At 46.1% G+C, this 144,179-nt stretch overlaps 1 protein-coding gene across 1 annotated transcript; it reads right to left on the minus strand.

The window, feature by feature from the left end:
- Positions 1-38,798: 38,798 nt before the first annotated feature.
- Positions 38,799-109,967, minus strand: ARMC5 (armadillo repeat containing 5). Its single transcript, XM_069651592.1, has 7 exons — positions 109,665-109,967; positions 109,508-109,538; positions 102,445-102,552; positions 101,196-102,006; positions 55,401-56,386; positions 54,414-54,546; positions 38,799-40,577 (listed from the first exon to the last, which is right to left on the minus strand). The coding sequence occupies exons 1-7, from the start codon at positions 109,926-109,928 to the stop codon at positions 39,737-39,739; spliced, it is 3,174 nt and encodes a 1,057-aa protein (XP_069507693.1). The 5' UTR covers positions 109,929-109,967; the 3' UTR covers positions 38,799-39,736.
- Between the last annotated feature and the right edge of the window lie 34,212 nt (positions 109,968-144,179).

Genomic DNA, 144,179 nt, shown 5'->3' on the forward strand with positions numbered 1-144,179 from the left:
TTGTATAGTGCGTGGGCGCACCGGATATGGGTGCAGCTGGTGAGGTTGATGCATGATAGCTGCTTCTTAGCGGTAGGTGTGGTGCTGAGGAAATCAGTTGGATGTGTTCAGTCTGGAGAGTGGACACCCAGACTGAGTTCTAGCTGCGTTAGGCCTGAGGAGATGCCTAAGCTAGCGGTATGTGCTCAGCTAGCTGTGTTTTTATTAGGATGATGGGTTTGTGGGGTCATGTTAGTATGAGAACAGATATACTGAATGTGCCATAGTACAGCTGTGTTCTAGTTGAATGATGGTGTATAGGCGAGGGTAAGCGTAGTAGTGTGATATGGTGGTTATCAGTAAAGTGCCTGCGACGAAGCACGAGAGCAGGACAGGGGATAGGGTAAACATGTCATACAGATAACATGGAGCTACAGGTACATAGCATAAACATAGCATAAATATGAGATACAAAATGAGAGAGAAAAAAAGTAGGAGGGCACTTTGCCATCCCCCTCCATGCGCTGCACCTCCGCTTGGCATCACTTGGCTCCGGCTTCTCTCTGCTGTGCACGGACCCAGCTCACGGTGCAGCTCTCCTGGTCACCAGCTGTGCACCACTTTTTCTGGGGGGTCTCATGGGCGCTGCGTTCAGCTCCTTTCTCTCCCTCATTGCTTCTGCGTCATCTTAGATTGAGGAACGTGAGGTAGCCGCTCTGTTCCGTTCTGCATATCTCGTCCCATAATCAGTTTCCATGCTCCGCTTTGTAATCATGTGAACCTGAGATGTGTGTGCGCGCACACGCACACACGCGCGCGCGCACACACACACACACACACACACACACACACACACACACAGTCTAATCTGACGCTCATATATTCATCAGGAAAAGGCGGGCACGTCCACGAAAGCCGACCTACGCCATTGGCTGCAGGCCACAGCCCCCTGCTTGTCCATGTATATGAGCAAAAGCGTTCTCGAACAACAGTTTTAAATGCATGGGGTTTAAAGCCAATCGTAGGCCACTACAAATGTGGTAACTGCTCAGTTTGCTCTTTGACAAAAACTATGAAGAGAATAGATTGGTATGGCCTTGAACGGGAATATAAAGAACTAACCAATTACAAAACTACCTGGGCAGGGTATGGCATCAAACGCCCCTGCAATTTGTTATACATCGGCACGACAAAAAAGGGAAGCCCGCCCAAGGATCTGTGAACACAGATAGTCTCTGAAAAAACCTTTGGTTGACCACTTACAGGATAAAAAAATACAAGTACAACAAATGAATTTATTTCATTATTCAGACGCTACCACCCTTGTCAAGAGGAGGTTAATGACTGAGATGTATGCCTAAAAAAGTTTGAATACTGCTGGATCCAGCGCCTTCATACAGTGGTAAAAGGCCTGAATACGTGCATAGAATGTATTCATCCAACAATAAACCTGTGTCCACCTAGATATGCATCATGATGCATTGAAATGTTCAAGCATATTGCCACGTACAGGTATGCAGTCAAATGCGTGGGAGCATGCTGGTGATGTTTAGGCCTTATAACTAACATGGATGCTTTAGCCTTCCTGCCGCAGTGTTTGGCTTAGAATATAAAGCAGGACATGAGATAGTAAAGTGCAAAACACGCAATTTTGGATGGATGTGTTACAAACAAGCTCATAATGAGATATGAAACATTCTGAGATGTTGATTTAGTGGAACTGGAGTTCCCCACTTCAATAGAATGCTTTTTTTTGCACAATTGCCAGTATGCAACAACCATACACCCTATATCACACAGTTTATGGTCATAATACCGAATTGAAAAATCTCGAAAAAATAAATCTCGAAACAAAAAGGCCGAAAAAAAAAGGTCAATTTTTTTTTTATGACGTTTTTTATTCGAAATGGGGGGGGGTTTCCCCCCCCCAACCCCGCTTTTTTTTTGTTTTTTTTTAACCATTTTTTTTAATCCCGGACCCCAAAATAAATATATAATAAAAAAAAAATTAGACTTTTTTTTTTTCAGGCTTTTTTTTTTTCGACCTTGTTATTCGAGATTTTGACTGACCACCATATCACACATATGAAAACATTGTGATAAGGATGCAAAGTTGCCATTTTGGAAAAGTGTATTTGTTTAACCCAAAAGTATGTTAACATGCCTATTGAACACATTCATTAATACTTCACATGAATTACTTACTCACACAAACCACTTATTGCAGTTATCATGGACAGAGATTGCCAAAAAGAAAATCATCAGGCATCGAAAGACCAAATTAAACTGAAAGGTCAGTATCTATTTTCTAATAGCACTAATTAATAATACGATAAATGAATGTGCTAATACACTGAATGAATGTCATCACTATAGGTCCCACCTAGTGAAGTTAGTTTGAAACCACATTGGGAGGAGATCTACGCAATTGTAAAGAAATATCTGCCACAAGGAATAACTTATTTCCCCAAGCGTCTGAATAAGAATCAGGTCAGTAGTCCCCTATAACTAAACTGATCACTAAACAGCTTACACGCATTTAAAAAAAAAAAAGAGTCCTCGTTTATACCCGTTTCATGTTTGATTTTATTTCAGAGTGAAGATATAACGAAAGATTTAGATGAGTATCGCGATTAAGTTAGTGTATGTCCTGGTTAAGGGCCAGTAGAACATTTATAAAGATGATCGCCGGGATGCTTGAATCCTCATAAAAGGGCCGAAACACCTTGTGTCGACAGAATGCCTCAGGTGAAAAAATATGTGTGAATAAAACTAAGCAGAAAGTATAACCAACTGACTTTAGCTGCTGGACAATGCTCTGTACACAATAAAACACAGCAAAAACAAAATGATTTCATCCAGATATATGTTTGAATATGACTGCAGTAGCATATTTGGAAAACAATGTAAGTGGTTGTGCTTGCATACTGTTAAGATGGATTTCTGAACTCGGACCTGGTGGGCAGAGGTTCATAAGGCCAGACTAGTTTCTTGGAACAGGGTGCCCTTCTGGACAAGCCAGACCAATCAAGGTAGCATTGGCGGTGGTCATGACTAGGTCTCAGGAGGGGCGAGGGTGATCGAAGATCCACAATGCTATAGCGAATTGTGTTCTCTGACCTAGGCCTCTGCTGTGTGCCCAATGCTACAATAGCGATTTTTTTGCTCTCTGACCTAGACTTTGCTCTTGTGTGCCCAATGCTTCCATAGCAAATTGTGTTCTCCCATCTAGGTAGTTGCTCGTGTGACCACCATAGCGGCAGTATCACCGCTTAGCCTCCTGCATTATTGCAATCAACTGCCTCTTGCCACTGCCAGTCACTTTATGCCCCTCTGACAGAGTCCACCGCTAGCCATTGCAGGCCTATAAAATTGCCTAATGCCATTGACAGCTATTGCAAGCATGCCCATTTGAAATTACTAATCACTAGACTTGTGCGCCCGTAGGAACATACTCATTACCAAATGCTAAGCTGCCCTTATAACTGAGCACACCTGGCACTAGCCCATGCCCCTGGCCTAACCTGAGCTCAACAACTTGCTCTCCACTACTACGATGTGCCCCAATAAGACCCAAATAGCATCCCTACTCTGCCTCACCATATTCAACACTGCTATTATTATGTCCTCCCATAAATACGCACCATGCCTTACTACCGACAGAAATAGACTTCGAGATAGACTACACCACCTCTATGAGCCTATATATCACAGCAACAAGGCCTTTGACCACCAATATAAACTGACCTCACGGTACACCAATCCACATCCTAACCCAACTATACCTTGCAACAACACCACTCAACCTAAACATATTCCAATAAAAATCCAAAACTCACCTACAGTAACCATTCTACATAGTGCCTTGATCAATGCTAGGTCCTTAGTGGCCCATGCCACCGAAATAGCAGACACTCTTATCCAATAACCTTGACCTCCTGGCAGTCACTGAACCATGGTTACACAAAGCTGCAGGCCCTACACTCTCCCTAGTGTAGGGGAGGAGTGGTCCAAAGGACCCCCCCTTGCCTACATCTCCACCCCAGGTGAGGGTCATGGCTCATCGGGCGGTCCCTCCTTACCACCAGGGCCCAGGTGGTGGATGGCTCGCCTGCTGAAGACATTGCCCACACGTATTGAATTTAGCTAGGCCTCAGAAACCATTTTGTCTAATAAAGATGGTGTGAGCTTAGCGCACTGTAGCGCGGCCCCCACCCTCGGAGAAGTTCCAGTTATCCCTGTTGCCGCAGCACCCCGGCAGATCCGCTGTGAGCCCGTTCCCACGAACAAGACGGACATGAGCTAGCATAAGATACTAACATTGTAACATTTCACCTTCCGCAGTGTATCATCGCTCCCAGCATGACCCGGCCAGCAGGCTTGGGCGATGAAAAGAACGGTAAAATGGTCATCAGATGGCAGAAAGTCCCCACATATTAATGCCAAGACCACTTGCAAAGTGTGCATTTCTCCACAAAATCCCTTCGATTACAAAAACCTGTAAAATGTATAACCATGATAGAAAGCATGCTTCCATGATATTAGCAATGACGAGCCCACACCACTGCAGTTGGGTACTAACAATGAAGGAGCGTTCCAGGGGTCTATTTGTTATATGTATCACTGGGAAACTTACACTCCATGGTTCTGCGCCATAACCGAACTAATGCTGCTAGAGTACACGAGAAGACGAATGTAACCATACAGAGGGCTCATGTGAAGGATGCGCGAGAATGCACTTGTCATGCGTGTATGTCTAAGCCCCTTATGTGCCACCACCGTCACATACAGTGGCGGGTCATTTTCTATGTACTCCACCAACCACACTACTACCTCACTTACTGCAAATGTATATGCATATAGCTAAATACTGTAGTTGTTAAAACATAGTGTAGGAATAAGGTGCTCAGACTGGATATAATCGAGACACATCCAGCAAAGTTGAAATGTATGTTTTCAAGTGATTCAAACAAATATTATAAAGTGTTCAAATGATTGTGATGTTTTCACCTCTAAAAGCCGGCAACACACGAGGAAGATACCTTTGTGAATATGTGCAAGGCCATTCCCCCTCCCACCCTGCGAAGACTGCCAAACATGAGAGCAGAGGCCCGCGCCGCGCTGCTCCACCTCCCCCAACCAGACTGGAGCCGCTTCAAAGATTTGGAGCCCCCTCTACAGCACCCAAGGCCACGGCCCGCCACCTGTATTATTTACAGCACAGCAGTAAACCTCTGCCTGAACACACACTTTCAAAGGCGCCCCCTCGTAAACCCCACAACCCACCGGATCATCCTAGACTTATGGCCCCGTGCAATCAGGACACCCAATACTGTGGCAACACACAGCGGCACATTCATAACAACATCTAACAAGAACAGGAAGGCATGTACCGCCCGTCCCATGCCCTGAAGCTTAGCCCCTCAACCTATGGCACCGGTCAACAGGACACTGGTAACCATGCCCTGACAAATGACCATCAGACCCCTCACAAGGTGCATTCCTCCTGTGTTGCATTAACCTGTAGAATAACCTATTGAAAGATTTACTAAAGAAGATAATATTGCAATGACTGAATGACTGCGGTGTGCATGGCATAGGGCAAACAAGTCAGGAAAAGACATTCATCTCTGACACTGGCCACAATGGCACAACAACACCGCCCGGATGAACTCAGCTGACCTGCCAGGCCCAGCCCAACCCACGAGGCTGACCAGTGACGTCCTCCAGCCAAGGCCAACCACATCGCAGCAGCACCTATAGCTAGTCATCGCCACCCAATCCCATCGAACTTGTGCCCCCTATAGTATGTAGGTTCTTATGACGTTTTTTGTAAATATATACGCCTGTCTTTGCTATTGTCAGACAGAGCGCTCTCGGAATTTGCAGAGTTCTTTGCATGCCCTATTCTGATTGATAAACTCCCATTTAAACTCACCCGCACTCTGTCTTGGCTTTATTCCCGACTTGGGAGAGTCCTTCATTGTCTCTCATTGCGGGGAGGATCGTGCTGGCTGGGGACGCTTGCCTTCACTAGCTATCCCTGAAAATTACCAATTAATTAGAATGGACAGACCTGACAGCAAAGGAGGGGGTTTAGCTATCATAGCCAAAACAGATCTCGCTATCAGACTACAAACTTCATCCCCCCACTCAAATCATGCGAACTCCTCATAACCAAACTGCCCATCTCCAACTGCCACACATTAGCGATCTACCTAATATACAGGCCACCTGGCCCCAGTGGGACCTTCGAAGAGGATCTCTCCAGTCTCCTAGCCAATAACACCAAAGACTCCTCACAAATCCTATTACTAGGCAACCTAGGATTTAACGACCCAGATGACAAACCAGCCCAATCAATAGCCACTATGTTAGTGTCATGATGCCCGCTCCCGGGGAGCCGGTTCAAGCCCTGCGTCCCCGAAAGCGGACATCCAGTCCCCAGGGAAGGACCCAGCAACCCCATATAGGGGCCCTTTGGACAGTGTCCTGGCGCCTATGGCGCCAGGCTCATAAAAGACATCAGTCCTGGCACCATAGGCGCCAGGCTCATTATGGAAGTGCTTGGGTGCACTTACCTGATGCAGACCATGCTGCAGGATCCCGGCCTCCTTGAGGCCTGAAAGGAACTACTTTACCTGTGGGACTAATTTACCATCCGGGCGTGGTCAGGGAAGGATACATACCTGATTGGAGGAAGGATACATACCTGGAACTTCTTCCAAGGCTATTTAAACCCCACCCGAACAGCCACACGTGCTTCGCGTTGTTCTGCATCTAGCAGCTGGACGCTCACCGTGTCTGCTCCTGCATCCTGACTTCTGCCACGCCTGCCAGCATCCTGGATCACCCGCAAAGGAAGAGAAGAAGAGAACAGAAGAAGGAAAAGTCCTTACCTGCTAAATCCGCATCCCGGAAACATCTCGCCGACAATCCTGAAAAGGAAGACTTTTATTTAAAAGCTCATCGCGTCGATCGCTGCAGCGCCGCATTTCAGTCACCTTTACAGGGCGCCTCCATGTTCAGCAGCGATCATCCGGATTCGCAGTCTCGCCCCAGCGCCTAGGGAGAAAAAGACCAAAACAAAAGGTGAGAGAGAGAAGGGAATAAGGAAAGCTAATCTCCATGTTAAGACTTACCTGTTGATTCATTCCCCTCTTCATTTCGGGTCCGCGCCGCATCCTGGCATTTCCGGACCCCGGCCCCTAAGGGGAAAAAGAGACATCAGCGTTAATGAGCGAATGAAAAGACATTACCAAAAAACGCTCATTAAAGACTTACCTGATTTCTACAAGGATTTCACCTCTCATCTCGGGTCGGTGCCTGTTCCCCGGCATTCCGTACCCTGGCCCCTATGGGGAAAAAGACACTCGCATTAGTACATTAATGCATGGACACAAGGGGAACCTCTTATCAAAAAACTTACCTGGAAGCCAAGCAAGTTTGGTTCTCACCAATCCGAAAATCCAGTGAAGTAACTGGATACCAACGCGTCCCTGCATCAGAAGCAGGATGGAGAACTCGTCCTTCCAGACCCTAAGGTGAGACGCTACGAGGAATCACAGAAGGGTTTCGAGGAGGGCGAGAGGGGAAAGTGGGAGGCTGATTGCATTACCCCGTAGATAGTTAATCCCCTATTTTCGCCTACAGAAGGATACTTCTGCGAGCCAGACAAGCCAGATTTGGGGGCCCGGTCCAGTCCGTCTTCCGAACCCTGCGCATCACCTTAGAAGAGGTCACAGCAGCACGAACCAGGCCAGCGCCTCCGTGGGAGTCAGGTGAGCGTTACAGAACACGAAGCCTTCCTACAAATTCCCACCCAGGCACTATGGAAAGTTCTGAGACTGATCAGTTGGCCCAATTACTGGGGGAATTACGGGCCGAAGTACATGCCGCTCGTCAAGAGACTAATGCCCTCAGGAGGGAATTAATAATATCAAAGGAAAGAACTGATGACCTAGCCAGACAGCTTTTGCAAGGTCAAGCTGGGCAAACTCCTCTACCCGGTTCCGGAGGGAACCCCGCTCCTGTGGTTTCCAGTAACCCTGTGCAGATTAATCTACCTGGAAACATGCCGCTGGCCCCACCCGAACGCTTTGCTGGGGACCCCAAACGATTCGCCGTATTCATGAATCAGTGTCGTTTGCACTTCCTATGCAGACCTGGGGCCTTCCCTAATGATCAGACCAAGGTAGCCTTTGTATTGTCATATCTCAGCGGCTGCGCTGCCGATTGGTCAGTTTCACTGGTTACTCAAGATGACCCGATTCTCAGTGATTTTCAAAGGTTTCAAGCAAGCATGGAAAGGTTATTTGCTCGACACTCTCAGGGGCAGGCTCTGGATGACAGGGCAATCAGGACCTCCTATCCTATATTGCAACCTTTAATAGACTAATTGTGGAAACGGGATGGCCAGAGGAGAGTCACGTTGTTTTATCGAGGCCTACGCGGAGAACTTAAAGATGTCTTTGCCCAAGTTGTAAATCCGCCCCAAGAATGCACAGAGTATATAGACTTAGTGGTCCAATTGGATCACAGACTTCAAAACAGAAAAGCAGATCGGTCCAGGTTTGAGACCCGGGTGTTGGTCAAGACCCATGCTAATCCCAAGGGAGTTGATGTCTCTGAGCCTATGCAAATTGGAGGTGTTAAAGGACCCTTAACTCAAAAGGAACGTGAAAGGAGGCAGCAGTTAAAATTATGTCTTTATTGTGGGAATTCTGGACACTTTCTACGAGATTGCCCGGCAAAACCGCCCCGAAAGGCGGTAGGAGCCGCTGATAAAAACCATGAAGACTCTGTTTCGGGAAACGACTCCGCCCGACAAGTGTAGGGGTCCACTTGCCGAGCTTGAAAACTAACTCTCAGACCTCGCATTTCATTGTGCCAATGGTTCTCGTAGATCCAGAACAGCCTAAGAGGTTGCATGCAATAAAGGCATACATCGATAGTGGGACTATTGGAAACTATGTGGATCGTGAATTGGTCTCTAGGATTAACCTCCCTCTCCGTCCTAAAACCAGCAAAGATGTCATCACCACAGTCGATGGAACTGAAATTGCCTCTGGACCGGTAACACATTCCACTACTGAGGTGACTCTTATTGGTCCCGACGGCCATCGGGAAGGTGTTGTGTTTGATGTAATCAAGGCTCCACAGTTTCAGGTTATTCTTGGAATCCCTTGGTTAGAGACACATAATCCTCGAATTGATTGGCGAGCTAAGAGAATAACCTTCCCAGATTGTACACAAATCTGCTACCCAGAAAACTTGAAGATTAATCTAGCATCTGTAACCTCTGCCTCCATGCAACTACCTCCGGAATACCAAGACTTTTAGGACGTCTTCCAAAAGGAACAGGCCAACACGTTACCTCCTCACAGATCGTACGATTGCCAAATCGATCTGGTGCCCGGTGCACAACCCCCTTGTAGCAGGATTTATGCCCTTACCGAACCTGAGAATCTGCATTTGAGACAATATTTGGATCAATACCTAGCTAATGGTTTTATTCACCCGTCAAAGTCCCCGGCATCCTCGGCTTTGTTCTTTGTGCCCAAAAAAGAAGGCGACCTTAGAACTTGTATCGATTACCGCGCATTGAACCAGATAACGGTTAAAAACTGTTATCCTCTGCCTCTGATCCCTGAACTCCTTGACCAGGTGAAGGACGCTTGCATATACACCAAGTTAGATCTCCGGGGGGCTTATCATCTGGTACGAGTAAAAGAAGGCGACGAATGGAAAACTGCCTTCCGTACTAAATACGGATTATTCGAGTACCAGGTGATGCCTTTCGGATTGTGTAACGCGCCGGCTGCCTTCCAATACTTCATGAATGATGTCCTTCGGGAACTCATCGATGTTTGTGTTGTCGTATATATCAATGACATTCTGGTGTACTCCTCTTCGGAATCTGATCACAGAAAACACGTCAGGGCAGTACTTGAAAAACTGCTCCAACACAAACTATTTGCTAAATTGGAGAAATGTGTTTTCCATACCACAGAAGTCGAGTTTCTAGGTTTCATCCTGACACCCAAAGGAGTCCGAATGGACTCAAGAAAAGTGGATGCCATCCTCAAATGTCCATCACCTAGCTCTGTAAAAGGGGTTCAAAGCATGCTCGGCTTTGCCAATTTCTATTGCAGGTTTATACCGGAATTTTCACGCGTGGTACAACCCATTACTGCGCTCTTGAGGAAAAATAACATTTTGAATGGTCTGAAGAAGCCGAGCAGGCCTTTCAGGATTTAAAAGCTAAGTTTACCTCCGCACCTATATTGAAACACCCGCGTCCAGATCTCCCTTAAGTCGTTGAGACCGACGCATCCAGCCTAGCCATGGGAGCTGTCCTGTCCCAAAGAGATCCCGAAACCAACCAACTGCATCCCGTAGCATTTTGGTCCAGAAAATCCTCGGCACCCGAGGTTAATTATGCAATCACGGACAAAGAACTGTTAGCCATTAAGTCCGCTTTTAAAGCCTGGCGGCATTATCTGCTTGGCGCTCGACATACCATCACAGTGATCACTGATCACCGGAATTTACAGTATTTGAAAACCGCCAAGGCTCAGTCATCACGGCAGCTCCGATGGGCTTTGTTTTTCGCTGAATTTCATTTTGTGATTACCTATCGACCTGGCTGCAAGAATGGCAAAGCAGACGCCTTATCCCAAATTGGAATGGGAGAATCTGATACAAACTCAGAACCAGTACCAATAATTCCCGAACAGAGGATTCTAGGCATGACTCTGTTACAGACGCTTGAAGACATTCAAGCCAGAGTGAAACAACTCCTGGACCCTACAACCTGACAGGATTGGATACAAAAGGGATCAGACTTTACCATAGATAATGGTTTACCTTATTTCCAAGGACGCTTATTCCTGCCACATAAGGAATTACACAAACTAGTTATTTCCGGTTATCATGATGCATTAATAGAGGGACACCCCAGTATTGCCAAGACAGAGGAAAAGGTGAAACGACAATTTTGGTGGCCCTCTTGGCGAAAATATGTTAAATCTTTTGTGATGTCCTGTGGTGTTTGCGCCCAAAATAAAAGTCAAAAGAAAAGACCAGCCGGTCTCCTTCAACCTCTAGACATACCGCCAGCACCCAGGCACACCCTATCAATGGATTTTATTACGGACCTGCCTCCTTGTTCGGGATACAATACTATTCTGGTAATCGTGGATTTGTTTTCCAAAATGGCCCACTTTATTCCTTTGAAAGGTTTACCTTCAGCTTCTGTCCTAGCCAAAGAATTCCTCGAAAATATTGTTCGGCTACATCGATTCCCATCTATACTAATCTCTGACCGGGGAAGCCAATTCATTTCCCACTTCTGGCGCAAATGTTGTCAAATGGCGCAGATCGACGTAAGATTATCGACCAGTCACCACCCTCAGACCGATGGTCAGACCGAGAGGACAAATCAGACCCTTGAGCAATACTTACGGTGTATGTTACAGCAATCTGAAAGCAACTGGAAAGACATTCTTTGTATAGCCGAATACGCATATAATAATTCGGCACACTCTGGAACTGGCCACAGTCCTTTTTATACTTTGTTTGGGCATCACCCTCGAACCTTAAACCTTGACTCACCTCAGAACCTCGGAATGCCTGCAGTAGAACATCTGCATTCTACAATTACCCAAGCCTTCAAAGAGGCAACTACGCATTTACAACAAGCCAAGAGAAAATACAAGGAGAATGCTGATCTACATCGGAGTGAAGCACCTCCGTATCAGATTGGGGATCAAGTGTGACATTTACCACTCAAAGGGCCTCGAACTTTTAACCCAAAATATCTGGGACCTTATTCTATTACGGCAATAATTAACCCAGTGGCTGTTAAACTTGATTTACCAGCTAGTATGCGAATTCACCCTGTTTTTCATGTGTCACTTCTGAAACCAGTGGTACCCGGAACCCGACTACTCAAACCTTCAGAACCTATTCTAATAGATGGGGAGCCCAAATTTCGAAGTGAAGAACATTTTAGACTCAAAAATGTTTAGGTCAAAACTGTTCTACCTAATTGATTGGAAGGGGTACGGACCTCAGGAGAGGTCATGGGAACCCAGCGACCATGTGCATGCACCTCGATTAGTCAGGAAATTCCACCGACTCTTCCCAGACAAACCAAAACCCCCGGAGGCAACAACCTTGGGAAGGGCCTTCGGGGGGGGGGGGGGTTGCTTTCATGATGCCCACTCCCGGGGAGCCGGTTCAAGCCCTGCGTCCCCGAAAGCGGACATCCAGTCCCCAGGGAAGGACCCAGCAACCCCATATAGGGGCCCTTTGGACAGTGTCCTGGGGCCTATGGCGCCAGGCTCATTATGGAAGTGCTTGGGTGCACTTACCTGATGCTGATGCAGACCATGCTGCAGGATCCCGGCCTCCTTGAGGCCTGAAAGGAACTACTTTACCTTTGGGACTAATTTACCATCCGGACATGGTCGGGGAAGGATACATACCTGGAACTTCTTCCAAGGCTATTTAAACCCCACCCGAACAGCCACACGTGCTTCGCGTTGTTCTGCATCTAGCAGCTGGACGCTCACCTGTCTGCTCCTGCATCCTGACTTCTGCCACGCCTGCCAGCATCCTGGATCACCTGCAAAGGAAGAGAAGAAGAGAACAGAAGAAGGAAAAGTCCTTACCTGCTAAATCCGCATCCCGGAAACATCTCGCCGACAATCCTGAAAAGGAAGACTTATTTAAAAGCTCATCGCGTCGATCGCTGCAGCGCCGCATTCCACTCACCTTTACAGGGCGCCTCCATGTTCAGCAGCGATCATCCGGATTCGCAGTCTCGCCCCAGCGCCTAGGGAGAAAAAGACCAGAACAAAAAGGTGAGAGAGAGAAGGGAATAAGGAAAGCTAAATCTCCATGTTAAGACTTACCTGTTGATTCATTCCCTCTTCAATTCGGGTCCGCGCCACATCCTGGCATTTCCGGACCCCGGCCCCTAAGGGGAAAAAGAGACATCAGCGTTAATGAGCGAATGAAAAGACATTACCAAAAAACGCTCATTAAAGACTTACCTGATTTCTACAAGGATTTCACCTCTCATCTCGGGTCGGTGCCTGTTCCCCGGCATTCCGTACCCCGGCCCCTATGGGGGAAAAAGACACTAGCATTAGTACATTAATGCATGGACACAAGGGGAACCTCTTATCAAAAAACTTACCTAGAAGCCAAGCAAGTTTGGTTCTCACCAATCCGAAAATCCAGTGAAGTAACTGGATACCAACGCGCCCCTGCATCAGAAGCAGGATGGAGAGCTCGTCCTTCCAGACCCTAAGGTGAGACGCTACGAGGAATCACAGAAGGGTTTCGAGGAGGGTGAGAGGGGAAAGTGGGAGGCTGATTGCATTACCCCGCAGACAGTTAATCCCCTATTTTCGCTTACAGAAGGTACTTCTGCGAGCCAGACAAGCCAGATTTGGGGGCCCGGTCCAGTCCGTCTTCCGAACCCTGCGCATCACCTTAGAAGAAGAGGTCACAGCAGCGCGAGTCAGGTGAGCGTTACAGTTAGCTGAACATGGGCTAAACCAAAGAGTTCTCACCCCAACCCACAACAAAGGAAGAACCCTGGATTGGGTTGCCACCCTAAATTGTGATACCACTATCTCCAAAATCTCTCCTCACCACTGGTCTGACCACTACCTCATCGACTTTACATTAACGCTTAATAAACAAACTACCAAAAAGAAAATCATGGCACCCTCCCTACCCACTAGAGCCAAAATATAAAACTCCAGACAATCTCCTGCCATTGCTATTACCCACTATAAATGCTCTTCAAAACAACCAGCACCCTGAGCTCCTGGTAGAAAGCTACAATAATGCTATGAAAATAGAGCTAGACACCATTGCTCCACTAAAACTTTAAAAAAGTAAACAACAAGCTCACCTAAATGCTTGGTTTACCCCACTCCTAAAAGATCTAAGAATACAAAAAAAGGAAACTAGAGTCTATATGGCACCATACCCCATATGAAGAAGATAAACTAAAACTTACACTTTTCACCAATAAATACAAAAAAAAGAAATCCTACGCACAAAAGAAATCTCTTTAATGAAAGAATCTGCAACACAACCGCCAACACTAGAGAATTATTTACCATCCTAAGAGAGCTAGAATCCACCACCCGACAACATTGCCAAAGACAAACAGTGGTGCACCAGCATCCAAAATGCACTAGCAAATAAAATTAAAAACACTCCAAACTAAAATTGCTACAAAAAAAGACTCCTCAACTCCCACTGAAACATCTCCCATCACCATCCCCATGACTACCAACTCACCCCACCTCGACCCTTTCAAATGTAAAAAAATATCCATCTAAGAAACCGAAAAAATGATTGCATCCCTCAAACCCTCCAATTGTAAGGGTGACAGTTGCCCAGCCCAGTTAATTAAGGATGCCGCAAGAGACTTAGCCCCATTCATAACTAAACTGATCAATGCCTCCTTCTCCTCTAACACCATCTCAAGTAACCTAAAAGAGTCCTGGGTCATACCCCTCCTCAAAAAGCAAACTCTAGATCCCGCGTGTCCCACCAACTATAGACCCATCACCACTGTACCATTTCTCCTCTGACAGAGTAACATACCTACAAATCCAACACCACCTTGACACTAACCAACTCTTAGGTACCCGCCAATCAGGATTCAGACCACAGAACGGCACAGAAATAGCCTTAATTGATCTTAAAGCACAGATCGACGAACTCCATGACAAGGGAAAAACCGCCATGCTACTCCTCCTTGACCTGTCGGAGGCCTTTGATCTGGTGGATCACGCAGTCTTGTGCAAACACTTAGCATCGGCTACCCACTTCTCAAATAAGGCCATAGCCTGGATCCAATCATTTTTGGACAGCCGCACAATGAGTCTTCTCTACATTGGCATCAGCGGACCCCATCAAAATAACTTGCGGTGTACCCCAAGGCTCCTGCGTCTCGCCAACCCTATACAATATCTTTACCAAGCCCCTATTTCGACAAATTGGACAGACTGGGTGTCACCTACACCAACTACGCAGACAACACGCAGATCCTCATTCCCCTTTCGGGCAATTTCGATACAGATACGGCCCTGGTAAACAAAATATATCTCATCATTCAGGCATGGATGGCCACACATGGATTATGCCTGAATGATAAAACTGAAATCCTATTCCTCGAATCCACTGCCAACTTAAAAAATCTCAGCCCCAACTACTCGGCCTTTAACATTGATGGCAATATAATTACAGTCTCCAAAAAAGTTAAAACACTAGGTTTTCACCTCGATTCAGCGCCAACACTAAAAAAACAAGTTAACTCCCTTGCATCTTCTAGAGCCTACACGTGCAAGCCTATTAGGGCAAGCAGTGCTTTCCTCACCCAAGCCAGCTGTATCATCATTGCCACTGCCCTAATACTCTCCAAACTGGACTATTGTAATGCTCTGTATTTGGGTGCTAACAAATACATCATTGACAAAATTCAAATATTGCAAAATAACTCCCTTAGAACTGCCCTCAACTTACCCTCTAAAGAACACATTTCCAATACCAGAAGAAAGTACAAATGGCTCAAAATGTACGACAGAATCTCACTTAAGACAGCATCACTCACCTTGAAATGTCTTAATAATGCAGCCCCCCCCCCTACCTGGCAGCAAGAATTGTGAGAAAAACCTCAACTCGCCCCACCGGAACCGTCAACTCCTACTGCCTTCAGATGCCCAAATTTAGACAAAAACAAAAAAACAGGCGGCACCAGCTTCCCAGTTAAGGCAGCTCAATATTGGAACGCTCTCCCACTCGACATCAGGACAGACCAGTCATACTATAGTTTAAGACGGAATATTTGCGCATGTCTACACTCCAATGACCCCCAAGATTAACCACGCACAAATCCATCGTTATTAACCCGACTGTACATATGTATATTCTTAACTGATTCATTGTGTGATGTAATATATATGTTTCTACTATGCCTGTAACTAAGCTTTTAAGAAATCTTGTTTTCCTTTGCTCTGTAGCTGTTACCCTTGGGTTTGGCGCACCATACAAAATCAATAAACAAACAATGAGCACACACAGCAAACAACACCACACATTACTCTGTCAGGTGTATGTGTCAAAAATACACACATTTATGATGAAACCACAGTAATTATTAACAATTCTAATAATTAAATACTAGGGACCATTTATACAGTAACTATTATCCTAAAGCAATATTAAGCTAGTATAGATCCGCAACTGTACCAGAAGAGGATCAGACAGTGCAAATATACTTTAGGCAATTCTTCAGCAACCCAAACCCTAACTAATAGGCAGTCCAATCCCTACAAAGTGTGGAGCCTTGTGCTCAAAAGTACATTTAGCGCAGCAGCGCTCGATCGTGCGCTAAAGTACAAAACGGGTATCTTCAAGGGGCTGTAGTGGCTCAGGAAGGTGGGTGAGGTCATGAAGAATAAGGTTCCGCTATTCAAGGAGGGTCTCCACAAGAGGGCAGAGCGATTTCCAGGAATCGGATGGTAGCACAGGCTACCCTAACAAAGGTGAGTGGTCCTTGGGGGACACTTGTGTGTAAATGTTTATGGATGCGCCACGGGCCACCGGTAAGTTTTGCAAGTACTCACCGACCCTCGACATAGTCCGGACCAAACTTCACCAGTCAAGTCCAGTTTGCTCACAGGTTCGAGTCCAGCAGTTGCGTGTCTCTCCAGCTTTCAGGGGCTGCGTTCCGGCACCACAGTCCATGGCGGAACAGTGGCCTTTTCTCTGCTTCTGGGAAAGAGATCGGGGCAGTTCCACTGCAAGTCGCCTTAGGGCACTCTGTATAGATTATCCAGCAGTACTTGAAGAAGGTTGTAGGACATCTAAAGGGACAGTTGCAAAAACAGCGCTTGTCCCACTTAAATATCCAAACAATAGTGTTGTGTGAACGGGCACACAGAGCTGCATTTTGCTCCTTTACAAACTGCTTCTGATGGTGCATTACCAAAAAACACAAGTGCTGCTCCTGTACTACGTGTAGAATTAGATTTTTTGGGCGAATGGAAGGGATTTGCCAATGTTGAACATTGTTGTATGCATCAGATGATCAGTTTGTCAATTGTAGCTTTCGTGATTGGATCCCCCTCTTTGTTGCCATTGAGACAAATAACTGGTCTGTTTTTCTGAATACCTTTGTCTTATTAAGGTTGTACCAGCCCTTTGTAAATCAATTGTATTAAGTGCACTTTCCCACTGTTCTGTGGGTTTTTGAAAAAGAGCCGGCTGTTCCAGGAAACTGATCGACTTGGAATTTAGGTGAAAATCTAGGATGCATCCTTAAACTCAACGCTGTTTTTGTATATGGATACAGAGGGCGCTGGCACAGCTAATGCCCGTAATTCACTCACCCTTCTGATGGAAGTGACGGCAAGAAGGAAACGTCTTTTAAAGACGCTTTATGCATAGGTTCAAAATGTGAGCCCCTACATTTATTTTTAACACAATGTTTAGATCCCAAGTGGCTGTTCTACTGGTGGGTACATACGTTTAACCCCTTTCCATTCATGTCTTGATAGCTGGAACACTCAACCAAGAAAGCTTATGTTGAGTTGTGCATGCAGAGAATGCTGCTAAATGTGCCATAAGTGAATTATATACTAAGCCGAAGTCTAGAAGATGTGTTAGTGGTTAGTCGCTGAGCAGTCAATTGGGCCGTTACCCTTTGTACACCAGATGACAAAACCTTTCCATTTATTGAAATAGCAATTTCTGCTGCTGCGTTTTCATACTTCCCTTAGCGTTTTCATACTTCCCTTAGAATTTCCATACATCATGTTGGTAAAAATAAATGACCACTCTAGAACTTTGGGAGCCATGCTAAGTTGGTTGACTGAGGCGTTGGATGCATTATCTGCTGATTCTGTTGGTTTATAGTGAGTATTTCGAATGGCTTATTTCCGAATGCCATTATGTCGAATTAATTTTGCCGAAACTCCCGTTTTTTTAACCCTTTTTTTTTTAACTGACAAAATCCAAAAAAAAAACAAAAAAAACAAAAAACAAAATCGGCAAAATGTTTGAGATAATGGTCTTTTAGTTTTCGAAAATATGACTGGATACCGATTCTGTTGTGCTAACAGATCGTCTGAGATTGGTAGTTTCAGTGGTGCCTCGAACATCATGTTAAGTAGTTGCGAGTATCATGGCCGCATTGCCAACATTGTTGCAAGGAGTAGCATCAACACTTCTTGCTGGTGAAATGGAGTACTACTTTGTGTAGTAAGGGGGTATATGCAAATATCCCTGGTCTCACCCATTGTGAATTGCTTAGAGACCGGTTGTGGGTACCTGGATGCATAGCTTGGGCATTTTGCATTATTTTGCTGCTGTATAAAATGTAAGAATGCTTCTGACCATATAGTAAACAAACATAAAATCGGGTTCGAGTGTGCGGTCCTTTACTAATTTGCGTTCATGCACTAATAATCTGTTTAGGCTGTCTAAAAGAGTTGTGCTGCCCTGGAACATACAGCGCCAGAATATGTATGTCTTTTGAGGCAACGTTGCCAAATTCGAGCCAGCTGGGACAACTACATGGAATCTGTTTGGTCTTGCTTCTCGATATAAAACATGGCTGTTGTGTTCTAATACAGAACACACCTATCGGTCTTTACTGAAACATGCACAATGCCATTTTGACTGCCAGCATTTCTTGCATGTTTATGGGTTTGACATGTTGTGCTGACCACCTTTCCTGTGTGGTGTGATGAATCCTGCAGTCATCAATAAACCCCAGCCTAAAGTCTCCTCCCATGCTGCCAGGGCAGGGCAGTCGCTACCTGATCCTAACCCTGGGGTGGTATCATGAGGTAGGATCACACAGGAGATGGATGTCAAGGGGAAGTGGTGACTCGTTGGGCAAGACATGGTATTTATCCTCTTCTGAGGAGGAGATTCCCCTAATGTCTAAATATCTAATGGCATGCTATCATTGTACGGTTCCCTCTCCCAGTATTACCCAGAGTACTAAACATGAAAACCTTGTTAAGAAGCATAAAAATGGTACACTAGTGCATCAGGAAGTGAATATTGCAACTTATAGATATTATGATTCAGCTTTATATCAAGGTCCTAAACCCCAAGGAGAAACACCAACTCCTTTAAAAATCTTCCCCAAGTCTGAACACTCTGTTACCCAATCAGATTGGGTTAACTAATAAACAAAGAAGAAAATTATGGACTTCAAGTCCCATAATGCTCATGGCACCGAGAAAAGGAAGAGGGGCTTAGAGTCCATGAAGTGTTATGATCGGTCTAGTTGTTTAATTGAGAAGCATCTGAGTGTGATCTTTAAAACCTTAAAGCACTTTCCAGTGCGAGAGCAGCAGCAGGGAGAAGCTGAAATAGATGCTGGCGTTGTGGCAGCAGCAAGACGCCATTTAGGTGATGTGGAAGAGTTCAGGCCGTGGGAAGCAGCGCTGAAGCAAGCCACGCCATGTGGGAAAGAAGTCCCGACACACCACGAAAGGCTCCGGCATTGAATTTGCACCAGATAGTGTGTAGAACTGTTAATGCTCAATTGAAGGTCTGTGTGCATGACGGCAGACCAACAGGAGCTGTCAAAAGCAGAAGAGACCCCAACCCGTGCCGCAACACCAGCGAGTCAGGAGACATCAATGCATACTGGTGAAATGGCCTGAAGCAGGTCAACCCGGGGCGCTCCGAAGGAGACTGTTAAGTGAGAATAAGTATTTTGAATACCGAACCATTGAATTAAGGCGAACTGGGCACAACTCTCCTATTGAGGGATACCAAATAGGGGGACATTGTAACACGCATTGCCAAAGCCAAAGTAGACTGATCTACAGACAAATTGGGCACACCTCTCCAAATCAGGGATACAATTAGATTATTGTAACTTCCATTTTCAAGTCAGCAGAAGAGTGATAGATGCAAAGTGAGTACAACTGTCCCAGAAAGAGATGTCAAGTAAGAGACCATTTTAACTAGCATTGCCAGCAGCCAAGAGGTTGCACAGCCAGAGAACAAAGGCTGCAAGAGCAATCCCCTCCTTTTATAAAGAGCCCAAGGAGGAAGAAAAATATAATAATAACCTCAAGCCAAAAGACAAGCAAGAGAACCTTCTTCCTTTTGTGGAATACTAATTTGGGAAGAAGTGTAACACTTTCTGATAAGCATCAAGAGAAGCAGTTGTTGGTTCAAATCGCCTCATTTATGGCTCTAGGGTGGAGGGACAAGCATCATCACAGAGCACAAATTGTAGGATTTTTAGTTGGCAGATGTGTAAACCAGGCAAGGGATCAATTGCTGTTAGTACTGGCAAGCGAGTAAACCAGGAAGAAGCCGATTTAAAGTACTGTGGTAAAAGGTTGTGGTGAAGCGTCTACTCCATCACCTTGTCTTGATAAACTGGTTGCATTTCAGAAAGCAATTGCTGAACCATCCTGTTTCTTTTGAAGAAGTATGATGTACTAACAAGTACTTGGCCTTTTGAGACAATAATACTTGCATTTGGATTTGCAAATTTATGTTTGGAGAATACTTTTGTTTTTCCAAGCAGGACATTGTAGAAACTTAGCAATTGCCTTAATTTGTGAACAAGCCTGCGGAAGAGAGATAATCACTTTGCCAAGTAAAAGGCTACTGGATGAAAAACACTTTGTATGCTACATTAAATCTAACTTTGTTATTGCACACAACTTTCTTGAAACTGAACTTAGTTTCAAATATTCCTGAATTGATCCAGGGTAATGGAATCAGACGCTGGTCACAAGGATTACTGGTCACAACTTTGTGTTTGAATTGTTATGTTATTTTGTGGGACTTCAGACAGCCAAACAAACCTTGTATTATAGTGTGGGGGTCAGATACATTTTGGACACTTGGTCATTTTTTATTTTTTTTAGCCTTAGTTTGTTAGGCAGGGACATCCTTGTTAGGTTAGGGAAAGATTAGCGTTTGCCTAACCCCTTTTTATTTAATAAAAAAAGGTAATTTGTGAGAAAACTATACGTGTGTGTCCATTTCTGACCCATCACAGCAGTGTGGTGTAGACAATGCAACCTCCCATGTGGTCGGTGACCTGCATTGACGGATAAACAAAAGATTTTCCTTTGTCCACCATTTGATGGCCGATTCTAGATTATGCAATACTACAATTGGATTGCCTCAACAGCCTGTTGCTAGAGACCAGTGGTATGTTAACCACCTTTGTAAGGGCCACATTTTGAGTCTTGCATGTGGGAGCATGTAGCTGCACAATACCCTCGAGTCCCTACTGACTTATCTGGCAATCAGCTGTGTAACCTGGAATTTGTGCCAGTAGAGCTTCTACACCTTCAAGGAACAGGTAAGTCCATCTGCGTTTAGAATTAATCCCAGGAAGTGTTTGCTTTGACTTGGAAAGATGCTCAATTTCTTTTAGTTTATTGAAAACCTCCATTCATGTAGGAGATTCACGGTCTCTTGTGTGTTTGACACTTTTGCGCTCTTCCCAGTTATTAGCCAGTCATCGAGATAAGGATAAACTAGGATTCCCCTGTGCTGTATGTGGACCGCCACGACAGAGCACCTTGGTGAATACACAGTGTACCTATGCAATTCCAAAAAAAGTGTGTGTGTGTGTGTGTGTGTGTGTGTGTGAACTCCTTATCCCACTTCTCATGTAACATTTTGTTATTCTAACGAACTTCAATGGAGAGCGGCAGTGGGTACTTTTTGCTACCTTTTGTGCAGGGTACTAGCTGACTGATTTCTCAGCTGCAGTACAGCACCCATGGTGACAATTTTTCCAAAATGGCCCCAGTCTCCCTTTTTCGCCATTTCTTGCGCGTTAGTTCCTCCTGGGCTTTTACTCTGTTGTTTAAACTAGGTTGGAGTAATTTGTGTGTTTTGTCTTTGGCAGGCTCCAGTGTGTCTGGAAAGGCATGAAGTGAGTGAGAAGCCCGAAACTTACTGACATGCCTGGCCAAACCAGTTCCAACTGGGCGGGTGGCTGTCCTAGAGGACGACCCCTCCGCCCCTGTGCGATTGACAGTGATAGAGCTGTGAATGTTATGTGGTTATGTTACTTTGCATTTATATAGCACCTTATGTATCATTGGTATGATCTCAAAGCGCTGGTAGGTTGAACGCCCTCGGGAACCGTAGTTCAAGTTAGTTGAGAGAGAGAAGAGAGAGAAGGTGCGTGGGTGCACCGGATGTGTGCAGCTGGTGTGGCACTTGTATGATAGCTGCTTCTTAGCGCTAGGTGAGGTGGTTGGGAGGTCAGGAATATGTGTTCATTCTGGGGGGTTGACACCCAGAATGATTTCTGGCTGCGTTAGGCCCGAGGAGACACTTTGGCTAGCGGTGTGTGCTCAGCTAGCTGTGCTTAATTAGGCTGTTGAGGAGGAGTAAGAGGCGGGTGTTAGTATGAGAACATCTATACCGAATGCGTCATAGTATCGCTGTGTTCTAGTTGAGCGGTGGTGTATAGGAGAGAGTGGGCATGGTATTGTGATATGGTGGTTTTCAGTAAGGCTGTTCCATCCACTCCATCTGTCCTGTCCTTTCCATCCGTTCATCCACTCCATCCACCCGATACATCGGCTCCATCTGTTCCATCCGCTCTTTTCATTCTATCTGCTCTATTCATTCCATGTGCTCTATCCATTCCATCCACTCCATCTGTTTTATCCACTTCACCTGAACCATCTACTCCAACTACATCTGTTCCATCTACTCCATTCCGCTCCGTTCCATCTGCTATAGCCGTTCCATCCATTGCAACTTTTCGTTCAACTCCATCTGTTCCATCCACTCCACCCGTTTCATCTTCTCCATCAGATCGATCAACTCCATCTGTACTGTCCATTCCATCCACTTCATCCGCTCCATCCACTCCGTCTGTTCCATCCACTCCGTCCGTTCCTCGGTTGCACCTACTGCATAGGATTCATCCGTTTCATCCACTGCACCCGTTTCACCCATTGTATCCATTTCATTCGTTTGATCCATTTAATTCCTTTCATCCACGTCATTCGTTCTGTTCAGTTTATCCGTTTTAATTTACACTGGCAGTTTTAATTTTTCTCAATCGGGTCTCGATGCTGGATTGTTATTATTGATTCAGCAATCTTGGGTTACTGTTTATTATCGATGTTTATACGGTTTGTGTTTAAAAGTTGATTTTTAGGGGAAGAGCCACGTTTTCAGTAGCTTGCGGAAAGATATGAGGTCTTCGGTGAGTCGGATGTGGGATGGAAGTTGAGTTCCGCAAAGTGTGGGCCAAAGCTGAGAAAGAGGATCCACCTAATCTAACTAAGTTGGTTTTTGGCATCACTAGGAGGTGGGCAGAGCTTGATCTTAGAGTGCATGGTGGATGGTAGGGTCTTAGTTTGTCCTGAAGATATTGAGGTCCGGTTTTGTGCATTGCTCGGTGCGAGATGCATAAGGTTTTGAGGGTCACCCTTTGTCCAACCGGGAGCCAGTGCAGTTTTGAGAGTTGGGGAGGTGTGATCTCTTGGGCCAAGTGCTAGTACCAGTTTGGCCGTGGCATTTTGTGCTCTTTGTAGTTGTCAGGTGGTACGCATGGACTCTGAGGTAGAGGGAGTCAGCATAGTCCAGTCTTGACATTACAATTGATTGGACCGTGGTGAGTCTGTTGGGAAAGGAGAGGTACGGAAAAATGTGCTTAAGAATTTTGAGGTGGTAGTGGCAGGATTTAGAAACATTGCTGACTTGGTGCGATAGGGTTAGGTCTGAGTTGAGAGTGCATCCAAGGTTTTTTTACTGAAGTTGAGGTTGTCAGGGGAATCATGGATGATGGCCAGGGTAGAGGGTAATGAAGACGATCAGTGTTGCCACACACCATGATTTCATTTTTGGTGGGGTTTAAAAGGAGGTGGTTTGTAGTCATCCAGTGATCAATGTCAAGTAGGCAGGCAGCAAGGTCGGCCTGGCAGTTGGGCTTTGAGTTAAGGAGTTTTAGGATTAGTTGGGCGTCGTCAGTGTAGTTGTAGCACAGGATATTGTGCGAGCGGAGTATTCGTGGGAGGGTGGACATGTAGAGGTTGAACAGGCACGTTCCTTGTGGAACTCCGGTATTGACTGGTCGGGCGGCGGAGACAAAGGAGGAGAGGGGGGTTATTTGTTTCCTATTGTTAAGGAAGGATGCTAGCCACTTGAGAGCATTTCCACGGATTCCTAGGGAGTGGAGGCGGTTGAGGAGGATAGAGTGGTTGATTGTGTCAAAGGCGGCGGATAGGTCAAGAAGGATTAGTGCAGCGCATCCCCCAGAGTCTGCTGTGTTTTTAAGGTCATCCCAAATTGAGGTCAGGGTGGTTTCGGTTCCGTGTCGGGGTCTGAAACCTGACTGAGCGGGGTCTAGGAGATTGTTGGCTTCGACAAAAGGCGTTTGGTTGGGAGTACGCGGTTCAATCAATGAATTTAGCAAGGAACCTGGTGTTTGAGATGGGGTGGTAGTTTTTGGGGTAGAGAAGGTCGAGGCCCGTGTTTTTTTTTTTTTTTTTGGAGGGGTTTGACATGAGCAGTTTTGAACGCTTCAGGGAAAATTCCTGAGGAGAGGGACTCGTTTATGATGGTTCTCGCGTATTCTCCTGCACAGGTAGATGCAAATATTTCTTTGAGGGTTGAGGCTGGGCAGGGGACTAGCGGGGAGCCGGATGGTTTCCGGGCGGAGAGAAGTTTGGTAAATTGGTCAGTTGATATTGGTGTGAATGAGTCGAAAGTCGGGTGGATTGTAGTTTCAGGCAGAGGATTGGCGGGTGGGATGGGTGGAATGTGCAGTGGGTGCAGGAGGGCTAGTTTGTTGATTAGGGAGTTTGTCCTTTCGAGAGCAGTGGTGTAGAAGTGGAGAGAGGGTGAGTCACAGAGGGATTTAGAAGGGGTTGATTGGGTGGTGGTACATGATTGAATTCAGAGATGATTTTAAGGAGTTCTTTGCTGGGTTTTTCCACTGTTGAGGATTCGAGAGTTGTAATGTGCTTTTTTTGCTTTCTGGATTTTGGCTTTGTAGTGGCGATGGTGCCGGGCTAAGGTGGATCTGCTTAGGGTGGTTTTATCTTTCCGCCATTTGCGTTCGAGGGATTTGTATAGTTGTTTTGCAGTCTTCAGTTCAGGTGTAAACCATCTTGGAAAAGGGCCATGGCGAGTGGATGACTGGCAGGTGAGCGGGATTAATGAGGTATTGAGCCATGTGTCAAAGGCATCGGGGGTTAAGGGTACATTGCGTGTGGAGGTGGCGGGGGAAGACCGCGCGTGGGCAAGGTCGGGAAGGATTTTTAGTTTCTTCCAGCATGTGTGTAGATTTGGAGGTTCTGGTATGTGGAGGGGGGGGGGGGGCGGGGCGGGTGAGCGAATGCTGAAAGGGACAATGAAATGGTCGGACCAGATGATAGGGGGGGGGGTTTAGAAGTATCTAGTTGTGGAAGGTGAAGATGGCATCAAGGGTGTGTCCTTTGCAGTGAGTTGGCCCGTTTATGTGGGTACCGAGGTTAATCGCGTCTATGCAGTCGACCTGCGAATGGGTCATAGGGTTGGTTGGGATGTCAAACCAGATTGGAACTCACTCCCCACCCTCCTTAGAGCTGAATCATCCATCCACGCCTTCCGCAAAAACCCCAAGACCACTCTCTTGAGCCAACACCGCTAGCACCCCACCTCTTCCTAAATGTATATTGTAATATATACATAATGTAACCTATGTACATAGATATTGCACATGGCAAATGTACAAATATGTTTTTACAAATTTGCTCACGCTTTGTAACAAATGTCACATGTTAACATTTTTGCAACTAAGTCTGCAACAAGTGCCACAATGCCTTTGGGCTGCTGCGCGCTATACAAATATGAATAAAATAAATAGATATTGAAATCTCTGAGTAGTGTGAGGGTGGGACGATTTAATTGGATGGTGGCTATCGAATCACAGAGGTTGCTTGAGAATTGTCTGTCGTAGCCAGGAGGTCATAGATGATTAGGAAGCTGTGGGAGAATGTTGGGGGGAAGGATAGTTTGACGAGAAGCGATTCGCAGGAAGGGATGGTTGGCTGTTTGTTGGAGATTGAGGCATAGAAGTGTGACATGAAGGCGATTGCTGCTACTCCTCCTCTGGAGGGTCGGTTAAGTGGGATGAGGGAGTATTCTGGGGGGAAAGCTTCATTGGCGATAGGGGCTAAGTCGTCGGAGAACCAGGTTTCTGTGATAAAGACTAGGTCTGGTTTGTCTGAGGTGAGGAGGTCAAGATGCTGTGTCCATTTCTTGCTACAGATCAGGCATTGTAAAGGATGCATCTTATTTCGGTACAGGAGGAAGATGTGGCAGTTGCAGAGGTGGAGGTTGGGAGAGGTGGGTGGAGGGGGGTGAGGGTAGGGGGTGGAAAGTGGGGGGATGGTCGATGGGAAGAGTAGGCGGGCGGTCAAGGTGGTGGCTGTGGGCGGGGGAGGGTTGGACACGTGTGTGAGGTTGGTTGGATTTGGGTCCAGGGATTCAAAGGTGGGGTGTAGGGAGTTAGGAGTTCTAGTTGTGTTTGGTTAGAAGTCAAGGGAGAGGGGTTTAAGGCAGGGTGAGGAGGGGGGGGGGGGTAATGGTGATCGAGAATGGGAGATTGAGGTGGTGGGTCGAGACAGGAGTGGCAAGGAGCAATGAGAGATTGAGGGAGACCAGGTAAGTTTTCTTTTCAGGGTTTTTGTTGCAGTTGGAGTGTGAGAGAGGGTGGGAGGTCGGAGGGTGAAAGGGATGCGGCTAATCATACTCTTAGCTATACCACAGGGTGAGGTTATTCACACCCTCTAAGTGCAACAGTACTGCAGGGCGAGGTTATTCACAGTTTACACAGTTATGCTATTGGCCACACTTTCTACATTCGGCTAAACCACAGTTATGCTGTTGGGCACACTTTCTATATTCAACTAAACCACAGTTATGCTATTGGGCACATTTTCTATATTCCACTAAACCAGTTATGCTATTGGGCAACTTTCTATATTCAACTAAAGCACAGTTATGCTATTGGGCACACTTTCTATATTCAACTAAACCACAACTATGCCATTGGGCACACTTTCTGTATTGAACTACACTACAGTTATGCTATTGGGCACACTTACTATATTCAACTAAACCAGAGTTATGCTATTGGGGACACTTTCTATATGCAACTAAACCACGCTGACCAGGAGGAGGGTGCGGGGAGGGAGAAAGCAGAACACAGAAGGGTCACAAGGCACAGCACAACAATCACCGCAATATGGGAGATGAAAAGTGGATGCATACGAGTAGCGCTGGCCGCTAGGTTCAGCTGCAGGGGATGTGGGAGCACATGCCGGGGATCAACCAATCACAGAGGGGTAGGCGGGCTGGGAGGGAGAAGGGGAGAGCAGGAAGGGGACGCTCCACAACCCAGGGGCACACAGGGTTTTTTTTTTTTGGTTTTTTTTAAACGCAAAAAATGGGCAGCTAGGGGGTCACAGCGGATGGCTTCACTCACCTTCTCCTTCGATGGCAAATGGGACATTGCCTGAAAAGGCAAGGCTTTTGGGAATACAGGCAGTATCGACTACTGGAACATCATATCCGAAGATGACGAGGAGACACGCTAGCAGCACCTTGCAGGACAGAAGCGCTGGCGAAGCCTTGCAGCTGTGCTGACCCCATTTTCGTTTCAACAGGGAAGATCCATGCAGGACGACTTCCTACCTTGGGCTGATGGGACCAACAAGCCTTGAGACCTGCTTCATTTTGGCTCATCCCCCAACTTACTGCGACTTTCCTAGGCTGCAGGATCCCAATGCCCGGGGACCCCTGACCATTAGAGTGCATAGTCTTCCCCAGATCGAATCCAGCCAGGACCAGGGATTATTCATCCAGAGTCCCTTCACCAGTTCAGGACCAAGGACACTCCAACCGAGCTATTTGTTTCTCTTTGGCACTGAGAAAGACACCAAAACCACAATGAGCCACTGAAGCGTGTGGAATCCATTGCTGCAGAGTCCTTCTTCAGAGTAATGGTGCAGAAGCCCGCCAGACGTCCTCCCTTTCGACCAAGGACCAGGAACAAGGGTCTGCATCATTGCATCAGGAAGGCATCCAGCTGGAACATCTTCAATTCTAAGGTACTATGGGGTTTGGGGTAGAACTAACCTTTGCCATTTGTAGTGCTCCCTAGCTTGGGAAGTACTATTTTAACCCCTTTGGAGTTGACCTTAACTCAAGGAACTCCTGAATGTTCGGTAACATTTTTTTTAAGAAAAGCTGCACCAGAACTGGAACTGTCCCATCGACCGGCTAGAATGGTTTCCTAAAAGCTCCTCTTCTGAACGCTATTGGCTTTGGCAGTGCTTGTTGACACTATTATTGCTGGGATAAACGGCTACCTAGATCCCTCTGGGAGAAATTACTATTAAACCAGTTGAAAGTGTTTTCTACTTTAACTATTTTCCTATCGTCATCCCAATTGTGTAATGGTGAACCAAAATAAGTGCTAATACTGACCTTGATTGAGGTCACTCCGTGTTCTGGAGCATGTTTAGCATAGAAAGACATCCCTTGCCTGCATTATTGGTTCTTGTTTGAATTAATTCTATCTTTCATTGAATGTTACTATTATTTGCTGTTTGTTTTAAAGAATGCTTAATTTACCTCCTGTATATAAATACATAGTTTAATATAACAATAAGTGTTTACTTGGTGCCTTGTGTTTACTGATTTCATTGTGCTACTCTACAGCTCCCATCCCCCATCCTAAGATAAGCGTGATTGCTCAATCACCATCAACTTGTGTAGTACAGGCCTATATTACAAGTTGGGTGCGCCCAATACCAAGAGGTAAGTCTTGTGAAGTCCCACACCAGTTGGACATTACAAAATGTTACCCAACAGGTAGCACTTTGAACTTGAAATACCTGTGATATATCTTGAAACATACACACTTTCAATGGCATGGCAACAAAGTATGCATCATTCATATCAAACCTCACCAGGTCATTTTTAAGTAAGTGGGGGGGTTACTTCTTGTAGTATGGTCATCCTGAACTTTTAGACTTGACATACTGGTTTACTGGTCTTTTCATAATTTATTTTTTCTGAACTAGAAAGTACAGACAATAAATGTCCCCGTTTAGCTGGAGTTGAGCCACTTCCGCCGGCTCCTTTCATTAACATGTGCATTCTTCTTCCTGTAGTAGTTGCTCTGCAGTGTGTTCTCTCTCTCGGCAGATGCTCACACAGCATTTGTAGGAACTCGAGGCAATATCGGTTTGCGATTGTGCAACATCTACTGTCTGATGTTATACCCACATGTGTGGGTGTATAATGTTAAGCTCCCCCCCTACCGATGATGGTAGGGAATCATTACGGGAAAGTCATTTTATTGTGGCATTGGCTACTTCTCTCAGCGTTGATGTTAGGGAGAATTTTCATTTTAGTGAATTCCTCCCACCTTAGAGACCCCCATTTTTTTTGCTGGACTTGGACTTTTTCAGTTTAACCCTAGAGTGAGTAAAACCTTTTTCTCAGTCCCTCATGGTTTTTGCTCGATTTGGATTTTGTGTTTTCACTGTTTCTGGAGTCTGACAAACTCCATAGGCATCTACTTTTTGTATGGTGGCACACAGCACCTTCAGTGCAGTGTCACAGAGAAATCCTGTAAGATTCCTCATAAGGTGCAAATACCTTTTCGGGTGTGAACTACAGTTACCAAGAACAGTAAAGTGAAATTGATTTACTTACCCTTTCTCTTTGTAGGTCCAGCACACACCATGTGGAGTGCTGGGGTGTTACCTAGTAGCCCCTTATTCTACATTCTCATGTAACATTATTATGTTACCCTCACTACTTTAAATGGCTGGTGGCAGTGGTTTAATTGTTCCTACCATTGTGCTTTTCTACCGCAGGCTGAACCCTCAGCTACAGCACCCATGGGTCAAAATGGCCCCAAACTTCTTTTTGTCGCCATTTTCTGTTTGTGAGGTTTTTCTTGGGAGACAGATTTGAGCCCTTTGTATTGCCTTTGGCAGGCTTCAGCCCTGAAGCCTGCCTCTGGCTCAAGTGTCTGGAAGGACAGGATGTGAGGGAGGGTCCTGAAACTCCCCCGACCTTTGTCTCTAGTAGTGCCTGAATGCAACTAGTCCTGATTGGCTGGGTAGCTGGCTGATGGTCTGTCCATTCAGGACAGCCACCCTGCTGCGTGAATGACAGCCTAGGCTGTGCATGAATAGAAGAAACCTGCTTAAAAGGCGAGGGTTGTGGGGCTACAGGCAGAGTCGACCACTGGGAGAAACACCAGACGAAGAAACTGAAGAAAGCTTGCTGCATAGTTCTGGACCTTTGAATTGGCCGGTGAAGCCCTGCTGCTGTGGTGAACTTGTTCACCTCGACAGAAAAGCTCTGGACGGCACAACTTTTCCCCTTGGGTTAGTGGGACCAACTAACCTCGAGACGAACTCCACTGAACCACCACCACCCCCGGTGTCCATAGGAGTGCAATGTCCATCGCGGAACAAATCCAGCTAAAAGCTCCAGGAGACTCTCGTACCATCCCGAAGCAGGACCTCCAGATCCAGAGTCCCCTCACCAGAGTACAGGACCGAGTGGTGCCGGTTGCCAAGCGCTGGAACCGCAAAGTGCTGCTGAACCAAAAAGAGGACATGGTGGTCAACGACCGCCCAAGTACTGCCGCAGGAGCCCGCCAGACGGCCTCCCACTTGTCCCCACGACTGAGTCACAGGAACATGGGTCTGCACCGCTGTAGCAAGACAGAATCCAGCTGGACCACTCTTCTTCAAACCAGAATTAATGTTTAGGCTTGGGGTACTTACCTTATTGCCTGGTAGCCATGCTCTTCTCCGTTGGGAATTGCAATGGCTTACCTTTTTACAGTTGATTCCAACTCCTCTTCTCAGCTTGTGACCCTACAAGTGATTTTTCTACAAACTCTCTAACTTTGTGCAAGACTTTGATTTAAGAAGTGCCTCAGATCCGTAGACTGTGTTCCAATTGACTTTGGTTGTCCTGGGTCCCTGAAGACTCTTCTGGTCCATTGGCGATACCATTTGTCCCTCATAGGCGGTAACTTGTTGTAGACTGTTACTGCTGGGAAAGGCTCATCTAGATTTCATTGCAAGATATACTGAGAAACTGTCTAACCTTGTTCCTTCCCTAACCGTTCCTTTCTGCAACCTCAGACTCTGCAAAGTATAACCAGTGTATATAAATGCCATTACTGTCATTGTGATCGAAGTCACCCCACGGTGTAGGAATTGTGTAAGAAGCATATCCAAAGATTATCCACCAACTTGTTTGGATTCTAAAAAGGAATTTTAAAGTAGATTTACATTGTTACATGAATTGCCTTTTTAAAGAATGCTTATTTAAAAATTGATGTTCATTAAAGAAATAACCATTTAGAACTGAACCCTTGAGTGGGTTACTTAGCTACTTGCATTTACGGATTTCATTTGTACAGCTCAGCTTACCCCTGGCTGCTCAGTCACACTGCCAACTTGTGTAGTACATACTGATACCAAAACGTGGGTTACTTAATACCAAGCATATAAGTGTTGTGTAGTCTCACACAGTGTGAATGCATCAATTCTCACCTAACAGTGGACCTCTGCCTTATTATTATTTATTATGCGCAACCATATTGGTGCCTGGAGGCATATGGGCGCAGATAGTTAGGACAAGCTTATCCGAGCAAACACATAAGTAATACCCGATTATCTCAAAAGAGGAGTCTTGTTTATTTTTAAATTCTTTTGTTGTACCACAGTTTTATACTGGGTGGCAGAGCGTTCCATGTAATCTGAGCACTTGACCAGAACGTGCCCTTTCTCACAGGTTCTAAGGAGGTTTTAGGTACCTGAAGGTTCCCATCTCCATTTGAGCGAAGTAAAGGTTTCACTTGTTTGGTTTTTAACCTATTAATTATGTAGGGATGCGCATCACCAGATAAAACTTTAAACGTGATGGTTAGAAGTCTAAACTTCACCCTTTGTTCAATGGGTAGCCAATGCATCTTCCTTCTTACCCCAGAAACAGTGGAATTTTCGTGCATTCATTGTGGCCAAGAGGTTGATTCTCCGTGGGTGGAAAGGGTGGGAATCTCCTTCCTATGGGGAGTGGATCCAGGAAATGCAATGCCTGTCACGGACGGAGAAATTGATTTACAGATTGAAATGTAAAATGTCGACATATGAGAAGATATGGAACGTGTTTAATGACTTCTTTTAAGTTGGTTTTTTGTTTTTCTCCTTGTTTGTAACTCGGTTTCTGTAATATTGTTGTTGCTGATATGTTGTATATATTATAAATAAATAATATATATAAAAAAAAAGAAACATGGTCATATTTCCTTAAACCCATGAGAGCTCTTATTGAGCTATTCTGAACTACTGGGGTTTATTCAGTTCAGCTTTATTTATACCAATAAGCAAAGAGCCACGATATTCGAGTTTTGAGGATACAATGGCTCTAGCAATGGTTTTGAATCCTGCTTGTGATAAGAATGGTCTTTTGTGCCAGAAGGCGAACACAGTACGCGGACGAGGACACTGGGTTATTTACATGGGCTGACATGCTTAATGATTGATCAAAGATAACTCGGAGAATTTTTGTTTCCCTTAACTTGAATCATGTGGTTATCAATACAGAAAGTTTGATAATCTAAGGTCAGCTTATTAAGCCTTTGATTAGAGCTGATCAACATCAACTCTGTTTTCCCTGGGTTCAGGGCCATGCCGTTAGCATCCATCCATTTACAGATAAAATAGTATATTTCCACTATGGTCGTGGCATCCTGATCATAGTTACCCGACAGGGTAATAAGGCACTGTGAATCATCAGCGTAATTAGAAAAGCATATATTCTTATATTCCAAATCATCAAAAAAAAAAGGAACGGTAAATAGGTGAAATAGAATCGGTGATAGTGCTGCCCCTTGAGGAATTCAATAGTTCATAGATATTGGGTCTGCCTGTGCTTGATTGCTGCAAACCCAGATCGTTCTCAAACCTAGGAAAGACAGCATCCATTTCCTGGCATTGGCACTAAAATTGTCTCTTTCCTCTAGTCTTTCCAAGAGGAGTTGATGGTCCACCAAACCGAATGCTGCCAGGGGTCCAAGGACACCAGAAGCATTGTGGAACCTTCATTAATTTTTGTCATCATATTGGATTTAAGTTCCAAGAGGGCTGACTGTGCTGTAACATGGGCGAAACCCCGAGTGTCCATTATTAAGAATGGAGTGTTCATTAGTGAACACTGCCTATTGATCATAGGACACTATCCTTGATTTTTAGGATAAATGGAGAGTTGGTAATGGGCCGATCATTCTTTGCCTCTCCCGGATCTAGGTTGGCTTTTCTTAAGAGGAGTGATCCATGATCCTTTGAGCCTGTTGGGAACTACTCACTCTCTAAATGAGGAGTTTATGATTTTCGTAAGGGAGCCAATGAGTAGCTCAGAGCACGCTTTATAGGATACGGTTGGGAATTGGTCTCCCTTACACGATGATGGCTTCAGTTTAGCAAGCACGATCCTGAGATCATCCTCCGATATATTCTTGAAATTAAATGTCAGTATGATTTGCGTTTTGTTAGTAGTTTGAACCCCTTCTATGACATTTGCAGTATCTGTTATTTTTTCAATTCCCTCTTATTTTGGTGGTCTTCATAGCATGTTGGATTGATGCACACCAGGCCTGATCTTTGTCCAATTTTTCTTGGTATGTGGACTCTGGTTTTTCCAATTCTCTTAGAATCATGAACATTTCTTTTGTGTCATATTGGGCCTCGAGAATTCAAGCCTCATAGGATGACCTTTTTGCATTGATGACCTCTCTTAAAATAGGAGCAGCAGCTGCATATGCAATTTTGTCCTCCTCTGATTTGGTAGGTTTCCATTTATAGAATGTTTTTCTTTTTACGATTGTCAGTTTAAGGTTTTCCGTAAACCATGTGTTCTTTATATGGTTGGACACCTTACATCTTTTCAAGGGTGTTAGTGCCTCCATGGCACCAACTAATGTGTCTAGTAGGTGGTCAGTCAGTTCTTCTACTCCCATGGTAGGAGAGGCCTCTTCTTGGATTGCGGGAGTTATCCACTCCCTCATGGCCTCTTGCATCACCCTCTTCATGTTTCTGGAGGGGATCCAGTTATAAGTAGCGGGGTCTAACTTAGTTTGGGTTGGCCGGTCCACGTCAACTCAATAAATGAGTGATTGGACCAAAGACACTCTGATAACTGAGAAGACCCAATCTAATGTGTTACCTTTGACATGCGTAGGAGCATGCATATGGTGTGAAAAACCAAGATTCTTTGTAAATCTGACAAGTTCACTACCTGTTTTGTCTTTCGAGTCATCCTTCCGAAGATTTAAATCTCCCAATATAATCCATTTGCCATGCGTATTTACCTGTGCCAGAATCAAACTATTAAGATGTACTAAAAAGTCTGGCATAGTATCTGGGGGTCGATAGAACAGCAAGATGTTGAGTGTAGTGTTAGAATCAGTTCTAAATTTGATACACGCAGTGTCCCATCCCTCAATACTCTTCTAACAAGCTCTTGTATATAAAAGGCCACACCGCCCCCACTCTTATGAACCCCATTGGCGCAAAGAGCAGTATAGCCTGTAGGTGTGTGGCTAAATGTTGCGAGCCTTATCCAGAGGACCATACGCCAGTATGTGGCATGTACATGGATAGAGTTGTTAAGATGAGAATTGTGGACGGAAAAATCCAAGGTTTGTTGATAAAGTCGGCTTGAACATTTTGAGATCTTCTATGGTCATGTCTAGCAGGGTGGCCTGCGTTTCTGGCCTGAAACCAGAGCCTTGTAACCATACATGCCTCACAATGCCTTCGGTTATCAGTCTGGTTGCTGTATCAGCTGCCTATATCCCTAGATCCCTGGATTACTACATTACCAGCACAGCGACCCCAGGTGAGAAGCAGGGCTCCTCTGGCCCACTCTTGCCAACTTGTGGCCATGGTCATGCCCCTTGTGGCCCTAGACCCCCCCCCCTTGTGTTCCTCGTCCCTGTGCTCCCCGGCTTCCCTCTTGCCCTCTCTCCGCCCACCTCCCAGACCTGTGATTGGCTGAATGTCTGGTCTTAACTGAAACAACCAAGGCAGCCCTCTGCCTGGCATTCCTGCGGCTAAGGGCCCCAAGGAAAAGGGCGGCTCCTGCACTGGCGGCTCCAGGATGTGTCTGCCGGTGTCCGCAAAGGAAGCCAACAGAGACCAACAAAACTATAAGTGTGACATGGGTGGGGTGTAGAGCCATTACTCTACTCCAGAAAGCCCTCGCCACTCTACCTTACCTTCCATAATGTAGACTGCCATAGACTTACACCATGCATACTTGGAGAGTTTTGTGACCACCAATCCAAATCCACTCTTGGGTGAACTGTAAATGTTGCATTCCATTACATACAAACATACTAGCTACACCTATAGAGAATGATCAAGATAAGCCTGCATCACTTTTAGACAGGTGTAACAATGTTAGTATATGCCAAACTTAGATGTCATCCTTAACTTTAGCCCTCATCGCATCTAGATAGAATATGAATGTTAGCATGTGCCACAGAGATATCATCCTAACTTTAGCTTCCATCACATCTAGATAGAAATGTGAATGCTAGCATGTGCCACACTTGGATGGAATAGTAAATGATAGCGGGCATCACACCTTGACAAAATTGCAAGGACAGCAATGCCAACTAACCAGTGAACTAACAACTTCAACACCTCTCAAACTCTAACCAAACACAACCACAAGCCTAAATACAGCAATCCGCACAAACTTCACTACATTGAAACAAAACAAACCACACATAGATTTGCACAACGCACACGACGACGACGACTGACCGTAAAACACCCCAAGCCCAGCCAACCGACCCACCGGGCTGAGGCTGCCAACAGCACAACACTGCTCTCTTGCACTTTTCAAGCTTATTCCCACTAACTAACCCCCCTTCCTCCTTTTTTCAGAGCCGCCAGAGCGTCTGCGGACCACTCCGGTGGTGACAGTGCACGGTACAAACATTAACATTGGCAGATTTATTATTTCTACAATGGCTGCCCATAAGGGTTCTGCTACTTTTAAGACGTTGTCCAATTTGGTCCTTTTGTGCCATATTGCATCTACCCTTTAGCGCAGTGGCATTAGCAATCTGTAGGTTGAAGGTGGACACACTCCTCCCAAATTCTTGTTTTGCTTTCCTCGCCTGGGGGATATTCCTGGGTAGACAAAGGTGTACAACCCATTGTGCAGTTGTATTAACCACTAATGAATCGTGGGTTAAGTGTAATGTCACTGGGGGTAGGTTTGTATTGGTTTCCACACCGGGGTTGATGGCTTTAGTGAGTGCTGAATTAACTAGAGCAGATGTACTTCTCGTTAACTGCAGTATATATTGAGTTTGTTTTTTCTCTTGAAGAATGTCCTCTATAAAAAAAATAAAAATAGGATGTCTTCTTCCATTTCCCTAGCCTCAATGTCAAATTTAGCTGCCCCCAGTCATTATATAAAGATGTTCAATTGGTGATTACATTATAGACTGGGGAAGGTAGACAGTCTGCTGGATTAATGTCTTGATCCTCATCGAGACCTACCTCCTCAAAGTAACGGACCTGGCATACCAATTGCTCCCCACGTTGAGCTGCGTTTCTTTTTAAAGGGTGGGAAGTCCATGAAGAATGACGCTTTAGTGTTTTGGAACCTTTCTTTAGTCCAACTATCTGTAGAGGAGGATATGCCTGCCCTCTTGCTGCTTCTTTGAAATCGCACAGGTTAATAAACCCCTTTTTCTGCACAAAATCTATCTTCTTTCTCTGTTTGGGAAGAGCGATGTTGGTGTTGTTTTTCGGAGGTCAATTTACTAAAGGCTGACATTTTCTACCTACACTAACACTGTACAAAGTTTCCTGATTCAGACTGGACACAACCCCAGTCAGTTCTTTGTTTCCACAGCAAGTGAGGCAAATGTGGTTTGGAATGGAGGTCGTCCAGGTTTGTTTTCGAGGGAGTCTATGCTCAACTTGGGACACACCTTATCTTATGTTTTCTGTAAGAATGTTCAGCCTTTACGTCACCAAGTGTGGTCTCCACAGCGAGACTCCCAACATCCGCCCTACATAGGTTGAGTCAGGCTAAAAGGAAACGGCTGTTCCCTCGGCAGAAGGCTCTTCAGTTCGCTCTTTAAACCAACAAGATATTGCAGCCTTGAAATTAACACAGTGGTAGCGCTTGACTCACCCTTTGTTTTTGTGACCGCTTTGCAAATGCAGCCCAGCGCTTCGTTCTGCGTTTTAGGCCCGACAGGTTCCACACTTTTCCTCCTTATGGACTCACCAGCGGCAATTGTTGCACACCTTCTGCATGCCAACCCAGGGAAATTTAGAAATGCAGGAGGGGCCAAATTTAAATTGAGCAGTCTCTATTGGACCCAAAGATAAACATGGAGGTTAAAATGTTGAAAAAACAGAACTGGAGTCATTCTTTTCGGCCTAGTGTGGGAGGTTATTAGACCCCCCACTGCCCCTAATGTAGGACCTTCGGCAGGGAAACTAAGTTGCTGAAAAGTCATTGTCCGGTTGCGCTTCCGATTTCAAAAGTGAGAATGTGGACGTCAAAGCGATTTGGCTTTGAGATAATCCGTGAAGCAGAACGCTCTGTGTCGAGTGAAACTAGTTTGTTATACGCTGCGTGTTGTGACCAACCTGATGGCAGAACGAAAAGCAATGCGAGCATGTTGATGAGTGAAGGAACATGGGTAACCCCCATGTAGGCTATGGATATTACAAGAACGCCTTCGACAATGCCAATTCGAAAACAAAACACAATGCTCTGCACTAACCACTGGATATCGGCATTTGCATAGCATGTGAATCTAAGCAAATTCCTATGCCAGATATCTAAACAAAAAATAAAAATCACTGCAATTTCATTTTCAATATCAATTAATGTTAATAGTGAGATATAAAATACAGCCAGCCAGCCACACACCCACACACCCACACACACACACACACCCCCCCCCAATAAACCACTCAGTTTAACAGAAAAGTAATGTGCAAAACCCAACTCTACTTTGCAAGATAATGTGACCAGATGAGCAGTAGGGCATCCCATCTAGAATAAGGGCCCTTGGTTGATATTCAGTACAGCCTGTTACATAAAATTGGTTCAAGACTGCCGTCTTGCACTTTTAATTTCATTACTTTGCACAGCAGAGTTAGGTTCCGCACATTACTTTTCTGTTGTCAGAGTGGTTTATTTGGCGTTCGTGATGGTGCTTGTTTACATCTCACCATTATCATTGATATTGAAATGGTTATTAAATATTGAAAATTAAATTAAGAGATTTCTTCTCCATACAGTTTTTATTTACATGCTTTTGTCACTAGTTTTGGTGGGGCATGAATTCCCATGCCATAAGTTTACTTGGTCGACGACCTCAGGTTTTTGTTATAGAGAGCATGTGAATCCAAGCACATTCACAAGCCTGAGAAATATAGAGATAGAGTCTCAGTCTCTCTCGTAAAAAGCATGAGCATGCCCTGCTTGGAGAACAAACCAAAGCACGCTGCAGCCTTGGGGTTTCAGACCGACTTAAGGAGTGCCTCAGATGACCTCGGGCAAGATACTTAGACAGAATAGGTTTTTCACATGCGTTTCAACTGACCCCTTTCTCTCCCCTCCTCCCTGCCCCTTCTCCCCCCCACCTCACCGCCGCTGCTGAAAGAATCTCCAAATAAAATACACAGTTTCAGGTGGACAAGTCTTTATCACGATTCATCATCAAGCTCTCATAACCTAAACATTGGAATTTTAACACAAACTAGCCAGAAGGGAACGTAATGCTCATATTTACAACAAACTAATGGGAGGGTGAGGGGGTAATGCCACATGCACCAACAGTAGCCTTGCACATAGCACTGCAATTGGGAGGATGCAGCAAAATGACCTTCCGCACCAAGACTCAAGTCCCATGAAACTCTCCCACCTAGAGTTCCTGCTACGCAGCCACCTACAGTTAAATCTCAATTTTCACAGAAAATTTAATTTATATGTTAACATTATCACATATTACTTTGGGGTGGACAAAAGTCACCCCAAACACATTCTTACCCCCATAAGTACCTTATGAACCTGGGAGTATGACAATTATGATTAGAACTAAAAGTGCAAATCGTATACTTTGACATTAATCCACTCGCATGTCTGTAACACTCACATACCCGCGTTATCAGGCTACCACACCACAAGCTCTTTTGCCCATGCCCACTATTAACCAACAAAACTTGATACCAAACAAAACTGGTAAAAGAAAACACACCCACTGCTTTTGGACTTTGCACAAGTCCTGCAAATGTCTTTGATGAAGATTCAACGGAAGGGGGGGTGGGGGGGTGGGGGGGAGTCCTTCGCTTAGACTGAAGTATCAAAAACCAGAGCATTTCACACATCTGGCTTACAGCCTGCTGTGAATGGGTGGGTAGGATGTAGAATGTGATGGGAGATGATGCATGGATGGCAGCAGCAACTCCTAGCCCATTCATGGCTCAGCTGCAGCAGCCCACGCTGCTCCCTTGGCTTAGTAGCCACCTTTTTTAATCCAAGCCTTCACCTCGAGGCTCGTTATGGTATATTTAAAGGTCTCATCTTTGAAGGTTTTAGTAAAGTTCACCTTTTCACTTTCCATTCATAAAACTCCCAACACTACTGAATGTAGCCCTTCTACCAAAGCTCTCTGGTCTGTGACAGTCAGCACCAGTCGGGAGAGGCAGCGGCCCCGTGCAAGTGGCTGGTGACTGCTGTGGAGTAGGAAGCGGAGGCAGCGCTGCTGCAAACTTCTGTTCTGATAAAGCTCACAGAAGCAGTACACAGATGGTAGGATCCTAAGCTGCAGCAGTTCGCATACAAAGTCCTCAAGGAGTGACTGCAGCCCTGGTAGCAGGTATTGACTAGCAGCAGAGAGGGCATGGCCCAGTACAGAGCTCTCAAAGCCCTGGTCAGGCATGGCCTCTCGCACCCCCTCCAGGACAAGGCAGGGTTCTCCCTCATGACAACCATGGAGAAAGTGCATCAGAATGTTAAAGACAGCCAAGGATATTCCATGGATGGGGACAACGTCTTGGCGAGATTCCAGGTACTCCCCTCCCAGCATTGCCTGAAAGAAATCCGAGCTGGAAAGCAGCTGCTGACGCACAGCCCCTACCATCCCCCCACAGTCTAGACGGAAGTGCAGGTCTGTCTGTCCGGTTGCCATCAGACGCTGATATGGACAGGTAGTGGCCAAGGTAGACTCCGTGTTGGGCTCATCCAGACGTGCTCGTTTTACCAATGGCCTAGACAACGGTAGAATGTGAGGGGTCTTCCTACCCTCCTGTAGCTCAGAATCAGGTGAAAATACCGTAGCAAGGGTGACAAGAGCGTCAGCAGCAGTGAAGACAAAAAGTGGATCGAAGCTTGTCAATAGCTTGTCTAGAATTAATGCAAGACCTCCAGCCTCCACAAGCAGCTTTCGCATCAGAGCCTCCTTCCTAAAAAAATAATAAAAGGCGTGGAAAACATATTACAACAGGGAATCATAAGATCAAGCACAGGACATATCCCCCCCCCAACATAGTTCAGAATGTATTCTGTAAAGCAATGCAACCACCCAGACGCAGAACAAACAGTAAAGGTTACTAAACAGATATTATTGATGGCATAGCCAGATGTGACTCGTCGGTTCAGAAATGAACCAGGTTTTGCCCTTGCTGCTGGAGGAGGCATTCACTGCTGGTTTTCCCCTTCAACTTCTTTCGCTCTACCCACCTGATAGATTGCTATCAAAAGACACATGTAGGGAAGGTGAGTAGTCCTATAAAGGAGAAAATAATATCAGCTGTGCCCAGTTCTCCCCCTCCCCGCTCCCCCCAGTATAGTAAATCGTGCACCTTAGCAAGGCTGCCTTTCTTCAGAGAGTTCAGATAGTATAGCAGCAGTGGAGGAACTATTCAATTTTGCATGCAAAAAACAGTAACACTATTTGAAAGTTTAGGCGTGTGCCTTTTTTAAATCAGGGCAAATTCAAATAACTATACACACACATTCAATCAAATAGTAAATATACACATTTACAGAAAATAAAAAAGTTAAATAATGACAGACATTAAGGAGGGGTGTTGGTTGGGGTAGGTAGGAGTACAGAAACACAAGGAAAGTTATGTTCAAACATCAGTAAATGTTGGTTCTGTGAGAAAAAATATAATAAAGGAATTGACGACCATGCAGGATTGGGGAGTGCAGAACCTGAAAGAAGGTGGTGGTGGGAGTTTATCCTTGAAAGCAGAAACACCCTAGATTGACAAACTGTAGGATACACTGCAACAAGCAAAAGAGGTCTTGGGTCCACTTGAGGAAAAAGGCAACCAAAAAGCCTCAGTGGACATAGAGACCTTTCTGGATGCAAATAGAATTGCTGGGTCCTCCCGACAAGCAGGGTGTAAAGGGAACCCTTTTTTAAAGAGAGATTTGGGAAAAGGGGAGGGAGGAAAATACGCTGAATCTTTAATTTCAGAAAAATATTGAGAAGAAAAGAATAGTGAGTTCAAACAGCATGTGTGTACTAAAGAGAAAAAAGTGTGCCAGTGTAGAGAGGGACCAAGGCCAATTGTTCTCATCACTGAAATCACAATCAAAGGCAGTCTTCCATTTTAACATGCCACTGCAGTGGGAGTGCAGGGATGTGGAAAAAGAAGGAAAAAAAACAGTAAGAATATAGACATTCAATCGTACGAGCTAAATAGTTTCACAAACATCTGGGTAACCAAAGTAACACATGGGGCAAGGAGTAGAGAGGATATATACACAATAAATAAATATAGTGCAAGGTACGAGAACAAGCTAACCAGAGAAAGGTGCTAATATGTTGGGTAAATACATTAAAGTCAGCTCGTTTAGATTTAGTACTCACAAAATATCTGGCATTCAAACATCCAGTGTCCAAAAATCTCGGCAGGCGGGTGGGCCAACATCAAGGTGAATAAAGTATCCTGGTCGATGCAGGTTTTGCATCTGTTGGGAAAATTATCCTGTTTTGGAGAAAGGATCTTCTGAGGAAGTGAGATTTTACGGAGTGTTGAATCGGAGGTAGTTTGCCCACAGCCTCAGTGCTTCAAGGTGATCATTACAGTTTGATGACATTGAATGCAAAGGGCTCATGCAAAGGGCTCTACTTCTCTCAGTTTTAGGTGGTACGAGAAGGTTCCGGATTCCACTGGGGTCATCAGGTTTAAAGTAGGAAGAGATGCCACAAGGCTCTCTTGTGGAGAGGCCACAATGGGTCAAACAAAACATTGCATCGAATATAGTATTTAATGGGCAGCCAATGCAGGACTTTTGACAGACTTGCAAGTCTTAAAACCCAGAATCAGCCTTGTAGTTTGGTTTTGCACTAGATTATGCCGATGTGCTTAGGACCTACACAGATACCATTGCCAATAGTCAAATCATAAGGTTCTGGCTAAATGTGCAAGAGTCCAATTTATCTGAGCATATGTATTTGTAATTTTAGTGGTATAGGACAGATTCAAACTTGATGCCTAGATTTTTGACTGTCACGCTTAAAAGGAAGAGAGGGATAAAAGTAGTTTGGACATTAGAACTTGAGTAGACACATTTCAGTCAGGAGAAACTGAAGAATAAGGCAACATCCACTCCTTCAATGATGAAATTATCGAGATTTTGAGTTTCTAGAGTTTGCCAGATTTAATGTTATTCACCGGCTGCTTAGAGCTAAAACAATGCAGAGAAATTGCACAACTGGGAGGCACATTTAAAAAAATAATAATAATTGTTGGCAAATAGCAACAAGGAACAGTATGAGTTAGATCTGCACACTCCCAGCCTCACCAAGGTAGTGTGTTGCTCACGGAGGAAGGGCGTCAGCCAGCATGAGGTGGAATCTAAAAGAATGCGGACCACTGTAACATAGGCCAAATACAAAAATTGGTGCCTCGTGAAATCCAATAAAGGCAATATCCTATTTAATTATTCAAAAGGGACTAGAAGAAATGGGCATGATCTGGACAAGCAATTGCATAAATTAGATTGCTTTATCCACATATTGTTTACAAAATAAAAACAGACTGCAGAGATTTGAGGAAGAGATCGTAGCTAGAGCCTTCAAGGTTTCATCTTTCAAATAGAAGGGCTCTTGCCATACTCCTGAAAGGCCTGAAGCCCAATTGGATGTCAAAAAGGTTGTGGGCTACATGGTCGTCCACCAGTTCTTGCGTTATGGTCAAGTACTCTTTCCGACAACCTGTAAACTATGATGCAGGCGAATTCATTATTCTTGATACCACAGTCCTTCCAAGGACCACTCCTCTCCATTGTTTGTTCCAAACAATACCATAGTGGGTGGGTGGCAGGCCAGGAAGTTAAGTTTATAGTGTGGAATTATCTGTGAATCAAGACTATGAAATGCCTCGAAGATCAATTTGAAATAAAGTAAGGGATCGGCGCATTTTCTGGCGACTGATCTAGCATGAAACATGCCCATTAAGATGGAGCCTGTTCATTTACACTCTATGGGTGGGCAGGACACATTGTTAGTAGAAACCAGGTTTCTGATGTCTTGCTGATTATGCGAAATGGGATTAGTGTCCTTCTCATAAAAGTCTGCCATGGGGTGGCAAGGAGGACTTTGTTTCCCAACCTTGGCCTTCGTGGGACTTCATCCTCTGCTTGACTTGATAAGATGAATTCTAGATGGCAGCTGAGAGCTACAGCTACTCACCACAAAATGCTCTAGTAAAGAGCTCCAAACATGCTTTGGAGGTCTGGCAAGATACCCGAGTAGATAGGAAACTATAGTGAATTTGGGTTGAAGACAGGCATCACTCGGGCGCTGGTTCATTCAAGTAATGACTCTTTGTACGATTGCCCAGTTCTTTGTAAAATCTTTATAAAATCTGTATACAGTCTTGTCGCTTTATATTTGTTGGATTTATTAATACACTCAGCCGACACGTGTTTCGACCCAACATGGGTCTTTTTCAAGGCTATGGTGACAGAACATGGTGTGATGCATATGCAGTTTAGGAAACGAAGTACCAGAGTGGAGGTGACCAGTGCAGCGTTTTGAACAGAAGCCAGCTGGAACAGACCCAAGGGGTACTTACCTTTTGTTGTGTAGCCTTGCTAGCTCTCCGTTGAGACTTGTCTTGGTTGCTCTTGCAGAGTTACTTGCAGCTTTGCTCCTCACAAGCCTCCCAGCTTGTGGCCCAACCGTGATTTCATTTTCTACAATGACTTCCAAAACATAGTGCAAGACTTTTTACTTACCTTCAAGAAGTGCTTCAGCTCCCCTAGACTTTGCTCAATTGACATTGGCTGTCCTGGCTCCTGGAAAGACTAACGTCTGACTTTGTGTTTTAACTATCCCTCAATTCCATAACTTGTGTAGCTTGGAAACAGTTTTACTTTGATTTGGGGGGGGTCGGAGTGGTGGGGTGGGGGATGTTAAAAAGTACATACATGCTTAAGAATGACAATGCATTACTTACCGTAAAAGCATTTCTGATGGTTGTATCCGCTTAGATTCACATGCTGTGCATAGTCCAACATCCAGTGGTCACTGCAGAGTATTGCATTTTGTTTTCGTAGTCGAAAAGGGGACATCGACAAGGCGCGTCTGTAACACTATCGCTATAGTGACGTGCATTGTACCCACAATCCCTCACACGTCGAGGTCCCTCGGTTTGTATTTTTTCTGCCCTGAGGGAGCCTATTAGACGTGAGCGAGTACAGAAAAGAGATAAAGGATGTCTATGTTCCTTCCATCCGAGCGGGGAGGAAGGGTGGGCATATATGAATCTAAGCAGATACAACCATCAGAAATGCTTTTACGGTAAGTAACGCATTGTCTTCTGATGTTTGTTAATCTGCTTAGAATCACATGCGGTGCATAGACTAGCAAGTAGTACCCGGAGTTGGAGGTGGGTTGTGAGAAGGAACAGTAGAAAAAAAAAAAGAGGTCTTAATACTGCTTGTCCCACCTCAGATCTAGAGTGGGCATCTAGACAGTGTTTTGTAAAGGTGTGTACAGAACTCCAGGTTGCCGCTTTGCAAATGGACTCAAGAGGGACATTTGCAATGAATGCTATGGTAGCCCCAGTGCCACAAGTAGAATGTGCCATCGGCTTGAAGGGTAGTTCTCTCTTAGCAAGAGAGAAACAGAGTGATGCATTGGAAAATCCATCTAGATATAGTGGATTTTGAAAGTGCATCTCCTTCTCTCCCTGATGCCACTGAGACAAAGAACTGATTAGTCTTTCTCAGAGGTCTAGTTCTTTCCATATAAAACATGACGGCTCTGCGCACATCTAGTGTATGCAGGCTCCTTTCTCCTAAATTTGAAGGGTTTTGAAAGAATGTTGGTAGTTCTGACTGGTTGACATGGAATTTTGAATACATTTTGGTGCAAACCTAGGATGTGTGTAGAACCACCTTATCTTTGTGAACTGTTACAAAGGGGTCTAGTATAGAGCGCGCTTGTAGTTCACTCACTCTCCTAATGGATGTGATAGCTATTAAGAAAGCAGTCTTAAGAGTGAGGTCCTTAAGGGATGCCTTGTGCATGGGTTCAAAGGGTGAGCCCATAAGCCTGGTAAGTACCACGTTTATGTCCCATCCGGGAGCTGGGTTGGCTATAGGAGGGTGTATCCTTTTTACTCCCTCCATGAAGGCTTTAATAACTGGGACTTTCCACCATGACACTGGAGTTGAGAAGTGGCGTATGCGGAAAGTGCAGCTAGATTAACTTTAATAGAATTAAAGACCAATCCTGAGTCTAATAAGTGAGTCAGGTAAAGAACAATATGTGTGGGAGAGCAGTCAACTGGGTTGATGCTCTTATTTCTACACCAGATGACGAATCTCTTCCATTTGCTAGAATAGCAGTAACGAGTGTTAGGTTTTCTAGCCTCCCTAAGAATGTCCATGCATCTTTGAGGGAGCTGTAAGTGTCCAAATTCTATGACCTCAGGAACCAGGCTGCTAAGTTCATGGTCTGTGGGCATGGGTGTATCGTCTTGCCCCTGTCCGGTGACAGCATGTTGTACGGGCAGGGTAGTTTCACCGGTGGAGACATCTCCATCAGGTGAGCGAACCATGGCTGTCGGGCCCACATAGGTGCCACTAGTATCATGGTGACTGGTTCCTGGTGCATCTTGTGCACTATTTTGTTGAGAAGGGGAGTTGGGGGAAAGGCGTAAACAAATTTCCCTGACCATGTTATCCAGAGACCGTTCCCCTTGGATCGGTTCTGGGGGTACCTGGAGGCGTAATCTTGGCATTGGAGTTCTCCAGAGTTGCAAACAGATCTATTTCTGGGAACCCCCATTGTGTGAAAACGTCAAAGACGATGTCTTCTCTTAACCGCCATTCGTACTCTGCGGGCAGAGGGAAGTCCCTGCTGAGGTCGTCTGCTAGCAGATTGAGTTCCCCTGGTACATGTTGTGACAACAGGAACATGCGTTTGAAAGCCCACTTCCAGATGTTCTGGGACAGTCCTGGAGAGTGCGTGCCCCCTTGCTTCTTCAGGTAGTACATGGCTGTGGTGCTGTCTGTGAGGACCATCATGTGCCGGGAAAACCTTCAGTGCTTTGAAGACCGCTAGCAGTTCCAGCAGGTTTATGTGTTTGGACGCTACACCAGGAGTCCAAACTCCATGTGCAGTCCGATGGGATAGGTGAGCCCCCCCCCCATCCTGTGAAGGATGCGTCTGTGGTTAGAGTGGCTTCCACTGCGGGGGTGGCGAATTGTTTCCCTATTACCAGGTTTTCCTTCGACCACCACCGTAGCGAAAGAACCAAGGCCTGCAAGACCACCACTAGATCGTCCCATTGTCCGCTGGCCTGACACCACTGGCTGTTGAGCCACTCTTGCCTTGGGCGCATGCGCGCGTGGTGTACTAAATATATACAGGACGCCATCATTCCTAGCAATCGCATTTCTTTGCGTACCAACACCTCTCGACCGGCCACATATTGAGGGATCTGAAACAGCATATTTTGGACCCTCTCGGAGGGGAAGACAAGGCCATCCTTTGTTCGAATAAGAGCCCCTAGGAATTGTTTGATCTGGCTGGGGTCTAGGCTGGACTTCTTCTCATTGATGGAGAAGCCCAGTTGGAACAAAAGGTCTACAGTCTTTTGGATATTTGAGAAGCATGTCTCGTAAGAATCCCCTGTTATGAGCCAAGGTAAGGGTATACTGGGATGGACAACCTGCGCAGGTGGGCCGCTGCCACTGCCAGTACTTTTGTGAATACCCTCGGCGCTGACGCTATGCCGAAGGGTAGCACTCTGAACTGGTAGTGTTTGCCCTCTTTCATGAACCTGAGGTATTTTCTGTGCGCTGGCAACATTAAAATATGGAAGTATGCATCTTTCATGTCCAGTGTTGTCATGTAATCTTCCTGTGAAAGTAGGGGGATTACTTCCTGTAGGGTCACCATGCAAAGTTTTTGAGGTTTGACAAATTTGTAAGCTGGGCGCAGATCTAGTACAGGGCGCATGGTTAAGTCCTTTTTGGGTACAAGGAAGTACACTGAATAAATACCTTCCGTTACCTGTGATAGAGGCACGACCTCTATTGCTCCTTTTTGTAGCAGCAGTTCCACTTCTTGAAGAAGGATGACGAGGAGCTCCGGTGATGAGCATCGTCCCCTTGGGGGTCTGTACTTGGGGGACCGACTGAATTCTATGCAGTAACCACGGGCTATGGTTGACAATACCCAGCAGTCTGATGTTATTCCCTCCCATGCTGGTAGGAAAAATGTTAATCGGCCCCCGACCGGCGATGCATGGGAGGGGACCCGAACCTTCGGGTCATTTGGTGTTGGTAACTGGTGATCCTCTGGGAGTGGGGCCCGACCTCTACCCTTGCCACGCCGTGGTCCTCTTTGAGTGTATTGGCCACTGGTTCCCTGAGTAGAGGACCAGTTGCCTGCAGTGTACTGCTGTTGTTGCTGTTGACGTTGGCCTCGCAAAAAGCTTTTGTTGCCAAAATCCTCACTTATTGGGAGGACTTGAGATTTGGTCTAAGTGTTTAGGGTGTCGAAATCCTTCTTCGCAGTCTCCAGTGCGTCATCCACTGCTTTCCCAAAGAGGTTAGAATCCACTATTGGTTTATTAATGAGCGACTCCTGGGTTTCTGGCTTAAAACCTGAATTGCGGAGCCAGAAATGAAGCTTCAGAAGTATTCCCTGGACTAAAGAACAGCCAGCCGTTTCTGCAGCACCAAGAGTGTTTTTAATGATGCTCTGGTTAACCAGAGTTCCTTCTGTTACCGTGGTTAATAAGCGAGTTCTTAAGGGCTCAGGGACTTCCGAGGTCTTGCCGTAATTTTCCCCATTGGGCATCAGCATAACTTGCCAGTAGGGTATTATTGGCAATTCTGGTTGAAAAAGCTGCCGAGGCTGTAATTCTTTTACCCAGGGCATAGAGTTTCTTTCCTTCTTTGTCTGGGGGTGCTTCGCTGGTTGATAGCGGAACCCCTGCTCTTTTCCTTGTGGTAGTTACCACCAAGGAGCCTGGAATAGAGTGACCCTTAATGTATAATGGGCCCGAAGGAGAGGGAGTAAACAGTTTTTCAATTCTTGGATTGACCCCCTCTGACCAGCGCAGATGTAGACAGCGATGGGGTGATTCGTCTCTTAACTGAGGCGAGGAGGGGCATAGTTTGACTAGTGGGAGGTTTTTCCTTAATGATTGATTCTTTCTACAAAATCAGTATCGGGAGAAATTTCCCCAGTTTCAATCTCAAAGTGCGCTGATGCCTTCCGTAGTAGCGCATTGAAAGTGGGTTGGTCATCTATTGGTGACGGATTCCTCACCGGCATGGTCTGAGGAGAGGGAAGGTTTAGGATTTCAGGGTCCGTAGACGCTGTTGGTGACTGCCAAGGCTGTGAGCCACCTTCATCTGGGTCTTCCTCAAAGCCCCCTCCAGCTATGTCAAGGTTTTCCTCAAAACCTTCTTCGAGGTTCTGTTGGTCTTCACTATCTAAGAATTCCTCGTCCCGTCCTCTTGGAAGTGAGGGTCTTCTTCAGGGAGGTCATAAGTATTAGATTCCTCTTGAAGGGGGTTAAAAAGTCTAGGATATTTAGCCCTGGGGTTCACATGAAGTACCTCTCTTGGCTTCTTAGGTGTTTTATGTTCAGGAGTGGACATAAATCTATCCAGTTTGTCCATACACGATTGGAATCTCTCAAAAGTCCAATGTGGTAACCCAGAACGGTCTGGAGGCGAAAAAGGAGGCTCTTCTGCCTGTAGCCGTCTTGATCTGTCCCATAATGTCGAAGTCCCTTCGCCTTCTGAGAAACCTTCTCGTAGGCTAGGGCCTTCTTTCGACGGTGGGAGCAGTCCCTGCCTCCCTTCCGGCATTCTCAGCGTTTCCCTGGCCTTGTGAGCGGTCTTCGGCGTAACACTCACCGTCCGTTTCTGGCCGTCAGTGGAAACTATACGCGCCACGCTCTCGACGATTAATTTCTCAGTCGAGGGTTCGTCTGGCGTCGTGCTGGGCGGTGCCGAGTCTTTTTCGGCGACGATAGCACTCTTACGAGGCGCGTCGCCTGGCGTTTTGGTGGTAGAAGCCTTGTCTGCAGGTAGCCCAGTCGCTAGTCGCGTCTGCGGTGGCGGGGAGTGGAGGGCTTGCGACCCTTATGGTCAGTGGAGGACGCCAGTGGGTCCAGCGTCACCGTTGGCGCTATGGCTTTCTTTGTCTTTGACAAAGAAGTGCCGTGGGTTGTGTGCTTATGTTTATGCCTTCTGTGTTCGTCAGTGTCGCCGGGGTGTTCATCCCCATAAGTAGGCCTGAGCCGAACTAGTCGGGCCGGGGACAGACCCCGAGGAGCAGGTACGCTCCCTAGAGAGATCTACAACTTCCGAAACGGAGGTCGGGTTATCACTATCCTCTTCACTCGGCGGCGGGTGAGGATTCAGCTCTAGACATAGCGTAGGCTGCCCACCTCTTGACCCTGCGGTCCTTTAAAGTTTTCGGATGAAGCAGTTTACAGGCCGCACAGCCTTCCTCGTTGTGGTCGAGGGATAAGCAACAGTTACACCGCTTGTGCTTGTTTTTCCATGTGAATTTGCCCTTACATCGTGGCCAAAATGTAAACTGAGTCCTCTCCATAGCTGAGGATACAGATACGAGTGATAACGACTCCGAAGGAAAGGGGGAGTGGGGGGGTAGGTATAGAGAGAAAGGCATTCTTAGAAATAGAAGAAATGTCCCACGACCCCACTCTCCCTACTGTCTTAGGCCGGCGAGGCGAGGTCATGTGTTCGGCAGCGCCGAAGGATCTCCTCTGTCTAAGTCGCCGCCGTCAAAGTTCTTCCTCGGCGGTGAAAGCGCTTCGCAGCTTCGACGTCGAAGGAGGGATCTAATGTAATGTATAATAATAAATAACGACCAAAGGGTCGAGTAAATGTTTTTGCAATTCTGAGGGACCTCGACACGTGAGGGATTGTGGGTACAATGCACATCACTATAGGGATAGTGTTACAGACGCGCCTTGTCGACGTCTCCTTTTCGACTACGAACAAAATGCAATACTCTGCAGTGACCACTGGATGTCGGACTATGCACAACATGCGATTCTAAGCAGATTAACAAACATTAGAAATGTAATAACCATTGTTTTATTCTCTAAACCTCTTCCTTTTGACACCAAACTCAGTATTGCTCTAAATGTACCAGTGATATTATTGATGTCCACCGTGTCCCAAGTCACCTCAGGGTGTAGGCAGTATCTGTGTGCCATCCCAAATGGGCATCTACTGATTTATTGAAACAGTGCGTATTTTTGGAAGTATATTTTTGTGTTACATATATTGCTCCCTTCTAACGAAAGCTTATTCAACTGACTGTTAAATTAATAAATAATTGTTTAATCAAGACACCTCAAGTGCAAGTGTTTATTTGAATACTTGTCACTGGGAAACTGTTACAACCCTACAGCTCACATTGACCCCTCTTGAGATAAGCCTGGCTGCTCAGTCACTCTACCAACTTGTGTAGTACAGGATTATACCAAAAGGTTGGGTCAACTATTGCCAAGAGGACAAGGCTGGTGCAGTCTCCCACAGGGTACTGCATACAATCCGGCTCAACACCTCTGCAACATCTTCGAGTCCTAGCATGATGGGGACCAGATATTGGAGGGAAAAGTCGCACCGCGACAAGTGAGGCCCTTTGCGTCGCCGTGCTGAGGGGACCACCGTCTAAAACAGCTTACCTGCCGCGAGTCCAGTCCTGAAAGGGATCCTGCATCGTGTTTTCCTGCTTTATTCATCCAAGAGTCCTTGCACCAGCGAAAGCCACCAACCAGAGATCAGCTGGAACCTGCAATCAAGGACTGAGGCTGACAACAGGAAAAGCAATCGCTGACTTCTTCCATTGACCTGCCAAGTCCTGGGAAGAATCGGAGTACGGGGGGTGGGGGGGACGGGGTGGCTAAATTCCAGAGGTTCTTACCAACCCCTAAACTCCCTTTAAAAAAAAAGTGTTCCTAACTCACTATACTTGGGTTTTACACATTAGGTTAGAATACATTGTCCTCTAACCCTTGGAACTGTTCACTGGACCCCAGAGACCCTACCTTCTTTTTTTCCTGCTTCACAATCTGTGTCAGAACTTTCCTGAACTTTTGGGCATAAGGCCCCAGACCACTTAAACGACATTTGAAGACCTCTAGTACATAATCTAATCTGCACTTTTCTTTCTTTAACAGGGGTTTGATGTGTTATGCCCTACTTGAGTGACTGTATAGATGTAATCTATGTTGTGTGATATTGCGACATTTTCATGGTCATTTTCAATAGTGATATTTGGCCATAAATAAACAATTTTAATACATACTGTTTAAGTGTAATTTGTTATTCCCATTGTGTGTACTCATTGTGGATACTCTACAAGCTCACCACCTCTTGAGACTTAGCCTAGACCCTCGTCACTGCTACCTTGAACCAGTTTGGCTACAGCTCCCCAGAGTTGTCTCCGTCACAATATAGGTGGTCCTTCTATACATTTGTCCACCTTGACTCCAACACCCCCTGTGTCCTTATCTTACTTTATCTCTCTTCTGCCTTTGATACGGTCAACCATTCCATCCTGCTCAATCGTCTCTGTAATAACCTGGGTATCACCAGTCAGGCCCTGGCATGGCTGACTTCCTCCCTGATCACCCCCCCCCCCCCCCAGGTTCAACTTGGGTCCTTCCTCTCCTCCATCTCTACCTGTGGTGTTGCCCAGGGGTTTAACCGCTCTCCCTAACCGTTTAATCAATACCTGGCACTTCTTGCCCACCGCATTGACGCGCTCTGCCCCAACTTCAAGTGCTATGCTAATGACACTCTGCTCATTTTCAGGCTACCCTCTGCCACCTCTTCTCCCTCTCTCATCTCCGACTGTCTGTCTGCCATCCAGAAGTGGTGTGCTGCCAATGATCTCTGCCTTAATGCCAGTAAGACAGATTCTACTCATCGGCACAACCGCTCCCTCCTTTCCCGTCACTCTCTGGGTGGCCTCTCTTGGACATTTTTCTGCACCCACCTGTGAGGCTAAAAACCTCAGGGTCATCTTCAACTCCACACTCTCCTTCTCTCCTCACATCACACTACCAGCTGCACCTTCTCAGAGGTATTCTTCCTTTCCTCTCCTTCCCCCAGAAGCTCACTGTCTCCAGAGCTCTGGTTCTCTCTAGGCTGGTCTACTGCAACAGCCTATTTCTAAGTCTGCCTGCCTCTACTCTCCGCAACTTATCCAGAACAGGACTGCGAGACTGGTCCTTGGCCTCCGGCCCAGGGATTGTCTCTCCAGGACTGAAATCTCTGCACTGGCTCCCAGTATTAAGTTCAAACCCCTCTGCATTGTCTACAAGGCATTCTGGGGCCTGGGGTCTCAATACCTTCAACTCTCTTCCTAGATATCTTCCTTCTCGAGCTCTTCGCTCATCCGCCTCCAACTCCCTCAGGGTCAGTCGCTTCTCCAAGCAACGAGTTGGTGGTAGATCTCTCTTCGGCTAGGGCCTCCCTCTGGAACAGCCTCCCTGCCTCACGGAAACTTGAGGAGAATCATCTCTGGTTCTGGAAGCACCTCAAAACCTTTATCTTTGCTTCTGCTTTTTCTCCTCCTCTCCCCTGCTGAATTCCTGGCTGAAACTGCACTGGTTACCTGGCCACCCTCTGATCTCGGGCCCAGGTCCCATCACCGCCAGTTGCACACCTGCACTGCCTTCCAGGCAATCCCCCGCACTCGGGACGTTCCCTGTAGCCCTACAGTCCCACTACCAGCACTGGACACTGGATTTTCTGCATTTACCTCTGCACTTGCCACCAGCTGGCTGTACTTTACTTATTGTTATTAATCTGTTATCCCATGTACTGCACTCCCCCTCCCCCTCTCCCTCTCCCTCTCCCTGCCCCTCTCCCCCTTCTCTCTTCACATGCACTTGCGCGATCTGAATGACACCTGGCCTAGTAGGATCGCTGTCCATCTTCCCTCTGTTCCCCCTCCCTTGCCTCGCCATGAAACACTTGTGTATAGGCGCGTTACAAATGCCATATCATAGGGTCAGAGTATTGAGAATCAGTCCTACCACATTTAGGCTTAGTATGTAAACTAAGGCGCTTGCCCTGCAGGTCTAGTGTGATTTTGTTTGCAAGGCCTGCAGTGGACATTTCCACATGGTGAGACATGGACCTTCTTCATGGCTTCCAAACTCCAAGGCATTTATGAACACGCTCCAAATTCCAGACTAAAAGTGCCGTTTAACAGAAACAGGTGCCAAGGTCACAGAAGCCTACTTGGCTGGGGGAACTAGTATATTCCTGATCCGAACTTGTCATGTATGGAGGCACAATGCCCCTTGAAATGGATTGTATGATTCAAAAGCGTCAGGTGATGTCATAACTGGAAACAGACACTGAAGGACAATTTATTTATGAATGAGATTATTATTGGCAGGAGGAGTGTGCCGGAAGGACCAATCGTAGTGTTTGTGACCTTTCCCTAGTCAGTTGACAAGTGACCGTAGGAAGTCTGCAGGACAGACAGGTGGGGTCCTGGTTAGATGCTAGATCCAGTTTAAATAAATAAACCTGTTCGATCAATCATCACCCAAAATTGCTGCACGGGCCTGGTTTCCAGAGTCTCCACACCAAACAAAGTAGCGAACAGTCAAAACCTACTAGTTCGATGGAGCACTTGCCAGAACACAAAAAGGTAAACCATTGTACAACCACTCAAAAAAAAATAGTATACAAACACAGCCTATAAAACTACCCATTATACAATCTCAAGACTCCATTCAATGACAGACCTGCAGATCAGGGGTAGAGCCATGGCGCAGGCTGCCTTGTCAGTCTCCGATCCAGTTAAGATGAGGTGGTTCAGGGTTCCAATGCCAAAAGGAGATTCTGCCTGCACACTCAGATTACGGAGTAGAGTCTCACCTGGAAGAAAATAATGTGTTGCAATGGTATGAGCAAATTGCAATGGGCACTGGTTACATAGGAAATTACAGAAAACCACCAAAAGCTAGAATAGATTGTGGACCATGGAAGAGGGAGGGCAGAAAGGTGGATTTAACAAGAGAAAATAGCAGAGAGAGCAGTGTGCTCTAGCAGAGGAAGTGGAGAAATGGACTTGGTGAGACTACTGTTCAGCATGGAAAAGAAATGCAATGTTGCCCTTGATCAGAGTTGGGAGGAAATGCCCAAACGAGAAAGAAAAAAGGCAGGAGTGCTGTGCAGAGATCTGGGGAGAGAGGTAGACAAGAGGCGTATACATGTGTGTGAGGCATGACAAGGGGATGCTAGAAACGGGAAAAGAAACAGCACAGTATGTGTGCCATGGGTTGAAAAGGTTCGACCAGAGGAATAAAGTTATGTTCTGGACATCGAGGGGCAGTTTTAAGGAAGGTGGCTTAATCAGTGTAGGTCACAAATGCTCCAAGGCTTTCAGAGTGTTCTAGGATTTCGGGGTTGAGAGAGAAGAGAGGAACAGAGGCCTGTACAACGTTTGCCTTTCAGAAATTATTGAATGATTAGAGTCAAGGAAAATGTAAAAGGCGGGTGGTCACTTCAGGACCTCAAGTGCAATCGGGGCAGCGGGAGGAAATTGAAGCCCAGCACAGAATTCAGGTGTCGGTGTCATTGTTAAAGGTCAGGTTGTGTTTAGTAAGGCTCAAATACAAAGGCCAAAGAGCTCCTAAAGCTTGGCAGTCTTGCAGGAGCATCACTCAAGATCCTGCACAAAGTTCTACAATCAAACTGCTAACTAACCGCAAACATGTGCTTGCACTCACCCAGTTCCTTCATCCTGGTGACACGCCAACATTCCTGCGGTCTCCGATTGTTTCCTTGCACTGGATCCATGGACTCTTCTCCATCTGGGTCAGTGAGTGATGTAGTAATGACCTTAGGAGATAACCCTAGTATCAGCTGTGAGCGGATTAGAGCTGCCCCATAGGTGCGGATGAAGGCCTCCAGGCAGTTCGGGTTACAGGTGAGGCGGTGGAGGAGGCGGAGGCATCTGTGGCTGGGCTCAGAGGACCGGGCTACGTAGGACAGCAAGCCCTGCAGAGTGGCATCAGTCACAAGGGTGTTACTTGGGTCCACGACCTGAGAGAACCTAGAAAGGAGAAGCAGCAAAGGCGCCTCTGGTCCCCAGACCTCTTCTTGGCGGTAGAAAGAGGAGGAAAGAGTTTCAGACGCCTGCAAGATCTCCTGCAAAGGGGTGACTAGGTGCTCCCCGCCATCCAGCAGAGATGTTTTTCTGTCCTCACACCGCGGGCGCAAAGGCGTGGATGTTGACGCCTCAGAGAAATTTGGGAAGCAGTCACCAGTGCCCTGGATGGAGCGGGACTTTGATCGCCTTCTAAGACAGAAAGTAGATGACATCTTGGCATCAAGGTCACGACCACTGGTCTGCTCTCCGGGAAGCGGCCGTCCAGGGACACCTGCTGCAGGGCTGCACAGCACTAATCCAGTGTCCTCTTGTGTCCTGGGAGAGCGGGAGGGTGCATCAGTCTTCGTTTCCAGCCCCTGGTCAACTGCTATCACTGCTGCTTGGTCACCAATGGAGAATCTAGTCTCTTCACTAGCAGGATCAAGGGGGTCCATTCTAGAGAGCTCTTCTGAGGCACCAGATGCATCATACTGAAGACCCAACGTAGGGCTGACTGAGCCCTCCATATACTGGGGATCTAAATCTGAGTTTCCAGAGTCCGGAGACCGCTCGGGAGAAAGTTCTCCAGGGCTGGCAATGTATCCTTCGGACAGAAGCCAAGACCTGCAAAACGAGGAAACAAAAGAGCAGGATCATAAACAAATCTGTATTAAAGGGAGCAGAGTGAGAAAGGCATCAGGAGTGGAGTAGGGACGGCTCAGAAGAGGACAGGCGTGAGACCAGAGGCCGTAGAAGAGTGCGAGGGTCACAGGGAAAGGGGAGGGTGAGGAAGGGGGCCACTGACAAAAAGGCACAGAAAATTAGGCTGTGTCAGGAACAGAGCGACAGACAGTAAACATGGCCAGTAATAAAAGCACATGAAATGGGGGCAGGGGGGAAATCCAAGAGAGAAAGTGTGAAATAAACAACGAGAAGAGAGCAGTCAAACAACCATGTTGAAAATGCAAGCCTCAACAGGGCTTGCAAAATCTACTAGCCCACTCGCATTCGAGAGGAGATATTACGAAGGGCAAGTACCATTTGCATCGCACTCGCCTGTGCTGTACATGTCAAAATAAATGTTTCACTGTGCATGGCTGGCCTTCAGGTGGCAGCCTTGCACCAAATATGAAGTGAGTTTATGGTGACATGCACCATTTTACAGAAAGCACTGGTAAATATTTTGTCACCTGTCACTATGGGGCGAGTGCATTTCTTGAAGGTCAAATTTGCAAGGGTAGATCTCCATCTTCGGCTGGGGCCTCCCTCTGGAACAGCCTCCCTGCCACTCTAAAACTTGAGGAGAACCATCTCCGGTTACGGAAGCACCTCAAGACATTCCTCTTTGCTTCTGCCTTTGCTCCCCCTCTCCCCTGCTGATCTGCTCTCTTGGCACCGTGCACCTGGCCACCCTCTGTCCCCTGGACACAGGTACCTGCTCACCCTGCCACCCTCCTGGCCACCCCTTGCACTGGGGACTGTATATGTACCCATACAGCCACCCCCCCCACCCATTTTCTTCTTTTTCTGCACTTATCAGATTTACCCAGTCTGCTGCCTTAAACGCAGCACTTGCTGGCTGCACTACCACGGTTTATTGCATACATTTTCTTTTCATTTTATTTATCATTAATTTATCTGCTCTCCTCTGCTCAGCACTTTCCACTCACCCCCTTCCATGCACTTTTTCCCCTTTTCCCTTTCCCATGCACTTGTGCGTTCTCAATGTCACTGGGCCTAGTAAGATCGTTGTTGTGTTGTCCTTCCCTGGTCCCCTCCCTTGCCTAGTCACGCTCTGAAACACTGTACGAGCGCGATACAAATAAAATATCATATCACCCCTAACAGGTGAGTTGCAGGGATCTCAGGCAGAGGACAAGGTAGTAAGAAGAGTAATGATAGAAAGTGGCACTACCAAGAAAGAAGGAAAGGTCAGGAACAGAAGCATGCATTGCATGGTGGTGACAAGAGCTTCAGGAATGGAGCGATAGAACAGTCAGGAACAGCACCTGTGCCCAAGGGGTGCCATTGCAGTAAAGCACTGTAAGATGCACTGGGAAGCAGGAAAAAGAAGGAAGACTGCGAGAATTAAAAGGAGGAGCTAGATCATAGGAGAAGAATGTAGAGGGCCAACAAGTAGTGGAGGAAGAAAAAGGTGAGGGAGGCAAGAGAGCAGTCTGTAAAAGAGGCACTGGGAAAGGGAGGTGAGAAAGGAGAGACTTTGGGAGTCAAAGTAGCAAAAGGAAAGATGTGCTGCGTCTGGGCCCAACTCTAGGGAGTAAAATGAACAGTGAGGAAGAGCGATGTGGAGAGAAATAAAGCAATAAGAAGGGAGTTTGGGTTGCAAGTCATTAACAAAGCTTTCCCCACTGACACACAGCAAACCAGTTCTTCCTCACCAAAGGTTAATGGCAGGCACAAATTCATATGTGGGATTTTTGACATATCCTGCATCGGACCGTTTTCTGAACTCTTGGGACAGCCAGCCTCGGCAAGAAAGTCTCCATAGTATTATTTAGGTAATAACACTTCCCCACAAGTTCAAAAGTCTGGTAACACATCCTTCGAGGGCCCTGCATTTCACTTAATTTAAAGGCTCATGCTGTTCATGCAGAACAATACACTAACAAAAGCATTCAGAGAGTAACAATGTTATGTATAGACCTGACAGACCACACATGACAGCTGACATTTTGCAACAGGCATTCACAACTGCCAATCAGTTAGAAAATAAATGGTGTAGCCTTCAAATGAAACTAGATTAACATCCAATGATTAGAACCTAACTGGGAAGAGACAATATTGGTTGGGTAGTAAGTGCTGAGGAACAGCAAGAAATTGAGTTCTGGAGTGAAGGGACAGTTGTACTCATCATAGAAGTCACAATCAAAAGCAATTGCAAAAAATGTACTACTAAACTAACGGTCAAAGTAATTCAAAGCAGTCAATTACAATAACAAGAATGGCAATAACCTGATTTCCTAGGATTAACAGCACAATAAGAGTCAACGATGGCATAAACATCCACTACAGAAATATCAATAGTACGACACCTACTCTGGTTTGGCGTAGAAGTAGATCCTTAGAAAACATGCGCTAAGGAAAAACTAGATATTCAAATTTCCATTTTTTTTCTGCTGTATTTTGAAATAATCAATTTGAGTGTACATTGCTCTACATAAAATTCTGCGGATTGATCAAAGTTTAAGAGAAAACCTCTACAAGTGTTTCATCACTATATGTGGATCCTTAGGAGGTGAATAATTTGTATGTGCTTGTTTGGGATATTGCTTAGTTTATTTGTTTGTTCCCCAGCATAGATCCTTATTCGAGGTATTTTTAATTTCCAATATTTGTTTAAGAAGAACAGAAGAAGATACTTCCTTTCGCTTCAGGCTGGTTTCCTAGTGTTCCAAACTGTGCAATCACAAAGGATTGCAAATAGGAACGTGGATCGCCGGCCCGGCATAGTAAGAGGCAGGTATCGCAAGGTTCTATTGTAGACACGATACCTGCAAAAATGTCAATCAGAGACCAGTGAGTCGGGAAACAGTAAGGGGACCAATGGTACTAAGGTGTATTCAGTTGGGTTTGAAGAGGAATCTGAATTACACAAGTTGCTTCAACAGGTGCCACAAAATAGCTTTGTGTAGACAGACCGAACCCCAGAGCTGGTTTCAAGAAGTGAGCTGGATCCTAGGAAGCAGGATCTTCAAGGAGTTGGGGAAATGTGGAGTAAGAATGATCAAAGTTGGAAGGATTGTTCCCAGATACAACGGAGATTCATCCTCTAGCCCTACGCCTCCACCACAGCAGCAGAGCCATCACAGACATCAGTGGTTGCTCTCTTCGGGGTGGTAACACAGAGTCTGTAGCCTCCTGTCCATTGATTAGGGGAAGCATTTGGGAGACGCAGTGATCATTCACTCCGCTTCAAGGCGGGAGTACTTAAACATCCACTTTAGCCAACGAGGACCAGAGTCCCTTCTGGGGAAAGGGGGGGGGGGTCTTCCACATGACCGAGTGACACTCCCACAGAGATGGAGCACTAGGGATCTTAGGATGGGCACACCAGACACAGTGTCAACAACCAACATGGCTTAAGAGACCAGAGATTGTGCTCGATTTCTTGAATAGTGTGTATATGTGTGTGTGGAGGGGGGGGGCACGGGATAGGCTAAAGGGAGCTTGTGCAGTCAACCCAGGCAAAGACACCCACAGTCTATCTCCCGGAATACATCACACCAGGCTAGAAATGCTCCTGCTCTTAAAGGGAATGTAAAGGCTGGCTTTGCAGAGATTGGAGACTCGGTTACTCCCTTAGGTAATTTCAAAAACAGGAGGCATTTTAAAAACAGGAGGCTCGGGATTTAACACCTTTACAGAGGTGAAGGGGATTGGGGTGGGGTAGGGATTAGTACAGACAGGGATATGCCTATTGTCAGAAGGTATGGCTTTTACACACAAAGTTACAACACTCACGACAGCACAATGGGGGGGGCGATTTTGTGTGCGTGCGGGGGGAGGTGGTAAATGGAACAGGAGAGCCCAACTTAATCTTAATGCACAGTGGCATATAGCAAAAAGGTTTTCTCCTGTTCACAGAAATGTGCCACAGGGCTCTTCCTCAGAGAAAGGGTTTCCTGCCCTATTCCAACTGATGTGAAGCCATCTTCCAGTTTAGGACCAAAGGCCTGGACAGTAAAGCCAGAGATTTCATATGCCTAGTCAGAACGAAAATGGAGGAGTGGATCAGATTTGAATCCCCCCCAATAGCCTCTGGCACTATCTCTGAAGCATGTCAGCTTTGCACTCACATTCTCAAACACACACACACAGCATAATGTGGCTTAAAGAGCCAGGAAAGAGAAATAGCGAGCTATCAACAATAAACATAATTGGTTAGTAAAACAGTTCCTTGCATTGCCATGTATCTGGCCACCGCTGCGACACATGGCTCAGGACGTCATGCCATCCCAAATGTGGAGCAAGGCTAAGTAAAAGAAAAAATAAATAAAACGACCTCACTGGTTACTCTCGCATTTGATTTCTTCAATTCATGGTGGTGGCGAAAGAGTTATGGTTTCCATAATTGGCAAATGTTGGTGACTTCGTTATTATTACACTCTCAGTATCCGAGAGAAGGTTTTGAAGTAGAAATAAATACTTTGCCACAGGCCATACCCTGGGCACACCAAAGTCACCTACATCCAGGCCATGCCTAGTGCCCATGGTGGACTTTCAGATCAGAGATGGGGTCTGTGGGCTCGGCCCGAGCAGGAGAGCCATATCAGTCATGGGCCTGGTCATTTAACAAAAGTGGGTTTTGGGGGAATACTGGAAGCTCTGGTGGGCTGCAATATGACCCCTTCAAAAACTATGGGCCACAAGACCTGGAAAAATCCACAGGCAAGAAAAATTGTTCTGATGCACCCAAAGAAATCAGAACGGCGGTCACTCTGGTTGCTAGATGGAACTGTACGGAGGTCGACCATATAGCCAATCGGGTCCCCACTTCATGGGGCTGTCTTTCTTCAGACCAAATGATGGGGAATATCACTGGATAGCTTTTCATGCAGGTTTGGTACCGGTTTTTGCTTTAGGCAAGAGCAAAAGCTGCCAATAGAGAGAAACAATGCAAGAGTCCCAATCCCTTTGCCTGCCTCCAGTTACGATACCCAAAACTGTAAAACAGAACCAAACACATTTAAGCAGCAAAATAAAGCACTCTACTGGGGGGGAGGGGGGCAACTTAATCAGATATACAGAGTTGCTATACATTCTGATGCTGCCGGAGCACACAGTAAGTCCTGCAGTCTTCAGAGCTCTTTTGCATCCTCCATTGTTCTTTATAATTGTATTGCTTGCTGCATCGTGGCATGTTTAATTGGGTTGCCATTCCCCTGTGCCCTCTTACTCCCATCTCCATCTCCCTTCCCCTGGCTGCACACGGCACCCGACTGGACCCTCGGCCCTAGTTAACAGAAGCAGCCCCTTGGCTAAGGGCCCCAAGGCAAAAGGCAGCTCGAGGGTTTTTGCCATTGGAGCATGCAGCACAGGCGTCAACCAGCTATGACTGACAAGGTAAGAAAGGTGCTGGCGGGGGGAGCATTATAGCTCCCTATTTAACGCTCTCTCCTCTCATATTACTCCCATTAACCAATCGAGTCTGTCGCTTGTCGCAGTTTGTAAACCATTTCGGGCACTAGATGAGCCATTTGGCTTACCCTCTTCTAGGGCACTAGAGGAGCCATTTGGCTTACCCTCTTCTAGGAAAGAAGAATGTGAGTCTTTAATTTGCTGTTGCGTTAAAAATTAGTTTTCTCCTCTATCTTGGATTTTACCTCTATCCCGATAAATCACTTCTAGGTGTCTTGTCTATTTCTGCCATTTGATGTAACCTAGGCATTTTGCCTTTCCTGGACACCCGAATCTACATCGTTGCTTTGCTGTGTGGTGTAGTGAAGTTCTGGGTCATGCACTGCAGTCGCCCCACCTCTTCACAGTTCCCCCTCCGCCCCTTTCTCCTTGTGCTCTCCCTCAATGGTGCTCTCTAACTGCTATTCTATCACCCATCTTATCCCCCTGTCGACGTCGAAGGAAAAACGTTCAAAAAGGATCGCCTGGTCTCCAATCCAGGCCTGCTCGTTGCCGACACCCATGTGGACGCTTCTTCCAGGCAGACTTCACCGACATCCTCTTGGTCGTTGCCGCTCCAGACCTTTGGATTCCCCATATGGTCGCAGTGCTCTCCCCTTTATCTTCCTCTCCCATTAATGGTGGCACCCGTTGGGAAGTACTCTTGACATGCTTCCTTGTCCTCTACGGCCATCATTAATGCCTACCTAAATGGCACGGTCATGGTGCAGGGTCCTCAGTCCAACCTACTCCTCGATAGGCGTTTTCTGTCCATCATCAACTTCCTCCCTTCTCCTGCCACTCCTCCTTCTAGCCCCTCTGACAGGTGTACCACACTCCTCTATCCCTCCTCGGAAGACCGCAACCTACTCCACTTAGCTACCCTCAATTCTCGCTCTGCCGTCAAACACGCCTCTGACATCTGCCACCTTCTTGAAGACCTCTACCTCAACATCCTTGCTCTCACCGAGACATGGTTCAGTCCCAACTCCGTCACAAGTTTTTGACACTCTCCTCCCTGAGGGCTGCAAAATACTCTCCACGCCCAGGCCTAACCAGTCCTGTGGCGGAGTGGCCCTGATCTTTCCCGAGTGGGTCCCTGCTACCATCATACTCACTCAGGTCTACTTCTCTTTCAAATGCCTCGTCTGCATCCTTGGCGTCTCTCTCTCTCTCTCTGACTCTGGCCACCATCTACAGGCCCCCTGGCCAGGTCGCCCTCTTCCTCTCAGAGGGGGCTGACCTCACTTCTCTCCTGCCCTCTACCTCCAAGCTTCTCCTTCTCGTAGACTTAAAGAAATATTCACCTCTACTCCCCTGATGGAGCCACTCGACCTTTCCGCAACCTCTGTCACTCTGTTTCCTCTCCATTCTTCCCTCCAGTCCAACGCACTGAGATGGACACACCTTGGATGCGCTCATCTATGCAGACATCCCCACCCCCCCACCCCAGCCCCCATCTCCCATCTCCAATCCACTCACTAGACCCCTTCTCTTGGTCTGATCATGCTCTCCGGTCGTCTCACCTGGATCTCTTGGGTCCCCCGGCTAAGCCCCTGCACGCACTGCCAGTCTCCTCCGTCGAAGCGAGTATCAGCTGTTGCTTTTGCTGACACCTTCACTCCCCTCCTACTCCTGCCACTCACACAGGCCTTACCAACCCTTCCACTCGCCATCGTTCTGGACACCCTTGCCCAGGTCATGAGGATCCGCATGAAACCTGCCTCCAAGTGAAACTCTGGTATGACTCCTATTTAGCCACTTTGAAACGATAGTGTAGAGAAGCCGAGTGGATGTGGCAGGCTTCAAACATCCTCTGGCAAACTGGCCTGCCACCTGCTCCAAAGGCAATACAGACCTTCCAGCTGCTTGAAGAAGAGGGCCTATATCTAAGCCCGCATCTCTGGGGCCACTAACATGGCTGAACTGTTCAAAATCTGTAAGGAACTCACCAATCCTACTGCAGTCCCTTGTGCACCCTCTCCTCGAAAAGCCCTCTGCTGACCCTTCCTGTCCGGCTAACTACCACCCTATCTCCATTACCCCCTTCCTGGGCAAACTCTTGGAGAAACTGGCCATCTCTTAGCTTTTCCACCACAATGAATCTGTTGGTTGTCTCCACGTCTAGCAGTCTGGCTTCAGAGCTGCCAGAGGCACGGAAACTGCACTCCTGTGAAGACTTGCTCTCTAATCTTGATTCCAACTCCCCTTCTGTTCTCATCGTTCTTGACCTTTCCTCTGCCTTTGATACAGTCAATCATGCCACCATTATAAAGCAGCACTGAGATGCCCTTGGCATCACAGGCCTGGCTCTGCACTGGCTGACCTTCCTTTCTGAACGACCCTCCCCAGGTACAACTGCGCCTTTCTCTCTCCTCCAGCTCACTCGCCACCTGTGGTGCCCGTCCAAGCACCTTGGCTTTGCAACATCTACCTTGCCCCCCCCCTAGCCCACTTGATCTCTGCCTTCTCTCCCAACTTCTAGTGTCATGCGGACAACACGCACATCTCCTTGAAGCTTCCCCCCTCTTACTCGTCCTCTTCCTCTCACATTCCCGACTGTCTGCTATTCAAGCATGGTGCTCTGCTAACAATCTCTGCCTTAGTGCCAGTAAGCGAAAGAGCCTTCTCATTGGGATGCCAGCACCCTCCTACACTCACCGCCCTCTATGGGCCCCCATTCCCTCACCCTCCTGTGAAGCAAAACCATGGCATCATCTTCGACTCCTCTCTCATCATTCTCTACTCACACCATGGACCTTGCTAAGAAGGCCCACTTCCAGCTGCACCTCCTCAGAGGCATTCTCCGTTTCCTCAGCTTCCCCCAGAAACTATTGTCTCCACAGCTCTGGTCCTTTCCAGGGTGGAATACGGTAACAGCCCCTTCCTCAACCTACCCAACTCCTACCTTCGCCCCCTTCAACTAATCCAGAATATGACTGCAAGACTTGCCTCAAGCCATGGACTCCCTCCGCTGGCTCCAGGCTGCTGCAAGGATCGAGTTCAAAACCCTCTGCATCATCCACAGGGCTTTCTGGGGCCTAGGACGCCGCTACATCCAACTCACTCTCTCACCCTAAATACCTCCCAGCTAGAGCCCTTCGGTCTTCTAGCTTCAACTCTCTGCAAATCAGACACTTCTAAAAGCAGAGAGCTGGGGGGTTGGATCTCTCCCTCTCTCCTCTGCTGGTGCCTCGCTGTGGAATTGCCACCCTGCCCCTTTCAGACTTGAGCCGATCGCCTTAAGTTCCGGAAGCTTCAAGGCCCTCCTTTTCTCTTCCTCCTTCTTGACTGGCTGCATGGTAACAGGCACTCCCCCGACCAGTCTACCCCAGCACTTTGTCTCCAGGCCCCTGCCTGCCCCCCCCCCCCCCCAACCTACACTTACCCTTCTGAACTCCCTTCGCCTGAACCATCCTGGCTGGGCGTGCACCCGCCTGAGCCTTCCATTCCCATTCCTCACACTTAGCAGATTGACCTTCTGCCCCTGCACTCCCTGGGCTCTGTCCACCTGACCTCCCCGGGCACTCCCTTAACCCTCTGGCACTTCAACCCCCCGCTCCCCTTCCCACTGCACTTCGGTTTCCCGCACATACATGAACCCAATGTCACAAGGCCTAGTAGGACCACTTTTGTTATCCCTATTCCACCACAACACCCCCCCCCCCCTTGTCTTGTTGCGCCATGAAAGCATTGTGTATGGCGCATTCTAAAAACCAAATAAATAAAATTTAAAGTATAAAAGCACAGTCATTTTGACTGTAGCATGAATCGTGACTTATGAAGACATGGTCTTCACCACAAAAACTACAATACCTGCCATACTCAAGGCATGGACACAAATGAGTATGATAAAAAAGCTCTGAAACAGTGTTCAGTGCAAGGCTATGTGCACATGGATGCAGTTGGCGTTGCACAAGGCAGTGTCCCATATATTGTATTCCTGACCTTGGAGAATTTCATACATCAAAACGTTCCCAATTTATTCATAAAGTGCACCAAGCACGATGGCACCAAGGTGATGTTACAACCAGTTACGCAAGAACTTAAGGGTCGAGTGGGGGAGGGGGGGGGAGTTAGGGGAGGTAGAAGCAGGTGCTCGATTCCAGATTAGGCAAAGATCCAGTCTTCAGTGATCTCCTGAACACCCTAAGATTGTTCCGCTCTTACTGTCTGGTTGCGAAGGGGGGAAAGCTTGCGCCTCCAGCTTTGGATCAGTTGAATTTCAGCAGCCGAATTCTGTTGGTGTAGGCAGATCTCAGCAGTCTGTTAGCGTGGGCTAAAGCGGACTTCTGCGAGTGATAAGGAGGGGCGGAGTTGGAAAGGCATCTTTGAGTGATTGATAGGGTCTTGAAGATTTTTTTTTTTTTATGAATCTGAAGCCAATGAATGCTTCTTCTAGCACCAGAGATGCAATATCTTTTGGGAAGGTGGAGGGCGGCTCTGATAGCATTGTTTCTTACCAATGTTTTGGTTTGAGGTACTTGCAAAAAGTACATTGCAGTAGTCTATCCTTGCACCGAAAATGGCTCCTGCGATGGTGTAGATCACTTTTGTCGCATGTGCAGCGGATGAGGCAATGGCGCCCATCTGTCGCGAGGGTGGAGTCCAGGTACACTCCTAGGGTTTTTACTGAGGGGAGGGGATGCCAGGATTAGTCTGCCGTCCATGTTGAAGGAACCATATTGACGGCCAAGCTTCTTTATAGTGGTTGTGGATCCTACCCTGGGATCTCTGTCTTATCATTCAGAGAAAGGCCATGTATGGCCACCCAGGCTTGGATCAGGGAGTAAACTTTCTTTAAAGCAATAGTGTGAGTAATTGTCTGACACGTGGAGGAGAATTTGGGTTTCATCAGCATAGTTTGTGTAGGATATGTTGATGGCATCTAGAATGTCAAAGAGTGGTCTTGTGAATATGTTGTAGAGGGTAGGTGACAACACACGATCCTTGGGGTACACCCCACAAGATTAGAGACTGAGGTGTGCTGGTGTTCTCTGCGGAAAACTCTTATGGATCTGTCTTTGAGGAATGAGGCAACCCAGGCCGTGGCTTCAGTGGAGAAGTGGGTGGCAGTGTTAAGGTGGTTACAGAAAATTTGATTGTCGACCAAAAAGCCGCTGAGAGGTCTAGGAGAAATAGGAGGGCAGGTTTCCCTTCGTCTCAGCTCATCCAGCTGGTTCTTAAGGCAAGAAGGGCAGATTCTGTGCTATGGCCCGGTCGGAAACCAGATTGTCGTATACCAAGGAATTGGTGTGCCTCTAGGAATTGCTGAATTCGGACAGGCTGCTCTGTCCAGGATTTTCAGGAGGAATGGGACGGTAGTAATCAGTCTGTAGTTGTTGGGGATGGAGTGGGCCGAGCAAAGCTTTTTTGGTCCAAGGCAGAACCCATGCCTCAGGTGGGAATAGTACTATGCCGGAGGCGAAGGAACCGTTGACCAGAATCAGAGTGTCTGCACAGTCCTTTATGATGGTGGCTGGGCAGGTATCTCCTTTGCACCTGGAGGGTTTGATGTTTTTAAGGATGGAGGCAGTGTCCTATTCTGAAATAGGGCTGAAGTAGAATGTGGGGCACTGTTCAGAGATGGCAGCTATGGCAGGGGTAGGTAAGGTAAAGGGTGCGCTGGGAGGCTATGGAGTGTGGTTTGTTCATGGCTGATTTTCTTCTGTAATAGATCCTGTCTTGTTCAGCATGGCATTTTGTATCACTGAGCACCAGGCTTCATGTTTAGTGATGGCTAGTGGGGGGAGAAGGAGTTCTAGCTACTTCAACATAGTGAATAGCTCACGAGTTTTGGAATTAGCTTTGGCTATTGTACACAGAAGCTTCAGCCGTGATGATGGCTTGTTTGTAGGTTCTGGCCGCATTTAGTGTACTCTAAACGTCATTTCTCCAGTTAGTTTCAGCAGCAGTGCGCGAAGGCACAGAGCTCGGAGGTGAATCAGGTGTAAATTAGTTTAGCTTGTTGGGCTTTGCATGGTGCCACAGGGGCAATGGTGTCAACGGCAGTCATGAGTGTGTTGGCGTAGAGGTCGGCCAGTATGTTGGTCATTGGTGCAAAGGTTCTGCTGAAGCAATGGCGCCAACAATGGAGCTATGGCGTCTGAGGCGAGTATGCGGGATAGCATAGGGGGTAAGATGGTGGTCATAGGTGTGGGGTTTGCTATGTTAGAAATGATGGATACAATGTGGTGGTCAAACCAGGGGCACAGGGGGTATGAGGTCTTCTACCCAGTCGAGCGTAAGACCTGTCGGATTGTGGGCGTGATGAGTCAAGCCAAGTGCACTGAGCAAGTTAGCTACAGAGCAGGCATGGGGGGGTCAAAGGGGTCATCTAGGCCCTGGTTCAAGTCTCCCAAGAGCTTAGTTATGGATGTAGGCTTGATGTGAGCGGATGAGAGCATGCAGGAGATCTTCCTCAAAACAGAGGATGGGCCCAGGAGGTTGATAGATAATGTAGAGGTTGAGTGTGCGATATGAAGATTTTGGTAGATAGCAAGTCACAGTTGACTTCAGATGCTCAAGAATAAGGTCTGACTAGTAGGGATTCTTTTGCGATTAGGGCAAAACCAGCCCCTCTGGTTAAGTCAGTTGCTCCTATATATAGTATAGGAAGCGATAGAGCAGTGCCTGAGGCTGCGTTCAACCATGCCTCTGATGGCCAGAAGATCTGAGGATGCAGAATAGGTAATTTATCTCAAGGGCGTGCGCTGGTAGGAATCTAGCATGGATGAGGGCTCTCAAGATTATAGTTGTGCGTTTAAATGATAAAGCTGCTGGGTAGGGGAGTGTTGGGCTGGGCGGGGCAGGGGCTTCTGGTCGTGCAGGGGCCTCTGCACTATGGGGTGTAGTGGGCAATGCTGGTGAATTCCGGGAAGTGAACTCAGGGTTAGGGCTCTGGTGCAGAGGTTTAAAAAGGTGGGTAGGGATGTGTGTATGGGCCCTTAAACGCCAGTATCTATATGGCCGGGGGCGGAGGGGGTGCGAAGGTGGGTCAGTGGGCTGTGTGTTCTGGCCCTAAGCCTCACGTTCCTGCTGGTAACATTATTTTGGCTTAGGGCAGGTGGGAGGGCTGTGCACAAATACTGATGGCAACTGGGCCGGTACTCAATTTGGGAGGAGCTAGCCTCGGCGGCATAGGGTGTTCTTTAGTGATGAGCGTAGTGGGTGAAGCAGTTATTGTCGATTGCTGTTTAGCAACAGGATTGTATGCGGTCTCATTGGGCTGGAGAGCCGGAGTAAGTGCACGATTCACTGCGGGTTCGAGGCCATATGTAGACCAATGTTAAAGGAAAGTCATAGAATGAGACCAAGTATGCAGTATGGTGTGGCAGCAGGAAGGGTGCACAAGATCGCCCTTGTCTGTTATTGATATCAGCTGTTTTCAATATAACGTTAAATACCACTTTTGGGGAGGGCAGTGCCGCTAAAGATCCTCCAGCCCAATCACAGCATGAAATCAGTATTTATTTCTATTAGCATTCAGACCCCAACCTCTGTGGTGCTGGTACTTATTTTGGTTCGGTTTTAAGGGAGCCAGAATTTGCGCAATTCCTGTACAAAGAAATTATACATATGTCTGAAATTGGGAATGTCCAGGAACTGGAGGTGCCCAGGCGAGTGGGTGATGGGAAACGAGGTGTGGCACACCAGTGGAGATTTGATCTGGACAGATTGAAGGTTTGGCATAGGCTGTCATGCAATGCGGGTGGCTACTTACAGATTCTGCTTGTGTTCCTGGCCTCGGGACTGGCCAACTCCTCTCGCAGGTGGTAATATACAACAATCATAATTGTAGAGTAAAGCGAGCTATGCAGGCTAATTACAGTGTATGGTATTGCAGTAGACCTGTAAATGTACAGATTGGATATAACTATTGATCACTACTTTGCATAAACATCTAGTTCGCTTTGTGTATTCATTTTGTGAGTGGAAAAAAGTAAGAGACCAGTAGCAAACTAGATGCAGGGTGATCAGCGAGAATGTCAAGGAGTTTGGGATCAGCTCATAGGTTAAGCACCTGTTGCATAGATGTATGAAACCAGTAGGACGCAGAACTAGGTTTTGTCATCAACACCTTTTGGCTGTGTGTTCGTTTGTGTACTTTTTCCAAAAGTGTTCACTAGTCAATATGATGCACCTTCCCAAACAAAATACAATCTAGTTGACCCCAGGAAATTTAGATACACCAAGCTAACCTTTAAAGTCAAGGCCATGCAGGGTTTTACAGTAGCAATACTAATTATGCATTATGTAACAACTTACATATTTAGGAATGGAATTGGGCTGTCCTTTAGCAAACATACTGGTCTTTTTTGCCAAACAGGAGATAGTTAGCTTAATAAAAGTATCCATCCGAGTACTTATAGGTTTGCGATTATTTGAAAAAGACAGACATTTTCTTGCCTATTAGGAGTGGAGATGATATACTGCTGCACTCTCTCCCTCTCCATTAGCCTCTTTGAACTTGCAAAGAACATAGAAAGAGGGCATAGTGAGCCCTACGGGCAAGAGAGGAATGCAGGGTGAGCTGTGCTTTCATTGAACAAGGTAATTTAAATAGCTAGTTGTGTTACATTAGCAAATCTACAGAATTGCATAGCAGACAACACTGCTTATTTTATGCCTTGCATACTCATGGTTATGTCACACAGAGCAGGGCGGCAGAGCATCAGCTTCAGATTATGAAAATGTGAAAACTGATGGAGGAAATGTAAAAAAAAGATTACTCCAAATGAAGTATTCCAACAGAGTTCACCATAATGCACATACAACTCAATGCACCACTACTTAAGAAACTGATGAAACACTGAATATTTGTTAGTAGTGGAGCTTACATTTATGTGCAATGGTCTTTGCATCAGGAACATAGCACATTGCAATCATGTGCACCTTGAATTTGGCATGCCAAACATTTTCAAAATTGACCCTTAATAGTTCGTAATCACAAGTTTAAAAAGAATTGCCACCTATTGGTCTCAATTACAGATACATGTTTGGGATTTTGAAAAGTGAACCATACGTGTGGATGTCAGATTATGAAAAGTTGGGGGAGGATAGGGGAGGGGGTAGATTTCCAGGGAAAGGTAGGTGATGCTGAAAAGTGAAGTGGCCAACTCTGTGTCCCAAAAGGCTTTAGTTTATTTATAGAGCACACCCAACTTTGAGGTATCTGGGCACTTGTGCTTAATCAGTTACAGAAGCAGAACATAAAAAACAGTATAGAATTACAAGAAGTGCCAAATCAGGTAAACGAATTATGGATACAGACAGGGTGTTCATGGTCACTAACAGACTTGATTTGGCAGCAGAATAGTACAGGGAAGCCTGTGAGGCCATTGTACAGCTTTAGAAGAGCTGCATTTCCCCACTCATGCATCCAAAGAGAGCATAGCAGCAGAGCCGAGTGAGGGATGGTATGTTCCAAACATGCATGAGCGAGTAAATTAGTTTGTGGTAAATTGTATGGTTTGCAAACAGTCTGTCTGGTCACGCATTGAAAATCTTAAGGGGGAACGATACAACGGCCGGAAGGGCCCTTCCGGCACTTGCATGTCGACATGCAAGAGAGATGTGCCTACTGCAGGTACCTAATAGTAGTAGTCCGTCCATTTTCATGTTGGCTTGAGGCGGGACCCTGTGCAAAGAATGCCAAATCAGTTTCTAGTGAGGGAAGAATTTCCAAGATGGGGCGTATGTGAAGAGATAACATCAGATTATGGTCAGCACTTTGCCAAAGATCTCTTTGGGGAGATAACACGTCTCCTGGGAATTAAACACAACCTTTGCACAGTTACCAGCCGAAGGAGAACAGGATTGTGGAAAGGATAAATGGCTTATTCAAATAGCGCTTGGCTAATCTAACAATACTGTGTCAAAATTGCCATTTTTGCCTTCCTCTTGCACAGTTTGATCTCTGTAACACACCTTCTGCAGATCACCACCTGACTCTGCAGGAAATTGTACCAGGAAGGAGAATGCATGCGCCTTTCCCTCCTTTGTGTTCAATTTTAGACAGTGGTTTGTTTTGGGGGCTTATACAGACCTATGAACTAAAAACACAGACACACATTGTTAACATTATTTCGATACATCAATTGCAATTCTCCAAATTTAGAAGGAGTGTTGGTTGAAGCCAGATCAATTTCTTACCAAATTAAGTGACCAGTCACGGACGAGGTCCAAAGTTGGAGAAAACCATTTTCCTAGGGGTCATGAAAACTAACTATATAGTGAGCAGTGTAAGACTATGTGCGTGTATACATCTGCATCCAGCTCCATCCTTTCCTGCTAGATAAAAAAAGGGTGCAGACAGCTCCAGAATGCAAACACATTACTTCAGGGAAGAAGGTCAGCATGCACCTCCCTGCTACAACAGTTATTCAGTTCGTGATTGAGGGGGGGGGGGGGGGCCTTGTTCCTTCTGGACATCGCCACCCCTGATAAAATGAGGAAAGGGCCAAAGTGATGACAGACAAGCAAGAAAAGGAGAATTCCTCCCTCCCTGAATGCACTGCTGCAACTTTCAGCTACACCATGAGCCGGGGACGAAATGTTAAGGGGAGTATGGAAGGGATTTCGCCCATGCCATGGTCCTTTCCCCAGACTTGGATTTTGAAGTGGCTGATATGGTGGCAGGGCAGCAGATGAGTTCCTCCTGCTTTTAGCTATGGCAGCTGCTGCTACAACTAAATCGGTTTTAGTAGGAGGAAACATATCGTCAGTCACTACCCATCACACTTCACTGACAGATTCTTCCGCCCCTGTAGTATAGAGGTAGGGAACTACTTGATGTAGGAACGAATGACAATTACGACGTTTAGCCAGATGATTTGGAAATCTGAATATACTCCCTTGCCTCTGAATTGTTCCAAATTGAAAGCTGAACATTCCAAAATCACACGTTACATGGGCTGGAATGGGCGGTATCTGCCCCAGGTACGAGTTAATATGAGAGGGCCTTTAACAAGCATCCCTGATGCCGTAGGCACCCATTCCAGACTGTGGAAAAAAGAAAAGTGCAAGATGACAACCATGGGGCTGGAAGACGGGGTTCCAAGTATAGCCCCCCTTTTCCATAGCTGCCAGCAGGTAGACAGAGCGGCGGCAGCAGCGCCGCTGCGGAAGGCATGAAGTAGTGGGGTTGAGGAGTGACAGGAAATTGAAGAGGAAGGGAGGGTGAGGGGCGTGGGGGGTCGAAGGCAAGGCGGGGGCAGCAGCCATCAGGTTGCTCGGATTGTGGGATTCAGCCCACATTTCGAGCAACCTTGTAGCTCCCCTTGCCGCCAATTATTAGCATTGACTGTACCGCCTGGTCATCAGGCTTGAGAGAGGATGACTTGTGCAGCGGCCATTGGCAAGGAAAGACTGCAACAAATGCAGCCAAACAACCAGGCAAGGGTCTGTTTTTGGTAAAATGGTTAATGCGAGGAGCACAAAGCAGTTTACCTAAATGAAAAATAAAAAATGAATACTACTCGTGAAACAGTAAAGGGAGCCCAACAGTCCCCTTTCTCTTTTTTAATGGCAGCCGAGAAGCGGTCGACCACTGGGATTTGGTTGAATGGGGGCTTGCTTCACCGAGAGTTGCTGTGGGCTCACTCACTGGTTGCGCCCATCTTTGTGATGAAGCAGGGGGAGGCTCTCTTTTGAGTTACCAAGTACAGCAAAGATGGCGAGCACATGGTCCATTTTCCGCTGCCTCATTTTCTCGAAGGGTGGCGGTGGAGGATGTACTGCTGCAGTGAAATGTGCACGTTTTTACTTTGTAGACTACTGGAAACTGCTCAGACGAACATGAATGACGGCTAAGGCTTTCCACATCACAAAAGACCTCAAAATTTGGAACGCGCATTTTTTACACTTAAGCGGGCTAAGAACATACAGGACAAATTCTGTAGTTTCCGTTTGTCAGTACATTTTGAATGCATTATCAAAAGTAACTGGCAAATATGTGGAAATAGCACAATTTCCAAAAAATTCAAAATTTCGAAATGGAATACCTATGGAAAGACAATTGGCGGACTAAATATGTAATTTACTGCATCCAGTCCCTGTGCGGTTTTAACATTCTTGTGGTTTTACCCACACATTGAAGTACAAGAATTGTGGAACATAATTGGTAACAAAACCACAGGCGCTCCTATTGTGAAACATATCTTGGAAAAGGCGCACCCATCGGACAATCATAGATGGTGGGTGTTGGATGTAGTCATCTCCAACATCAGAAAATGTTTAACAGTTGGCATGCACAGATGGCTATATAACACATACTTTGGGCCTCAAGTTTGTAATTATTTGCTATTGTCTTAGTTAAGCAACACCCTTTAAACAGGTGATGTGACGTTCAATGCAGTCCTGATTTGCCAATACCAGCAGTTGTACAGGTCAAGTTAGTATTTGGAGCTCATAAATATATATTTAATGTAACATGGATGTGCATATTGTGGGTAATGATTTTTAACTTTACCCCAGTCAGTTGTCCATTTTGCTCAGTGCTCAGACCCTGTAAAGTACATCTTAAATTCAAATGTTTCCATTAGTATAGATTTTCTTTTTAACCATTTTTTATATTGCTCCTGTCCGAAAATAGCAATTTACAATGTGGGTGGATTCATCATAAGACCAGCAAGTTCCTGTGTTTACTTTTCTTTTTCAAACCACAGTGTTCCACATTTGTAACTTTTTAATATACCAGTATTCAGCCGATTTATTTCGTATTTAGATTACATAAAAATCTTGAACAATTTTTAAAGACGAACTCTGCTCCCAAGTCATCTTAGAATTTAAAATCAGGTAAATGTAATATATTTTCGTTACATTTTTATTATATATATTATGGGAGGATAGGTCCAAGAGACCCCCCCTCCCATACAGCCTCCCCCCCTTGTTGAGTCCATGGCTCATCAGGGGTTCCCCCTGCCACCAGGGCCCAGGTGGCGGGTGGGCCACTGGCTGAAACATTGACCAAACGTGCTGTATTAAGCTAGGCCCTGGAAACCATTTTGTGAAACCAGAATGACATGAGTCCCTGTGCGCCGCAGCGCGGCCCCCACCCTTGGAGAGTTCTCACTTGTCCCCTGCGGCCGCAGCTCCCTGGCAGACCCGCTGAGAGCCCGTTCTCACGAACAGGCGGACATGAGCTAGTGCTAGAAACAAACACTGTAACATTCACCTTCCACAGTGCATCACTGTCCATAGTATGACCCGGCCAGCCGGGCCGGGGTGGAAAAGAACTGTAAAATGGTCCCCCGGCAAAAGTAGAGACCCCAAATACCAATATGCAAACTGCCTGTGATAAAACCCTTTTCTCCACGACCTTTTGATAAGACATGTAACCTCCAAGAAGATGGAAGAATGTGTGTTCATGTGGCATTCTGGTTGAAATACCCACATGCCCGTAGCTATGTGCAAGTGGTAGAAGTGTCCCGGGGTTTTATGTTATATGTTTCTCTGAGAAGAATATACTCCAAGGCCCTATGCCATAACTGAACTAATGCTGCTAGAGTGCAAAGGAAGACAAGTGCAACCGCATTGGGAGCTCACGTAAATTGTGTAAGAAAACGCATAGAATGTATTTGAACGTCCAAGCTCACCATGTGTCACTGCCATCAGTCTCATTGGCCAGTTGTTCCTTCGTGCTCCACCAACCTTAATACTATCTCGCTTATCGTGCATGCATGGAGTGTAACAAAATGTCGTGGTTGTTAAATATAACATATGCAAAATGGGTATAGGTAACGCATTTGAAATGGCCATGTAAAGGCACCAACAATGTAGAAACGTAAGCTTTGAAAAGACTCAATGAGTATTGTACATTATATGAATGTTTATGCCTTTGTACATAATCTGCAACACACGAGGAAAATACCATTGTGGGCACATCCAAGGCCATTCCCCCTCCCTCCCCATTGAAGCCTGCCAGACAGAAAGCAGAGGCCTGTGCTGCTCTGCCTCACCTCCCCCCAATTCGGCTGGAGCCGCTTCAAGCATTCACATTTACCCGCAGCTCCCAGGGCCGCAACCAGCCACCTGAATTATTTACAACCCAGCAGTAAACCCCGGCCATAAACGCAGGCAAAACGGTGGCCTTTCTTAGGCTCCACGACCCACCAGATCACCCCAGGTTTATGGCCCCTGTAAAATTAGGACACCCAATATTATAGCAACACTGGAGGAACCCATTCATAATGACATCTAACGAGACACGAAAACTTGGACAGCTCACCCCTTGCCCTAAGACCCAACCTCGTGACCTACGATACCCGGCCAACAGGATGATGGTAACCACGTATTGATATATCACCAGAGGACCCCAACTCTAGGTGCATTCCTCCTGTGTTGCATTAACCTGTAGAATAACCTATTGTAGGATTTACAGGGGAAGATAATATTGCGGTATTGAACTAATGCAGTGTGCATGGCCTTAGGGCAGAAAGCCAAGGAAGACGATCAATGACACTGGCCACGCCTGGCACAACAGCACCGCCCGGATGAGCCCAGCTGACCTGCCCGGCCCACGTTGGCAACCAGCGACGTCCACCAACCACGGCGAACCACATCACAGCTGCACCTATAGTTAGTCATCGCCACCGAATCCTCACGAACATGTGCCCCCTATAGTGTGTAGGTTCTTGTGACATATTTTGTAAATATATACGCCTGTCTTTGCTAATGTCAGACAGAGCGCTCTCGGAGTTTGCAGAGTCTTTTGCATGCCCTATTTTCGACTTAGATAAACTCCCATTAAGCTCACCCGCACTTTGTCTTAGCCTTATTCCCCATCTTGGGAGAGTCCATTATTGTCTCTTATTGTGGGGAGGATCGTGCTATCAGTGGACGCTCGCCTTCAGTGGTGACCTCGACAGCGCGATTATTTTTTCCTTAAATATATCCCTACCGTCCCCTTTGGCACGAAAATCTCTGGTCGAAAAGGGATACGCACAGTGCGCCGGCTCCGGTAGGCTGCCCGATAACGGCGACCGGTACGCTTAGAAGTGCGCACTCAACAGAAAGAGGGGGACGGATCCCGGTTGAAAAATCCCCTTTGAGTACTGCTCGCCGGAGACCGCTGAGCGTACAGCAACACTGCCTGGACGGACCCAGTTCGGAGACTCTCGGTTCAAGACGGGCACGTGAGTATTAAGTGCGAGCGACCATAAAGGGAGCAGGGGAGGAAAACAGGACAGGGAATGAGGTTTTTGGGAATACTAAGAACCACTCTAGGCTTTCTTTACTTTTTCTTTGCATATGGCCATTAGGATCAAGAGGTGAAAAGAGATAGAGACGGGAACCTAGCTCCGCAAGGGGGTAGAAGGCGGCGCCGCATAGTGCTATCTTGACTAGTACTGGGAATATATGAAGTAGTAATAAGATAAAGGTGTCTGGTAAAAGGGAGACACGGTGAATATATTAGTAACTGCAATTCTTTCTATTCTTCTCTCTGGGTTTATGGGGAAAAAACAGGGTTAGTACCAAAAAAAAAAAGACAAAAAAAAGAAAAAAGAAGGATAACCTAAGTAAAAAGACTGGAGTTTATATCAAACTACAAAGACGAATTCATATCAGATTAAGAAAGAAAGGGACAACTAGCAAGGGAGGAAAGGGATTACAAATTGAGCTGTGAATAGAGTGTTGCCTATTGGTGTGTATGCATCACATGTGTCAGAATATACTTTGTCAAGATGAATGTGTAAAAGTGGTAAGAAGTGTATAATTATGGTGTGGTCATGGTAAGTGTGACCAGAAGAAATTTTACGAGGAAGAGCCCGATGCAGTAAAATGACTATTTTTTGAATAAATGTGCTGAAGATATTGATAGTGTACAGAGGATGGTTTGCTTTTGTATGTGCCCCCTAAATTATACGGAATAGAGGCTGTGCACGCCCATTCTCATATTGCCCAGGTGGCGGAAACACACAGGTCACACTAAATGTGTATATATATATATATATATCACCATTGGCCCATAAATATGGCCAGAAGGAGGATCGTTTGACAAGAGTGTCCTGGACATGGTAGTGACATGCATTTGTTTAAAATAGAAGGGGAAGCAGTTACATAATAGGAGAGAAATATTAGATCTATGGAGATTGTTTGAAGAAGTACCCCCTCCCAAAAAAAGAGAGCTAGGTACTGATTTGCCATCTACCACTGACAATCCGTTGCTAATACCGAGAGACGACAAGGTGTTGCAAGAGGGGGAACCACCACTAGAGGTAACTAAATTGTACCCAATATTAAATAAACCAATGCCCGCAGAAGGATACAGTGATCCCACATATGTGCCCCCAACATCAGTCACCACGACTCGAGGGTCAACGGCACCCCCACCGTATGAGAGCCATAGAGAGCGTGACCAGGTAAGTACACCCATAGTAAACCTAGAGAAACTAACAGAAGACTTAGAGTCTAGGCTCTCTGTAGCAAAAGACGAGCTCTCGAGGATAAAAAGCTTATGTGAACAGACTGGGGCTAACGCTGCTAGGTCAGAGCTGACATCAAGAGCACAGTCATGATAAAACAATTGAGGAAGGGTGGAAGAAGGGGGAGATACTGTTCAGAATACAAGAAGAACCAACTCGAATAATTGAACTGGAGGAGAGGGAGGAGCATACTGACGATGTGATTATGGCCACAGGAGGTAGAGAGGAATTATTGTGCGATATAGAAGAGGACTTAGAGGAAAGTGAAAGATTAAGCATGGCGATGGGAGGAGGAAATGAGGGGTTGGATGGTGCATGTTCGGGAAGAAGAATGGACAGGACGATTAAGGAATAGGTTGGGGAAAATGGCACCACTCGGAAAGAACGGAATGAAGGCGAGTACAGATAAGACAAAAGGGGAAGTTACAACTCCCATTAATACACAGGGGAGGAGGGAGGCCGAATTACGTACTCTGGGCTCAGATGGTCAAGGCCAATTTGTTAAAGCTATTGCCACCGCTATCAGGAAGGGCAAGCAAGTGGATATATGAATTTGAGAAACACACAGCCGGGGTACCACTAGCAATAGGGGATGGGAAAAGTCTGCTAGTATCGGCAGTTGGGGATCAAGCTGACAGAGTATGGGTAAAGGCTGGCTTCCCGGGGGTAACGTTAGACTGTGATCGCCATGATGGTGCCTCTTACACAGTACGTGCAAGGGTGTGGGACGCATTAAGAGAGACATTCCCAGACACCCCAGATTTGCAGTCAGTCATGCAATGTACGATGAATAATGGAGAAGATGCTATGGATTACATTTTTCCGGTCCAGGCGATGTGGAGAGCGGAAACGGGCACGCCCTGGTATCAGTCAACCTCATTATTTTACTTTATCATAAAGAGAGGGCTCCCTAAAGAGGTACAAAAGGCACTTGACAAAATTGCAGGTATTGAAGCGAAAGGGTGGCCCGAAATACAGAGTATAATAGTTCACCACTAAAAGAATAAAGGAGAGGGAAAAGGAAATAGCACAAAAAAGATTGGCAGACAAGGCAAAGTTAGTACAAACAAAACTGGTGAAGGTCGCTGCAGCAGTAGCAGCGCTCCCACACAGCAGGGAGGGAGAAGAGGAGGAGGAGGGGCTGGTAGCAATACAGGGGAGGATGGCAACGAATTGGGCAGGAGCAGGGCAACCACAGTGGAACGAACAGAACAGAGGTCCGCAGTGGCAAGATTGGGCCCCTCGAGGGGGACGAGGTGGGTACAGGGGTCGTAGAGGGGGTGGACAAAGGTACGGGGGAAACGGAGGAAATGGATGGCAGGGTCCCAGAGGCGCGTAGGGAAGCTGTTGGAACTGCGGGAGGTGGGGGCACTTTTCTAGAGAGTGCAGGAGTAGATCGAACAACGGATTTCACGAGATGGAACACTATGGTAACCCCCACCCGGGAAGCCCATACGGTCTTCCAATGGAAAGACAACATAGAAGAACATGGGTACACAGAGCAGAGCAAAGACAATCGCACCATTATAGAACACAGAATCACCCACAAAACGACAATATGCACTACACCCCAGGCAACCCCTTCGCAACGAATGCCAATGGAGCACCAGCCCCGGCCCCCTATAGTAGTGGTGACTCAGTAGTTTCAGGAAATGTCTTCAGCCGGGGGGGGGGGGGGGACAATGAGACAACCAGCATAGGACAGCCCACAAAGAACACTTGCGTGTCCTGTTCTATCTACCACCTACGATGCAGCGGAGGAACCATTGATAGGGGCGCAGATAGGAGACAAGCAGTTCATATTTATGGTAGATTCGGGAGCCGAGAAATCATGTATCCGTGAAGGTCGGTTTCCGCTATCTAACCGGAAGTTAGAGATGCAGGGGTTCTCTGGGGCTGTAATTGAAGTTCCTTACACAGAATATTTGGATGTGACAGTGGGGGGTAAAACGGTAGACACACCCTTACTGTATTATGAACAATCGCCAATAAACCTGCTCGGAAGGGACCTTCTTAGCAAGCTTAACATGACAATATCATTTACAGAAAGAGGGATGGTGTGCTCAACCCCATGAATATGCCCATTACGCATAATGCTAGTGGTACATGCCCGGGCAACAGCACCAGAAATACGCGGCATGCCAGTGGACGAAAGAATGTTTATCGAAGGATTAAAAACACTGGCCCAAGTAGTTCCCGAGCTAAAAGGATACCAGCAGAATTTATCTTCCGCCCAATAGTACGCCCAGACATAGCACCAGGTTCAGTGGTATCCTTAGACCTGCATGCGGTACAAGTATCAACAAAAAGGATTGCAGTAATTGGGATCGACATAGACGGGTGTGAATGGTGCACTGTACTGTGCATCAATGCTGATATTGCCCTAAGTGACTTATCTGATGAGGATCTCTTCTCTGATTCGGAGAGTGATGGCGAGATAATGGAAATAGCAATACCCTGTGACATTTTAATTCAAACAAGACAAGTACCCGTCCAGTTGATGGCAGTGGTGGGAGCACCACTGTAATTTTTTGAAGATGACATGCGACTGGTGCCAAACAATTTGTGGACAACAGGCCCCCATGATGTAGGCGTGTTGCATGGAGTGACACCAGTTGTGATAAAGCTCAAACCGGGGGCAATTGTGCCCCGAGTGAAACAGTACCCATTGTCCCGCGAAGCTGAGGAAGGGATAAAAGACAATAAGTGCATTGCTAGCACAGGGAATAATAGTGCCATCAAACTCCCCATGCAACATTTGTGTCTATCCGATCAAAAAAGCAAGAGGAGGGGCATGGAGGATGATCCAAGATTTACGACCCCTAAATGACGTCATACAAAAAGAATTTCCTTTGGTCCCGAATCCTGCATCCATACTGTGCAGTATCCCAAAAACGGCATCACATTTCACAGTGGTGGATTTGAAAAATGCATTCTTCTCCATCCCCTTGGCAGAAGATAGCAGATACTTGACAGCATTCACACTAGGGGGGGTGGGGGGGAAGAGATACGAGCATTGCAGGCTACCTCAGGGATACTGAGAGAGTCCAAGCGTATTTAACCGCATACTACACGAAGACCTGGGTAACCTAACAGTTGAAAGCACGATCATTCAGTACGTAGACGATTTGCTCGTCTGCGCACAGAGTGAAGAGATGTGCAGAAGAGACTCGGTTACCCTCTTGACACTGCTGGCCCATAAAGGGTACAACGTGGACAAAGGGAAACTACAATACTGCCAATCAGAAGTGCTGTACCTGGGACAGCTGATATCAAAGGTCGGGAAAAGAATAATACCTGACAGAGTGGAAGCAATAAGGTCAGTGAGAGAACCAACCACAGTGAAGGAGATGCAGAAATTCTTAGGAATGTGTAACTATTGCAGAGCATGGATACTAGATTATGCAGCCTACACCAGACCATTACTGCAAGCACTCAAGGAGGCCCAGCAAGAGAACAGGAAAATAGAGTGGTCAAAAGAAATGAGCGACTCATTCGGGTCACTAAAAGAGCTAATCTTGAGTGCTCCAGTACTCGCCAATCCTAATTAGGAGCGCAAATTTTACCTGTTCTAACATTGCCAGGGGACTCTTATGACGGCTGTGCTGACACAAAAGACTTCCCTAGGACACAAAACATTGGCCTACTATAGCGGCACATTGGATGCAGTAATGCAAGGCCATTTCGCATGCAAGCAGTCTCTTGCTGCCGCTACATTCGCCATTGAGAAAAGTGCCACAATAGTAACGAGGTGCCCTGTCACGTTGTTTGTGGAACACTCATTGTTTGCAATACTGGAAAGATCAAAAAAGTACACTGACTACACAGCGAGCAACCGCCTATGAGATAATATTGCCCAGCGCCAACATTCATGTTGTGAGGTGCAGGACAGTAAACCCAGCAACATTCATTACAGCACCGTGCACACTAGAGGACATGCAAGAACACAATTGTGCAACATACACAGGAGAAACGGGGGAGGGCACGGTGGCGTGTGAAAATGCCCTGAGCGAGGGAGAGGTGTACTTTGTAGATAGGTCAGCGTCAATTGACATGGACACAGGAGAGAAACATGTGGGACTAGCAGTAGTGAGGCTAGAAGAAGGTGAGTATGAAGTGTTAGTACAATATTGCCTTCCGTCCCATTTCTCAGCCCAAGCAGCAGAACTTCTCGCCCTAATAGAAGCATTACATGCAGCTAAGGGATGTGCAGTAACAATATACACAGATTCAGCCTACATGACGACCACCGTACACGGAGGTCTAGCCCGGTGAGGGCGGAGAGGGTTTGAAGGGCGGATGGGACCCCAGTGCAACATGCCGAACTGTTGAAGGAATTGATTGAGGCCCTGAACGGCCCAACAATGATAGCAATAGTAAAATGCCAAGCACATACGTCCAACACCGACGTTGTGTCTTTAGGGAACGCAGCAGCAAACGCTGCTGCCAAAGAGGCTTCGTATTTCGAAAGACATGGAACAGGTGAGTACGTATTGCAGCACCAGACAAGCACAAGCGAAGAACTTCCAGAAGGATACAATGCCATGCCCATATCGCAAATATTAGAGCTGCAGGAAGGTGCAAGTGGAGAAGAAAAAGTGTTGTGGGAAAAAAGGGGGTGCAGCCAATCAGCAACAGATTTATTGTGGCGCCAAAATAACTCAGGAAAAGTAGTAATGCCCATCAAACTGCTAGAGATAGCATTCCAGCAATTACACTTTCCAGCGCACAATGCTAAACACATTGCGGCAGAGATACAGGAAGATTGGTTCGTGCCATGTCTCCAAGAACACATAGCCAGATTGAAAATGGAGTGCACAACTTGCCAAATATATAACTCCGGGATGACCCTAAGGACACTCAGGGGGACAATTCCAAAACCAACAGGGCCCTTCAGAGAACTGCACATTGATTATGCAGACATGGGGGAGTGGTGTAATGGGGCACGCTACATGATAGTGGTTGTGTGTCCATTCTCCAGGTGGGTGGAAGCGGGACCATGTGCGCGTCCTGATGCTAAAAGCGCTGCAAAGTTCCTAGTGAGGGAAGTGTTCCCACACTAGGGAATTTGTGACGTGATTCGCTCAGACAACGGCACTCATTTTGTGAACAAACTCTTCAAGGAAGTGACTGCGTTATTGGGAATAAAGCATAAACTCTGCTCGATTTATCATCCTCAAAGAAATGGCGCAGTCGAAAAGATGGAACGGCTTGTTAAAGGAAGGTTGTCTAAATTGTGTTTTTCATTAAAGAAAAATTGGATCTACTGCCTGCCCCTTGCACTGTTTGAGCTGAGGAATCAGCCGAGCAAGGATCTTCATCTGTCCCCGCACGAAATCGTGACAGGGAGACGGATGCACACAGCACATTCCCCACTGCGCCAACACTCAGATCCACACAGAAGTGCCACCATATTAGGAGATGAATTCACAGATTACCTGAAGAAGCTAACTAGGGCAGCGCGTGCAATTTCAAGGTAGCTCTCACCACCATTCACAAGCGAAGAAGGGAAAACAACAGTGTCCTTTGTGGAACCGGACACACAAGGACAACTAATGCCAGGAGAGTTAATTTATGTCCGGAGCTTTGTGCGCCAGTGGAATGCCCCAAGGTTCCATGGGCCATACGAAGTAGTGTTTTGCACATCCACAGCTGTAAAGGTGAAGGGACTCAGGTATTGGGTACATTTGACAGATGTGCGGAAGGCATATACTAGTGTGCAGGAAGAAGTGGATGGGGAACCACAGAACAGCAAACCAAAATAATGGAAATGAGTGAACATGAACAGATGAATGGAGGAGTGTAACTGATAAATGAAGCTGTTAACGAAACAATTCTATTACAGGTTATTGATCGAGATAAAGGGAAACAAAAAAAAAAAAAGGAAATGTGTTTAATTGAAAATAACGGTGCAAAATATATGTATTTTCTGCTCCCTTCTCTGTGCCCCCCTCCCCCCCCCAACCATCTCCCTTTCTATGACCTCCTGGTACATACAGTGCCATCTCAAACAGGAACTACCATGGCAACAAACGGGCAGCCTGCAACGAATAGATTGATTAGATGTAGAGATGCTTTAGCTGAAAGGTGTAAATATTCGTATGAGTGTGGATTGTCTGTATGCATTACATTATTTTTTTACAATGCTGTTTGGCTTGGTTACTTATTGGTTCATAGCGTTCATCTCGATAGAGAGGGGGGGAGGGAATAACGGGATCAATGTAACAAATCAAACTACAGCTGCGAATACTAAAGAAGGTGATTTTTTGAGGTGGAACGGATCTAAACTTGTATGGGGATATTACACAAAACCGCCCAATGTTGTTACCCCGCCAAATGAAAGAATGCAGGATAAAATGCAAAATAGCACAACTTCCCCGCCAAATGTCTCTGATTACAATGCCTACAGTTTAAATGATCGCAACCCCTCTGTTATATCATGGATGTACAACACCCCCAACAGCGTGCCCACGCATATAACCACCCCCACAATAGAGAACACACTACCCGATAGAAGAAAGAGAATGAAGAGATGTCAGTGAGATACACAGCATTATATGATGAATGGGAAAAGGAGGGCGGAGGGAAGAAAGGGGAGTCTAGACTGTTCCTCGCCCATGAAAGCTGGGAGATATCTTGGAAATAATAGGAGGAAAAGGGAGGTGGGGAGGAGAAAATACGAGTATTACGGGTTGGTGCTGGACAAGATGGAAGACCCACGACACCCCCACCAGACAAATAAATGTTATGCAGACATGAGTGCAACTGCAAAACAAACAAATGAGAGTTGCTATGTCTGCTCCCTTATTCCCCATGCTTCAGGTAAACCCAAAGTATTGCTACCAAAAGAGTTGCCTATTGTGGATGCCGAATGTCTCCTTCATCTCACGTTGTGCAGAATTAAGAACACCTTCCAGGCACACGAGGGAACTTTTAATGCTGCAGAACGAGACCGGTTACCCGAAAGCGGAAGGAGTGATATGTTTGGAAGAACCATTTTTTTTATAATAAAAAGGGACATTATTTTCAGAAAATAAGTGGAAAGATGAAAAAATAATGTGCAAAGCTGAGGCGTTGCGAGGTGTGGCACCAGAGAAACTGCAGTGGATAGAAAAAACATGCACACCAGTATGGAAAGAGCACATTTCAAAATTGACATGGGTGACTGCCATTGAAAAACCATTCAAACTACAGAAAGAAATAGACTATGAACTGTGTTTCAAGGGAGGCGGGAAAACTATCATGGGGGTAAACAAAAACTGCAACAAGACCCTGGCAATCCCGGATATGAGAAAAGGGACAGCGGCCCTCATGGACACTTATTGGGTATGTGGCAACCAGGCATACCTGCACCTCCCACAATCCTGGAGCGGCAGCTGCTCATTGGCCACCCTACATTCTGCACTAATGGTGATACCGGAGAGCCACATTGATGGGAGCAAGAAAATGCGAGAGACCCCTCAGAAGAATGAGGCCCAACCAACTGCAGAATCACAATTATATGTCCTGTCTTCCGGTAATAAGGGGGAGATGCTGTCTCGGAACAGACGATCGTCGAACTACATATCAAAAGCATCTTCAGAACTACTGGCACAGATCCCAGACAGATATCGATTATTCAGCTCTGCAGAGACTTTCTTCGCTTCACTCATCCCCAGCATCCAGGCACGGGCAAATGCAAAATGGCTCCAAATCACACGCTGGGAGCTGATCCAGCTGGCAAATGACACTGAAGAAGGATTTAATGTAATAAAAGTGGAACTGCGAGCACTGCGGCTAATGACCATGCAAAATAGGTATGTCTTAGACCTGTCAACAGCGATGGATGGAGGTGTGTGCCGAAAAATTGGAAGTGCCTGCTGCACTTTCGTACCTTCCGAAGATGCAGATAATGGTACCTTATCCCACGTGATCGAAGCCATAAATAACCTAGGAGAAAGAATGAAAATGGAAGGTGGAGCAGAAGCAAGCACATGGTTCGACAACCTCTTCTCCTGGGTCCCGTCATGGCTGGGAATGACTGTTAAATTACTGATGCCGGCAGTAGTGTTCCTCCTTTTTATTTTGTGTGTGTGCCAGGTGGGTCTTCGATGTTGTGCAAACACAGTACCCAATGGTGCAATGATGGTGACAATGGGCAACGCTCGTGGTACAATACAAAATATGCAGGAGGTAGAGGTACAAACAGGAGCAGAAAACACACCAAGATTCCAGATGGTGCCCATATACCACAGCGGGGATGTAGTAGACAGGCTATGGCACACCACAATTAAAGAGCCCCATGAACTTGAGTGGTATGAGGAGGTGTGGGTGGATTTGGAAGGGTACGGGGGGGGGGGGGGGGTTATAATATAACACACACACACACACACACACACACACACACACACACACACACACACGAAGGGGGAAAAGCCTTCGAGGGATATGTAGGGCATGGATGCCCATAAAAGGCACCCCTGCATGGGATGAGGCAGTAGCTGAAGAAGAGGAACGCCAGAGGTTGAGGCAGTTACAGTATTAGTTACTTAAGTAACGAAAGGGGGGAAATGTATGGGAGGATAGGTCCAAGAGACCCCCCCCCCCCCTCCCCTCCATTCCCCCCCCCTTGTTCAGTCCATTACTCGTCGGGGGTTCCCCCTGCCACCAGGGCCCAGGTGGCGGGTGGGCCACTGGCTGAAACATTGACCAAACGTGCTGTATTAAGCTAGGCCCTGGAAACCATTTTGTAAAACCAGAATGACATAAGCCCCTGTGTGCCGCAGCGCGGCCCCCACCCTTGGAGAGTTCTCACTTGTCGCTGCAGCCGCAGCTCCCTGGCAGATCCGCTGAGAGCCCGTTCCCACGAACAGGCGGACATGAGCTAGTGCTAGAAACAAACACTGCAACATTCACCTTCCGCAGTGCATCACTGTCCACAGTATGACCCGGCTAGCAGGGTCGGGGTGGAAAAGAACTGTAAAATGGTCCCCCGGCAAAAGTAGAGACCCCAAATACCAATATGCAAACTGCCTGTGATAAAACCTTTTTCTCCACGACCTTTTGATAAGACATGTAACCTCCAAGAAGATGGAAGAATGTGTGTTCATGTGGCATTCTGGTTGAAACACCCACATCCCCGTAGCTATGCGCAAGTGGTAGAAGTGTCCCGGGGTTTTATGTTATATGTTTCTCTGAGAAGAATATACTCCAAGGCCCTATGCCATAACTGAACTAATGCTGCTAGAGTACAAAGGAAGACAAGTGCAACCGCATTGGGAGCTCACGTAAATTGTGTAAGAAAACGCATAGAATGTATTTGAACGTCCAAGCTCACCATGTGTCACTGCCGTCAATCTCATTGGCCAGTTGTTCCTGCGTGCACCACCAACCTTAATACTACCTTGCTTATCGTGCATGCATAGAGTGTAACAAAATGTCGTGGTTGTTAAATACATAGTTATCAATTGCAAAATGGGTATAGGTAACGCATTTGAAATGGCTATGTAAAGGCACTAACAATGTAGAAACGTAAGCTTTGAAAAGACTCAATGAGTATTGTACATTATATGAATGTTTATGCCTTTTTACATAATCTGCAACACACGAGGAAAATACCATTGTGGGCACATCCAAGGCCATTCCCCCTCCCTCCCCATTGAAGCCTGCCAGACGGAAAGCAGAGGCCTGTGCTGCTCTGCCTCACCTCCCCCAATTCGGCTGGAGCCGCTTCAAGCATTCATGTTTGCCCGCAGCTCCCAGGGCCGCAACCAGCCACCTGAATTCTTTACAACCCAGCAGTAAACTCCGGCCATAAACGCAGGCCAAAGGTGCCCTTTCTTAGGCTCCACGACCCATCAGCTCACCCCAGGTTAATGGCCCCTGTAAAATTAGGACACCCAATATTATAGCAACACTGGAGGAACCCATTCATAATGACATCTAACGAGACACGAAAAGTTGGACAGCTCACCCCTTGCCCTAAAACCCAACCTCGGGACCTACGATACCCGGCCAACAGGATGATGGTAACCATGTATTGATATATCACCAGAGGACCCCACTCTAGGTGCATTCCTCCTGTGTTGCATTAACCTGTAGAATAACCCCTATTGTAGGATTTACAGGGGAAGATAATATTGCGGTATTGAATGAATGCGGTGTGCGTGGCCTTAGGGCAGAAAGCCAAGGAAGACGTTCATCAATGACACTGGCCACGCAGGGCACAACAGCACCACCCGGATGAGCCCAGCTGACCTGCCCGGCCCACGTTGGCAACCAGCGACGTCCACCAACCACGGCGAACCACATCACAGCTGCACCTATAGTTAGTCATCGCCACCCAATCCCCATGAACATGTGCCCCCTATAGTGTGTAGATTCTTGTGACGTATTTTGTAAATATATACACCTGTCTTTGCTAATGTCAGAGCGCTCTCGGAGTTTGCAGAGTCCTTTGCATGCCCTATTTTCGACTTAGATAAACTCCCATTAAGCTCACCCGCACTTTGTCTTAGCCTTATTCCCATCTTGGGAGAGTCCATTATTGTCTCTAATTGCGGGGAGGATCGTGCTATCAGGGGACGCTCGCCTTCTCTAATAAATTATATATATTATAGTTCTTTTCAACCGTTTTCTAATTAAGATCCACAATTAACTCATTAACTTTACTTTGAACCATGTTTAAAGGATTGGCCCGTACGGCCCGATTGGCCCGTACGGATGAAACGCCTGGCAGATCCACTAATCCAATAAAGTTAGTCTTCCTTTGATTATTATTAAAGCGGATTACTTTGCATACTGGATAAATCGCCATTTACTTCACTCCATGTTGGTTAATTTGTTTGAGGCACGGTTTCATTATTTTTCGGCTTTTTTCTTCCCCCCATTTAAATATTGCTCAGTTAGGGGTTTGCCCGTAGGTAATAATTGCATTAGCTATTAATTTCACATTGCATTAGCTATTCAGTGCGGAGGAAAGTGTGAAAACCCAATGCAGGCTGTAACGGCATGCGCCAGTAACAGGAGCATTATTTGGACAATTAATGTGGCACGCAATTTGATTACTGTGCTTATTCATATTAATACATGCATATCACCGGGGGCATGGCCACATAGTTGACGAGCTTCGGAGGTTTCTATCTCATTAAACATGCTACGGATCCATTTTTCAACCAATACCATTATTTGGTCCTGGAACGCTACTATGTGCTGCAAATTTATTTCCTTTGGAATGCATACAAATGTTACTGATGGCAACGGATTTCGCTCAGCATACGTCGCAACATAGACCTGAATTACCTCACGGATTTGCGCAGATATTTTAGGCAATATATCAGTGTTTCACGTACCAGCTGAACTACATCATGCTTTTCTGATGCCCCTTGTGTCGTATTCATTGAAAACTACACATACGCACACAGACCGTCAGCGAGGCCTGTGGCAGTGGTGTTGATTAAGAAAACCTGGCACGCTAGTCAGCTGATCAGGACAATGCTCAGTTGGTAACCCGCTCAGAGCAGGGATACGTTCTTTCTTCACCACAAAGGTATTTGCTAGTACGATTGCATATGCTAACTGCTGATACTTCTATGATGAAAGCATTCTATAATTTAACACCAAACTCTTATTAAGTATTAGAAATAACTGGGACCCCTTTACTCAATGCATTACTGGTACTTTCCTGCAACAAATAATTTTCTAACTTTTGACATTATAAGTACTGTTCATTGCGTTTGTGGAAATCTATGCTCACTTCCAACAGTATACTTCCAGCTAGACGCCAATTATTTTTCTACCAATGTAGGAGCCTTCTAGAATTTACATTGGCAGTAGACACATTGGGCCTCATTACGAGGTGGGCGGTAAGGGATTATCGGCACCGGTAAGGGCACCGGCAATCCCTTACCGCCCTACTACGAGTTCCCTTTGCTGGTCCTTCCTTTTACCAGGCGTTAAGGACGGGACCAGCAAAGGGACTGGAGCTAATAACCGTACCGCAATTTACGGTACCGTTATTAGCGCGTTCCCCATTCCCATTGAGCCGTATGGGGGCTCGAATGGGGAAGGGCCCTGGTGAATGGGGAATTACCGCTCCGGCCAACCTTGGAATGGGGCGGTAATAGCTCCATTCACCAGGGCGGAGTCGGTAAGGATTTGGAGGCAGCCATGGCGCTAATAGCGCCATGGTTACCTCCAACCTCGTAATGAGGCCCATTGACTATTTTTACTGTATTGACACATTGACCATTTTTTTTTTACTGGAGACTCCGACCAGTACAGTTCCAATTACCAACCACAGAGTTTTTTTGACTTGAGGCTCTTAATCGCCACACAAAGTCTATTTACATCATATTGGATTGAGTTTGTTGCTGGCTGCTGAAATCTTTTCTCCTTTTCATAAAATATAGAACAGCCCGTATCCCAATTAAACGATTGCTGCCTCTTTCAGAACCAGTGGAGCTTTACATTTAAATTACATCTATTAGTGCACCATTGCATATCTTCATGTCAACTGGCTCCCTTTCCTCACACTAGCAATATTATCCTACTTGCTATTTACCTAACACTCTTATTTCATAACCAAAGAGGAATCATTTTACTCCCATCTTTTTCCACCATTTCCATATTTCACAGATATTTGCAAATAGTCGTCCTGAGAATGCGCCTTTGAATGCTTGTATGGAATAATATTTTGGAAGAACTCTAACATTTGACTTGATTCCCTCATCTTCCATTCAGGAAGAACTTTAAAGGCTTCAAAAATGACATTAAACTCTTCTCTGGCAGACTTGACGAAGCAAAAGAAAGAATTAGTACCTTAGAGGATAGAGTAGAAGGCCTGGAAAGCATGCAAACAAAAATACTACATGTAGAATGTGATGTGTTGGAAGATAGAAATCGCAGAGACAATTTACGTTTGTATGGGATTCCAGAAAAAGCTGATGATCCTATCAAATTTCTAACAAGCTCAATCCCTTCCACTCTTGGAATTACTTTCTCACCACCATTATAGCTACAACGGGCTCACAGGATCAGACCTCGCTTTGCCAGAACTGACTCACCAAGACCCTTCACTGCATGTTTTACCGTCATCAGCAGGCATGACAAATTCTTCAAGAGACCAGGAAAAACTCCCCCATTCTCTTCCAAAATAAAAGTTTCATGTCCCTGGATCCACCCAAGCTAAAAAGGAAGAGATTTCTAGACATGAGACAATCGCTCTACATCGGATATGGTCTACTAGATCCAACAAACATGGGTTATCATTATTCCCGATGGTCCTACTAAAGAATTCTCAAACCCAGACAAACTTGCTCCAAGTATTGCAAACTATTCCGATGAATACTTCTTCAAAATCCGCGACTCGTTTCCTCTTCTTCAGATTCATAAATACCTGTATCATCCTTCAGAATTCCCAATAACCAACATATAAAGTATACTCCCAAACGTAGCAGATCAACTTCCTCAATTCCTTTGGAGATACCAACCACCTCAAACCATCTTAAGAGACAAATCTAGATCTCCAATTAAATCACCAGAACCTTCATTCACTTCTTACAAACCGGATTGTCTTGTCAATTCTTTGCTTATACCTTTGATGCGATTAGAACTGCATCTTTCACCTCTTATGCAGTACGATCTCTCTATAGCCTATGGATTCCCTGGTGCGCTTAAATCTCTCATCTCATATGATTGTTCTCTCCTTTGCTCCTACTTCTCTTTGCTATGCTTATTCCATCTTCACACTAGACATCCTCCACGAGCCTCACCTTCACTTATTCTTCTGCTTACCGCATCTCTCTCATGCCATTATTTATTCATGTGCATCATCAGCTACATTGCCTCATGTATTTTTTCCTTTCGTCATCTTCCCTTCCTTTTGTTTTCACCTATATGTTCCAAACTCTTAATTGAATTCAGTATTTTCCATTCCATTGGTTTAATAATGACTCCAAAAAAGTGGTTAAGGAGTCTTCTAATGTCTATTAAACTCAATACATGGAATGTTAAAGGGCTACGCCACCCTATCAAGTGTAGTAAGATTATTTCCCCATTAACGTAGCAAAAATATGATATTTGTTTACCAGAAACTCACTTATGCTCTGATAAAGAGAATCTTAAATTATAAATTAAAGCACCCTGGATCAGAAAGCTGGAGTATCTATATTAATTAATAAGCGTTTAAATTTCACCCTAATCAGTGAAGAAAAAGATCCAGAAGGGAGCTGGATCATTGTGGAAACTATCATTAATAATCTTCCTGCCACTATTATTAATGTATATGGACCTAATGCCCCATATCCCTCTTTTTGGTCTTCTTTTCTTACTAAACTTCCACAGAAGACTACTAATATTATAATTTTTTGCAGTGATATGAATCAGATTGAGTATTTTCTGTCAAGGGTAAAATCAACAATTTAATCTGATCAATTCTAAATCCCGATCCAGCTTCTTAAATACAATATCTAAACTTAATTTACTCATGGCGTTTCTGCCATCCTGAACAACTGAATTTATGTTTTTCTCCCCACCTCACCATTCCTTAGCTAGACACGATTACATTTTTGTTAATTCATCATTAGCTCCCTCCATTTTAAACTCTAAAATTGATCCTACAACCATTTCTGATCATGCTTCTTTATCCACCATTCATGAATGGACTCTCAATAAACGCTCACCTAGATGGAAATCCAATTCGTTCCTTTTGAAAGATCGATCCTTTACTGATAAAACCAACTCCTTCATTAAAAATGTTTTTTTATTTAAAGCCTCCCTCTGGGAATTCATAATCGTTTGTTGCCATCAAAAAGAGACAGTCTGAATCTATCCATAATTCACTCTTAGCTTCAATTAAAAAACTTGAGAAATCGTATCATGCAAATCATTATTCTGCTATACTAAAAACTATGACCAAACATCTTGAATTTAATAAAATGTGCACGGACAAAGCCACCAATTCGATCCTCAGATTGAAAACAAAATCTTATAACCCATAAGATTTCACCTGAAGGTAACAGATTAACTAAACCAAAGGACATATACCCACGATTCCTCCATTAACTCTGAAAATATCACATCTTTTCTACAAGCCAATAAAAAAACTAATGTATCGAACATAATTGATTCTTCTTCCCTCGACTCCCCCATTTCTATCTCTGAAATTGAACAAGCCATACTTTATCTTCAACCCAACAAAGCCCCTGGTCCGGATGGATTAACTGTAGATTTCTACAAAACCTTTATTGATTCTATCGCTCCTAAACGCTTTTCCCACTTTGTGAATATTGGAAATAGCTGTCAATATTGGCCTGGTTCATTTAGTGAAGCCCACCATATCTTTTTCTCAAACATGACAAAGATCCTTCAATTATCGACCCATCTCTCATTAATTCGGACACAAAAATATCTGCAAAAATTCTTGCGAAACGCTTAGAAGTCTTCCTCCCTAAACTCATACAACCTGATCAAATCAGGATTCATTAAAGGTTGTCATGCCTCATCTAATTCGATACTATCGAATATTCTAGCACAATCCCGAAACTCAATGTTCCATCGACCCTTATCGCCCTCGATGCAGAAAAAGCTTTTGATCGTGTATACTGGTCTTTCAGGTTTCCTTCACAAAAACTGGCATGGCCTACCTCCCCACTTCTTCAACTTAATCAAAATTCTATACTCTCACGTGCCACCTGTATTCTGCCGGAGCAGCTGCAGCTTTCTCTTCTACCTTCTTAGGTGTGCCTGCATGCATGACACGGACTCCCTGCAAGGTAAGCCCCACTCCACTGGGCTCCAACGAGAGGCGCGCAACGGCGCATTGAATTAGATAAACATGGTTTCAACTTTGCCTGCTTAGGCATTTGTACCTTTGAGAAGGTTTATGACATTGGGAGCCTTTAAAACGCACCATTTCAGTGCCATGTTTTTTCACCTGCCTTTTGTCCATGTACCTGCCATTCTAAGATGGCCGTTTTCATTGCCTGCACCCGAGTGCTGGGCACAGTGCTGCTGGGGGTCTGGGATTGGCTGGTGCCTTTTTCATCTGGCCCAATGCGAAAGCCGGCAGGCTTGGCCGGCCCTCCTCACAAGGCCCACTCCTAAGGCCCCGCCTACCTAGGTGCCCCCCGTTATGGTTAGTGTTGCCCACTGCCCCCCTTGATGTTATTTGTGTCCCTTCTGCCCCCATTATGGTTCATGCTGCCCCTCTTGTTGTTGGTGTTCCTTCTGCCCCCCGCTCCCTCTGTTGGTGTCCCTTCTGCCCCGGTTATGGTTCGTGCTGCCCCCTGGCCCCGATGTTATTTGTGTCCCTCCTGCCCTCCCAATGTTTTGTGTCCCTTCTGCCACCGTTATGGTTCATGCTGCCCCCCCTTTGATGTTATTTGTGTCCCTCCTGCCCCCCCTGTTTTTGGTCTGTGCCCCCCCCTGCCTCCTGAATGGTTGTTCCCCCCCTACAGCCTCATGTACTGATGTTTCGCCCCTTACCTCCCCCCCTCTCCTCTTGCGCCTCCCCCTTGATGGTCATGTGTGCTCCCACCCCCCCTTTGGTCTCCCTTGATTGTGTGTTGTACCCCCATGCCCCCCCTCTCTGTCCGCTAGCACTTTGTTTCTACATACCTCCTGTTCTGTATGATCGTTGCCCGTCTAGGTCCCTCCTTTATTCTTGCTCTTCTCCTACCCCTCTCATCCAGTACTACTCTGAAAGGTAGTCTGGCTAAATATTTTGGTTCCCTTTTGTCCTTCACCTCTCCCCTCACCCTATCCCTCCCCTGCTGCCCTCCCGTCCACCTTGTTGTTTAATACCGGCACTACCTCAATTGCCGTCAGGCATAGTAATTGTAGCTGCCCGTCTTTCTCATCCCTCTCCTCCCCATTATTGTTCATTAGCACTTACTCTTATCATTTGTCTCTTGACCTTATGATAGCATCTTGTTTGTCTCTCCGCCTCCCCTCCAGCACTATTCTGAATCGTCGTCAGACCTAGTATGTTAGTTGCTTGTGTTGTTCTTTTCCTTCTCCCTCACACCTTACCACCACCTCACCTCCCCCTCCTCTTGATAATTTTCCAGCACTACGTCAATTGCAACCGTTTGTTTTTGTTTCATTTGCCTCCCCACGCCTACCTTATTTGTTGCATGCACTTGCACTATCTGAAATGTCGCCAGGCTGATTAAGATGCACATTCTGATTTGTTTCAGGACTTTTTTTCTCCCATGTTCCCTCCCTACTTGAAGCACTTTGAAACACAAAATAAACAATTCAATTCATTTAGAGTTGAGTCACTAGTCAAGGATGCCCCCTTTCTCCTTTATTGTTCAATCTTGCCTTTGAACCCCCACCTCAAAATATCAGATTAAACTCATCCATCAAAGGAATCTCTATAAATAATATAGAAGCCAAACGTTCTGCTTAAGCCGATGATATGCTAATCTATCTTTCTGATCCCGTCTCCTCTATATCGCATTTAATTTCCACCATTACCAAATACCCCGCCGTCTCTGCCTACAAATTAAACTTGGATAAATCAGAAGTTATGCCCCTCACTTATACTTGCAATAGGGTCAATACTCCCTTATCTGGTCTAGCATGGCAATCATCTCATATCAAATACAGGTCTGTTAGTTGCTAAAGACATCTTAAACACTAAATACTTAATTGAAAAAGTCAATGCTATGACAGAAAGATGGTCGCCACTTTCTCATGGTCGGGTCGTCTGGATACTATCAAAATGATGATTTGTCCCGTTATCCTATATTTCGCTTTCCATGATCCCCACTGCAATTCACTCCTCATTTTAAAAAAGACTCGATTCATTACTTCTTAATTTGGAACCACAAGACTCTTTGCATTGCAGCTAACCAGCTAAACTTCCTAAAACCTGTGGTGGAGTTAAATATGTTCAACTTTTATCATAAATCCTTTGTGCTAAAACAACTTGCTATGTTTAAACATTATGAACCATATCTTGATAAAGCTCCTCTCTGGATCAATATTGAAGCTAGCATTATTTCTCCACTTTTCCCTTTCTAATGACTTCCTGGCCTAACATTTCCTCTTAGCCATCACTTCACTATTTCAAGATCATCTGGAATAAGCTTCCTGCTAATTCCTTCATTAAAATCCCCTGAAGACTTATTTAACAAACAAATTTCCACCAAACCAAACCTTTCGGCTATATACACAGATGGTACACTCCAGGGATCCAATTCATCAAACAACTAATTCGAAATTCAGAAGCAATCTCCTTTCCAATAATATGTTCACAATACAATATTCCCACTTCTGATCATTCCTTTTACACTTCCTACATTCCTCCCTGCCATTAAACAGAAATCCCCTTCTCCCTTTTTACATCTTTTAAATAATAATCCCTCCATCAAGGTTGCAACCTTTCATGTTTCTAAATGACCCTTCCTCCTCTTAGTCAATTAATCATAGTACTACTAGACATTGGGAAACAGTTTGGACCCTTCAGCCGGCTCCAGATAATTGGACTAAAAATTGGAAGATATGTCAATACACAACTCCTGCTGCCAATCTGCCCCAAACTTTTCACCAAGCTTTTCTCACCCCTTCTCGTATTGCTAAAAGTATTGCTGAAGCTTCCAACAAATGTTGGTTATGTAATTAATCTAATCCGGATTTCTCTCTAATCTACCAATGTAAACCTGTTCATGCTTTTTGGTCTAAAGTTTGGGTTCAAATGCAATCAATTTTTATCTTAACAGAACCTTTAACACTTGCTAATCTTACGGTTGGGCCTATAATCCATCCGAATACAAGTCTAACTGACTGTTTGTAAACATTGCTTTTCATAATATTACATGCAATTGGAAAAACGCTACCAACCCGTCATACAATCTTTGGTGGAACTCCATCTGCTCTATCCATCAAATAGAACATGGTCATCCCTTGCTATTTGAGTGTACGCATACATTTAACAAAAAAAATAAAAAATTCTCCTTGCCGGAAACAGAAAGATGTAGTGCAAGCTGTACATCCAGTGGGGTCTGCCGGGATGCCACCAAGGTTTTGAATTGCTCCTCAGTGACATGACAGGCAAGAGCAATTACAAGCTGCTAGATGGATCTAACTCCTAACTCAGATGAAATATTACCATATATGGCAGCTTGGGAATGGGGCCTTCCCTTGGATCTTATTTGCATGCATCTGTCAGTTTCCCGGAACCTGCATTTTTATTTACCATCCCTCCTATTTTCTTTACGTCGGTTGCAATAGCAAAGCTATTTATTGTTCATTATTGAAAATCATAAAGTGGTTAAAAAAAAATTCAGAGAGCTGCACACCATCTGGATGCAGTAGCAAAGGGGTAATAAATGTTAGCATCCACTAGGCCACACTGCTCGTCATGCAGCAAGTCCCCCTGAAACTCAGCCAGCTCCTTCCTAAAGCACAGGTTGGCTGTGCCCAATAACGCACTAGCATTGGTCTGTCTGAACTGTAATGCCCAGTTGGAGTACACCCCTAATGTGAACAGAAGACACCACGCTGTAAATGATCCTCAACAAAAGAGCTGGATTCTCTGGCTCTCTCTAAAATGACGACAAAAGACTTCCACATCCAACCGCAACATCAGCCTTCCCCAGTAGTACACAAAGGTCTTCAAAATATTTCAAGTGTGTAGAATGGGAATACATTGCCCTTTTAGGTCCAAAGGGAATACCTCCTGAGCTTCTGGAAATCCCGGCACATAGCACCCTGCTAAGGAAGCTCAGGGGTCCCGACCCCCACGATGATCCCTCTGTACTTGAGGGGTTGCTGGATGGAGAACCCAAATATACCCTCGTGGAGAGCAGCAGCCAGCAAATAGCTCAGAGTATGACGTTTGGGTGGTTCTCCGATTTGGATCAGATGATTTCACTGGGACGGCAGGCCCTCCCACGCCAGACATATGCCCCCTATTCAGAGACTGCAAACTCAGGGTTAAGGTGGCTATGCTCCCTACCCTCCCAGCACCAGTGGATGTCCCAGAATTGAGGTGGAGGGAGGCTCCTTTCACAAGAACCAACCAATACAACCTCGAGTCAGAAGGAATGCAGGTACTGGAGAGACAGCCTGGAGAAATGGACTACAATCTAACAAGCAAAGATCAGGATTTCCAGAAGGACAGGCAACAAAAAAGTTAGAAGCCAAGCTTAGTGAAACCCAGCCACTAAACCCCAAAGATACTTGGTTGTGCAAGTTTCAGGGTCTCTTACTAGTTTACCAAGTCAAGTCTGACCAGCAGAAATGTCAACTCCTAGTCTTGCTGACCCATAGGCATTTCATGCTACAAATGGCACAGGAGAACACTAGGGGGTGAGGGCATCTGGGAGCAGAATATAAAAAGACCCAGTTAGTGCTACTACAGAGGTTCTACTGAAGCGGACGTCTGCTACACAAGTATAATTGGTCTTTCATAATGCTTAATACTGGAGACCAGTTTCTAAGCGCGAGACCGGGATTCAAACCTGTGTTGCTATGCATAGTCTTACTTCCAAGACAAATCCTTTGCCCCCCCACCTCCCCAATAGCCATCTTCCCAGACCTGTAATACCACGGTTTGACTGTTGGCGTTCCTAGCAAAGAGACCAGGTGACCCAATTTCATATCCATCATCATGAGCAGGCATGCTAGACTTCTCATATTCATCACATCTAGTCCAGCCCCCATCACCCCAAACGTACAGTTCTATGGAAAAAATATAATCAACAGATGATCAAGAAAACAGTAAGACCACAAGGAAAAGATCGAGACAGAGTTCCGCTTCTAATCCTGATGACCCACACTACAATCTCCTCCCAGATTTACCCAGTCAGAGTTAGTATTGTGCAGAGACTATTCTAGACAGGATTCTGGAGGATTTGGATAATCAGATGACCTTAATAACGTTTGTCCAAGAACTTCAGTCCCATATTGTGGTTTTAGAAGAAATGGCTTTGCTGCATCTTAAGGCCCAAAAGCTGAAAGATCAGTGTTAGAATGAAGGAACACAACTGCATCAGTTTCAACCTGGAGATGATGTAAGGGTGCCTTCACCCACAATGGAAAATAAGAGAATAGCCCTTGGAGGGGATCACCACATGTCATCCAAAAGTCCAGGGCTTAGGACATAAAAGCGTTGGAGAGAAGAAAATGAAAAGATAAGCCATGAAGCAGCTGCGACCGTGGGACCTTTAGTATCTGAACGCCACGATTACCCCAAAATGCATCCCACAAAAACACCAGCAGAGCCAACAGGCACAGGACTAGAAACTACCATTTGAGCTACACAGTGCCCAAGCAACGTTCCAACACTTGAAGGATGATCTCCTCCGGATCTACTGTTCCAATGCTGCTGCTTACATGGACAACAGTTTACAGTCCATCCTGAAGAGCCACACAAGACACCCTAGTACCATGCCGGAAGCGGCCCCACAATAACCCCAAAAAAGACCATGCTATCTACCCATTAGGCCGCATACCAAGGATACACAGTAGGAGCCAGATTCATGAAGCCCCAATTAAGAGTACCCATCCAATTCCCCAAACCAATAAAAGACATTCAATACTGGTTGTTCATTGCACACTTCACAAAATGTACTGCTCCTCTTACAGACCAACCGAAAATCCTCCTATTGTTACATGAGTAGAGGACCGACCCCGCCACATTGTTTACATTAGCAGGAAGCTTTTCGTGGACAAGCATACTCAATGATAGAAAAGGAATATCTGCCCCTTAAACGGGCGTGGAGTCACTACAGGATTATATGCTAGGCAGAACCTTCACCCTTCTGGTGATCATGCACTTTTGGTTTGGCTGTAATGTCAGAAGACTATTCACTGTGACCACAGATGGCTCGTGGCTATACAACCTTTCTTACCTACAATCGCCCAGGATCTCAGCAGACTTTACTGACTTCATATCTAGGCATCCTTTGCTGGCCGATCTTCATGGTCTGGTGGGAAGGATTGGCCCAAAGCCAGAAGCGGCTCTGGGAGAAACCAATCTGAACTGCCCTTTGCTTACTCACAATTGGTAGTCGATGGCAAAGCAACTCAATGAGGCACACCTCAGGACTAACGAGATTCTCCAACAGGAAAATACAAAGAATAAGCAAATTAAGCCATTTGCTCGTATCCAAACCTTGCGCAATGAGTTTTGGGATGCTGTGGGTAGATCAGCAGGAGCAAAACATCCAACATTCTTTCCCCCAAAACCAGGTCACTTGTGCCAGTTGCAAGTAAAAATGGAAACCAAAACGATTTCACTTTTCACCTTCACAAGTTAAGCTCAACTTTCAGACACTTGAGCTTGGTTAACAAAAAAGCAAATCATTCCCAGACGCATTTCCTGACGCTATGATTGCACCCATCACCAGGGAACTCTTTCCATGCAAGTACAATTTACGTGTGGCCGGAGGCGCAAAAGGCACCCATTCCAATTTGTATTTGCAAATGGGTTCCTTCGAGAATCAGGTGTAACAAATTTGGTGTAAAGACGCTGTGCAAGACAGTGAAGAAACTTGAGTCCACTGAGGTAGAACGACAGACCAAACTAAAAACGTGTAGAGGTATATGGAGGACATGCATCTGTGGAACCAGGTCGTGCCCATAATGAAGAGCCGTCTCCGGCAAAGAGGACGAAGATGCTATATGTGCTCTTTGCTCTCAAAGTATGCTAATGAACACCAGTTGGTCAAGCTTTTGGAGGGGACCACAGTTCCGAGTACTCTCACAAATGAATTGCACAATTTCACAAGCAATGTTTCAGTTTATGGGGGCGTGCTACACAAACACTGGCAATGGAGGTATGTGAAGAGGAAGAATAGGGAGTTGCTTAGGGGAAAAAGATGGAGACAAGACATGGGTAGGTTGAAGGGGTGTAAATAAGGAACCTGGGTTCTCACCTGAGGCTTTGGAAGCTGGACGACTCGGCTGCCTGCTGTTGCTCTGGGTCTGGCCGTCGGTTGTACTCTGTTGGGAAGTCATAAGAAGCTGCATAGCGTTCGTCCTCCCCTTCCTCTTCTTCTGAAACCTGCCTGGGGTGTGATTCGGTCAGGGCCTCCAAGCGAGACACCAGCAGTGGCACCAGTCCGTTGGCCTGCAAGTACTCCAGAGCGACTTCATCGTAGAAGAAGTTAAGGAAAGAAGCTATGATGCGGGGGTGTGCCTGTGGGTAACGGCCATCCTTTGCCAAGGTCAGCAGCAGCTCTAGGCCACCCGCCTCACGCACCCGCACGCGGTTGATGGCCTCTCGGCAGCAGAGGCAAAGAGCCCGGATGTACAGCAAAGACACATCAGACTGTCCCTTCATTTCATCCACAAGACAACGGATGCCACCTGCATTGCCCACAGTTGGTCGCACCACACCCTGCAAACATAGGTTGCCTAGTGTCAGGAGGGTACACTCATGGATGGACTTGGTGGAGTGGCCAGCCAGTGCCACAAGTTTGGTCACGCCATCACTTAAGGAGAGCTGCTCAGCACAATCCAGGCTACAACCCTTGGTGAGATCGGAGAGGGCCCGCACACATGCTGCCACAAGTGCCACATCAGTGGAAGCCAGTCGTTCCACCATTGGTGGGATGGCACCATGCTGAGCAATGGATAGGCGATGACTAGGTGTGTCAGCCAGGTTACGCAGGGCCCGGATAACACTCTGAAGGCACTCACCATCCTGGCTGGTTTTCAGGACATCAACAAGATGTGGAAGAGCGCCTTTAGGGAGAGCAAAAGACATGCCGAGTCAGATGACATCTTCTCCAACACTGCTGTGTCCACCGTATCCAAGCACACAAGACCATCATTTGGCAACGCCCCTCCATCCCCAGGTCTATAATTAATACCATCACCTCTACAGCTAATCCTGTAGCACTACACTCCTTTCATTAAAGGACTGGTCTATGCTTCATCTGGAGCCCTTTCTTTGAATCCCCCCCCGTCCCCCATGATAATTCACAGATGACATTTTTGGCTGGTGCCAATACTCAGGAACTAATAATCCTACTGTGACCAATACTATTTAGCCCAATTGGATCTCACCACAATACATCTTTTGCAACAACAAAAGCAGTGCACCCATTGCCACTCCATCACACACCAATACAAAATGCACCACAACCCGCTCCGACTAAACAAATCTTACACTGTGCTTACCAGATTCGTGGATGACATGGCAGCTTTCAGGCTCCAATGCCAGGTTCCCAAGGGCCCGAGCAGTTCGGTTCAGAATGCTGTCAACGTTGAGAGATTTAAGGATGGTTACTGCAAAGACAGAAGGAATTAATTAACCAAAACTCGCATCACTGGATGGCTTGGGCTACCTCCTCCTAAAACGTTCCCATAAATGGAAACCTCACACAAAGAGTGACCCAGGTTAAACATCAGTAGATGTTAGACCTGGTGCATAGTGCTTACATGTGGCATCATCAATTAATTGGCAACTTTGAGTGAAAGGAACGCAAAGGGAGTCCATGTGTGCAAAGATTGGAGGGAATATTTGACACAAACACTCCCCTCTGTTGTCACTCTACTATTGCAAGACTAATTTGTTCAGACATTAGGCCTATGCTTCCGAGACAGGGATGGGAGCAGTTAATACCCGGGTTCCAAGGAGAGAAGCATGCTCATCCAATAATACCCTTACTGGCAGCATTCATGGAATGGCTTCCATGGCAGCGCGAAACCCACTTTGTGGGACTTAGGAACTAGAGCTTACTCAGATCAAGACCAACAACAGGGTCTATTGAACCTAAGTGTACAAGTTGTGCATGGCAGACAATGACCCATGTTGGAAGAGTGGTACGGGTACAGCGCCCCCTTATTTACTGGTGTTCCTTAGCTTCTGGACAAAGGTAGGAAGTAGGTTTTACCGATTTCTCTGACGAACACGTCCTTCTCAACCCTAATCCTACGAAAGGGCACTTGAGGTCCACTCAAAATAAAATAGTACGGGTTTCAAGTGAGCATCAGTGGCAAAAATAGGAGGAACAAAATAGGAATGTAGAAGCCAACTAAAGCACATCTTGAATATTCAGATCGTCGTTTTCAAAACTGGGGATTTTTAGCACTTAAAGAACATTTCTAAATTATGGCCGAAATGTATTTTTGCGGTCAATTTCACTTACTCTTCCTAAATTATTTACCACTAAATTGAGCGATTGACATTTGTAGGAATAGTGTTTGAAAGGCTGTTGGTACTGCTCACAGACCAGGCTCCCAAACACGTATGAACTGGATGCCCCAAAAGGAAAGAAATGCAGGTGCGGTCAGCTGCTTCCCATCCAATAGCAGCAGTGTCGATAGAGGCTCGAGGTTTAACGGCACAGCTTTGCTTAGGTGTTTCGAGCTCAGGTGGAGCACAGACAGTGCTCAATCTGGCAACAAAATGTCCTGGTGTGGCAAGCTCCGTCTTCAACTAACGTTTCCAGTGATACGATAACTAAAAACACACACACACACACACACACACACACACACACACCAGCCCCCCCCACTCTTCGACAAGCTTTCAAAAGCTCAAATGCTGCAACAAAATCCCCACCTTTGAATGCCCAAGTCGCCATTGTTTCTTCACTGCCACTTTTAAAAAACGCAAGAGCAATGATTTGAAGCAGCCCACGGGCTCCACAGTAAACCTAGTTCAAGAGGAAAAGCCAAAATAATTTGCCACCTCACACACTGTATGCCATTTCTTACTTGCCAAGAGTCAAATATTGCACCCTGACCTAGTTACATTCCTGCTTGGATGCCATTTTAGGATCCGTGTTGCACTTCACATACTAGAGTCAGAATGCCTTGCTTGCATATGGTAATCCCCGTTACAATGGTAATCCCCGTTACAATGGGCTTCTCCCCTGTTCACATCCCTCACTATACAAGGCTTTGCTCGCCCTTTCCAAAGAACCCCATTATCTAAACCTCTCCTCCCTCATAACTTTCCCCAGCCCCTTCCCTTCCTCTTACCAGTACGCATAAGGGAGTGGAGAAATGACATATCCAGTCTTTCCTAATAAGCAATAAGATACAACCTCCCCCTGAGGAGGGTGCGCAGGATGCAAGTACTGTGACGAGGGATGGGGGGGGGGGTGAAGAGGTCCATGTAATTGGAAACCATACATATATTTTTAGGCATTAATCAAGGAGGTCACCCCTCATTAGATGAGGGCATACAAATGAAATATGTGGTCTCTAGGTAGAAACATCACAGCAAAAGCAAATAAAAAAAATATTCATCTTAAGGTCACATTTAACTTCGGAGTTCCAGGACTGATCGAAGGTCACTCGAACCAACATCAGCTGCAATTGGCAAATCAATTTGCAACCGATAATGTGAACTGAAAGAGCGAGGAGCCGCCACGTGGTGGCACGACAGGGTCAACCAAGGCAACACACATAGCCTCTGCCCAAGAGGCTGCCACACTACTAGGGGACCTCCCTTGCACAATAGGAAGGAGGGGACTGCCCTTGCACAATAGGAAGGAGCAGAACCCCAGTCAATGTATACACCATGACAATCAGTAATCTGAGCCATCTACTCAGCAAAGCCACTGAAGGTTTAAGACCCTTGCAACTGCCTTCAAATCCACCAAGGGCTGATCACATAGCTTTTTTGGGACTGGCCACTGATGGGTATGGGTAGAACACAATCCATTAAGTAGGGGGGTTATACATTCATCCTTGAGAACTTACGATCGACTACTTCCTGAGAATAAAAATGTAGTAAACTGTAAAATTGGCAAGTCACACCTATTGGACCATGTACATGTGGTATTGTTACAGTAAGTTTCGCCATTGTCCAGAGTGGGGAATTGTGTCCCCATCAGGTGTATACAGAGCTTTGTATGCAACAATATAAAAAGGAATGCAGTGTAAAGGAAACAGGTACAGTGAAAGAAAGGTTAAATGCATATGAAAGATTTGTTCTGGTGATAAGTGGAGCGAGGTAGGGAAGGAGTTTGTGAAAGTTTTCATATTCTGGCCCTACAGGCAAGCTATCAAGCAAATGCTTAAGGTCCTCCAAACAGGCATTTACCCATGTGAGCTGTTTCTAGTACTTACAGGGAAGTGGCAAAAAATTCATAAGTGGTTCTGTAATGGGCTTGAGATTTGCTTGGGTATACACTTGAAACATTGGGGCTTGTCTGTTTGGGGCCACACCCGAGAAATTAATTTGAGAGTTTCATAGCCAACTTTCAGAAGTGACAAAGCACAGAGTGGAGCTTGTGCAAAGTGAAGGAGTTGCACACACAGGAAGAAAAATCAGGTATGCTGGCCTTCCCTCAGAGTGCCGTACTTGCACAGCCACATAAGGTGCGGTGGGAGAGGAAAAAGGTAACATTCTGAATATATATGTTCTGATAGAGCATTCCCAGCAAAGGTCAGGGCTCATTTTTGGGGGCAGCGGTTAGTACCCGACTGTCTCCACACAAGGTTGTGGCACGCTGGTTGCTTGTATTGCACAGTAATTGTGTTTGGAGTACAAGGGAGGCGGGGGGGGGTGCCAAACCACGCAAGACAACAGCTCAAAGATCAGTTTATAACTTTTCTTCTGTTTGACAGTCACTAAAAGATAAAAACAGGAGCAGAGGACAGATGGATTTTATCCTCAAAGGAGAAAACAAATATTTAAAAAAGAAAGTGCAGGAAATGTAAGTAAGGCATAAAATGGCCAATACATTTCTGAATGAGCATGCAATGCAAGTACGAGTAAGAAATCTAAAAATGAGACACTAAAATGTTAAAATCAAACATCAGTACACAGCTGAAGTGGAGTTTGGCTAGTTCCGGCTTGGATAGAAATACTGCAGCCAAGTAGAATGATGGGGCAGACTTCGACCATTAAGCAGAGACCATACACAAATCTGCTCAAAGCTGACAAAGATAAAGCGTAACAAAAAGCTGCTGCTGCATTGAAAAGGCATATGTTACCGTTTTCATAAGTTATTAATAAGGCGCAAACAAGGGATGCAATTTGTCAAACTCAATCAGCTCACCCAAAAGGTACCAAGAGACCAACAGCTGAGACAATGCATTCAGAGAAGAATAAATTAGCAAAATAATGTGGAAAAGTATCTATGTAATATTTTTTTTTTAGCATCAATTGGTTTACATTAAAACCTTTAATGCATACAAAGAAAAAGGTCAAAAGGAAGATGAAAAACACCACATTGCAGAAGAACATTACAAATAAATAAAAAGCTGCTCAAATTTCCGAGGCCCGGGTAAAGGCCTCAAAATGAATTTCCTATAGAACACAAAAAGGACTTAATTGTCTAGAATTACAAAAATAACCCTCAAAAAGTTAAAGAGGGCCAGAGTCAGAGATAAATTCCTTCCCCATCTTAAAATTGACCACCACTCTTCCAGTGTTCTTGTTTCAAATTCACCTAGGAATTTTCCCAACCATTTGTCTCTTGGTACTGCTAATAAATCACATCTCATAACCGAGTGGTACAGGGTTTCCGCCCCATTACCACAAATTCGACAGGATAATGATCAATTCACCCGGGCCTTTCTTCTTTCTGTAACTTCCCTTGTTGGATAAAGGTTCAACCGGAATCTTAAGAAGTTTTGCCTTTCCACTCTAGAGGGGAACTTTTCCAGGTATGGAAGAACTGTGCCCCTAGTGTAAATTTCGTCACGCCCTGTGTAATACCTGCACAGACCCTATGCCCTAAAGCAAGAATGTTTTGATGATGTCTAAATTAATATTCTAGGAGATCAGAAGTGGATCAACGTAATAGCGAAACCTGGCAGAGTTCCACTGCTGTGCAGTAGCTATCGACCAAATTGAATAATTTGCCTGAAAACGTGTACTCCAGATGCTTTAAATTGGAACCTAATAAGTCACTATAAGGGACTCCATCAGCCATTTGTACCATCTAAAAATAGTATGGCCTAAAAATAGTCAAATACCCCCAACAATAACACACACAAAAAGGGAAACCAACACAGGTGTGTGCCCCTCTACTTTCACCCACACAGCTCAGTGGATATGTTTGGCCCAGTAGTACACACAAGGTCACAGGAAGAAAGTACTTTTAATACTGCCTGATCTGAAGAGGTAAATATGCATCTTTTAATGTACATGAATATAGTGTAGCCAACCCTATATTTCTGGCAGGCCGGTCAAGAAATTACAGCCCAGATCCGGCAGACCACTCCACCCACTGCCTCTCCAGGGTGGAAAAAGTCCCACTTTTGCTTCAGGCAACCTGAGAAGGGGTCTGCAGAAGGTAGGACCAAACCTGTCAATTCGGTCTTTGCAGTACTCCACACTTTTGTGTGAAAGTGTGAACTCTGGGCAGCAGAACAGCTGTCCCAGGGGCAGCGGCAAGTTGCTCTGTATCAGAGCATTTACAATGGGAGCAATTAGGCACTGATGGGAGGTAGGGGAATTATTAGGTGGGGTTTTTGTCCCTTAAGAAATGTGAATGGGGTGATAAGTGAGAAGGCTGCACAATGCTGCACGCTTTATGAAATAATTACTATGGCCATCATTATTTTTGCTGGTATCCCGCCGGTAATTCCAGAGGAATACCAACAAACGGGTCTACCGTTACTGGCACCCGATATCCCAGAATTTCCAGCATTTTACATTACAGGTGCCGTCAACGATAGGTAAATCCCCATTCCATGGAGTCCATATCGGTGATACCAGATGTTTTTGGCTGGTGAGGGCCCGATTTATGCCCACCAGCAAACTTGCAGTTTGGAGGTGCAGGAAAAACGGCAGTGAAGGAATTACAGATGCTTTTTTCCCTGTAATGCTAAACTTGTAATGAGCCCCTATGGCTTTAAAACCCAAAGGGGATTTGTTTAGGCTCACATTTATTTGCATGGTGTTATTGTGACCTTACATGCAGGGAAAATAAAACTAAAGCCATACTATTATAGAGCAACACATTTCTATGACAAGTTATACAGTGTATAGACTCTATAATGTGGGCGTTTTTCAAGGCATTGCCAAAAGTATTATTTAAGCACATGAAATCCAAGGCAAAACCTTAATATTCATATCAGCTAAACCAGGGAAGATGTGTCCAGTTGCTTAAACTGTCTACATCTCAGTTTCACCATTTAACCAAAGTGTGTGATGCTGGGAAAATAATTTTTTCTTGCTGTCTCTTATCAGGAGCCTCCAAGTGATTCTCTTCAAAGTTTGTTGATATATGATGTCATTATTTTAAAAAAAAAGTTGCCCCTTATATTATAGTGATATTCATGCGTCTCACACCACAAAACAGTAATTTCTTGTAATTGCTGTATTGCTTCCAAGTATCAAAGACTCCTTGAAATGCCCTTTTCTTTTACGTCCCTTCTGTTGCCATCAACCCAATTTTGGAGGTTTGCTTGTATTTTGCCCCACATATCCTGGACAGAGCTCTACTAGGTTAGTTTTCTGCATCTGTAATTGTTTTACAGTTTTATTTTTGTTGTAGTAAAATGCCATCTACCACTAACGTTACCGAAAAAGCTGATGGAAAGGGGGCACGAATGAGAACACGCCCACTGCTGGCCGCTTCTAATGAGCTACCACGTCCAAAGTGTCCTGCGATACCATTTTGTGAAGTTGGCAACCATAGACTAATAGCTTCGTGCAAAGAATATTTCAAAACCATTTCTGTTTTACAGTTAAACCATATTTTTACTTGCCCATAAAATACTCCCTTTGGAAATGGGACTTACTAAAATACTACCACTTAAAAATCTTATCTGGAGTGCTCAATATCCTGATGTGCAGCAAGCCCAATACACCATTGGTTTGGGATTTGCCTGCAGGTTAAGAGGAAGATACAGAAACTGTTGAAAAAAAAGCCCCCTATGCTTGAAATAGTGGAATCCGAGCAGTTCGATTTGGCAAGTGGATGGAATAGGGACGAGGAGTCTGTGATTGGTGGGTTTAACGCCAACTAGGTCGCTTTTTACAGGCAAGGCTAATGTTGCGCTTCTAGGTTGCAAATCCCCGGGATATACAAAAAACGGTGGAAAAGTGCAATAGTCCACAATAATTAGAAATGACATAAATGGGATTAAGTCTATACGTGTTCCACATGTACACGTCACACGGTGTTACGTGCAGCTGGAGCAATGGCAAAACGTCAACACGCACTGGTCACGGCGTCACGTGAAGCTGGTGCAACGGCAAAACGTCAACACGCACAACCACACGGAAGTGCCGGCGTGGCAAAAATGGAAGAACCCATTATGTACTCACCCAGAGGGGGAATCCCTCCAACTTGGCGAACCTGAAGAGGAAATAAAAGAGAAAGATGTGGTTATTTGAACATGGCGAAAATATTTAACACATGTTCCTGCTACCCAAATTGTTCCTTCAGCATATAAACTCCCAGAGAGCCCACACACTTAAATACCTTCGCGCGACTGCCCCTCTCCGTGCAGCAATTTGCCAAGATGCTGAGGCCAAGGTCCATCCAGCGGCGCGCGCGCGGATTCCGCAACAGCGCTAACAATTTTTCCAGGCCGCCGTGCGCCCTAAAGCTCTCAATACCCCCCGGTTGCTTAATGTGGCGTGTGCGAATAACGTATAGGGCCCGGGCCTGGGCTGCGGGGTCGGGCCCTGCTAGCTTGGCCAAGGTTGCCACCAGCGATTCCCCCGCAGATTCCCGCGACGCCATCTTTCTCCCCCTCCTCCCGTCAATGGCGGCGTCAAATTACTTATGACGGACGCACGCACGCTAATGGGGCTGCTGGGGAGTGTAGTTGATCAGGCATCTTGTCTGCTTGAATCTGAAATTGACTAAGATACCATATCAGCCTTTATGTGGACAACTTGGCAAACACATTCTGATGACGTACTTCTGTAAAAGACTGTTTATAATTCTGTTTACAGTTTGTTGCAACAGCCACTTTCTGGGAGAAGGCTTCGGTGTAAAGCCATTTGGAAAGGCTTTGCCATACTCATTTTAATACCTGCCTGTTGCCATTAAATTTTAAAGGAGTTGGATCCAAGTACATTGTCATTCGCCTATTCAACCCAGCCCGCTAGAAGATTGGTGTCTTTAATCTTGTTCGTTATTTTACAACCTTTCGACGAATCAGAATTATTTATATGACGTAGGATCCGATCGCCTGTCTATCATTTATGTCCAATTGGTATTTCAGTTTCTTAGTGAAATTTCTGTAACGCTGTAAAATCTCTTTTTTAATACGCTATAGACTTATAATCTGGTCTTCAATGAATGATTCTAAGCGAACACTTTGGATGTTAAAATACCAAAACAAAGCAATATGGAAATGCACACAGACACGGACAAAATATTACGTTCTTATTTAAAATGAATAAAAATTATTAAATACAAAAAAAAACAAGCTACAGTTAAGGTATTTGTATTGTGTTTATTTATACAGCGCGCCTGGCCCAAATGCATCTGGCGCTTGTAGCATCAAATATCGATGGTAAGCTCTCCAGGCATATTTGAGCAATAATGTCTATTAGTACCCAGTTATCTTCATTACCCCAAGACGTTACACTACCATATGCACAGTTCTCAACCTTTAGTCTCGCAATGGTGGGTGAAAACAGCCGATTTTATTTTTGGTGGGTGAGGGCCCATTGAAGTGCATAGTAGTGTATGGGGCTTGGAAGGTGATTCAGCTGATTACAAATGTAATTGTGCACCAGCATGAACCTATTTCAGGCTGCAATCCACCCTACGGTCCACCGGGTCCTGGACAGCCGCCTCCTCGGTCGACCCAGAGGAGCGGCCCACCAGACTAGCAAGGACATCATTGATTGTTAAGTACCAAAAAAAGAGTGGAACTGTGACCCCGGTGGGGACAGAATAGGAAGGAAGGGAGCAACATGCATTCCAGGGCTGCAGTCATGCCGGTAGGCAGCCAATCGAGTTGAAAACAGAGATCAGATTAGCTGCAACAAACATCCGATGGGAAAAGGAGAAGTGTGCTCTAATTTCACAAAAACACAGGTCCGGAATGGTGAAAAAAAGGGTGTAAAAAGTAGAGGAGCTGTGAACAGTGAAAAACAAAGTAGCGGAACACCAGATCCCGACCGTCCCCGCTCACTTTGACCACTGCACCCCCCTTTCCTTTCCATGTCCTTCCCGGACAAAGAACATATAGCCAACATTTTCTTCCACCTCTTGCGAAGTTCAGAAGAGGAGGAAGATTAAGAAAAAAGGCAAGGAGCCTGAGCTGAGCAGTTTTCTGACCCATGGCGCAAGCCGCCCAAAACACAGCAAAAACAGAAATGCCAACAACACATGTACGTCCATTAAACCCCAGGAGAGAACAATCACCCAATTCCCCCTGGAATGGGCCGTCACTGCCGTTATTTAACGCCAGGCTCACCGGAGCACACAACTACAACACCCCTGCCCACCCCCAGGAGGGGCCATCCCGCCCTTGGAAGGCACAAAACACCACCTGTAGTCCACCGGCTCCTGCAGCGTTCCGGAGACAACAGCACGTGCCGTCACTTCTTCATATGAAAGGAAAAAGTCAGGGCAAGGTGCCCTAGTGCAGCAGAGCGCACACCCAAGGAGTGTAGTACCAACAAACAGGCACATCAATAGCCGAGTTTAAAATATTTACTTGCACCTCAATCAGCCATTTTACTTTCACATGCCTGAGAGGTGGCCTGAACCCTGCATGTTGTAGAAGGGGGACCCACATCCTACCTATTGAGATATCAGGATCCTCCAAAAACATCAACTGCAGGCCAGAAGAAAACCCACCAACAGGGGAAACAAACAATCCACCCCCATTGGAACGGGCTGTTACATTCAGCGTCCCCCTCAAGACACAGAGAAACATGAACATGAAAAACTCCCCCTGCCCACTGGAGGAGGAGCCCCGGCAAGGGTCACCAAACAACCGTAATGCTGTAGCAAACGGAACACTGAGTCCCGCGGGGCCTACTGGAATGGAAAAGGTGTGCAAATATTCCCGTCTCAGCCCCACCGGGGGCATACATGGGTCCAACACCCCGCCATCTCCTTACCGCAGCACGGGGCCCTGCAGGACCCAGGCATCGATGCCTCCACACTGGCTTTGGGCCAGGCAAAAAACTGGGAGAGGCTTCCTGCTCAACCATGACCCAAACCAGGGGGCCCGGAAGGGTTTATAGTCATTTTTTCGAATGCAAATATTTCGAAAGTCATTTTTTCGAAAAAAGAATGTCGAAAAAAAAATGTCGAATTTTTTTTTTAATACGTTTTTTATTCGAAATGGGGGGGTTCCCCCCCAACCCCTGTTTTTTACATTTTTTTTTTTGTTTTACCCATTTTTTTTTACTCCCGGACCCCAAAATAAATATATAATTTCAAAAAACGGAATTCAACATTTTTTTTTCGACATTATTTTTTCGAAAAAATTGTCATTTGACATTTTTTTTCCAAAAAAATGACTGACCACCGCCCGGGAGCACGCTGCACCTGGAAGAAAACGAGGCTCTGCCATACAGCCCTACCAGGGGGCCAGTAACTGTAGTTCCCCAGAGCCCTGCTCTGGGAACAGTCCAACCTGCCAGAGGCAGGAAAAATTAAACTGCATGCCGTGGGTCAAGGGGAGGAGTTATAGGAAATAAAAGAAATAGAAGAAGGTTCTGTGTCGGAGGCAGGGGCCTCATGAGGTAAGTACTGGGACGAGGAAGAGTGGATGTGGAGGGTAATGGGTGTGCTAACTTCCGGCACAAACTGGAGCAAATGTCCCTGTTGGGGAATTTTACAGCTGCCGGAGTAAAATGTACTCTAAAGGTATTTATGTAATCAAGTGTCGCCACGCAAATGCGGAAGACGCTCTGCCTACTAATGTATATCAATATTGCCTTTCTCTGTCCATCTCCAAATGTTTCCTTCTTTAATAATATAATTTCTAAAATAAAGCAGTCCACACAGTAATGTAATTTAAGGATTTGCATGAAAGGAATTGTGGAATACACCACTGTTTATAAAAAAGTTATCCAGACAGTAATCATTAGGCACAATGAAAAATGTCATCATTTGTACATCATCCTTTCTATTCTGCAACCAAGTTGCTGTGAAAAAGTAAGTCAATTGAAAAATGTGTGTGTGGCAATGTCGCCAAATGAGTTCAAGTAGTTTTATATTCCAGATTTCAATCTTGATGGTATGCTTTGTGGCATTCCAAACCAATATCAAAATGTGGGTGTCCATAAATCCAAGAGACGCGTTCACAATTTCATTCTTTAGTATGGCCACTGTGATGACCGGGTGTGACTTATTTTCCCTTCTTCTTAGGTTGGCCAATTCTTCATCTACATTTCACAGGCTTATTTACAGTGATGCAAGTCTATGTCAGCTAACTAGGTAGTAGCAAACAGGGGTCACATATCCATCATCATCACCAACATCTTTTGGCCATCAAAAAGGAATGTCACCCAACGGCTACTGAATAAACCATTGGGCGGGCGAGTAAGACTGTGTCACATGCAAGTCTGTAGGCAGTATATTTCGAGGACAATAACATAACAACATTTAGCCCATGTAACTTCTCCTTGCCCCACCCACCCTGAACAAATTGCACCCGTCCTTTGTCACTGTGTATTAGCTGCATAAGTGTTTCCTTGTCAACCATGAGATAGGCCAGGTTTTTACTTTGCATGCCGGGACTTGTATACCAATAATTACAATGTAAAAGCAAAACGGCAAGTCCCAGCCGTCAGTAGTAAATACCAGGGCTGGCTCAAGGTGTCATAAATTTGAAAGGACTACTTGGCTGCTAGCTATGCAGTGCTAACAAGCTGTTTTTTTTCACAGAGCTTTCTAACAATCCTTACTTTAAAGAAGCCCTCTGGCCACGCTGTGAATTTACAGGCAATACGAAATGTTCTGTACTTACACAACTCATCGATTAATGCAATTTCTCCCTAGCACCTGTTATCTCTCAAGACATTCAGTAATTCATTGAAATCAATATGTTTTGCTTTGCCATACCCTTGTGCAGAAAAAATTACCAGGTTACTCACCGTAATGACCACCTTACTCCTAGTCCATAGTCCCCTCTCCTCCATACTTATGGGACATCTCTCCGTCCTGTGGGACGGGACTGGAGCACTTTTGTAAAAAGCATCAACATTTTTTTCAAAAATGTGTCCCTCCTCTCTTTCCTGCGCGGGGCCCGGCACATGGCTGTAACCCCACCCACCTTGGCTCCGCCCCTTGCATCGCCCATCAGTCCTTTTCTATCGCAGGGTCAAGATCCATTAGCAATAACAGAGGAACCTTATTAGAGGGGACGGCGGGCGGGCGTATGGCGGAAAGGGGACTATGGACTAGGAGTAAGGTGGTCACTATGGGGAGTAACCTGGTAATAATCCTACGTCCCGTCCCCTTTCCTCCATACTTATGGGAGATTCCCAAGCACTCCTTACAGGAACTATGGGTGGATGGAAATACCCCTTACTGAAACAGGTTCTTCAGCACAGCCTGGCCGAACTGAGCGTCAGCTCTAGAGCTCATATCGAGGCAGTAATGCTTACAGAAAGCAGATGGGGAGGCCCAAGTAGCCGCTCTAGCGATGGACTCCCAGGGAACATACTTCTGAAAAGCAACCGCGGCTGCCTTGCCTCGCACCTGATGTGCATGGATACCTTTAGGAGGTTTCAGCTTTTGGACGGTGAAAGATTCCGTGATACAGGCAGCAATCCATCTGGAAATGGATGCCTTAGACGCTGGCCTGCCCTGGGGTTTACCGAAGGTCACAAACAGTTGGAAAGAGCTCCGAAGCTTGGCATTCCTGTCCAGGTAGAACTTAAGAGCTCTTCGGACATCCAGGCAGTGTAGAACCCTTTCCGCCTCTGAGGCAGGGTTCGGAAAAAAGCCCGGAAGGGAAATCGACTGATTCAGATGGAATTCGGTCACTACCTTTGGTAGGAAAGCTGGGTTCGTCCGAAGGACTACCTTGTCCTTGTGAAAGACCAAGAAAGGATGCTCCACCGACAATGCCTGGAGCTCACTGACTCTCCTCGCTGACATAACGGCTACCAGAAAGGACACTTTCCAGGACACGTACTTGAGGTCAACCGTAGCCATTGGCTCAAAAGGTTTATGGCACAGCGCCGTCAGGACTACATTTAGGTCCCAAGGCGGGTGCAGACTACGAACCGGAGGCTAGATGCGTGTCAAACCAGCAAAATGTCTCTTCACCACCGGGCTAGTTAACGAATAAGAACACTGGTCTGTAGAGAGGTAGGCGTAAATCGTCGAGAGATAACTCCTGCAGGACAAAACATGAAACCCTGACTCTGCTAGGGAGGAGACGAAGGACAGCACTGTGTCAATCGTCGCCACCCTCGGGTCCAATTCTTTCTCCAAACACCAATGACAGAACCTGAGCCATTTACTCTTGTATTGGGATCTGGTCGAGGGTTTCCTGGCTGCCTTGATAATGCGCATGTTATCCGCAGACAAACCCAAATGCTCTAGAGCCGTGAAATCAGGCACCATGCCGCCAAGTTGAGCGATTGTGGGGAGGGGTGCCACATCTGCTGTTCCCCTTGGTGAAGAAGATCGGGAGTTACTGGTAACCTGATCAGCGGACACACCGACAGGTGTCGAAGTTCTGAGAACCAAAACCTGGCCGGCCACCACAGAGATATCAGTAGAAGAGAACAGTTGACAGAGCTCTTCAACTTCCAAATTGCTCGATGAACCAGAGGAAGAGGCGGGAAGGCGTAAGCTCTCATGTTGTGCCATGGGATCTCAAGTGCGTCCCCCAGAGAGGAGGCTCCCAGCCCCCCTCTGGAGGCGTACTGAGGAAGCTTCTTGTTTACTGCCGTGGCAAAGAGGTCCACCTCCGGTGTGCCTCAACACGAGAAAATCCATGAGAGGATCTCCGCCTTCAACTCCCACTCGTAGCTGACCACTGTCCGCCGGCTGAGGGCATCCGCGGTGACATTCAGCCAGCCCAGGATGTGCACTGCAAGCAGCCAGACCCCATGAAGCACGGCCCACTCCCAAATCTGGATGGACAGATCCACGAGAGGGGGAGACTTCGTTCCCCCTTGCTTGTTTATGTAGTACATTGACACCGCATTGCCCGTTCTTATGCGGACCACCTTGTTGACAATGAGAGGTCTGAATGCCTTGAGCGCCAGAAAAATCGCCAGAAGCTCCAATTGATTTATGTGCAGGAGCTTGTCCTGAGGTGACCAGAGGTCCGAGACCTGAAGAAGATCTAACGTCGCACCCCACCCGAAAAGGGAGGAGTCTGTCGTGATCATCACCATGGGGGCTGGGTCCTGGAACCCCACACCCACTGACAGGTCGCTGAGAGACGACCACCAGTCCAGGTCCACTCTCATGGGATCTGGAATCATTATCCGTTTGGAGTCCGGGTCCACAGCCTGACGCCAGGAACTCCGAAGAGCCATCTGGGTCCGTCTCATTTTGAGACGAGCAAGAGGAAGAGCCAGTACACACAAGGGCATGAGGCCCAGAAGCCTCTGGTACCACCAGGCCGACATGCTCTCTGACTGCGTAAACATCTGACACGTGGCCAACAGATCCGCCATTCTGTCCCCGGTCAGATACACTCGGCAGTCTATCGTGTTCCAACGAAAACCCAGGAAAGTCAGGTCCTGTGAGACCGTCATGGAGGATTTCCGCTAGTTCACCGACAGCCCAAGATGGAACAGGAGCTGAAGGAGAGACTGGAGGTTGCCCGCTGCTGTCAACGGATAAGGGCTGCGTAGGAGCCAGTTGTCCAAATAGGGATACACATGGATACCCTGGAGACGAAGATAGGCCGCAATCACCAACATCATCTTCGTGAAGACACGCGGCGCCGAACTGAGGCCAAAAGGAAGCACCCGAAACTGGAAGTGCTCCTCTCCCAAAGAGAAACAGAGGTATCTCCTGTGTAGGTTCCAAATCAGGATATGTATGTACGCATCCTGAAGATCCACCACGCTGAGCCAATCGCCCGCCTGCAACGAGGAGCGAATCTGGCCGGGCGTGATCATCTTGAATTTCTCTTGGGGTAGGGAAAGATTGAACTGGGAAAGGTCTAGGATGGTGCGCAGGCCAGCCTGGTTGGGTTTGGGCACCGTAAGCAGCCGGGAGTAGAAGCCCTCCCCCCGCTCCCCAAGGGGAACAGGTTCCACAGCTCTAAGGATCAGAAGTTTCTGAACCTCGGCCTTGAGGGAGGGTGAGCCCAACAGCTGAAAAGGAGGGTTGCGGGGTGGGGTAGGGGGTAAAGGTAAGCGGAAGCCCGCTCGAGCGACTGACAAGACCCATCTGTCTTCTGTGATGGCTTGCCACGCCTCCCAATGAGACGCAATGCATCCTCCCACCGGGGTCTCGTGAAAACCCTCATTTGGCAGGTTTATCGGTGGCGGTGCCACCTGAACCTGATGAGGAGGCTGAGGAGTGGGAGAAATACCGCGTACGCTGTTGTCTACGGCGGTTATTCCCTGCAGGAGTATCCACTCTGCGATTTTTGCGGTCGAGGAAGCCCCTAAAACCAGAGGAAGGTCGACCTTGCGACAACGGTCTTTGAGCCTTGAAGGGAGCTTTAACCAGAACAGACAATGATTTGGCCGTCTGAGTGCTGTCTATGGTTTTGGTGAGTTCTACATCAGTAGAAGAGTGAAAAAGCTCCTTACTATCAAATGGAAGGTCCAGAACCTTGTCTTGCACCTCCTTCGAGAACTTGGTGGCATGTAGGCATGCTTGTCGAGAGGTATCAACCCCAAGCATCAGACCCCGAGCCGAGGTGTTCAGGAGATCCTGGGCCAAGACCCTGGCATCGGAAAGGCCTCCTCTGAAATCCTCCAGCTTCTCGACCGGAATGTGCTCCTCAAACTCCGACAGACCTCTCCACATCCGCATGTTAGCTCCTGCCAAAATCAATTCTGCATTGGCCTGCCTGAGCTGCAAAACCGAATTGGCAAAGATTTTCCTCCCTAGGGAGTCCAGGAGCTTGTCCTCCCTTCCCAAGACCTGAGTCGCCATCGCGGAGGAGGATGCTGCAGGTCTGGATTGCAACGTGGCCGCAGCCACCACTGTGGAGAAGGGAGGCGGACAAGACGACAAGGCCACTTCTTCTGAGGAATGTAGCCTGTACCTCGCGTAAATCTTTTTATTTACAAAAAGTCCCGAGTGTGGCTTTTCCCAAACTCTTCGGACCTCGGCCAGAACGTCCTTCTGCAAGAACAGGCCGGTACGCTCCAAAGGAGACAAGGTGAATGCCCCAGAAATCACGCCCTCCTGCAGAGCAGGTGCCTCGGGCACCGGAACATCTAAGAAGCTCAGCATGTCCAGTAGCCGGTCATGGAAAGCTCTGGTAGAGCGGGGCAAGTCCTCGTTGTCCTGATCACCTTGAGGGTCAGCTGACAGGTCAGGATCCTGCTGAGCCGTGTCAGGCACTGCCTTGTTCACTAGGGTCAATGGTGGCACAGGCGGAAGCGCAGGGGGAGGCACAACGAGCAAGGGAGGCGCCGGCGGAACCACCGTCGGAACGGGTGGAGCCGGAGGCGCGGGTGGACATATCTCCTTGAAAAGCCCTTTGAAATATTCCCTCATGGGGTCTGTGCGCATAAGCGCTTGAAATTTACCGAAAAAGGCGTCCTCAGGAGATTGTTTCGTAACCTGAGGAGGCCTCTCATGAGGTGGACAAATCCAGGGACGTAACGGGGAAGGGTGCCACACCGGCCCCTCCGCCGACGTATCCACATAAATCAAGGGAGCCGCCCCCGCGGGCAACGAAACATTGTGCGGAAGAGGCATCCGGGCGTTCCAATCATAAACCGGCTGGTAAGGATGCGCACAAGGGACCTTAGGTTCACCCGAAGGACCGAACCCTACACCAGGGGCCAATGGCGTAGGTGTAGAGGTAGTACCTAAAATGGCTGCCGTGGTCGTGGCGGGAACGGCCGCCATTTTGTCCTCATCTGAGGGGAACTGCGGCACGTGAGGAAGTGAGGCAGGGGTCCCCGTCGATGGATCAGGGGTCTTAATTTTAGCCTTAACGTAATTAACCTCGGCAGAGCCAGTACTATGAGGCCTGGAATGTTTCTGCGACATACCAACCGCCAACTGAGCCTTCGAAGGAAGAGCCTCGGCACTGCCGGTAAAAGAAGAAACTTTCTTCTTTGCCCCCTCAACAGATCTGGTGTCACCACAAGAGCGGGAACGGTGTGCTGTCACCGACAGGGCCTTGCCCGGCCCCTCAGAACTGTTGGTATCCTTAGCCTCTGTGCGAGGGACCTCGGACCTAGGCCCGGTAGAAGCCTTATCGGCACGGGCCTCGAACATCTGTTCGGTAACCTCAAGCCCAGCCAAGACCTCGGGACGTACCCCGGTTTTGTTTTTGAGGGAAGCCGAAAGAGCGGCCTCAGAGCAAGCTCCGGTACCCCACAACTCAGTAGAATGGGTCTACAAACAGCCCCCACAGGAGGGGCCTCGGAGCATACTCCGGTGTTCACAGGCCCCTTACGGAGACCCTCTGAGAAAACTCTGGTAGAATTATTAAGCCTGACAGGCACCTCAGGGCGAACCCCGGTAACAGAGCGATCAATGCCCCTCCTGGCTCGAGAGGAACCCGGGAAGGTATCCCCCAGCCGGGGTGCTCTGAAAATTAAAGAACTTACCGGGTTTTTTTTCTTCTCGTCGTTGAACGCCTGAAAATGCGAAGGAGGAGTCCATCCGAACACCTCCTCCCACCGCTCCAACTGACGTTGAAGTGCCCAGACCGAAAGGGAGTCACAGTAAAAACAGGACTCCCAACGGTGTTCCGGACCCAAACACTCTAAACAAAGAGGATGGGGATCCGCCCTCGTGAAGCGACAGTGACACGATGAACAGTCTGGAAAATCTAGTTTAAAAGACATAGGGCCTCATTACACGGTAGGCGGTGGACCAAGGTGCTATTAGCACCTTGGTCCATGCCGGTAAAATACCGGCACCGCCTTGGAGGAAAGGGGAATTACCGCCCTATTCCAAGGTTGGCGGGGCGGTAATTCCCCTTCCCCCATTGGCCTTCCCCATTCCCATTTTTGCCCCATAGGGCATAATGGGAATGGGGAAGGTGCTAATTACGGTACCGCAAATTGCGGTACCGTAATTAGCACCCTGGTCCCTTTGCGGGTTGGTTTTTAACGCCTGCAAAAAAGCAGGCGTTAAAGTACCAACCCGCAAAGGGACCTCGTAGTAAGGCGGTAAGGGTTAACGGTCACCGGTACAATTACCGGTGACCGTTAACCCTTACCGCCTTCCGTATAATGAGGCCCATAGACAGACTAGTAAACGAACGCTAGCGAGAGCCAGAGAGGGAAAAAGGGAAGAAAATCTTCTGAGGATGCTAGTGCGTCCAGCCCCGATCGTGCGGAGAAAAGGACTGATGGGCGATGCACGGGGCGGAGCCAAGGTGGGCGGGGTTACGGCCGCGTGCCGGGCCCCGCACAGGAAAGAGAGGACGGACACATTTTTGAAAAAATTTTGGATGCTTTTTACAAAAGTGCGCTGGTCCCGTCCCACAGGACGGAGAGATGTCCCATAAGTATGGAGAAAAGGGGACGGGACGTAGGAGTAAGCACATTGTATAGCCCACTAGTTCTTAGATTTCTTGTGTATTATCAAAACCTTCAACACTCCCCCGCAATTCTCGTATGTACTTCTCTTTTCCATTGCTATCCCAAGGACAAGCCCGATATAAAGAACTCCCCCTTGGCTCCAATGTAACATCTTTCTTGCAACCGCGATTGTCAACTACTGCCATTCACCAGAAAAAAATTTAAAGCACACCTTGTGCATTTCAATATAAATAAAGCTATTTAAAAAACGAAAATAGTAAGGGTTCATGCTCTCTATTGGGAGTGATATGAAGCCATTTTATACGACAGTCCAATGCATTAACAGAGCTCTACACCTTCATTAGTTGTATGTGATTTTACTTTACAAAACGTTGTGTTGTAAGTTGTTTGCAGCGGTGGACAGTGAGCCAAAAGGGTGCCTGGGAATGTTTTTCAAATGGGCCATGTATTTCTCTGCATAAGTGAATGGTGATACAAATGATGTAACATACTTTTGGTCAATTCGTCCATGGCTTTCCTAGCCCATAAATGAGACGAAGAATTCGGTACACAATTTTTAAATACAAACAATAGAGTTCTCTGCATATATAAAAGAACTTGTATGCCTTCCATGTGGCAGTTAATGTTAAAATGTGTCGTGTACTTCTGCCAGAACTCAAGTACCCACATTTTGAACATCTAATGTTGACCTTGAAATGTCACTATATTATTCTCATTATAGTTTGGATGACAGGGTAAAGGGACTTCAAGGGAGTTTGTACACGTTTTATAATTGCAATCAAGGTAACATGTCAAGCTATTGGTTGTGATTGTGATGAAGAGGTGGTGGTGGGGATGGCTGTCATTAGGGCTATCCTCACCCTCAACCTGACCACTGAAGCAGCATGTACACGGCCCACACACCTTAGTTGGCGAGAGATGCCCACTTTGATATACACACCACCTCAAGGCAACCAATGAGGGAAGAGGGTTAGGGAGAGGTTGTAGATAGGTAGAGGGAATTAGGGTAACCAGAAGGCGGTTTAGGAAGAGGTAACGTATGTGAAGGGAGTGGGGGGGGGGCAATACACAATATCCTGCAATCTCACGCTTTTCCAAGCTCCATTCTTGATACAAAAACACACTGAGTTTAACACAATTCCTTGTCATGAACTCATGTGTGAACATCATTCCTTAACATTTATCCCTGTATGACTGCATGCTTGCATTTGACACTGAATATCCTCCTAACACTGAACATCCTCCTAACACCATCCACGTAAAGACAGAATGCACATAACCATGCCTATCTCATAGATGCTCCTTTTACTCAGTCCAACATTTAGCACTTTATACAGTTTCACACTCCTCATATGAGGTTCTGAAAAGTCCGTAATAATTCAGGTGTTGCCACACTGAAACAGAAACCTAGAAAAGGCTGTATTTCCTTGCCCCAGAAACCAAGCAGAAATGCTGCTCCAACAAACCTTTAACGTGTACTTATGTGAACCCCGGAACGAGTTCAAAGGCATGGAGCAGCAGGCATCCAATTAGCCGAATCTCTCAATGCCGTGGCCTGGCAGCGTCGACCAAAGTGCCCCCACCCCGCCAACCCAGCGTTCCTCTGATCTAAGGCATTGCACTCCTCAGTGCACCGCTGTGGCCCGGAGGCTCCCAGATACCCCAACACCACCCATCGACTTCTCCAAATGTTCACGCCAGTAGAGCGTGCTCCAACCTGGACAAAAGGAAACACACACACGAGGCGTGCATGCTTCCCGGTGCGAATCACAAGCACCTGGGAAAGCATGCTGCCCGCTTTTCCTCTCTTCCGTGCATGCCATGGGTGCCGGTTTCTCTGGGAAAGCTGGGAACTGGAGTCCGGCACCAGAGTCTTCACCTCCCCTGGCTCCATACCACTCCGATGCGGGCTTGCATGCCTCATTTTCTGACAGTAACTCCCCCCTCAAACTGAGGGCCTGGGCGCTCTGGACAACGTCGACGGAACTGCTTCACCTTCAACCGCACATGCACATTTGTCGCTGGTTTCCATGACCTATCCTCTGGACCATAGCCCACCCAATCCACAGTGTACCACAATGCTCTTACTTCATACTTATCTTGTTCCTCGCTGTCACATGCTGGCGGCTCTTGCGTCCTGACCTCCGTGGCTTCCGGGTTTAGAACAGAAACATGAAATACAGTATGTATGTTCATACCCTTTGTTAACTGCAACCATATCACATTAGGTTTTTAACACTTCACTCCCCTCAAATGGTCCCACATAACGTTGAATGTAATTTCCGTGCTCCCTCAATCGCAAATGTTAAGATGATAACCACACCTCATCCCCCACCTTATATACTGAAGGAGGTCAACTCTTCACATCAGCATATGTTGTATCCACTTCTTTAGCAATTTTGATGAGCTTTCTGCCAACCCAATTGGATCTCATGACTCCTATCTTGTACTGCCGGTACTGTAGATACTACTGGCAATTTATCAGGCAACGCCCGCGGATAATAGCCCTAGAAGCAAAAGAACTGAGACATTTGCAAAGAGGCATGATAGTAGTTGTAACACCACTCCGCTAGCCATAAAGCCTCCAACCAATTACTTTCCTATTGAGCCACCAAACAGCGTAAATACTGTTTCATTAATTAACTCTCAGTCTGCCCGTCTGTCTGCTGGTGATAACGTGTGGATAATTTAATACGAATGCCCAATGGTTTGCAGAAGGATTTCCAAAACTTTGAAGTGAATTGAGACCTCCTGTCGTAGACCACCAAAGATGGCAACCTATGTAACTTCACCAAATTCTGCACAAATAGCTCTGCTAGATGCCCTGCCGTCGGCACTCCCTCACAGGACGCAAAGTGAGCCCTCACTGCCGGGTAATCCACCCCCCTACCCCCAAATGGTATCATAGGGCCTCATTACACGTTAGGCGGTAAGGGTTTACCGGTACCGGTAAGGGCACCGGTACCGGTAAACCCTTACTGCCTTACTACGAGTTCCCTTTGCGGGAGCTGACCTTAACGGCTGGTTTTATCAGCCGCTAAAGTAGAGTGCCGCAAAGGGACCTCGGAGCTAATTCGGTACTGCAATTTGCGGTACCGTAATTAGCGCCTTCCCCATTCCCATTATGCCCTATGTGGGCAAAAATGTGAATGGGGAAGTGCCTTGGTGAATGGGGAATTACCGCCCCCGCTCACCTTGGAGTAGGGCGGTAATTCCGCCATCCACCAAGGCGGACACGGTAAAATACCGGCGGCAACCATGGCGCTAATAGCGCCATGGTTACCGCCTACCGTGTAATGAGGCCCATAGACTCTAATATTGGGCAAATCTGTCACAAAGTCACTGGAAATATTCTCCCACGGCTCATTCAGGGATGGTAGTGGTTCGGGCAACTCCACCTGAGATTGATGCAATGCTTTATTCCTCACACTTCCCTACCCATTGTTGCACCTTTTTCTGATAACTGTGGCCACCAAAATTATCTTTGTATCTGCAGAACCGTTTTAGTAATCCCTGGATGTCCTCCTAGAGGACCCTCATGGACCCATTGTATAATCTGTTTTGCTGTTCCTCTACAGGAGCAAATATCTGGGTTCCTTGATATGGCAAACCCTCCCGCATATACCTACTAGAATCTTGTCTACACCACTCCTCTTTCCTTCCCCAAGTTATACTCTGTCTGATTCATATCAGCAACCTATCCACCAAAGCACTAATCACTCGCTCATGCGGTATAATAGATTGTACCTCTCACTCCACCTGCTCCTCCTTCTAATATCTGGACAATGCACCAGCCTTAGCATTCTTTTTTCCCGGATGGTATGGTATGGTATGTAATGATATAATCAAACCCTGCAAAATACTGCACCCAGCGCAATTGTCTCACCCTGTTTTTGCAGTCTTCAGATATTTTACATTCTTTTGATCTGTGAAAATGGTAATGGCATGTCTCGCATCCAAGGAGATAATGCTGCCATTCCCCCAACGCTTCATTGATTGCCAACAATTCTCTGTCTGCCACTGCACATTTGCATTCGGTAGGGGTCAGTTCTCTTGAAAAATAAGCCACTGGATGCACCATACCCTCCTCATTACGTTGAGACAATATATCCCACACTGCATCACCAAATGCACCTCTTTCCACTTGAAACAGTCTTGCGGTATCTGGGTGTTTCAATATTGGGGCAGTGGTAAATAACTGTTTCAAAGTCACAAACGCCTCTCCTGCTTGTTCATTCCACTCAAACCTAACCCCTTTTTTCAGCAACCTTATGATGGGAGTCACTGGGCCTCATTACGAGTATGGCGGTAAAGCAACAACGGTGCCGGTATTGCAACCGGCACTGTTGTTACCGTACCACCATACTAGGAGTTCTGCTCATGGGTGCCCTTACAGCCACCAGGTTTTACCGGGTGGCCGTACCGGCACTCGCGAGCAGAACTTGATGGTAGCATAACAGTACTGTTGCATTTTTTCCAGCACCCAGAAAAGGGCAATTACCGGGTCCACCAAGGTCGTAATGACCCGGTAATTGCCCTTTTCTCGACGCTGGATAAAAATCAATACAGGTGGCAGCCGTCCCTGTACTACAGGCACGGCTACGGCCATACTCGTAATGAGGCCCACTGTGTCTGAGAAACTCTGAATAAATCCAATGGTGACCACAGTTTGAGGTTGCTTCGTCTTTTTTTCCTATGTCATTTTTTCAATTTTTGTAGGTCACCTAACAAAAAGACCGATTTATTTTGGCTGATTTTAGGCAGCCTACAAAAATTGAAAAAATGACATTCCTTTGCCCCAAACCCCCACCTCTGCATCCGCCACCAAAACACACACGCTAAAACGCAACACACAAACACTTACCCGCTCTCCCCCGACGTCACTTCCGGGTCCTGGCGTGCCTGTCAGCCTCTGCGTGCACTCATGTGCGTCGCAGGACGTTACAGTTCAATTTAGAAAGAACGCTCCAATCGGTCACAGAGTGGTCTTTCTAAATCTTTTTTTTTTGGTTTGCTTTTTTAAAAAAGGTCTTTTGACCTAAAACCGCCTCTTTGGTTCCTCGGGCCGGAAAGGTTTATGTATCCAAGCTCCAAAATATGTTAAGATGCTCCTGATTAAAAATATCAGCCACAAACTCACAAGGAACAGAGTACAGACCAGGACCGAGTCTTTCCGTTTTGGTTTACTCCATGAAATAAAAACAAATCATTTACATAATGTATATGCCTCCCACGTACGCCAATGGAGCCCGGGAGTAGGAATCTTGTTACAAAGTATTTCCCTTCTCTGACTGCAGGATGTTGGATGTTCATGCTACAGAGGACAAGTACACACAGACGTCTCCCATCCATATTAAGAGCTCTTTTCCACTTGGGGTCCTCATCCAAACAGGAAAGTACTGGAAGCCTATGCAGAAAGACTATGGGCCTCATTAGAAAGTCCAGCAGTAGCCGTGCTGCTAAAACCGGCAGGCTGCTGCCGGACTTGTCAATTTTTCTGGCGCCTGGCTTCACAGAAACATAGGTTATTACGACCCGGATGTTCCTGGAAGTCAGCTGTTGGAAAATCGTTAATCCCATTCCCATTTGAGTCCCAAAGGACTCAATGGGGATAATGGAAGCACCGGCACCGTTAATAACAGTGCCAGTTCTTCCGTGAAAGTCTGTGGGGGCCGCTGCCGCCCGCAGACTTGGAGTGTGCTGGTCCAGTAACAACGGTGCTGGTAGGCTTCCTGGCACCGTTGTTACCAGACCGGCACACTCCTAAAGAGTCCCTATGTTGCTAAAACAAACACAAATACGTTTTTGTGATATTTCCAGTTCTGACCCCAGATGGCTTTGACTGGCCATCTGTTGGAAGGGAATTATCCCATTTAATTGCATTTTCACAAATGTCATGCATATTCCACATAATACCACAATGCTTGCATTTGTGTCAAACAAAGACAACACGCATGTCACTATCACACAGGCTCTTGTGGGTTGTAAGTCTGAAAGAAGTACAACCATATGTGGGGTAGGTTCAAGAGATTACACTATGTCAGGAGTGAATTCAACAATGTTCTGGCTTTTAGGTTCACTTCATGTTGCATTCTGGCACATGTAGCCCTGCATTTATAATATGTACAGTAATAGAAAATATCATGCTGTACAATACCAGAACTTCTCGAACATGGTTTGTGAGCTCAGTTTTTGCATATTTTTAAGAAATAGGATTGGTGTTAGGTGAGAAAATTGGATCATGTTTTTTCTGATTTTCTAACTTTTCAAGGCTTATGCATTTTATTACTGAGCAGTTACTTCACATGCATTTCGCTGTTCTTTACCAGAAGGGAAAATATGCAAATGCTTGAATTTTGCCAGGGCAAAATCTTGCCTTAAAAATGTCAAAGTCGATTAAATGAATACTATTTACTTGGTTATTACTAACATTCATAATTTATAATCTCATGAACCCAGTGGTACCCGCTTCGATGCAGTGAATCTTACTCATTCGCTTGTGGCAATTCATTTTGGTGAGCGTGAAATTTGAGTCATTCACACTGCAATAAATGCAATTGGTGTCAACGCCGCCTCACAACCCACAAAGCAAACTAATATTTTAAGACCACAAATTTAATCACAAAGTAAGCCCGTCTTTCCTGTCCATGTGGCATGTCAAATGTTTTATCGCAATACACATGCTGAATGCCTTTGTCAATTAGTACAAGCAGGTACTCTTATCACACAGTTTCATTTGATGGTGATATGTGTCTTGAAAGTACAGTAATAAAACTCAGAGGAGATTACATTTTGGACATGCATTACTTTACAATCTAAGACAATGGAAGTTGGCATTTGGTTGAATCATGTGTTTTAACTAGTTAAAAGTATTCAGTGGCCTACAATAGTTCAAGCTTTCGCATGGCCTGCAGGAGCATATAAAAGAAAAAAACACAATAAAATAAATGATCTCCTTTAGTTGTGTGGGCCATATCCCTGAGCACTCATCTATGATGTGCAGGCTTGCCCTAGCAGGACATCCTGGATACACCAATGGATTTAATTTTGTGACAAATGTGTGGCACTCACTGCTTAGAAACAGGCAGGCACGTGATTGACCACTGCAAGGTGTGTGCTGACTGCATGTACCACTTTTTCCACTCACACAAAGATTTCAATTCAGTTCAAAAAGCCAATACTCTACATGTTTATGATACACCTTTTTGGAGAGAAGCTGAATACTGTATTGCAATTCTCCGACAGAGGTATCTGCTCCAACATATTTGCATTAACTTATCATACATATGCACAAAATGCGCAACTTTAGAATATGCACAATATGTTAGCCAATAATAAGTACAAAGACTACACTGGTTCATTTTATTGAATGCACAAACTTTATTTTGTACATAATACACATATGTCATTGTAGGATTTGATAATGTAATAGGCCTTTAATATAGAGCAGATCACATTGACAAATGTAACAAAGTCAACATGACATGTTCATTTAAATCGACTACTTAGTTGGGTGACAATGGCAGTTGCGAGGAGCCGGGAATGAGACGCGGACACAGGCAACCCATGGTCTTGGGCATAAAAAAACGGGTTGGAAAATGCCTCTCTGTCCCTGCTCTAAGAGGTATGTCCCCTACCTAAAACAAAACTATGGATCTGTACGATTTCAAGATGTCCAAACCAAAATGTCCTGTGTCCAAAGTACTATTCTGGCCCTCATATTCTAAAAATCCACTCTAAGGTGAAAAGGGAAATGGCTTTGGCCTTGAGTAGTGTACAAATGTTCAAAAAGGAAATGCGTAATCTCCAAACACAAACATTCCAGAAGTTTATGTAAAGTTAACAGTTCCAGAGAATGGTTCCCTGCCCCCGGATTTCTCTTCACTCTGCTTTATACTTTTAAGAATATCAGTTCCTGGAGTTTAATTTGATCAACAATACAACTGGTATGCAAAACAACTTGGCTGTCAGTCTGAATCTTGGTAGGATACCTGGTGTACTCTCTTGCCAGGTTTCTTCTCTTTTAATATATATCATCACAGTCTTTGGCTATAACCAATGTATCCTTATCAGGACCTCCTCATGTAATGTACTTTACACACTGTCCAACTTGACCTTGTCTGGTATGATCTCTTGCCAGGGATTTCTTCTATGCAACTTGAATCTGCCCGGTATACTCTCCTGCTAGGGCTTTTCCCATATGAACACACTTGCAACTTGCATCTGCCCGGTATTCTCTCCTGCCAGGGCGTTTCTCATATGTATACTTTGTACACTTGCAAACTTGACAGTCTTTTATATTTGTTTTGTTCTGTCTCTTTAAGGAATATTAAATCTACCATTCTTTCTCATATGCTTAATTTACTATTATTTGTTTTTGGTAGGATTGCGGAATACCCCTATGTCCCTGCTTCCCTTGGGGGGACTCACCGGCTCTCTGTGACATGCACTGATTCTCCCTCGGCTAGCCTGCAGTGGTTCTTTGGCGTCCCGCACTTTGTCTCTGGATTCACTGCCTCTGGTTCGTGGCTTCTGTGCCCCTCGCAGCTCCTGCTCGCTTGCCCTGGGTTTCTCCATGCTTGGGCAGCATGGGGGCTGCCTTTTGGTACCTGCAAATACTTAGGAGAATTTCTTCCTCTTCTGGCATCCTCGTAGCATAACATCTCCTGCAGTCTGGTCTCCTCTGATTCTTCGTTGAGCCGGTTGGCTCCTCAGACCTCGCACCAGCCCAGCGGTTCCTCGGTCGACACCGAGAGGTCAAGACTTCTCCAGCTAGCATCTCCCTGTCAGCTGGGTCAGTGGTTTAAATGTCCCGGCATCACGTGTGTGCTTGCAACAAATAGAGCGCAGCTTGTGCTCTTGGCCTTCATTAATCAGCACAGCTTCCTCGTTACAGTACTTTTGTAATGAGGTTAAGGGAAGTTAGATCTTGATGACTTGAATGCAGAGCTTGGGAAAGTATTCTCAGTAACCCTCATAGGTGTTTGAGGGGAGTTATGACAATATGGCATTACTGCATGGGGAATGGAGGGGGTATCCTCAAAAGAAAAAGGTGGATACCATATCTCGTCTGATGATGTCATGTCACTCCCCTGAGGGTCGCCTCCCCCCATGTGATCCTCCCTCATATAGCTGCCCCCGGGGTCAGGGTCAGGTAGCGGCTACCCCCTCCCCTGCCCACATGGGGAGAGGACATTGCTGTGAAAGGAGTGATGACACCATCAGATTTGCCAGACAGTCTTTGGATGATTTCTTTCGAATGTTTTTGGACAATAGCTTTCCACATGATCTAAGGCAATAGCTCTCCAATCCCATTGCCATTAAGACCAGATTGTAGACGAACACTTATTGCATTTGCTTGGAAATTGGCTTTGCTACCCACTCTTTCTTTCGTTTGCTGAAGGCCAATCCATAATTAAATTCTGCAGTACTGTCCTTTCTGATTGCACCAACACCACTTCTTGTCTGCCCACGTTTCCACTGTATGCAAACATAGCTAAACGTGTCCTCACCTTCATGCCATTAATGATGAAATGCAACCTTTTGGGACAGTATTTGAGACACATGTTATGGAACACTTTTAAATCCCCTACGTGGCAACATTCTGTGATGCTCATCATATGTCTGCCATAGTCACAAGGGCTGTGTGAGAAAGTGACCCAGGCTCAAGCCCTTCTCTTCCTCACTCAATGGCAGATGTTTTCAGGCATGATACTGTGTGATGGATTCCCTTCAATGTTTGCAGTGTAGTGCAGAAAGGATTGCCATTTTTCGAACAGTATGTCTTCTGATTGTTCACAATTGTGAGACCTTCACCAATGTAGATTACTTATTAAATGCGACCATTGTATGAGTTGTTCTCAAGCTTGTTCCCCCGGCAGCGTTTATTTTCATAGCTACAGACTTTGACACATGTCAAACGTTGACGGAATGCCTGATCTGTGGGAATGTCTCTGGTTATACTTTGACTATGCTAACTAGTCTTGTTGGTGGCGTTCAGTTGGACTTGTAAACCTCTGGATTGAAGACGTTCAATCGATTTTCCAAAACCATGATTCTTCATCTCAACAGAGGAAGCACATTATGTAACCTGGAACACCATGTAGCTTAAAAATGTGTGCACAAGTCTTGGAAAGAATAAGTGCAACACTTTGCATGAAACCCAGGACTGTTGCACTGACCGTCACCTGCCGGGAGAGCATTGTCCAATGAAGCGTGCTCCTGTTACCATGTCTCATCTATTCCAGGGAAGAGGTATTTTCTCTGATATCTGAAGTAGGAGTTCTTAGACATGAACTGTAGTCCAAAAAAGTCAAGATTTTTCAGAATGTAGAACTGCTAAACAAATGCGCACATGCAGTGTTCATCCTCACAGGTGCCTTGAATCGTCAAGTTCACTGCAATTACATTTTTTAAATCAACAAAAGGTTTGCCACAAGTACTACAGTGAGTTAATGTGGTGAATGTCAGCATCCTTAAAATACTTATTAGACACTCCTGAGGTTCTCACAGAATCCCTTTTTTTGGCAATTAACTTTCAGCAGCCTCAAACGTGGAAGCAATTTCTTTTATACTGAACATACTATAGTCTGTGTCCAGTTCTTTACTAACAGTATAATTATTATTATTGTATTTATTGAGCGCGGACCTGGCTTCGAGATGCAACGGGGCACTTTACAGAGGTATACAATAGTACAGATGCATAACGTAGCGCTTTTCAGAGGTGACATCAGAACAGATGTACAGCAGAGGATAGAATCCAGAGGGGCACAGAGGAGGGGCACAGCTGTACAGGGTGGCGGAGAGGAGAGGGGTAGGCAGCATCTAGCGAATCAGGTGGCACGGAGGCAATGTGATCGCCTAGGTGTTGAGGGGAGACTCCTTGAAGAGGTATGTCTTGAGTTATTTTCTGAATTGAAGGAGCACGGGGTGATTCTGATGCTGACGGAGAGCAGGTTCCATAGTCTTGGGCCGCAGGCATAGAGGGCTTGTTTTCTGGTCCTTTCCTTTTTGCAGCATCAGATTTCAAGTCTGCATGTGTCCTGGCTTCTGGCAGTGCGCTGTCCACCAGAGCTGCTGAGTTTCTCCGCAAGGTAGCTAGGTGACTTGAGTGCGACTGTCCTTAAGCTTTTCCTTAGCTTCAGAAAGGGATCATTTTGGTGCATGTGATTTAATAGGCGATTTTGGGGAAATGTTCTCTGTCACATGTAAATCAGGGTTTGAAGGGGTAGATTGTGAAAGATATTCATCAGGTCTGAGTTTGGTTAACTCTTCTGTTAATGACAGCTGAGGAGGAAACATTGAAGAGTAGCAATGGACTTTCATGAACTTTCATCAACTTCCAGAGCACTGCACAGGTATTTAACTCAACTTCAGGCCAATGCATGTAGACATCCTTCTCAAGTACAATCAGTAATGGTTTGGATTGCTGCAATATCGATTGCCCCCAAATCACTGTTTCTGTGAGGGATCCACAATGAGAGGTGCACACAAAGAGATACCTTTCGCAATATAATTCATTTTATGAACAGAAAAAAGGGTATAGATAAAGGCCTAACTTTTCTTATCCTATCGGAAATGTCCCCTCCTATGAAATCAAAACTAAAATAGGATGACCTTGTGTTCAAACTCAGTCTGTTCAAGTTAATATAAAAGTGCAACAACTGAAACATATAACTTCAACAATAAATACTTCTTGTATCCAGGGTTGACTCCCTTCCCCTGGGTTACTTCAGGTACGTTATTCACAATGTTCCGGTATTCAGACCAGTTTCTTAAAGGCATTACAAATATCTTTTCCAACTAATACTTTTCTCAGGATGACAAAACAAATGTTCTTTTCATCACACTTGGTCAGATACAGCAAAGAAAAGCTTTTGCTTCTGAACTGTATGATCTCCAAACAACTCTTTATTATGAGGAGCAGTACCCTCGAGATAGATGGGGATGCAGATTCATACTCATGCATCAAATAATTAAGACAACTCAATAGTTTGGCAAAGGGAGTCTGTTTAATGACAAGTTCCTAAAGCGGGGAATACAACGAACATCATAGCAAAAACTCATCATTGCTGACGTACAACCTGCGCACATACTAACGTCATTCTATGTGGCATTCTAAAAAACCTAACATGCAACGTGATTGGTTATAGGAAGGTTATAGGAAGGTAACTTAACATAGGTACTATATCTGTATATGGTAACAGGGAGAGGGGATTGGATAATAAATGTCAGGTGGGGCAACTAAGCCCTCCCTTCAAAATGGCCACTATGACCGTCACTAAAAGTACGATGTCCCATTGGCTCTACTCACTATAGGACCCTAGATTACATGGTCCACTATGATTGGGTTGGCATCAACCCGACTATTCTTTTCCACCAACGTCTAACAGCACGCAGAAGCAACATCCAGGTGCAGAGAAGCTCGCCTGCACTCCAGCTTCCCACCAAGTATGCTACAATCAATCATCACCTCAGTGGTCATGTGTCAATTACTGCTTTGTAGTTTGGCCTTGTGTCTGGTCTGTACTCTGAGAGGGATGTGTAGGTGTAATAGTTTCACCCTCCCAGCCTGCCTTTGTCACGTGACTGGACACAATGAAATCTGCTTTTCTCTGTGTCTTTTTGTATGGTTGATTTAATTCTACCAGTCTTCTGACATCTGTGGCTCATCTTGACCTTTCCAAACAGGATCCTCTGGTCTCTTCTCTCCTCAATCTTATCCAATGTCAGCCTATTCCAGTCAGATAAGACCTTGGCTTCTTGGCATGGTCATCCTTTTGCTTCTTGATTTTCTTGCTGTGAAACACTCCATCTGTGGCCTTTTGTAACTTTTGTTAATTCTGCTTACGTGGTTAGTGGACTTACATTCATACATAAAGTGCTTCTTGAGGTATATACTTGTAAACGTTGGCGCTTGCCACAATCTATCAACTATAAAGCATAAGCAAGCTTCACGATTTCTTTGCCTCTTGCAGTTACTTGCATTTTACACGTTTAAACTTACTAAATATCTTCATCATGTATGTGTGTGACAAATCTACGGTAGAACACTTGGATAATCTGCAGTCGGGCTCTGGCTCTGTCAATACCAGGTTAAGCAGCTCCCTAAAGGGTTAATTCTAACTTTCAGCCGAATGAAATAGTGGACATCTCTAATAACCAATCACTGCCAGGCATTCAAGTGACTACAACTCTTTTGTTTTCCTGTCGTTGCTAGGAGACAGAGGGTCTGGAGCTTGAAAACGACAGTTACAAATGGGCTTACTGAGAGCTTTTGCAGGAGCGGAACTTAAACTAATAAAAAAGAAGACAAGTTGCGCCATTGCGCTTACCCCACGTTATTTTGCTGTTGTGTTGAGGCAATCGACTCAATCGCTGTGCATACAAAGTTTGCTGCGGCCACTATCAAGAAATTGACATGATGCAGTTAGAAGAGAGGGAAGGTTAACCCGTCACTTCCTATCTGTTAAAGAGTGACTGAGGACTCTTCTGAAGCCTTCCCATCGAGGACAAGGCTATTGACAAGACTTCCGAAACGCTCGATCATCGGATCGCAACGTCGGAAGGTGAGAGCGGGAGCAAGGCAGAGTTCAGGACTACGAGGTGCAGACCTCTGTCAGAGCCGCCACGATACACTCGTCAGCTGAAGTGGGGGCAGAGACCTCTCAATACTACGAACAGAATTCAACGAAGTAAAGTAAACAAAGGTACATGCGAGCCAGAGAGAGAGTGAGAAAAGTTAAGTGTAGAAGGAATGTGCAAGTGCAAGTTGACTTTAAGAGGCAGAGATTAGTAAAAACTTGAAGAGTATTTGAAGAGAATGCAGGAGAGATGTTAATTTATTAAGAGGAGAAAAGAAGGTGAATATTACGAACTGCTGTCAGAACTTAATTGTTAAAGAAATAATTAAACTACATGCTACGCATAGAGGAAATAGAGACCAAGTAATTATAAAGTTTGAAGAAAAGACAAGGAGAGGATATTCTGTAGAAGAATAAACCGTAAGAATTGTAATTAATAGGAACAGAGACTGTGTAACCTAAAGTGATAAAGACTTGAAGAGAGTGTAATGACAAGAAGAGTTGTTTGAAACTTGAGGAGATCTGAGCTAAGAGAAACTGTAAAAAAGACTTTGAGAAAGTGAGAGAACTTCTTATAGACTTACCTGAAAGTTCCAAGTACATTCTCTGAAACTGCTCCAAGTCGAGGTCGTCTGAAGAGATGAAAACGTATCCTTTTATCTAAGAGAACAAAATTGAGCAAAGAAAGTTATATTGAATAAAAGTTGTTTCTGAAACAGAATAACACCTACTTTTTAGTCTCCGCGTACTTATTTAATAACATACAGAGAATACCCGTTTACAAATTTGGTGTCAGAGGTGGGATAGAGATGGAACACCATTGAAGAACTCATTAAAACGCTGAGTGAAGGTCAACAACTTCTCCAACAAGCCTTACAAATACAGAATCAACAAGTGCAAGCTGATAGACAAGCTTTTCAGCAGGCCATTCAAGTCCAACAAGCCCAGTTATTAGAGGCTACCTCCTTACGCAGACATTCTCAGGTACCGGCTTCAGTACTTCAAAAATCTTCTAATGGTGAAGACCCCGCCCATTCTTTCGTGAATTTTGAAAGGGTGGCGAGGAATGCCCAATGGCCTAATGAAAGCTGGTGCCATTATACCACACCACTCATGACTGGCGAAATGCAGAGTGCCTACCAGGCAGCAAATCCAACTGGAGATACGGATATGAAAAGAGTGTTACTTGAACGCTTAGGTCATGATGAAGAGGCATATAGGCTAAAGTTTTGCGAGGTCAAGCTACAAACGGAAGAAAAACCACAACAACTTTTTTATAGGGTCAAAGAACTAGGAGATAAGTGGTTACAGACAACGACCACCATGGTTCAAGAAATGACAGAGAAAATTGTTATAGAACAATTTATTGAAGCCCTGCCCATTCCTATGCAACGCTGGGCCCGTCAACATCATCGACCCAGCCTTGTAGAGGCACTGGACATTGCATCTGCCTTTCGAAAAGCGGTACAGGGTCGTTCAATAACATATTTGACAAATACTAAACCATCTACAAACTTAATTAATCCTTCCACCAAAAACCCCAACGCTATGAGGTGGCCTAACTCGATGCTCCGGAAAACAGATTGGGAACTAGAGTGCAACCTAATAGTGAAAGTCCAGCTGGGATTCTAACGCCAAGTATAATTACTAAAGGAATACAGTGTTTCGAGTTTGGTGAGTGGGGACACTTAGCAAGAATGTGTCCTAAAATAGTCAAGGTAGGACCAATGGATGTGAGGAACATAGAAGTTCCTAAAGAAGGAGAATTTCAAGAACCAACAATTGTTACACGATCCCCTTATACCTATTCCTGCGAGGCTGAGGTGGATGGGAAACGAACAAGAGCCATGGTAGATACAGGCAGCTTACAGACAGTAGTAAGTACGGAACTTGTAGGTAATGTAGGGGTCTCGAATAGGAAAATTCTTATACGTTGTGTCCACGGGGATGTGAGATCTTACCCTACCAAAGAAATAAATTTGAAGGTGGCTGAGGAACAAATGGAGGTCAGGGCCGCTGTAATGCCGGTATTGCCAGAGCAACTCCTTATTGGATCAGATGTCCCTAATTTTTCAAAGATAGTAAAGAATGTAGAAGAGAGTTGGTTGCAAAATGCTCCTTTCTGTCATTATGAAATTCCTGTAGCTTTAACTAAAGAGAAGAAAACAAGAGCTACAATAAGAAAATTGAAGAAAGACTGGGGGGAAAGAAATGTTTTTCCCGTAGTAGTGGATTGGAAAATTGATGAGGGTGGAGATAGTTTTCGCATGGCCCAAGATTTAGACCCATTATTGGCAAATGCTAGGTCAAGGGTTCAAGATAATATATCAGGAAAAGGACCCTACTTTACTAAGGAGAAGGGACTGTACTATCGGATCAGTAAGGATATAACCAGAGTTACTGTAAAACAATTACTAGTCCCTAGCAAATATTATCAAACCGTTATGGAAGTGGCTCACTTACAATTGGTCGAGGGACATTTGGGAACTGATAAAACCATACAGAAAATCTTGTGAAGGTTTTATTGGCCAGGACTTTATGCTCAAGTAACCCGATTTTGTCAGGCTTGCCCCGAGTGTCAAAAGAAAAATAGAGCGAATGTTAAAAAAGCTCCATTACAACCCATGCCAATTGTTTTGGAACCTTTTAGTAGAATTGGTTTGGATATTATTGGGCCCTTAGATCCATCCTCCAGAGGACATAAATACATCTTGGTAATCGTTGATTACGCAACTAGATACCCAGAAGCTTTCCCTCTTAAGTCTACCAACGCTCAGCACATCTGTGACGTATTGATACCCTTTATCAGCCGAGTAGGAATACCAAAAGAAATCGTCACAAATCGTGGGACTAATTTTATGTCAGCCGTCATGGAACAGGTCTGTGAGATTCTAAAGATAAAACATTTGCAAATGGCTGTTTATCACCCACAGACCGATGGCCTCGTTGAGAAGTATAATCAGACGATAAAGCAAATGCTACGTAAATCAATAGAACCCGGAGATAGGAGTTGGGACCGAATTTTGCCATGGATTTTAATCACACTCCACAACACACCCCAATCTTTAACTGGGTTCTCGCCGTTTGAGCTAATGTTTGGAAGGCCGGTGAGAACTTTGCTCGACATCTTAAAGAAGAGTTGGGAAGAAAATCCGGGACAGGAGATTTCATTAACAGAATATGCCTGTCAACTTAGAGAAAGGATAGAGAACTTACAGAAAATCACTCGAGAAAAATTGTTGCAAAGTCAAATCAAGGAAGAACATTATCACAACAGAAGTTCTCAGTTAAGAACATTCAAAAAGGGAGATCGGATGTTGGTACTATTACCGACCTCCAAAACTAAAATGTTGGCAACTTGGAGGGGACCGTATGTGATTGAAGAAGTCCTTGGCCCCTTGACGTATAAGGTGAGACAAAACGACCGAAGAATGCAGACACAAACATATCATGTGAACCTGCTTAAAAAATGGACGGATGCTGTGTCAACTGTGGCAATGATTAACACTAAGGAAATACCCATGCAACAATTTCCATAGTTAAAAGGAGATCTAGGAATCGAGGCATTTATCAGGACTGGCGCTATGGGCTACGGGACTTGCTATGTAATCAGCTATGTCTTCGTCTTCACTCGATTGATATCTCTCCCCAATCACTTCCTCCTCACCTGAGTAGTCCAGTTTCTTCCGGCGGGTAAGTCCAATGTAAGGCTTCTTCTTTTTTGGAAGATATGGTCTACCTCGGAAGGAAGCCACCGTGACTCCCAGACAGAGAAAACCCGCGGTGACTCCCCTCCGCGATAGCCAGAGGGGAAAAAGCCACTGGAATGGCAAAAAACCCCTGGATCCAAGGTAGTCGTGAAGGCTGTGGAAGTTGTCTGTACTGTAGGAGGTTGAATGGGTCCTCCGCCAAGAACCCAGGAAATGGTAAGGTCGGCGTGTCTCAGCAGCTCGAGAAGATTTGATAGGGCGGTTAACAGGTAGGTAACCTCGGGGTGAAGGACAAGTGTGAACTGGAGTGTCCGGGAATAAGAGAGTCCTAGAGCGAATAAATTGCAGCAGAATCAGCACGGGAACAAAACACAGGAGAAGGCAAGCGGGAACCAGAGAAGGGGGGAAGAGCCCATACGAAACGGGAGGAGGAGAAAGACAAGAAGTGTACGGAAGGCGTAATAGTAAGGCAGAACAGTCAGGAGGGATACTAGCGCAAGCAACAAGGCGAGGAAAGAAACACAGTTGCAACGCGCCGAACCGCCGGCAGCCGAGTGAGATATACGAATGGCGGCGGCCATCTTGAAAACAACTAGACCGAGTCTGGTAGGCGAGAAGGAACGTAACGGAACACTTCAATGGCGTCCTTGTTTCCACCTTCGCCACAAACACCAGTCGCCGGCGGCAGTGACAGTATGCCCCCTCCGAAGGCTTCTCCCTCCCGGCCTTCCTGGATGTAGTCGGTGGAACTTGTGTAACAGTTGAGGAGAGTGGATGTGGAAATGCGGTTTCCAAGTGTCTTCTGAGGAGGGATACCCTTTCCAATGTATGAGATACTCAAGACGTCCCCGACGATAATGGGAGTCCCGTATCTGAGAAACTTCATATTCCTCAAAGGCCGGAACCGGCAAAGTCCATAGCTTGGGGGATGCTTGTTTCCGGGTATCTGGCACAAAGGGACGTAAGAGAGATGAGTGAAACACGGGGTGAATACGCCTGAGTCCCTTTGGCAACTTGAGGCGGAAAGCCACAGGATTTATCTTTGAAGTTATCTCGAAGGGTCCAATGTAGCGGGGTGAAAGCTTAGAAGGCCGAACCCATCGAGGAAGGAACTTGGTGGACAGCATGACTTTGGAGCCCTTGTCCCAGTTAGGAACTTGACTCCGGTGTTTGTCGGTTTGCTCCTTATAATGTCTGCTAGCCTTAGAGAGGCTCTGACGGGCCGTGTTGTGGGCCTCCTTGATCTGCACAAGGGTGTTCTTTAAAGAAGGAATGTTAGTTTCCTCCCAGAAACTCGGAACTATGGACTGTGGGTGGTATCCGTAGGTACAAAAGAATGGGCTAATTCCTGTAGCCGTGTGGACCGCGTTGTTGTATGCAAATTCTGCTGTGGGAAGCAGGTCCACCCAATTGTCTTGCTGTTTATTGATGAAACACCTTAAGTATTGCTCTAAGGTACCATTTAACCTCTCGGTTTGTCCATTTGTCTGGGGGTGAAACCCCGATGAAAGGGCTCTCTCAACGCCCAATGAATTGCACAATGCTGACCAGAATCTGGAGGTATACTGACTGCCCCTGTCTGAAATTATCTTTTGAGGAAGGCCATGTAGCCTAAAAATGTCCTTGAGGAATACATCGGCCATGACTGAGGCAGACGGGATCTTTGTCAATGGTGAAAAATGTGCAAGTTTCGAGAAGGGGTCTACGGTTACCATTATGCAGGTACAGCCTCGGGAAACCGGTAACTCCACAATAAAATCCGTAGAAATGCATTTCCAGGGACCATGTGGGACTGGTTCCTGTTGCAACAGCCCCATAGGTTTCGAGGTGGTATATTTGCTTTGTAAGCACACCATGCAGGATTTGACATAGGCTTGAGCGTCGGCCTTCATGTTGGGCCAGATGAAAGCTCTTTGGAGAAGTTCCAGAGTGCCTCGTACTCCTCGATGACCTGCAGTCCTGGAATCGTGGCACCACTGAGTGACTCGTCTTCTGCGATTACTGGAAGGAATAAACAGTCTTCCGTGGATAAAGTGCAACCCGTCCTTAGTGGTGACTGGTTGATTTCCCATATTGAGAGTGGGTTCTTGGAGGTAGGCTCCTCGTACTTCTTCCAAGAAGTTAGACACTGTCGATATGATCCGGGTACGAGGGAACATAAGCTCCTTTCTGTAAGGGAAAGTAACATCGTCTTTGCGGGAGAGAGCATCGGCAACTAGATTTTTAGAGCCAGGGATGAATGTGATGACAAAATCAAACTGGGCGAAAAAATGAGCCCATCTGGCCTGACGGGTGTTATAACACTCTTGCTGCTTGAGTATTTGCAGATTTTTATGGTCTGTTTGTATCTGGAACGGGTGTAGGCTCACTTGGAGCAAATGCCTCCACTCCACACAAGCCAACTTCATAGCAAGTAATTCCTTTTCTATGACTGAGTAGTTGTGTTGGCTAGGATTCAAGGTCTTGGAGAAGTATGCCACCGGATGCTCGAGGTCCTTGACTCTCTGAAGAAGAACAGCCCCTACGGCTGCTGCATAAGCGTCAGTCTCCAAAATAAAGGGTAGTAGTTGATCTGGTTGTTTCAAGATAGGAGCTGAACAGAACTTTTTCTTTAAGCTGAGGAAGCTTTCTTCAGCCTCATTTGACCAGACGAAAAGACCTGTGTATTTCTTGAGAAGGGATGTAATGGGAAGAGTGAGTAAGGAAAACCTCGGAATGAACCTCCGATAGAAATTTGCCAGCCCCAAAAAACGTTGAATGTCCTTAACTGAAGAAGGCGACGGCCACGACAAGATGGCATCTACCTTCCTTGGGTCCATAGTAACCCCTTTGTCGGATAGGATGAATCCCAAGTATGGCAACGAGGATCGAGCAAATGCACATTTCTCAGGTTTTACCAGAAGACTGTGATGTTGTAGTCTACGCAGAACTTCCTTGACATGTAGGGTATGTTCCTCCTGGCTCCGTGAGAAGACTAAAATGTCATCCAGGTAAACCACTGTGTTAAGGTTCAGAAGGTCGGAAAACAATCGGTCCATTAATCTCTGGAAAATGGAAGGTGCATTTACTAGGCCAAACGGCATGACTTGATATTCAAACAACCCATAGGGAGTGCGAAACGCCGTCTTCCATTCATCTCCTGTTCTTATGCGGAGTAGATGATATGCATTCCGTAGATCAAGTTTAGTAAACACAACAGAGCCTTGGACAGCCTCGAGAATCTCTGATATAATGGGCATAGGGTACCGATCCTTTATGGTCACTCTGTTTAGCCCCCGATAGTCGATACAGGGCCGCAACTCCTTAGTATCCCGTTTGGGTATGAAAAATAAAGAGGCCCCAGCGGGGGATTTGGAAGGTCTTATGAGTCCATTTGCTAAATTATCATCAAGGTACTTTCGGAGCACAGCCTTTTCCGATACAGAGAGGGAATACATCCTCCCAAAGGGGACCAATGCCTGTGGTACTAGGTCAATACCACAATTCTCTGGGCGATGTGGAGGAAGTTCGATGGGGGTCTGCTCCTGAAAGACTTCTGTGAATTTGGAAAAACGTTCCGGTATGCAATGGATGGAACTGCTTTCGACCGCAGACATGGTCTTTACAGTTGCGAATGTTGGTTCCGGAAGGCATTCTCGCAGGCAGAAAGCGGAATGAAAACTCAGTAGATTCTTAGACCAATCCACCGATGGGTTGTGTTTCCTGAGCCAGCCTATTCCTAAGATGACAGGGAAGTGGGCCACCCGTATAATGTCAAACTTTATGAATTCAGAATGCTGGTGAATGGATACCTGAATCTCCTTGGTGGTGTGAGTAATGAGTCCCGAACATAGGGGTGTACCATCCACTCCTTCAACCTTTTGGTCCTCTTTTTTTTCAATCCTTAGCAGACCCACCTTATCAGCCCAAAAGGTGTCAAGGAAGTTACCAGCCGCCCCACAGTCCAGTAGAGCCTGCGTCTCTACTTCTCTCTTCCGGAAGCGGAGTTTAATGGCGATAACCATGAGACGCAAATCTTCGCTCATCTGAGATGAGGCCACAGAAAGTGTAGTGTAGGAACAAGGTGTAGCCCCTCGATAGTCTGTTCCACTGACTACCGAGGGCGGTCGTTTCCCGATCTCCTTGGGGGCACATCAGGACAGTCTCTCAGCAGATGGATGGCGGCTCCACAATATAAACAAAGATTTCCTTCTCGTCTCCTCTTCTTTTCTTCGGCAGTCAACGAAGATCTGGTGGTTCCGACCTGCATGGGTTCATCTCTGGCGGGACGCGATACAGGTGAGGAGGCTGACGGGGGTGTTTCCAAGAAAGGATGTGGACCTCGAGCCTTCTTCCTTTCGTTTCTCCGTTCCGTCAGGCGGAAATCGATTCTTAGAACTGCAGTCTGAAGATCTAAAAAGGTTCCAGGGCGCGGGATCCGGGCAAGCTCATCCTTGAGCTCCTCTCGCAAGCCCCTGCGGAATATGGTATACTGGGCCTGCTCTTGCCAACCAGCCTCTGCAGCGAGCTTCTTGAAAGTGGAGATATAGGATAGTAAGTCGGTACTCCCTTGTCGCACATCCAGCAGGTCTTCGCTAGCCACGTGTGAGCTTTCGGTTCGCAAAAAGGTGTGTAGTAGTAGTTCCTTAAAGGCCGCATAGTCCTGCAAAACTGGGTCTGATAGGGATACCAATGGAGTAGCCCATGACAAGGCGTTTCCCGTCATGTGCGTAATCATGAACCCCACCTTGGAATGATCTGTGGAAAAGGCATTTCTGCGGAAGGTGAAATGAATATTACAGGCTTCCAGGAATTCCTTAACCTTTCTTTCCGAGCCGTCGAATTTACCCGACACTAGGGTTAGTGGGGGTAAATCAGTTGTCTGTTGTTCTCTTGCAGCTACTCTTAGTTGGAGCGCCACGTTGTCAGCCTTTAGTGTTTGGACTTCTGCGTTGAGGGTTTGGAGAGCCGTCACCAGCTCTTGCAGTTGTTGTGGCGTGGCCATGGCTTCTTTCGGGCGTTGCAAGCTATCAGGACTGGCGCTATGGGCTACGGGACTTGCTAAGTAATCAGCTATGTCTTCGTCTTCACTCGATTGATATCTCTCCCCAATCACTTCCTCCTCACCTGAGTAGTCCAGTTTCTTCCGGCGGGTAAGTCCAATGTAAGGCTTCTTCTTTTTTGGAAGATATGGTCTACCTTGGAAGGAAGCCACCGTGACTCCCAGACAGAGAAAACCCGCGGTGACTCCCCTCCGCGATAGCCAGAGGGGAAAAAGCCACTGGAATGGCAAAAAAACCCTGGATCCAAGGTAGTCGTGAAGGCTGTGGAAGTCGTCTGTACTGTAGGAGGTTGAATGGGTCCTCCGCCAAGAACCCAGGAAATGGTAAGGTCGGCGTGTCTCAGCAGCTCGAGAAGATTTGATAGGGCGGTTAACAGGTAAGTAACCTCGGGGTGAAGGACAAGTGTGAACTGGAGTGTCCGGGAATAAGAGAGTCCTAGAGCGAATAAATTGCAGCAGAATCAGCACGGGAACAAAACACAGGAGAAGGCAAGCGGGAACCAGAGAAGGGGGGAAGAGCCCATACGAAACGGGAGGAGGAGAAAGACAAGAAGTGTACGGAAGGCGTAATAGTAAGGCAGAACAGTCAGGAGGGATACTAGCGCAAGCAACAAGGCGAGGAAAGAAACACAGTTGCAACGCGCCGAGCCGCCGGCAGCCGAGTGAGATATACGAATGGCGGCGGCCATCTTGAAAACAACTAGACCGAGTCTGGTAGGCGAGAAGGAACGTAACGGAACACTTCAATGGCGTCCTTGTTTCCACCTTCGCCACAAACACCAGTCGCCGGCGGCAGTGACAGCATTAAACATAAATCAAGACTTATCTAATAGTCAGAAGATGGAACGCCTAAAACTTGTGAATAAATATTCGGAAACCTTTTCTAGTTTACAATGAAGAACGAAGTTAGCCTACCATCACATTAAAACCCAACCGGGAGACGTGGTGAGGATCATACCTTATAAAATACCTGAGGCAAAGTTAGAATCAATTAATAAGGAGATCCAAGAGATGTTGGA

The sequence above is a fragment of the Ambystoma mexicanum genome, chromosome 3p (genome assembly GCF_040938575.1).
Source record: "Ambystoma mexicanum isolate Mex_15411 chromosome 3p, UKY_AmexF1_1, whole genome shotgun sequence".
Taxonomy (NCBI): domain Eukaryota; kingdom Metazoa; phylum Chordata; class Amphibia; order Caudata; family Ambystomatidae; genus Ambystoma; species Ambystoma mexicanum.

Coding starts and splice junctions, on each gene's coding strand:
- ARMC5 (XM_069651592.1), bottom strand. CDS start 109,928: ATGGCGTCGCGGGAATCTGCGGGGGAATCGCTGGTGGCAACCTTGGCC. Junction 109,539..109,664: donor AGAGGGGCAGTCGCGCGAAG/GTATTTAAGTGT, acceptor TTTCCTCTTCAG/GTTCGCCAAGTTGGAGGGAT. Junction 102,553..109,507: donor TGGAGGGATTCCCCCTCTGG/GTGAGTACATAA, acceptor CTGTCTTTGCAG/TAACCATCCTTAAATCTCTC.